Here is a 140,307-nt window from a genome sequence, read left to right as displayed (position 1 = left end):
CCAGTTCTTGTGCAGCACCAAGCTCTACCCAGCTGAAGAAATTTTTGTCATGAATATTTCGGGTGCATCCTCTCCTTCACTGTCACTTTGTGACCTCCAGCTCTTGTTTTTGATACTGGTTCAAAGCCACCACAAATGTCTTTCATTTTTATTCCCATGAAAAACATGTGTAGTTCAAAGACACGACCTTGGTGTCTGCTTCTGCAAACAGCACTGGCCTCAGTGCTACACCAAAATCTATGTCACTGAATCAGCTTGCTCCAGCCTCTTCTAAATCTAATTCTCATAGATAAAGAGCAGAATAGTTTTATTCAATAAGCATAATTAGTTCTTTTTTTCTCCTCTCCCCTGCTTCACTGCACTTACAGCATCCTCCCCATTTGGCCTACAGGTACACCTCACCCTGCTGCAGCTCCCAGATTGTCCTGATGATTTATTGACAGGAAAACTCAAGCCCCAGGTGCCTTTCCTGATTTACACTCAGATCTGCAATTATGGGGTAGGTGGTCACAGAAAACTTCAAAATAAACAGAGACAGATGTGATGAGTAATTGAGAGGGAAAGAAGGAAAAAGCAAAGAGGTGTCAGTGTCCTGGCACTGCCCTAACCAGAAGGTCTGGGAGGGAATATTGAAAGAATTAAAGATCCAGCAGAGCTTTGGAGATGGGGATCTGAACCTGACCCCTGTGTGGCCTCCACTAAGTGCATTCTGCTGCTCTCAGCTGAATGTCTGACAGTCTTAAAGACATTTGGGCAAAATGGTCTTTTCCATTTCAAGTCTAAAAAATATAAATATTTTTGAGTCGGCTATAAATACCTGACAAGCTAATTGCTTGGTATCATTAGGAGATTAAAGAATTAATTTTACTTGGGTCACGCATCTAATCCAGGTGAATTTCTTATGCTGGTTTGAAGAAAATGGTTAGGGAGCCTTGTTTTGACAAGCTCCCATCACCAGTCTTGATTTCTTAGCTAAAAAAAAATCTGCCAAGTTCTCCCTACAGTTGCAAATAAATTCTGTTTTCTAGCTCTCTATCCTTCCTTAAAGTACAACAGCCCTGCCAGCACCAGAACATTATCTGTGTCCAGAGCAGAAATGCTTTTTCAAGGTCTGATAGGCAAAGAGGGTCTTGATTCCATGACAGCTCATGATCCTAAACAACAGGAATAACCTAAATCACAATTAACAGTCTTGGTGCTCAAACAGTCCAGCTGAATCCAACTGATATATTTGTCCAGTAGAGTAAGAAAACATCCCCAAAGCACAGGGGACCAAAACATGGCCACTGAGGCCCAAATCAACTCATTAACAAAAATAAATGGGAGCAATTCCATTGGCCTCAGTGGGAATTCAACCCAGTGTACAGCTTATAAAGCACTTTCACCAAATGCCTTTCTTTCAAGGCTCTTTACAGCAGAGGTGCATCATTATTTGCTGTAACCCCAGAACCTTCCCCTGGTCTGGTTTGTTTTTCACTCTGTGATTCATTCCAGTCTCTCAGAGTATTCCCTAGCTGTGCATTTTTGTCCCCGACGTTGTTTTCTGTCCTCAGCATCCCAAGTTCTGTATTCCTCATCAATTATTTATAGAAGGGACTCATCCAGCCCCAGATCCATGCCCAAGCCTTATGGCAGTGCAGCTCCAGCTGTTTGTCTCCCAGGAACTCAATCACCTTTCTGCTTCTTGTTTTTTTATTACTTATATCATGGTAGCATTTGTGATGACAAAAAGCAGCTCAGCATGCTCAAATCACACATGCTTGGACATATGAGCCCAAAACCAGAACTCTATCCCATTTGCTACTAAGAATTCTGTCTAACTTGGTTTTCTCTGCCACCTTTTCCCTTTTCTCCCTAATATTCTTCTCCACCTTCCCCTCTTTCCTTTCCTCCCTAATATTCTTCTCCACCTTCCCCTCTTTCCTTTCCTCCCTAATATTCTTCTCCACCTTCCCCTCTTTCCTTTCCTCCCTAATATTCTTCTCCACCTTCCCCTCTTTCCTTTCCTCCCTAATATTCTTCTCCACCTTCCCCTCTTTCCTTTCCTCCCTAATATTCTTCTCCACCTTCCCCTCTTTCCTTTCCTCCCTAATATTCTTCTCCACCTTCCCCTCTTTCCTTTCCTCTCTATTCCGCTCCACCTTTTCCTCTTTCCTTTCCTCTCTATTCCGCTCCACCTTTTCCTCTTTCCTTTCCTCTCTATTCTTCTCCATTTGTAAAAGAAGAAACAATTTTTGCCTTTCCAAGCAGGAATTCTGCAGTGACAGGGTGGGGAAGGGACCCCTCAGCAGTGGGAAGGGGCAGACAGCCAAGTGCCTTGGAGATGCACCAGAAGTGCTGACTCTGCTCCTGATCAACAGGAGCAGCCTCCTGCTCATGCTCCATGGCTCAGCCCAGCAAGGATGCCCTTTCCAAAAGAGGGATATTGATTGCAAGGAGCCATCCCACCACCACCCCCTGGCAGGAGGTCACTACAAAACTTCCCTTCCTCTCACTCACATCCATCTTGTTGACTTTTGTGGGGATTCTGCAGATTACAGCAGAGCAACTGAATTATTCCAGCTAATGAGAACGTAATGTTTCACCAACTTCCACAGTCACTTAAATCTGTCCTTATCCAATTAATTTTGCAAAACAAAAAGTGACTAGGCAAATAAACTCCACAATGTGACAGCCGTAGTTTCATGAGTTACTGTTCAGTCAGCAAACAGACCGAGAGTGTAAGGGGGCCAAAGAGAAAAGCATGAAGAAATTACCCCATTAATTATTTACTTTAAACCAGTGCAAAATTTGAGGGTAAAAAAACCCACAAGTTAATCACTAGCTCTGTAAAAGTGTCACCACTGCCATCCTTTATTGAAAGGCACAGAGGTTTGTGAGTGGCAAATGAAACAAAGCTGAGCTACACAGAGCCCATCTCAGAAAAGCAAAATTAAACAACATTAGCAATGACCCATTTCCTCACTCAGCAGGGGCCAGCTGAGCTAATCTGGCACTGGAGGAAACCTGCTGAGGGCTTTCCCACACAGAGATTGCTCTCTGCCAACACTTCCACTAATCCACCTTGCCCCAAAATGGTTGACCATTTCTGTTTAAAGAAATAAGTGGGGATTAAGAGGAAGAAGCCTGAAATCCAACTGTATTGAAATTAAACTGGCAGGGAAGGAGAACTGCTGAGAAAGAGGGATTTGCTCTGGAAAGAGATACAGAGCTGCTGTGGGATGGGGTTTGTGCAGAGGGTGTAGCTGTCACACCTCACTGATGCCCTCACTAGCACAGGGGGGATGTTCATTTCTGGGGGTTTACACTTGGTTTTTTCCTTTTTTAAACACAAAAATGAGTTCTCTGCCTGTTGACCTCCAAGGGAACAAGCTCAAACAACTTCAGCCACGCAGACAGACCTTTCACTTGCGCTGCAGGTAAATGTTTCCACTTAAACTGCAGTGACAGCAATGTTGGGCTCAATGACCTTAAAGGTCTTTTCCAACCTAAACAATTTTATGGTTCTGTGACAGCTGCTTCAAGTGTTTGCTCCCATCTTCTCCCTTTCACTTCCCCCCACCCTTTTACTTACTTTGCCTGTATCTACAGACATTTGCATCCTTCTCTGATACCAGTTTCATTTGCCCACTTTTTCCCCTTAAAAAAGAAAGCAGCCCCATCCACTGATGCCTCCTGGCAGAGATCTCTGACTGCAATCAGAGCAATCCTCATTTATTCCAGCTGAGGATCTGACCCCAGGATTTCCAGTGCTTGAGCTGTAATAGAAGTAGAATCAGACCAGGCCATTACATGCTTGGGAGAAGTCCAAGACACTTTCAGGTGCTGCAGGCAGCAGTGCCAGCAATTTATAAGGATTTTTTTCCCCCCATCTGAATCAAACAGGGATGATCAGTGTGATGGGTAGGGCACACAGAGATCTCATCCAGGCACTCTTTTGATTATCAAGCATGCCAAGATCTGCCACAAGGTTTACTTGCAGGCTGAGAAATCCAGGAACATGCACCAGCCCATTTGACAATTGAAGGCTTACTTACATTACTGGGTATTTTTTTTTTCCAGTCCAAAAAGCAAGAGAGACCCCATAAGTCAGACAGCCTGGTATGATATTGCTGCAAGAGCCATGACCCTCAATATGTGCCACTTCTGGCAAACAGAGCCATCTTCACATCCAAATTGGGGCCATTTAGTTAAATTTGAAAGGAAGCTCAAGCTACACAAAAATCCAATCAAAGCAAACAACTGACACAAGAGATTGGTGACATTTTGCACCCAAGCATCCAAAGAGAAGTGCATTTTCATTCTCCCTTTCTTCCTTCAGACTGAACAATTTTATTGTGGTTTTTCTCTTTCTCCACAGGAAAGACAGCCCAAGATGAGACAAAGGACAGACACCAGACACTACCAGGTCATATCTTGAACCACATTTTCAACAAGAACATGTAGCAGTTACATACAAGACCCTAAAGAGCTGCCTTCCTCAGTACACATGGCCCATTCCACAGATTGTACAAATCTTTGGGGATAATAATTCCCCAAGTGTCCCCCAGTTATGCCTGGATAAGGGACAGGGCACATTCTGCTTAATCTGGAATACTAAAACAGAACTACCAGCTCCTCTCTACCTGACCACTCTCACTAGAAGATACTAGAACATAGAAAAATTACTATTTGCTTAATAAAGTGTTTTACAAGACAAACCAAGAGCACCACAGGGTGACAGCAACACAAAACCCATGCTCATCCCAAGAGCAGCATCAATGTGTGACTGCACACATGGAGCAGCAAAGAGCCTGACCCTGCACACACCAACAGCAGCTCCTCCTTGCAGGAGGAGAGCTCAGCCAAAGCCTGACAAATACAATTAACAGGTGAGGAGAGACACTTCCAAGAACAAACATGTTTATTTGTACAGCTATTTTTACACCAGGATGAGGCATTCTGGCACAACTTGCCATGCCCTCCATGTCTGTCCTCTAGCACTCTGCCAGTCTCCCAGCAAGGCCAAGAATAAGAACGTGGCTCTTTTTCTAAGCAATCTCATTTATTTCTTGGTTTGTCTTTCTCTACTAGTGTCTTGGGTTAACTAATTGAATTCAAGTGGCTTAATTGAAACATCTTGGGTTAACTAATTGAATTCAAGTTGAGACACATTAAGTGCAGTGCCTGTTTCTGATGCAGCAGGAAAAGGGGGAAAACCCCAAACAGTGAATGTCAGAGCTCTCTGCATTTGCTGGCAGCATTTTTTTTTCACTTTGACATGGATTAGCATCATCAGAACAGTATTATGGAGACTCTTCCAGTTTCTAGCCAAGAACAGGAGAGAAGATATTCCTTTTGTACAACAACATTTCTGTAAATTTTGTTTAGCTTGCGTGGGATACAGTTAATTACAGTAATCTATCAAACTGGCACAAGGTAGTATTCACATACAAAGTTTTTCCTGCAGTCAGAATCCTTAGTTTTATATGAGACTGGTTTGTGCTAATTGAATTTTCACTTGGGTAGATAAAATCTTTAACAACTCTGGAATAACTAAGTGCTCTTTGTTCAATGATGTGGATCAGAATGATTTACAGCACCTTTCACATAATCATGCTAATTTTGCTTTCATATGATTAATTAAAACAATATGTTCTTTCTTTGTAAAATAGAATTAGTGCACCCAAGGAGACAGGTTTTATTGCAAACTTCTTTTTCTGGTAATAAAAGCAATTTTCACACATCACCTTTTTGGCAAAGCTAAATAAACACGCTTAAGTGGGCAAGGAAACTGCAGCTGAGGCCAGATCCCTCTGTGGGGAGGGATTTGCAGATTGCACCAGGGATGGTCCAGCCTCAGAGCATGGACAGCAGGAAGATTTTGGGACCTCCAGGCCAAAGCCCCTTCCCAGTTCCCTGTAGCCCATCTCTGTCTCATCACATCCAGAGCCAAACTCCAGGACACTCCTGGAGCAGCACAGAAACTCAGGGGCTGAAATGGATGTTGTTTGTGGTGGAGCTCTGGATCCAGAGTATCCCTCTGGACCAGGATGATCCAGGCTGAATCTGCCCCATGGGAGGGAGGGAATTACACAGGGCATTTCTCTGTGTGCTGGATGCTTCATACTGACCCTTCCAGTTCTGTTCCTGTGCCTCGGCAGGATTGTTTAGCTCTCCTTGAGGTAATACTGATGAGATACCGCAGATAACGAGAATGGTGCAGTGGATCCCATGGGGGGCTCTGGAGGGGAGGCAAGTGCTCTGGCTGGTGGCAAAAAGTGAAGAGGGAACCTCAAGAGATGCTCTGATGGCACCAGAGGTAATTGTGCAAGCTGATCCATGAGAATGTAGATTCACAACCATCATTACAATTGATAGCAACCATGTGGATGGCTGAACTCCACACGCAGAGCACTCAGTATTTACCTCCAAGGGTTCCCTCCTGCTTATTTCACTTCAAGTCTGGATGAGAAAGATTACTCAACCCAAAGTTTCAAACACATCAAGGTATCACAACTACATGCCTGGGTCTGAGTGTTCTTTACTGCATGAAACACTGAAGGAAATCATATGGTGCTGGGTTTCATAAACCAATTTTTAAAATTCACAATAAGGTTATTTTCATTTGTCAATCCAAGATCTCAAGTCACTTTGCCTGAAGCATCCACATGTACCAGCAAAAAGAAACCACTCAACAGTCAAATGTCACCTTTCAAGTAGTTTACCCACCAACCAAACCATACAGAGAAATCTGCATAGAGGCATAAATACAAGGAGAGTGAAGATCAGTCAAGGTAATCATTTGTGTGACAAAAAAAGAAAAAACACTGGACAGATCAAAATAGAATGGAACCAGCACTTGAATCTAATCCCAATGCTAAAACATGCTGGGCAGAAAACAGAAAACCTTTAGGAAAGCAACTGTGAAAAACTTAGGCAGCAAATAGAGAAATAGAGACAGCTTGTCCTAAACTTGACTGATTTGCAGAGTTCCTTTACCTGCTGATGGGCTGAGTGTAGATGGAGCAAGCACATCCATCGGTGCAAGGTAAAATGAGCACTCCCAAAGAGCTCAGAAAAGGCACCTGTCAGGAAAGCAGAGCAGCTGATACGAACCCTGAAATGGAGATTCTTAACCCCAGTCCTGACTCCTGGAAAAGACTGATGCAGAACAAGCCAGGAAAAAGAAATAAAAGGAAAAGTCTTTGTATCCATGTTTTTCTGTCCCTACCAAAGATTTTCCAAGGGCTATCTGATTAAAGGGCCTTCAATATCTTCACATCTCAGCTTGCTTCCTGCAGCAGGCAGGAATGTGTATGGTTATTGGGAAAATTCCTGCTGCTGCAAACAACTCCTTGTGCACACAGACATCTGCAGGGCAGGGGATGAGCAAAGCAGCAAACTGCATGTGACAGGCCACTTACTGCCCTTCATGGCAATGCTCAGGATGCAGTTTGACTACAGCCCTACCAGGCTCTAATTTAGATGTCATGACTACTTCTCTTCAGTGCCTGGTGCACAAAGAGGAGCCCTGGCTTGTTCCTGGCCTTGACCTCTCCGTGCTCCCTGCAGCTCGTGGGGCACAGCAGCTGTGGCAGCCCAGGGAGCTGCCCTCCAGTGCCACTGTATGTCACAGACACCTTTTATGGAAAATCCTTTCCTTGGGATTTTTCCTCCTGAGAAGCTGAGAGGCCTCAAGAACAAAATGTAAACAATGGTTGTCTGCTGCTGTGGAATGCAACAAGTAGATCTTTGATTGGCCCATGTTGGTTGTTTCTAATTAATGGCCAATCACAGTCAGCTGGCTCAGACAGAAAGCTGAGTCACAAACCTTTATCATTCCTTGCTATTCTATTCTTAGCCAGCCTTCTGATAAAGTCCTTTCTTCTATTCTTTTAGTATAGTTTTAATATAATATATACCATAAGTTAATAAATCAAGCCTTCTGAAACATGGAGTCAGATCCTCATCTCTTCCCTCATCCTCAGACCCCTGTGAACACTGTCACAATTGTACAAAACAAAAATTCCATCTGGAAAAGCAAGGAGAGAACAAACTGATGGGCTGCTCCTGGCTCAGGAGGATGGTCAGTCTGTCCATCCTCTCTCTGCATCCATCAGTCCTGTTGGAGCCTGAGCAGCTGCACTCTGCTGCCATCCCCTCTGGTGATTGGCATTTCCTGCTTCTGGAAAATTAATTTGATGACTGAATTAAAGTAATAATTGTTTCAGTTACAAATATGGTCTCTGAGTGCATTTGACTTCAGGCACATTTCTCTTGGGAGGTGCCAGGGAGATCCAGTTGCATTACTCATGGAATCTGGGCTAATTTAATTACTTTTTGATGGAAAGTGCATGATTTTGCAGACGGTGGCTGTCTGCAGGGTCACACACAGTTGCTGATATCTTTTCACTTTCCTCTGTGATGCAAGAGATGATAAAAGGCCCAATTAATAAAGTCACCTTGAGAAGGAGACCTTCTGTTAATGGGAGAGCCAGAAGTGATTCACCACTTGGGAAAATTCTGGTTTCCTTATTTCCATCCTATCAAACACTCACCCACTCACAATATGCTCTTGAAAACAACTGAAAGCTAAGGGAGTCCATATGTCCACACTTTTCCAAAGGCTTCCAAACCAAGGTAACAATTAGAAGCATATTTATAAATGACATCCTGAATTTGTGCCCTTTCCCTCTGTCACCTCCAGTTCCATGTGCTCCCACTGGACCCTGCCTGTCGCAGACATCTTTTATGGAAAATCCTTTCCTTCAGATTTTTCCTCCTGAGAAGCTGAGAGGCCTCAGGAACAAAATGGAAACAATGGTTATCTGCTGCTGTGGAATGCAACAGGTGCATCTGTGATTGGCCCACATTGGATGTTTGTAATTAATGGCCAGTCAGAGCCCAGCTGGCTCAAACAGAGAGCCAAGCCACAAACCTTTGTTATCATTCTTGTCTATTCTATTCTTAGCTGGCCTTCTGATTAAACCTTTTCTTCTATTATTTTAGTATAATTGTAATGTAATACATATAATAAAATAATAAATCAAGCCTTCTGAAACATGGAGTCAGATCCTCATCTCTTCCCTCATCCTTGGACCCCTGTGAACACCGTCACACCTGCCAGCCCCACACAGGGGTGCTCATCCCACATGAAAAGTTTGGGGACCTGAGTGCTGACAATGCAGAAATGGCACCAGAGAAAATGACAATAAACTGTTATTTCAAAAGTCTCCCATGCTGTTCAGACAATTAAATCCCATTTTCCACTCATCCCCAAGCAAGGGAAGAGTCACAGACCTACACTTCTGTAGGTCTGTAGTGCTTCTTTTGCTGCCACCAACATCCAGAGCAGCCTCAAAGTCATTGCTGGGGTTTCTAGCAAGCTCCAAGGCAAGGCTGCTCCTCTCCACTCTCTGCCTGAAACTCCCCATGGAAAAGGGAAAATATTTTTATTTCTTGCCCTTCATCTTGGCTGCCCAGATCAATTCTCCCTACAACAGGTCCAACCAGTGCTCACTATAAGTACACACAGAACCCAGTCCAGCAAAAGGAGCAGGGCTCTGATTTCAGAGATTGGGATGCCAGCATCAAACAAGCAAAATGAAATTGAGCCAGTCAGCATTTCATGGTGAGTGTCCTGTCAGCAGGCAGGAAAGTGGAGAGTATCAACTCATCCCCACAGCTCACAGGAAATCCTGACAGGCACCTCAGCCTGCAGAGCACAAAACACAATCCTAGAGATGAATCTTGGAATTTGAGATTTACTCTCAAGGGCAAAGTGTTTGAGTTCTGCTGAACCATGCCCAGCTTTAAACAGCATGGAGAATAAGGAGCATCAGCTCAGCTGCTTTCTTCAGAAAAGATGCACAAGAGATCTAGGTCATCATCTGCCAGCAGTGAGCAGGAACCTTACCCAGAGAACATTAGCCAGAGGAGGAGGAAGCTCAGAAGTGAAGGTAGAATAGTTTTGCAAAACATGAGGAGGTAAGAAAAAGCTCTCCGGAGCTATGAATCATCCTACAGATGAAGAAAGTGGTGGATTTTAGTGGTCCTGTGAAATGCTGAGTGGTCTTAGCCCCACTCCTAAAGGTGGATCATTTTCTATCATAACTTTAAAACAATTATTTCCATTTAAATATCTATTCTACAAGGGCCAAACCACAATTTGTAAGGTTTTATCCCTCAAATTCACTCAAAGCAGTGAAGAAAGGAGTAGACAGAAAGTACATGGCACATGTAGAACCATGCCCATGCCTTGGAAACTCAGGTGTCCTCTCCTGAGGCCCTGTGACCTGCCAAGGACTGCACACACATCAGCACAGGGAGTTGAGGATGTTTTCTGTTCTGCAAATCAAAGCAAATTTCCCTGAGAAATTGATCTTTTTCAAACAAAATTTTTTTTGGTATGGGGCAGGTTGGAACTGCAGCTTGGCTTTACAACATGGCTGTGCACTAAGCAGACTTCACTGAAGAAAAAACATTATGGACATAGCCAGGAAAAAATTAAAATGTTATCAGAATTGTTAGGCATTAAAGAGAGAGATTGCCTGGCATGGAAAGTGCTGTGGAGCTGCAGATTTCAGTGTGTGGTGATGACCACAGCCATGAGCAGAGGCACAGACCCTGTTCAAAGGTGAGGGTCCCTTTTCCCAGTGACTCAGGCTCCAGTCTGTTCTCTGCCAGTGACAGCTGTGGTCTGCACCTCTGGAAGGTTGCACCAAGGGCACACCCAGTTTACTCCAGCCTCTGGCTCCTGCTCCTGGAATTTCATCACACAGACCAACACTTTCATATCCTGTAATAGGGACCTCCATCAGGTTCCATTGTTCCTGTGCAGCACCAATTCTCAGCCCCATAATATGCTCCAAAAATATGTACTTTGATCAAAGTCCTAAGGTTTTGATGACAAAAAAAAGGTTTGGCTTTTCTCCCAGCCTGATGCAGACAGGGCAGAGATGCATGCTACACCTATGCAGATGATGGCAAGAGTTTTGTACCTTTAAAAACAAATGAATCAGACATTTCCAGGACCTGCAGTTCTTCAGAAAAACATCAAGCAAGGACTTAAAATTAAAATGGCAGAACCAGCAATGGTTATGTGCACCCAAAACACATCCATAATGGTGAGGGGGGGATCTGCCTTCACCCTCAGGCCTTGGAAAAAACTCATCCAGTCCCTGCAGTTCCCCAAAGTGACAAGGTTTTATTTATCTAAAAGAGATGTATCTGGACTTTGATGAGCTCTTGCTGCTTTTTAATCTATCACTCAGGGAGCTGCTCTGGCAGGGAGCATTTGACACTGAGTGAGAGGCAGCAGTGCCTGGCACAGCCTGCCGTGCCTGTTTTCACAGGGGCTGTGTTTGAGCATCCATCAGGTGTGCTGTGCACACAGCCCAGCCAGACTCTGCTCTTTGGCAACTTTGGCAGACATCACAGCACTGTCTCTCACTCAGAATGAGTGTTTTTTCTTCTCTCACTACACAGATGAAGGAGGAACTCGAGGAGACAGTCATCCTTCCACCTCACACCACTTTTGCACTTCACAGTAACAGCATTGCTGAGCGCTACAAAGCCTCCATCTTTTTCTTGCTCTGAGCGTGGTGGGATGCAGCAGTTTCATTCCACCTTTAATAACACACAAACTGGCATTTAATTTTTAATGCTAGCTTAAAACCCAGGAGGTTGCTGGGCTTTACAGGTGAAATCAATCTCCTCTTGAGTCATTTAGAGAGTTCAGGAGTCCAACACCACTGCTGCCAACTAATCCCTTCCTCCCCCTCTCCAATACCCTTTGAATTTTGCTGGGCTGTAGGCAGGGGTAAGGCCAGGCTCCTGGGGTACTGCAGGGGCCAGAAACCAACAGGAATTAAAGCAGGATATCTGTTGCAGACATCTTTTATGAGAAATCTTTCCCTTGGGATTTTTCCTCCTGAGAAGCTGAGAGGCCTCAGGAACAAAATGTAAGCATTGATTATCTGCTGGAATGCAACAGCTGCATCTGTGATTGGCCCAAATTAATTGTTTCTAATTAATGGCAAATCACTGTCAGCTGGCTCAGACAGTCTGAGCCACAAGCCTTTGTTATCATTCCTTATTATTCTATTCTTAGCTAGCCTTCTGAAGAAATCCTTCCTTCTATTCTTTTAGTATAGTTTTAATACAATATATATATATAATAAAAAAAAATAAATCAAGCCTTCTGAAACATGGAGTCAGATCCTCCTCTCTTCTCTCATCCTCAGACCCCTGTGAATACTGTCACAGATATCCATTCCAGTTACTGAGCCCATTTCCTGGCCAGTGCACTTTAGTGACCCACAACACATCTTGAACAGAGCTTACTGCTGTTCCTTTTCTGGACTCTGCAGCTCTTAGGATGACCTGCAGTCTGGTTTGATCCTACCTGAAAAGGCTGTCTCGTCTAAGGAGAAAAAAATCTAATCTAAAGGAATAGATAAGAACATATTTCTGCAGAGATGAGTCCCTGAGGTTTTAAAGTTTCAAGTTCAGCAGACTTGTGACATGGGTCCATACCACCAGTGGTTTAAAACCTACTGTAGAGAACAGACTGCTTTTTCCACTCTCTGGATTTTCTAAAGGGAAAGATCAAGAGAGTAGAATGGAAGAGGGGAGGGGGGAAAGCCACAAATAGGATCAGTTCCAAGAATATCAACCCTACTTGTCAGCTCTGCAAAATAGCTGTTAATTTATAGAGGAGAAGTGTGCAGGTTCCCTCAGAGCCATATGTCAAAGCTTTCTCACCATGATACCTGGCTTTATTTGGCCTTCATGGTTTGGACCAAAATGGATTTCTCTGGTTCTGGATAAACTGCACAAGGGTGATGAACACTGTGATTTATGGCTGCAAGTGCTTAAAACGCCTCCCACTAAATTTGTGGTGACCTTATCACACTATTAAAGCCTGAAGTAAATAAGTGCACTGAGTAAAGGTTAACAACACCTCCAATAAAACAAACATCAAACAGAGGGGATAGGAGATTCTCAATACCATCACCAGCAAAATCCAGGGAAAGAAATTGCTGGATGTCCTGGCAGCACCAGGGAAGGAGCCAGAGGATGCAGAGATAAGGAATGTGGTTTAACACCTCAGCCCAGCAGCCCACTGAGCACTCAGCTTTGCTGTGACAGGTTCTCACCTCGGGGAGCCCCTGGATCAGGACCATAATGAGCCCAGGCTGGGCAAACAGCAGCACAGGGGCTCCCTCTGTGCACAGAGCCTGCACTGAGCATCAAAGCACACAAACCACCCGAGAGCACACAGCAGCGACTGCTCAAGCAACGGCTCTGCAGCCAGAAGAAAATCCTTTTGAGAAATAAAAACCAAAAAGCTTTTTACTGTGGTCTGAACAGAGTCATCACCAAATTACCTCAGAGTCTTAATCAAGAGCTGAGTATTTTCCCTATAGTAATTGGTTTAGGTTTATTTCCTAAAAGACCATGCCCAGGTCATGCCTTCTATTGTCTCTGACAAAGATTTATTAGTTAAATAAAATTACTATCAGGAAATAGAGGAGCACTTGAAGGTGAACAAATGCAGACACTGACCCATAGAAAAAAAAAACTTTTAAGCCACTGATTTGAACAGATTCTTTACAGGTGTGGAGAGGGAGATAGTCTCATCTCCAGGTGCTTCTTGTTACAAGGATAATGATGAAGTTTTCTGCAACTCAGAGCATCAGAACACACCTGCCCTCATCAGAACTCTAATAAAAACAAAATTTATGGAGGAGAAAACCATTTTTCATTACAGATCCTTAAAAAAGGTGCTTTAAGCCCTCAAGACAAAAGAAGCCATGGGGGAAGAACCAATTTCTTAATGAAAGCTGAAGCAGATTTTTTTCCATTTGGCTTCTGCAGTCAGAAATTGTTTTTTTATTCCAAAATAAATACTTATTTCCCATTTCATGTCAGTGTGAAGTTCTGAAAGTTCCTCTCTGTACATTAAACTGTTTGAATACAACATTTAGTACTCCCAGCCTCATTTTCTCTCTGATACATCAGCAAAGGTGAGTCAGGTCATTGTAATTTCCTTCCTTTTTACTTCAACAGCAGTTGGATCATAAATTCATTATTTTCATAATTGCTCCATTATAATTTAGTGATAGATTCACATTAATTTCAAAAAGTCCTACTATGAGGCATTAACCAAACAAAATAAGAAACAATTAAAAATAAATTTATCTAAACTCCTATTTAGAAGGCATTATCCAAACAAAACAAGTAACACATAGCATGACATTTATCTAATACCCTATTAAAAATTATAACATTGAGACCAAAGAAAGTATTCCACATAAAAGCACACAAGATAATCGACTTTTTCTGCTGTGCTCTTGAAGCAAGAGCTGATAGCCAGAGCTAGAACAGACATGCTGGGCATCCATAGATTCACACCCCCAGCAGCCCACCCAAGACCCCCCCTCTCATCCAGTAATTTCCCTTTAGGTGTTATCATCTCATTGCAGGGGTTCCATACTGTTGTCTCCTATCACAAAAATTTGTTTCATACCTTTTTTGCATTTCTCATGGACAGCTCCTCCAAGCACTGACTCTTTCTTCTTCACACAGCAGCCAACTGACTCCAGCTCCCCTCTCAAGGGGCCACCCCACTCTCTTATAGCATCTTCTTCTCATTGCTTACACCTGTGGCCTATTAAAGCCAGGCCTGTTCCCAATCTTTGATAATTAACCCAGCTGCAACCCCTTAGGGGGAAGATTACTTTCTACACCACGTTTATTTTCTCACATTCTATCCCCCTACATTTAGGAATTCAGGGATTTATTACACCAGTAAGAAACTCACTTTTGCCAGGACTCCTTGGGAAGATTCCTCCTGCTGCCTCCAAGTCTCCAGGTTAAGAAATTCCTGCTCTGGAGCTGCAGGGAAGCTCCTTGGGTGGTGTTTGATATCCACAGCCTCACCTGGGCAGCTCCACACCCCCAGAGCCCCCACCAACACCTGTGGGGAGGAGCTCTGAGCACTTAACCACAAATCCTTTTCACCTGGTTTCACCTGGGCCACTCACTCAGGAGAAGAGTATTGCAAGGAGAAAATACTCTTAAAGCCACCTGATGCTGCTCCTGCTTTGTCCAGTGTTCCTGCAGAAAGCAAAGATTATTGTTTGTCCCCTAAGGCTCCCAGATCTTTGTTTCACCACCTACTACCTTAAATCATAAACTGCTTTATTGTCACTTCAAGGAGCAGCACATAGCTGAGCCCTGCCTTGGGCTGCTCTTTCCAATGTCCCTCCATCCTCCATTGGGTTGTAGCCCCTTTTAATTTGAAACCTCCTTTTTTTTTTGGTGTTTTTTTGTTTGTTTGTTTTTTGGTTTGGTTTTGGTTTTAAGGATGTGTTGAGCTGCTCTTGCTGGAGACATGCATTTTCTCAGCAGTAATGGAACAACAAATACATGGTAACCTTAACATGTTTCTGTATGTCTCAATAACTAGGTTGTGTTCAGCATTAAGAACAAATGCTGCTGATCAGATTGCTGTGTGCCATGCCCCACAAGAGGAGCTCACAGCATCATTTCATATGATTAACTTGGTCTCAGTGTCCAGTTTTGCATTTGAGGATGTATGTCCGTGGTCAGAAATATATTAAAGCAAACACTTAACTCCACCCATCAGTTATCTCCTGTCTCAGCCTTCCTGAAATGAGTCATTAGCTGCATTTCATCTCTTCAGTTCCAAAATCCTCAAATTCAGCTGCAGAAATGGAACCCCTTTGATCTTAGATTGCCACTAATTCATAATTGATAACCCAGTCTGGAAGGAAAGGAAAAATTCGTCCCCATTAGTTGTTCCACTTAATATGTTCTGGTGCTTCAATTATGCAAAACCCAACTCTCAGGGCCTGACTGCTTTCCAAAATGTGAGTCAATGGAGGGAAGAGAAAAACCCAGATTGAATTATTCCAGCTGTAAATCTCTGTAATAGCATAGATGTCAAGAGAGCAATACTCAACACTGAACAATTCTGTTTGTTTTCCAAGCTGCTCCTTTGTAGAATTCCCAAGGCATCCATAAATGGCTCCAGAGAGCTCAGTGGAGGACTCAGGACTTGCTTCTCCCTCACTTACATTTTTTTGGCCAGGCCATTAGGCTGTGAGTTGTAATGACCCTTTTTGGCCCAAGGCACCAAAAGCCTTGCAGTAATACATGAGCTGGCGAGTGAGTAAGCGAGGAAGAATAATTAACGCAAGTCATTATGCTCTTCATTTTGTAGAAGAGAAGCTGTCACTTCTTTCTGAAGACCTTTGAATTATAAATGTTCAGAATATGAGCACTGTGAAGAGAACAGCAGCGCAGACATCACTGGGCCAAAGTGTGTTTTTGTACTGGGAGACTGACAGAAGCAGGACTACACAGCAGGGAACCCAGCTGAAAAGGCAGAGATTCCTGCAGCACCTCATGAATAACCAGAAATCAAAGGTAGGGATGTGTCTGTACCTGTGTTCTGTCACCCAGCAGGTTGCTGGGCTTAAAGAAGGATATTTGGGCTTGCATATCTCTCAGACAAAACTGTACAACCACGCAGCAAACTCCTAGGAATCAGGGGAAATTAAAGCCTGCAATTGCACAGGTGCTGCTCAAGATCAGGAGGATCACCTGTTCATTTTGGTTCCATAGTTCTCCAGAATTCATCCACATTAGCAAAAAAACCCCAAAAATATTAGTTTGGTTTTCTACTGGCTTGTGTCAAGTGACTGATAGACCTCATGCTTTAGGAAGATGAGAACTCCAGGCGGGAGCTTTCCTGGAGTAGGGCCAGGATAAAATCTCTTTTCTGGAAAGCATCACAGCTTTTCTTTTTCAGGCACTTACAGAATTTCCTCTCTTCCTGTCACTGATTTTCTATAAACTTCAATCTCTTCCACACTTGTCCCCAAACCTGGTCAGCAGCTCCTGACACTGCTGGGGAGCCTGGGAGATTCTGAGTATGAAGGCAAGAGCTTCTTTCCTGGAATAAACTATGCTAAAGAAAAACACAATTATTTTGCAGCAGAAATTCACATCTGCTCTTTTTTCTTGTGCACAGTGAGTTTCCCACAGTGGCAAAGTAAAGTCAAAGGCTTAAGGCAAATGGAGGGAACATCTTCACATTGCATTTATTGCCAGAATGTGTCAAAGCCATCACATAAACCTCCTTGCATTTTCTGGTATATTTTAAGGGCTAAGCTATTAACCTCTTACAAGAATAAATCTATCGAGTTCTCCAGGCTTCCCTTGCTCTGTTATTACTTCCAAGTCTAAATCCTTTTGGTACTTGGAAATTGAGGGGTACACTGTGCCTTTCACAAACAGACAGGTGCCACTTGTCCTCACAGAGCACCCCCTTCTCCCTCTTCCTTTGTCACGTGCTGCAGCACACCTGCTGTTACCCTTGCACTCCTGGTATTCTCATTGCCACCCAAATTTTCCCTTATTTTTCAAAATAAATAAATGCCTCAGCCTCACACAAGTCTGTGAGAGCAAGAAACTCTCAGCTGGCATCCTTGGGCAGTGCAGACCCTTCCCCAGCCCTGTCCTGCAGGGGACAGAGCTCTGGCTTTGCTGGGACACTTTGGGGACCTGGCCAGCAGGACTGGGACCATTGATCCACGACCACTTCTTGTCTCACATTTTGCTTCTTCTGCTGCATGTTTTCCTGTTGTTTTTATTTTTCACAGACACCTGGCAAAAGAAAACCCTGCACCTCACAGACATTTTAATAATTCATATTCAACTTCAGTTGCTGGAAGTTTAATAAACAGGCTCTTATTAGAATACAATCACTTCTTCTTAAAGCGGGCAGTTTTTAGGAATGAAATCACAATAATTACCTGGAAGAATATGTATGAATAACAAACATTCAGTCCTCCTGTTTTCATTGTCTTGTTCATTTCCATGAAACACTTTCCCACTGTTCCCCTTGCCTCTGTTTTAGCAAAGACTTTGCTTTTAATTGGACTGAATATTCAGCTGGGTTCAAACCCAAATTTTTATGTAAAAAAGCTACTCATAGCAACCAGCTCATCCTGGAATCCATTAAAAATAACAAGAGGGATTGCAATGAGATTATTTCAAGAGCTCTCTTGCATTCACAGGAAAACAGATTTATTGCTCTTGCAGAGAAGCTTTCCCAGGCAAGGGAGATGCAGGTGATAACACTGAGTCCTCCTGGTTTTTCCTCTTGTCCACAAAACAAAACCATGAGGATTTCTGAGCTAATTTCATCCCTGAAAACCAGCTTGCCATGCTCTGAGAGCTTGTTATCAGCACTGCCTGTTCCTGCAGCCTCCCTCCTTCAGCCCTCCCTTGGGATGCACTGCAGGTCCCTGTGAAATTCCACCTGGCACTGAATGGAATCAATGGGGAATTCTGCACAAAACAAAAATTAACCAGGTGCTGCAATAAGAACACCTGCAAGAGCCAGGAAAGCAGCTGAAAAGCTGACTGACACCCTCAGAGCAGGGAAGCCCAGCAGCCTCAGCCTTGTGCTGCAACAGGGGTGAGCACATCCTGACCACCCACCCTTGGCCCAGCCACCCTCTCACGGGGCTCCAGTGAAATTTGGGCTCACAAGTAAATTTGGGCTCACAGCATGTTGCCCTAAGAGCAGAGCACAGTGCCAAATTGCAGCCTGCCACCTCAGCTGCCACCCCTCTGGGAGGATGCAGGCTGTGTTTTCATTCCAGGGGAGGGGATTTTTTATTGCTCTCACTTAAAAAATAGCAATTTTCATAAAAAGCATCTTTCCTGCCCTCCCACTCACAGCAAGAAAATGGAAAGTGATCCAGAGACTTTAGGTTTCTCCTTCTAGCTCCTGACAGGGGAAATTCTCAGGAAGAAAAAGAAACCCTGCTTTAACAAGATAATTAATTGTTTTGGGGGACATGTGTTGTGGGACTCTTGAACGGAAGAGAACATGGGGGTAGGAAAATTTTGACTTTCTCAACAGGGAAAAAAATAATTCCTTTGTAGATCAGAGACACACACCCTGAGGCTGTGGCTGAATTTTTGAAGGGCAAGTCCTCAACTAAGACTTTTCTCACTGGCTGCCCTGCAGTGACCTCGTGCAGCAGCCCCTGCAGGAGCCTTGAATCTCCATCTGCAAAGGCAGGGGCTTGGATGCACATTGAACTCCAGGGCTACAAACACAGGCCATTAAAGGAGCAGCATGTTCTCCTGTGTCAGGTAACACATGGCCTTTCATGCTGCTCTTCAAAGCAGAACATCTTCCTTTGGAGCACAGGCAGCTCCAGCTTGGGGTTCTGGGGAAAGGTTTGTGATGGAGGAGCCCTGATTAGAAGCCAAATAAAACAGGGTAAATTTTAGAGGTTTTAAGGACAAGTTTTATTGACTGCCACACACCCCTAAGTGCTGAAAGTCTGCTGATCCCAAAGGTCTGGGCTGCCAAACAAAAGTCACAGGAGCCAAGGAGGTTTTCTTTGAAGTCTTGCTTCCAGTTGCTTACAACTTGCATTCCTCAGATGAAATGAGCTGCAGTTTGGCTCTCTGTAGATAAAGCTCTCACATTTGCACCATACCCAAAGAGCTCCCAGAGCTCAGACATTGCTCTGCACTGTGCAGGTTCCTGCAGGAGTTCATCCCTGTAAAGCACAGTGAAAGGTGAAGGTTAAGGACACTAAGCCCCACAGTTTCCTACAGATCCCACACCTCAACTTCGTTGGGATTTTTTCTCTAAGAGCAAACTAAAATGAATTGAACATTACATCAGTGTGGCTTAGTTTTGTAGCAGATCTTTTGCTGATATAAATTAACAGAGCTCTGACCTATATTCCTAATTCACACTTCTTAGAATGGGGAGTGAAACACAACCAGGAGGAATGCAGTTAACAACAAGGTCAAGGACTCATCTTTCACCTTTATTTTGATAACCCTCATGCCAAAACCAGAAGAGGAAAGAGGCACTTGTTTCATTGTCCTGGAGTTCATTCACTCTGTGTTTTATAAGAGCCTGTAGCTTTGTGTTTTCTGCCAGCCCATTTTCCCTGGTGCACTGGCAGAGAAGCACACTGGGCAAACACAAAAATCCCAAAAATACTGACCATGTTTGGATCTAACCTACTTTGGGAATCTGGGATACAGAGGAAGTTGAACTGGCTACCCAGTTCCAGCTGTGTAAGAGTGCCCTGGCTTCTTTTAAAGTTTATTTATGTACAGATCAAACAAACAGACTTCCAAGCGCTTTCATTTAACTTTGATGCCAAACTTTGATGTCTTCACCATTTACAGTAATCATTTTTATGTGCATTTAATATTTTTTTAGTCCAAAACACTATACATAAAAAGACCAACTTCATTTAAAATATGCAGCATTTTTGCTATTTGAAAACTCTGCATTTTTAATTTGTTTCTTATCAGCAGAGTACTTCTGGGGCAAGGAGAACATCAAGTTTTTAATGCCTTTCAGTTGATTTAAATTAATACTTTATGTTTTTATTCAAAAGAGCTGACTGATAGAAGGGTGCTGACATTTTTTTCACACTCTTTCTCTGGCATGTGTTATATGCAAAGTAATAGTTATTTCTTAAATGTTTGGTGCTTTATTCCATGATGAGTACCCAGAAGATAACATTTCCACACAGTTTAATGCACTTAGATCACTGCTCAAATGCCCAGGCTGGGTAGGAAAGGGTTTCAAGGTTAAGATTTTAAGATTTGTATCTTAATATATCAAACATTTGTTTTAGAGGCAAACACTACCTTTGTGCGCTTGGAAGCCCCATCCCCTCAAAATAACAAAGCAAGGAAGTGTTTCCCTCCTTGGCTCTGTGTCTCTGCTGAGCTCTTTTCCAAAAACATAGAAAGCCACAAAGATAAGAGTGAAACTTTTAATCAAAAGGGGCCTGAATGATTTCTATAGCATTTAATAACCACTTCATCACTGTCTCTGCACAAAAGGACTGTGTTGGATTCCATAGCTGACAGGAGTGGTGAGGCAGAGGACAGTTTTCAATTGGGAAGCTGCACCCCTCTCCTTTTAAAATCAGTGGAGGAGGATTATCTGGAGTTACATTTTCACTGCTGAGTGCTTCCCCTTCCTTTACCCCAGGTAGCTCAGAGGCTGGAGAAATCTGGTACCTGCAGGATGGAGCTCAGACAGGAGTCACTGGGGATGCAAACTCAGACTATCCCTGCTACAGCCACCATAGTCACAGACAGGATCTAGAAATGTCTGGAAAATGGGGAGAACTTAGAGGAGGAACTGTAATCACACAGCCAAGTCCCACACAGCACAGGCTACTGCAGAATCAGCACCATGTTTTTACAGAATGAAAATATTATTGCCATTATCCGTGAGGGCAAAGTACAGGGGAGAAAGTTTTTCTCTCTAGGGTAGATGGAGGAGGAGGAGAGCAGTCATTAGTAAAATAATTGGCTGCCTGCTTTGCACAGTTGCCACAAAATGTTTATGCTGTCAGTGCCATGAGGGTATTGACTTGCCAACGTCACAGTTGTGCCAAGGAACTGTCAACCACAGGGGCTGCTGTTGCTTTTCACCTTGTGGGTATGTGAAGCACCCTTGGGTCACCACCCCCATTGCCCGCTTTCCCAAGAACCGTATCAGAAAGATTTATTATCAGCCTCCTCCTGAAACCTAGGATTTTGGCCCCTGTGATTGCTATCAGGGACAAACATAAAATCTGAAAATATCTCTGAAAAATAAAGATAGGATGCTGTGTGATAAAGGATCTGAATTAAGTTTGTGGAAGTTTTTTTTTTAAGTGAGTAATAAGTTGGAAGCTTCTGTGTCAGAGAACAAAAGACCTGTTGTTTTTCCCTGCTGTAGATAGAAAGAAATGTTAATATCTTACATTCAGGCAAAATGATACTGAGTTAATTCCAGGAGTGTGCTGGAGTGGGGCAGAAATGTCACTTTATTAAAGCAGGTTTTTTTGCTTTTCCACCTCATTTTCCAACTAACGTTAACAAAATACAACTTGAAGAAGAAATGATGCTTTTGTTTTTTATCAAAGCAGACAGATATAAAAAAGAACTCCTAAGATACCCAGAAGTGGTTAACTGAGGACAGGGAATCATTGCAAAAATTCCATCAAGAATTATCAGCAAGAAATCACATTAAAGAAGGGCATGCTCTGGGAAGGAAAGCCATGCACCACATAGTAACTTACTCATACATTACATGTGTAAAGAAAGCTTCTAAGAGCAGCATCCTGAGAGCAGCTGCAGCTCCTGCAAGCCCCTGCTGCTCTGGGCTGGTGAGCACACTCAGCACACAGCAGGGTTCACCTCTCATGGCTCTCTCAGCCCAAAGCCAAACTGCTCCATGAATAAAATCCCTGCATGCTGCTAGAGCAGGACACGAGAACTGAGAGATTATCAAGTGAATAAATCTAGCATGTGATAGATAAAACAAATAGCCATTAAAAATACAAATCTCTCAACACTAGGAAGAGAAATGCATTCCCAGCACAGATTCTGAAAGCCTTCAAAAAGACAGGCATATCCAGCATCAGAACAGATGGAGGAGATGAACAATAATTGCTTTCCAAGCATCCATCCCCACAAAAGCAGTGAGTACAGGCCCCCTAAAGAGACAGATAATAAGAGCAAAAGAAAAATGAAGAGTAGCTCTGAAACACCTCGGACTTGATGAGAACAGCTGGGAATTTCTGCTATGAAGTATGACATACAGAGACAAATGCAGACACTTCTGGCTAGTCAGCCAATAGTTGAGCTGGTATTGCCTTGATCTCAGAAATTTCCACTGACTTTTGGAGGTGAGAGAGGTGTAACTGCACCAGACTTCTGATTCTTGCTCTTGACTCCAGTCAGCCCAAAGTAAATCCAAGTTCCAAACAATTTTGTCCCATCTCTTCACTGACTTTGGAATCCACCTTCCCCTTCTAAGGGAACCTTAGTTCTGGTTGTTTCACACTCAAATTTCTCTAGATACACCTTGGTCTAAAGAATGAAAATTGTCTTGCCACGTTCACCTGTCAAGAGAGAGGGCAGCAGCATGAGCATAATTAAATAATTATTTAGTAATTATTATTAATTATTTAATCAGTCACTTGTGGGGGTTTCTGGGCTGGTGCCAGCTCTCCCTTCAGAGTTTTTGGACAAACACAGTGTGAGGGGAAGAACTCCTGTGCACTCTCCCAAGCTGTTCCATTACACCTGATTTATAGCATGACACTACTTGTTCTAGCCCATAACCTTGAGCTTGTAAAATACACAGGGGAAAATTTACTAACTACTGAGTTCATCTTAATGCACTGTTGGGAATCTTAAGGGGGGAAAAAAGAAAGGAAGGAATTGGGCATCTAGAGGAGCTGGTTTTGAACAGCAATCCTGTACTGGCCCAGTGCAGTGCATCTCACTCTGCTTCCATTTAAATAAAGTTTCAATTTACACAGCCAGCATACAGTAAGGACCCATGTTTATCTGCTCTGAAGGTGATAATCAATAGGAGAGTTGTAGACACATTTCCCAGCTTATTAGCTGCACACATGGATGGAGTTTCCCACAACAGCATGTAAAAATGCCTCTACTCCACTCTTAGCTGGCATCAGTTTGATTAATAACAGAAGACAAAAAACTGGTTTGCAACTTTTCTATTAGGATAGAAAATTGTCACCCACATAGCAGACAAATTCCTAGCAGTAAATGAGTGTAAACAGCACAGCCCTGAGAGCTGGATCATGGGTGCCACAGGTCCTTTAGCACACAGCCCTTGGTGGCTGCACTGCTGTGCAATACACACAGGCACCACCCACACATCCAGAAGTTATTCTGATGCTCTGCCCCACATTTTGTCATTGTTTTCAAGTGTAGACTTTTAGGTTAATTTCCTCATCTAATACTCCTGAGGTGAATGTCTAATTTGCCCAAGAATGTCTAATTTCTCCTTGGCTTGTTCCCTTCAATGGCAGCCTGCCCTCTGTACTAATGTACAACTTCCTTGAGACAAGCAGAGAGTGTTGATGTTACAGAGTAAATACAAAATGAGCTCTGCATTCACTGACTATTCCCAAGAGATATCTTGCTCCTTACTTCAGTCTGAGTACTCAAAAGTCAGTCCTGAAACTTTCTCCTCAAGTCCTTTTTACCATGTAAGGCTCCAGCAAACAGCAACTTGTGTGTTTATTTCTGCCATTACAGTCTCTTACTTTGTTCAGCTTTTAATTATTTTAAATCACATGGCTGAAGTGCTGCTGGATAGATGTCATTCAGCAATAAAGGCTTGTTCTTTGAAGAGTCTGAAGTAGGGCCCTTTTCAGCAGGATTGTAGCTCATATGCTGGGGAATGTCACACTCAGGTTCTGTGGTTCACTGAGGACATTAGGAGTAACCTTATTCCTATTCAAAGCAGAATTGTGTTTGCAAATTACTCTCCAGCATCCCAGCAGTGGATTCTCAGAGGGACTGGCAGGAAGCAATGACTCCTATTGCTCCTCCACTCCAGTGACTGAAGGATTTCCCAAGTGACAGCACAGGAGTGTCACACAGCTCCAGCTTGTGCCAACAGGGAATCACAGGATTTGTACTGCACAACCTTGGTCAAAGCGAGTTCACTGCAGGCACAGCAACACAGCTGAAGCACTGGGCACACCTGTCACCTGTGTCACTGGGCACACCTGTGTCACTGGGCACAGCTGTCACCTGTGTCACTGGGCACACCTGTGTCACTGGGCACAGCTGTCACCTGTGTCACTGAACACAGCTGTGCCACTGAACACACCTGTGTCACCGGGCACAGCTGTCACCTGTGTCACTGGGCACAGCTGTCACCTGTGCCACTGGGCACACCTGTGTCACTGGGCACAGCTGTCACCTGTGCCACTGGGCACACCTGTGTCACTGGGCACACCTGTCACCTGTGTCACTGGGCACAGCTGTGTCACTGAACACACCTGTGTCACTGGGCACAGCTGTGTCACTGAACACACCTGTCAGTGCCCAGGTACCAGCTGACCCTAATGCAGCCCAGCTCAGCACAGCAGCTCCCAGCACACACCTGCCCACAACCAGCAGTACCAAACTGTCCTGTCACTGACTCTCACACTCTCATTTATCTTCCATGTTTAAAAAAGGACGAGGATCATTTTATAACTACAATCACGAGCCTTTCTTACTCTACCTCTGATGAACCACTTCATTAGTAACTGCCCAGAAGTCTTAAAAAGGAAAAAAACAACCAACGACACACATCCATAAAGATATCAGGCTGCCTGACTAAAGTACTTCTACCTTCTCACTGGATACTTCAAAATGTTTATGAACAAGCCCAACAGCAGGTTTACAAGTTTCTCCTCAGTTAAATCTCACATTGCTCTCTTCATATTTCCCTGAAGCCTCACACCTTCACATGTACTTGCTCCTTCTGCTGTTTCTGTACCAGCAGCACTAACACCCACCATGCTGAGTTTACAGTGCCCCCAGATGTTACTCATGAAATCAGCACCAAGCAGAGTCCTCACTGCCTCTCCATCCCTTCTGGTGACAGTTCACTTTAAAACATTCTTTTATAATAAATGATCTGCTAAAGGCTTATTGCAGTCAGCATGGAAATTTGTGTCTGAATCTGTACCAAACACCTAACTGAGGTGCAGATGTACTGTAATTACAATGAAAGCACAGTAGAATCAAACCTCTAAAGTTTATAAATATACAATTATATGTAGTACTTGCCAGTATAAAGCTGTGTCACCACAACTTACTGAGCTGGAAAAGGTTCAGTTCCCAGCATTCTGATGGACCTAGCACAGAAACCACTCCAGACATTCTCACCACCTTACCAGGGAAAGGCAGGGACCCAGCCAGCTCCTCACCTCACCCCATCACTCCTGGCACAGACACAGCTGTGGAGCTTCCTTAGCCTGCACCATAAAGATCAGCTCTGGATTATGCATGTATAAGACAGCAGAAAATGCTACCAAGGCACAGAAGAATACTAAAAACATGCCAAAAATGAGTTTTCCCACTTACTGTCTTGAGGAAGAAAACAAGAAGCAACAACCTTGCTTTTTAACTGAAAAATTTTTAAAGCCCAGGTCTGTTTGTTTAAAGGACTTTCAGGGCCACCCGCAAATCATAAAGGAGCTGGAAAATAAATCTTCTCACTTCTCTCTGTATCTGTGGATTCATAACCACAGTAATGATATCTCTAAGGATACAGCCTTCTCTGGAGGTCCAGAAAGGATCTGAAGCAAAATTTCCAGCATGCAGGAGAAATAGGTACTGGAATAAAATACCTAAAGCCAGGTTTTAGATATTTACATGTGTCTAAGTGTAATATATATGAGTGCTTATTAAACTTGGATTATTTTGCAATTCTTCAGTCTTCTCCCAGATCAGTCATCCCCAAAAAGATTATAAACAATTCAAATCTGCCACAACTTGTAAGAGATTCACTCTGACAGAGGAGTGCAAGGGCAGCTGGCAGAGCCAAGCACAGCTGTTTATCACAGTACAACAGAAACAGTTCTTCAAACACACATCAGGGACTGCAGAGATAGAGAGTTTTATCAGAACACACCTTTCAGGCAAGTTACTAAATCGTGGTTTTACAGCAAGAAATGTGTTTGAAAGAGAACCAGCACTGCAGAGAGCCAGATTGCAAATAGGGTACTGAGCTCTCAATGTGCTTCTAAACATCATGGAACTCTTTCTTTGGTAGCCAAAAGAAATCACTCTGTTCCAGCCTTTGTCAAGACAATAAAAATAATTTGTTTCCTTACAGGAACTTTCCGTTTCCCATCAGCCAATACTGACCAAAGTAAACACATGTAAGAAAAGCTACCATGAGTTGTTGCAGTAAAAAGACTCAAGTAAGGTAAGCAAGCTATTACCCACTCCAATGTTACCAGAATGGAAAAGAAAGGTCCAAATATCAGAAATTTGCATGTACAAGCAGCTGCTTATTCTGTTTTGATGTTCATCAATTCTGACTATCTTGATTTGAAAATTTGACTTGAGTGAAATGAGATTCCCCCTATCAATCTCAGTCTTCTCTTCAAAAAAGTAATAAAAATGGGATTGTTTTCAGAGAACTGAAAGGCTGATTTGTACATGCAACAAGCCATTCCATATGAAATCCATGGAGTCTTTCACTTTCCTCAATGTTACAAAAGCAATTTGTTTCCAGACAATGCAGAATTATGCATTGAATTAAGCTTTATGCAGAATTAAGCTTTTCTCCATATTTTGCCTGTTACCCACAATGAATTGCCAGAGAGAGCAGCATGAACTCCATGCCTGTATCAGATTATTAATGCCATGGGCAAAATCCAAAAGAGTTTGACTATTCTGGAAGTTTTCACTGCCACCTCCTCTGTGACAAACTAAATATTGCCACCTACTGACTGCCAGAGCCTGAACTTGCAAGGATTTTTTAATTTCCCTCTCCCAGACACAATTCCCAAGACACACAATGAAGGCTGTTACAGCCCAGATAAGCCAAAAATTGATGTCTGATATTCTGAGATAGTATTATTTGCTTTTGTCCACTGTTACTTGTTTTTTTCCAATGTTGTAACTACTTCAAGATGTCAAATTTTAGTTTGAGGTTTGATCTTGCAACATGACTGTCAAGCACAGAGTTTTACACTAAAAGTCTCACCATCCACAGCAGACACCAAGCTTTATAACAGCACCATATGTTTTAGATTTGACAGTTCAGAGTTGAGCTTGAATGCTGTGGTCCAAGAAACTCAGAAAAAGTAACATCTGCTGCTCCAAGATTTTTCCATACCCTTGACTTGACAAATAAGGAAAAACCCATGATTTTTCTCACATCACCCAGCTCCAGCAGCACCAAAGATATAATTAAACCATGCCTTTAATTATTCCTTCACACAATTACATTGCCCAACAAGAGACACCTCTACAGCCACTAAAGTGAGTCACAGTGTGTGAACCAGGGTTCTGTTCCTCAGCTGCTGCACGTATTCCTTTGCTTGGTCAAAGCCAGTCCTTGGTGGCTCTGGGGGAGGAGGAGGACCTTCCACCAGCTTCACAAAGTAGTGGCACCTGCTGATTTTCATCATGCCAAACATGCCCTTGCCGTGGCACCGCAGGCGCTTCACGTAGCGGCCCCTGCCCGTCTGCGACTCCGCTGAGGAAACAGGACAGGGAGAGAGGAGGATTCAGTCAAGCACAAACTGCTGCAGCTGCAATAAAACACCTGTCCTGCCAAGGGATTTTTCATGGCTGCTTCTAGGAAGTTAATTCTACTTGGGATTCTCCCCTCCATCTTTCTTCTGTTACATTTAGCAGATCAGTGCAACAGAGGAACCCGTGAGCTCCATTAACGCTCTTCAGGAGCACCAAAAAGGGGGATTTAGAAAGCAGGCACAACAAGATAAATATGTGCTGAAGGACAAGTCACACTGAGCACTTAGTAGATTATACAGCTCTTCTGGAGGTGGTATTCATTTCACTGCCTTTCAGTAGTTTGTCTCATGAATTGCTGTGAAGTCTTACAGACTTCATTTTCCCTCCTTTCTCCCTTTATTGCATTCATCACAGGTATTTTCATTATCTGCACATCCAGTCCTGCACTACAGCTCAGCCTTCTTGTGGCAGAGGCTTGGAAGGCTCCAAAGAATTCTAATCAAATCTCTCTACAGTCCAGGTGACTTTAAGCTTATGAGGTCAGTTGAGTAAAATTTATTCCCTATGAGACAAAATGGGAATTTTTTCTTTGGGCATCAAAACACCTAAGAGCAAACATTTCTCTAACATTTTCTAGGCTAAAAAGCACTTTAGTTATTACAAGCTTATCCTGCAAATATCTACAGACAATTCTTTTTATTAAGAATTTTACTGTCATTACCCATTTACTTTTATAGTGTGTTTAATGGAAGTTTAACTTTGATTCTGCAAATCAAATTGTACCAGCCACAGAAAAAGCTTTCAGCATCTCTGACTGGCAACATTAAAAACTAGAAACTGTTTGCAGAAATTCCATTCTCAGATAAATAAATCCATGTTAAAAATGCTGCAAACATGTGCTTTTCATGTTTAGGTAAAGTTAAGTTTAGCAGGAACTGTCCTCTATTCACTTCTGGTGATTTCAAGCATCAAAATCTTATTAAATATAACACAGTTTCACAGGGTAGGATAGAGCAGGAGGACATTTTTCTAATGCACTAAATTTAAAAAAATGTACCTATGTGTAAGTTTGATTTGAATTCCACATTGTGCTTTCTTACAGCCATTTCCTGTGCTTCTAACAGAACCTGTAACAAAAGGAAAAGAAATGGAAATACTGAGAATTTAAGCAATCCTATTTCTTATCTCTAGATAACATGAAAGAAATTGCAAGTCTAAGTCAGTTATAAAAAAAGTATTTTATAAAGATAAAAACTTTTAAAAGACAAGCATCTTTTACATAAGAATGTTCCTTGCATAGAATGAAAAAGCCTCAGGACAATTTTATTACATTTTTGGGGAGGAAAGGGAGTGGAAAAGATGTTTTCCACCAGCATTTGTCAGCCTTCCCTCCACAGACCTTTGTGTAATTAGACATCTGATTAGAAATAAATTCCAAGGTGGGCAAAATGAACTTGGTCTACTCAATATTTTCAGCTAATACAGGACATTTCTTTGCTATAATTATACCAGAAGTCAATGCTTCAGCCAAGAAAATGAGCAATTTCAGAATCCAAACTACCACGCTGTATTTAGAGCTTTTGTGCTTTTACAGAACTCAGTCCTCTCCTCAATAATATCCCTCATCTCTCACAGTTTAAGAACTAAAGCACAGCAGATGTAGCAGCCATTAGTGACCAGGATTCTGCACCTTTTACCATGAACTTAACACCAAGCACTGCTGGAGAGGAATGGAATTCCACCCACATAGAATTTATCACCATGCCAGGTTAAAACAGCCAGCAAAAGTGACCCCAACATATTCAAAATTCACAACATTACACAACTGTAACAAAAATAAGTTGTTAGAATGTGCTCCCAACAGGCCAACTTAAAACACAAAATCCCACAGAAGTAGAAACACCTCCAAACTTCTGGTGACAGGTGTTGATTTTAAAGTTTTCTGGAAACCAGAAGTGTTAAAGAATATTGCTATTTACCTCTTTGATCACCTTTGCTCCCTTTTTGTCACTGAATTCCAGCTGAGCAAGAGCCTGATCAATGGACATTCCTTTTATCTGCAATCAAAGTGTTAAAATTAACTTCTGCATTTACAAGTATTTCCTTTCTTTTATTCAGAAGACAATACTTAAATTATACTGCTATTATAAAAACAAAAATATTGTCATTTCCTTATTTACCATTTCTTCACTGTAATACCTTACAGCTAAACCAAACTAAAGCCATTCCCTGTCCAGACCTATGCTCCCCCTCCAGGACTCTGCTATAAAGGTGTTGATTAAACTGTGATTAAATGAGGCTCTTAAGACAAATACAGCAATTAAATTTTGCATTCTCTCAAGTACAGCACAAAGTACTCTTTGCTTACCAGTTTTGCCAGGTACCACATCTTATCTTTGCTGTATTTTATTTCTCTCCGACAGTGATATATTTCCTAGAGGCAAAAAAAAAGTTAAAGGATGAATAATTTTGCTGTGAAAACAGGAATGGAGCATCCATGTCTGCTCCACAATCTATGTTCTTACTAGGAATAAAATAAAAATGTCTCTGCCTACTATGAGAACAGCACATGGCTTTGACATTTGAAACTGAAAGCACTAAAAAAAGATGCTGGCACACAGGAAATTTTAATTTCATCTAATGACAGTTTATAAGCAGAAGTCCCTGAGAAGGATAATCAGAAGGTTTATCACCATCCTTTCCTCTCATTCTCCCCACTTTAGAAGCAAAGATTGACATGCCCATTCAACCTTAAAAATATTACCCTGCTGTCAACTCCACTTACTGGGAGAGCAAATAAACAATATCACCAGAATGAACTTAATTAGCCCTGGAGAAGTGAAGAGGGTTTCAAGTTTGATTGGCACAAAAAGCTCCACAGACCCATTTTACATTACTGCTAACAGGGACCAGCACCAGCTGGTAGAATCTAACATCAATACAAATTTGAAAGAGATGGAACTCTTGATAAACAGGGAAAACACTGATTTAATAAACAAGTCTGTCAATAGCTGCATTTTCACACACACTGCACCAGCCAGCACAGCCCACAGCAGGGATTTCTGTGTGCTGGGCCACAATGTTCACAAAAGCAATCAATAAATGCTCATAGCCCACAAAATACATGCCTTAAAAAACCCATTTCTTTTCAGATGTAAATACTTTTACTTTGCTGAGCAGTGTGTGTAACAGAAGCCACAACACATCAATTCCTAATGAAGGAAAATGATAATGGAATCCAGAATATCAGTTCTTGACAGTAGAATTTCTACCTCCTTGTAGTTCAGAAACTTCTACAAACAGATGATGGGCCCCTTGCAGCTTGAACCACACACTGAGTAAGTGAGCAGCTCCCAGTAACTCGAGGCTCCAATATAATTTAGAGATAGAAAGCATTCCAAGTGATATCAACCTCTACAATACAGCCGAAAACTGAATAAAATCCTAAATAATGAGCAAACAAGCTTTCAGACTAGTGCCTTGTGCAGTCACCCTGTGCAGACAGTGACAGTCTGTTCAGAAATTGCTGCACATTCTCAGGTGAGGACATGCTCAGGTGCATCCTTACAGCCGGTCTGCGAGGCTCTCCAGGCAGCTGGGGAGGGTAAACAATCCTGTTCTTCTTCTCCCACTTCCCAATTTTCTGCAGGAATGTGCTGGTGTGGATGCAGGACAGAGGCAAAAGGCTCCCACATGGCAGCCACCTGCAAGGCAAGAGCACAGCCTGAGCTGCTGAACACAAGAGTGCTTTGTCCCTGCCCAGTTTATCTGGAAAACTGTGAACTTGCTGTCTTGAAAAAGAGAATCAGCACATTTGTACACTCAAAAAACCAAACTATTGAATCCTTTGTAGTTTATGCTGAAAGGGGTTTTTAATTCAGCAAGACTCAAGCTTCTTAAAGCAAACCATGAATGTTGGTATGTGATTCCACATGAAGTGTCCCCAGACTGTCACACAGTCACAGCCACCTCTGTTCTGATGCTCTTGTGGGGTTCAGGACTCACACAAACCATTTGTACCTTTCCCAAGGTACTTTCCATACTTCTTGAACTTTTACCAACAACATATTTAGCAATGAAATTTTCTAATTTTTCAAGCAGCTGAGCATCTCAGAGCATCAGAGGTTTATAAACATGGTGAAATTTGAGAAGAGAGGTGTTCTAAACCAGTCCCAAAACACAATGAAGTCAATCCAAACACCAGACAGCTGATAGCAATAAAATTAATTTTCAGGCAGTTTGCTCAGCTCAGATTCTGAAAAACCAAGCTACATTTTGCCCCCTGCTGCCTGGATAAAGCAGCAGCCACTGGTGACTACAAGAAACAGATGAGTTCAAGACCAAATACTGAGAGTTTTCCTGAGCCTTGAATGTCTTTGTGTGTGTGGCCAACCTGTGCAAAGCATCTTAAAAACAACAGGCAAACAGCCAAAAGGGGATTGTACACCACTGTCCACAATAATATGTGAGCAGAGATTAGCATTACACACACATTTCAATGTCATGGAATATTTTTGCAGGTATTTTCAGGGACAGAGCTGGCAGTTCCAGTGCTCCTACAGCACAGCTATGGGATTCCTCCAGAATGAAGGGAAACTTCAGCAAGTAAGGAAAGCAGCGACTGGGGACAGCACAGATACCATGCTACTGTGACTATCAAAGAAAATATGGATGTCCAAGAGGAAGAAGTGAGGAGAGAGATATCTGCATCGTGGCACAAGCTCTGAATACAGGGGCAGAGAGAGACCTGTGTGTGTCCAGAGCTCCAGGGTGGGTGAGATGGCCAAGCCAGGGGACCCCAGAGTCCAGCCCCAGATGCCCAAGCAGGGCAGTGCCTGTCCCACTGCCTGGGGCACAGGTGACAGGGCCAGACTCACCTCTCTGGCCGTGCCCAGCTGAGGAGACCCCGTGCCCAGGCAGCACCTGAAGGGAAAAGAAAGTGAGGGAGGCATGAACAGAATGGTAAAATCATGGCATGGTTTGGGTTGGAAGGGACATTCAAGACCATGCAGCCCCACCCCTCACCATGGCCAGGACACTAAATTTTTGTACATACTGGAGAAAATGCCATTAACACTTATATGCATGAAATACAGGGTTTGGCTTATACTTCCTTCCTTCTTTCCTTCCACTGTCCCAGGCTGCTCCCAGCCCCGTCCAGCCCAGCCTTGGACACTTCCAGGGATCCAGGTGCAGCCACAGCTTCTCTGGGAAACCCGTGCCTGGGCCTCATCACCCTCACAGGGAAGAATTTTTTCACAATATCTAACCTAAACCCACTCGCTGCCAGTTTGAAGCCATCCCCTTCACCCTGTCACTCCAGGCGCTTATAAACACCCTCACTCCATCACTTCTGGACTCTCCCTTCAGAAACAGCAAGGATACAACTTGGTCACCCCGAGGCCTCTCTTCTCCAGGCGGAACAACCCCAATTCCCCCAGCCTTTCCCCACACGAGAGCTGCTCCATCCCTCCGACCAGCCCGGTGTCCTGTTCTCCAGCGAGCCCCCCCCAAACCCGCGCCGCGTCTCCTCAGCCTCACCCGCGCCCAACGCCCGGCGCGCCGCCATCTTCCCGGCCGCGCTTTGCGGCAGCGCGGCGGGCGGGCGCACGGGCAGGGGCGCGCTTTGCGACGCTTTGCGGCGGCGTGCGCGGCGCTCGGCGGCAACGCCCGGAGCACGTGGGGCGGCGCGGGGGGACCCGGGGCGATGGCGGCGACGGGAACGGGAACGGGGACAGGAACCGGGATGGGCGTGCGGGCGCTGCCCGCCTCCCCCAACTGGTACAGCAGCCGCTGCAGCGATGTCAGCAGCGACGGCCGCCTCTTCGGCTTCGCGGCGAGGCACCGCATCTGCCTGCTGGATGTCGCCGCCGCCGCGCCCACGTTTTACGGTACCGGCACTGCCTTCCCTGTGCGGGGGCTGCGGGGAGGCACCGGCACAGCCTTCTCTGTTCCCCGCACCGTGCAGGGGATGCGGGGGGCTCGGCGGGCTCCGGGCGGCCGTGGGAGGGCTCGGCAGGTTCTGGGTGGCCGTGACGGTCGCTCGCTGTCGCGACAGGGGAGCTGATCGGGCACACGGACCGGATCTCCGGGTTCGCCTTCTGCCACTGCCCCGGGCACGGCGGGCTCTGCGCCAGCAGCTCGGACGATGGAAGCGTCAAAATCTGGGACAGCGGGACCCTGTCGCCGGTGCTGGAGTACAGCCTGCACCAGGTGGGACACGGGACGGGGACTCGCGGGTGTGTCGGGGCTCACACACAAAGCAGGCGAGGCTGCTCGGCCCAAAAGCGAGTTTCAAACCCGCTGTGGTCAATAATCCTGTTTGGCGCTCCGGGGCGCTCTTTGTGCGCAGCCCGCGGCGCTGTTCATCCCTGTAATTAGCTGCTGCTTCACCCAGCTCGCCTAAAATGATCTCAGCAAATTACTATGCCCCCAGGACAGACTAAGTGTGTATTTAAAAAGTTACTGCGGCTCGGGAGTGCCCATCAGCAGCTCGATCCATCCTCTAAAGCCTGAAAGAATGGAGGCACCCAGGGATAAACCACAGCGCTACTCTCAGATGATTTCCTGCTGTTGCTCTGTGTTTAGGTGGCAGTAAAACAGCTCTAAACCTTTCCCATGCTCTTTCTTCAGAATGCCATCTCAGCACTGCACTGGTCCCCTCTTGTGAAAGATCTTATTGTGACTGGTGATGAGAAAGGTGTCATTGTTTGTTACTGGCACAACAGAAATGACAGCCAGCAGTTCTTCCCAGAGCCAAGGACGGTGTTCTGCCTCTCCTGTTCTCCTCATCATGAAAACCTGGTGGCCATTGGGTAAATGCTCATTATTTAATGGTTTGTTTTCCTTATGTTTTGTTTTCTTTTTCTGCAAGAATTTAATTATGAGGTTTTGCTACATGGTTGAAACATAAATTCTAAGAGATCTTGGTGGCTGTTCTTCTAGTTTTGGAGTAAAACAAATTAGAAATAACATTTAGATTTGATAAACAAAAGCAGAGAAATCTGTAAAAGCGTAATGGTCCAGCCTGGCTTCTCTGTAGTAAGGTGGTAGTGACCCTGGAAAGAGCTTGTAAATCACCTTGGATATTACTCCACAAGCATCCGAGAGTCCCTTCATTAATTTAAATCTCTGCTTTCAGCTACAAGGATGGCATGGTGGTGATAATTGATATCAGCAGGAAGAGAGAAGTCGTGCACCGGCTGAGAGGCCACGAGGATGAAATCCATGGCCTGGCCTGGTGCCCTGTGCCTGGGGAGGAAAGGTTACCTGCTTGGCAGGATGAGCTCCAGGGTAGGTGAACATGATTAACAACTTGTGGAGTAATTTTTAGTTCATGTAAATGTCCTTCTACACTAAATTTTTTACAGAAGGTTTGTAATTAGCTAACCAAGTGATAAATTCAACAAAATCTGATCTGATACAAATCAGTATAATTTTCCGCTCATTTTTTATGAAGCTTTGATTTTTAAAGCCTAATAACATGACTTCAATGGTGTTCAGCAGCTCCTTCAGAAGAAAGCAAGGTTCCAAATGGGGAGGTGACACAGGACACAGCCACAAAGAAAGGTTGTTACCTGGCCTCTGGAAGCAAGGATCAAACCATTCGAATATGGAGCTGCACCAGAGGCAGGAGTAAGTAAGAGATAAACAATAACAAGGTGTGGAATAACTCCTGAACTGCAAATTGCCTTTTGTGCTGAAAGCATGGGGAATGTAATTGAAGCTGCAGATTCACAGGACTTCTCTGTTTGTCTTGGTTTGAAAAGACAGGTGTCCTCTAAGGAAGGGAGGAGCCTCCCTTGAAACAGAAAGTGCAAAGCCCCTCCCTCTGAATTATTATAATTTTGAAATTAAGGGGCTCTCAGGCAAAAATATGGGAGTAGGAATAACAGTTCTTTACTAGGAAAAAAATTAAAATGCAGTAATACCCGACAACACTGCCAGGGTCAGAACATGACCTGACACCCTGTGGGTCAGGGTGGTGGCAGCAGTCCCATTAAATGGTGGCTGCAGCCCCCTTGCAGTGACAGGTGTGGTTCTTTTGGAGCAGTGATCGTGTACAAGGGGGGGCTTTTGTTCTGAAGGTCCAGTGGTGGTGGAGATGGGCCTGAACTTCCTCTGGGAATCCAGTGGGAAAGGCAGGCTGTAGTGTTCCAAACCTCAGATTGTGTCCAGGTAGGAATGCTTGACTCCTCTCTCTGGGCAGAGCATCTCCCAGTGGGATGATGGAATTTTATCAGCCGTGCAGGCACACTCAGTGGCCCATGAGCAGAAGATATTTTCCAGAGGGAGGATTGGTTGTGGAAGAGATAAGGAAAACTGCCCAGTTAACAGAGGATAACTGCCCCACCTCTAACAGATGGTGATAGAATGCACACTCTGCCACATGAGTGCATTTGATGCATGACTGCACAATTCTTGCATTTCCACCCTAAGACACTGAGAATTTGCATGTGTGAGATGCAGTGATGGCTCCTGGTCCTGCAGGTGTGATGACTCTGAAGCTGCCACCCACCAAGAGGAGAGGAGGGGCCGTGGACCCGGCGGTCAAGGAGCGCATCTGGCTGACGGTGCACTGGCCTGCTGGCCACCCCTCAGACATCCTGTCCAGTGCCTTTGGGTGAGTGGGACACCCAGCAGCAGCTGCAGAGCCACTTGTTCCTGCTGAAGAAATGCTGAGTAGAAAAGATCCCCCCTTCTTCCCTCCTGTCCAGTGTTACAGGAGAAAACGGGCTAAGAGTTAGAGTTCAGACTTTGAGAAAGTGACTGTTTGTCCCATAATTTGTCCAACAGTCTGAATATTGACTGATAATAGCACTAATTGTGGTTTTGCCCATCTACTGGGACAAAATGGCAGTTTTCAGATGGAGTTTGGGTGTGTGGATTTTCACAAATGTCTGCAGAATCTATTACTCCTGTATATTTGTCATATAGTCTTTATAGGGCCTGTGTTGTTCTTGTGAAGTGAAGAATTTAAATACATTTCAATTTTGCAGAGGAGAACTGCTCCTTTGGAATTTGACCCAGCCTGGCAAACGCAAGTGGACTCTTCTGGGATCTTCAGAAGGACAGAACCACTCCCGAATTGTGTTCAATCTCAGCTCTGTGAAGCACCAAGACAGAGAGCTCCTTTTTTCTATTTCAATGGACAGAGATGTAAGAACCATTTAAAAATTAGCACAGGAATGCTTCTACAATGCAATTTGACTGAGTGAGACTAACCCTTCTAGGGCCACGGTTTTTCTCTTGAAATTGGTTCATTTTATAAGATCATTTTCTACCATTTGTCGTGAGCATAGGTTGTGTTTGTTTCTGTTAGTTTATAAGCTCAGTCTCTTACCATGGTGGAGTGAATGCTTATTACATTCTAGACTTGAATAGTAAGCATTTAATGAAAGGTGTTTTCCTCTGTATTTCCTTTTAAAAAGCCTGGTTTTCCTTCTTAAAATAATTTAATTGTAGAAACTAATGCATCTATTTTTATAGGTCTTATTTTCAGTCTTTGGTCTTTTACAGGCAGCAGAGTGTCTCCTATATTGAAACTTGGAGAGAAACTTAGTAAAATATATTCATTATGTCCATTCCAGTCTTGCAGCTACTGCAGCCCTGTCTGTGACATGGGATCCATGGGTGCAGATCACATCCTGCCAAGCCTTGCATTTGACCCTTTGATTCTTTATTTCTCTTCTGCTTTGTTTTTCCTTGTCCTGTGAATCACTCTGTATTTAACCGTTCCTTGTCCCTCTAATATTCTTCAGGTGAAATGCTGGGATCTGTCCACTCTGGATTGCAGCTGGACCATGCCCTCCCTTGGGGGGTTTGTCTACAGCCTTGCCTTCTCCCCCGTGGACTCGGGCTGCCTCGCCATCGGGGTCGGGGACAGCATGATCCGAGTCTGGAATACTCTGTCCATCACCAACATCTATGATGTTAAAACCTTCTGGCAAAGCATAAAGTCCAAGGTTACAGCAGTAAGTGTTGGATTCCTTTTTTTCCCCCCTCTTATCCTTTTCACTCCATTTTTTCCAAGTATGTTTTTCACTCTGAAGGTTTGTCCCATCTATAAGGGACATATAAGGGACAAATAAGCTAAAGCCATGTTGTTCATTTTATACTCAATTCTTTCTGTGCACAATACATTTTAGAATCTGGCAGCAAGTTTTTAGACCTATTTACAATCCTATAAGCTTGCATTTACATCTAGTGGAAATAAGCTGAAGTCCAGCTGGCTGTTATGTTACTTTTTCACTTTTATTCTCCTTTCTTGCTTCACCCATGGTTGCCCTGCTCTGCTAGGAAGTTTGACAGACACAAAAAGCCAATACAACCAACATAGGTGTCTTCAGTTGGGGTTTAACCACTGTTGGTCAAAAGCTACTGCCTGGCAAAATAGCTGGCAGCTATTTCTGTTTTGTAATGTAGGCATCAAGTAGGATTTTAATTATTTTACTCCCTTGCATCTTATCCCATCATAACTGGAAGGGGGAAAACCTTTGATACTCAAAGCAGAGTGGTCAAATCAAATGGCTGTGGTTGGAAGGGTGTGTATAAGGTCCTTGTTCATCAGTTTCAGCATTTTCCTTTTGTTTATTATTTAGCAATAAAGTGTTTATAACTTACACATCTTGTGTCTCTTTATATTTTTCTTGCAGTTGTCCTGGCATCCAACTAAGGAAGGCTCCTTGGCTTTTGGAACAGATGATGGAAAAGTTGGCATATTTGACACCTTGTCCAGCAGGTGAAAAAGTAGCTTTCAGATTCATTAGTGTCAGATCTCCTGGTGTGTTACCACTCAGGACTGGTGTGATCTTTCCTGAGGGATGCCTTTGCTGTTAGATGAGTGAGATTAAATTCAAATTAATCAAACAGGTGGATTTTCAGTATATTTTTCATTTGCATCATGTCTGTGAGCTTCTAAGGTGAACTCGCTTTAAGGTAAACTTAAAATGGCATGACCAGAGATCACCTGTGGGAGGACATCAATTACAGGAAGACTTTACCCAGAAAGGCATTTGCAGGGAAGGAGGAGCAGCAGGGAGGGGAAGGTCACCAGGAGAATTATGTTACAATTTTAGTAGTGTCCTAGAGCAGATGTTAAAGAAACGTGGTTAAGCCATGGCTTTTAGAACACCTAGTGTCTCAAGTATGTTGCTTTGATTTTATCTTCTTTTAATTTCCATTTGCTGAAATCTGACTGCCCCTTCTTCCTTATCTCCCTGCCCAGTGCTAAGAACAAGCCACCTCAGATCTCCAGCACCTACCACAAGAAGACAGTGTACACATTAGCCTGGGGTCCTCCCACTCCTCCTCTGATTTCTGGTGAGTCTTCCAGCACCTTGTGACAAAGCAGAATGTCCATGCAGAGCACCCAGATGCCAGGAAGCTGCTATTCCCTCTCTTCCTAGGAGAGGAGCCCATTTGCTTGGAGTCAATCCTTTGGAGCAGCTAAGAATGTGTTCTGTTTGAGGACTTTTAACAGTTTTAACAGCAAGGCTAGAAATTCTGGCAGTTTGTGAATTCTGGTACCTTCAGCAAATAGTTTTGAGTAGTGCCCCACACCTCTGGGTTGGCTTCAGGCTGTTCCAGGCCAGGAGCTTCACAGGCTTCCTGCAGCAATTGCATCAAACCAAATACAGGTTCCAGAGTTTCTGCCATTTGAACTTTAGCCCTTCTTACATAACTTGGATTTTTTTTTATTTTAGGGATCAAAATTTAAAGGGAATTTTATTGGTTTTGGTGCTATGAAGGATCTGTTGGTAGAAATGAGAACTCCTTTTAGAGGGTTGTACTGTGAGAATTTCCTGCTGCTGGACCACAGGCAATTGAAGGATGTATATTGCTTTTTGAAATAATGCTTTGATTTATCGTGGGAGAGATTAGTTCTGTGAAGAAGAACAGAGTGTAATTAGCTCTTTCTCTGTTGGATAGGAGAAGAAAGTGAACAGCCTTCTGTAACTTTATATAGTTGTGCTGGAGAAGGAATTGTTTTTCAGCACAATCCCTGGAAACTTAATGGAGAAGCCATTGACATCAACAAAGTCATCAGAGACACCAATTCAATCAAAGTGAGTATGAATTTGAGGGGTTTTATGGATTCATAGTAATCACGCCAGAGTTTCCATGGCCTTGTAATTCTAAGTTTCTGATTTTGCCTTTTTGATGTATCTGTAACAAAAAACTTGAACCCTTCAGTCTCCAGGGATGAACTTCAGTGACACTGACTCAAACTATGTAGAGTTTATATATTTATGTCTGAAGAGAGTGGTTAGTACTTTTTTTCTCCTGGTGTCAACATGGCACATCTTTTTCTGGCATCAGTTGCTTCATTTTTTACACTGTGATTTACTTGGGAAAGGTAAATGGGGGATAAAATTTGGGTTTAAAACTGTGTGTGGCTAAACAAGTTTTTCATTAAAAACGTTCATGATTTAGGAGGAGGCTGTTTCCATTTATACTGCAGCCAGTGCAGAGTGGCTGGTGATCACTGAGTATCTGCTCAAGTGATCAGTCATTTCTTAGTTGAAAGTATAAAATAAGTGAAGTGGGCTGGATCTTCAGTTCTTTCAAGTCAGCTGGAGTCAGTCCAGGGGTATTGGTTTGTCTCAGCTGGGTTTTGGCTTCTTCCTTGAGTTAAGACACTCTGGGGGTTAAGAGACTAATATTAGAGGCATTGAAATGATCATATTTAGGTATCTGAGTTGTAAATTGTATGTAGCTTTTATCTGAATTCAAATGAATAGGGATAGTGAAATGTAAACTTTGGTTTCTTTTGAAGTGTGAAAGAATTTTCTTGCAGTGTCTAGTCCTTTCCAAGGAGTGTAAGGATATGAAACATCCATGTCCTACTGGAATCCAGACAAAACTTCAAAATATTTCTCAGAACTAAACAACAATAAAAACCAATCATTGGTTCTTGCATCAGTAATTTCAGTCTTAATTGCTCAGATTTATGCCACTGCTACAAAAGCAATGGATACTGTTATGACTTTTCATTTTGCAGACTAATTGCAGCTCTGTCCAGTTGCCAGCTTTGCTCTGTGGAATGTATGTGAGAGAGATTTAAGAGGTTTTGGCAATAATTGTGTCTTCTTTCTGCAGCACAAGCTGCCTGCACGGACAGAGGTCAGCTGGAAACCAGATGGCAAACTCCTGGCTCTTGGCAATGAGGATGGGTATGTCCCACTTGTGGGTTCAGGTGGTGTCTGCTGATCTTGACTTCAGTCGCTGTGATGAAGCAAAAGTATTTTTTGTTGCCCTGGTTTGTCTCTGTTCTTTCACTGCTGATGTGTTTGAATTATGATAATATAGAATTCCCTGCTGTTATTTGTTGTAGCTGCTCTTGGCATGGAGGATCCTCATTATCACATTAAATTCTATTTCAAGGATCCACTCATGGTTGAAATGCACTTTTGCTGATCAATGAAACCAGGGTTTGAGTTGGTTCCAGAAAGCACAAACTCAGTTACTTTATTTCACATGCTCCAATCCTGCTCATGCAAGATAACAAAAATGTTCCCATTTTCACCAACTACTGAAATTCTTACACTGTTGTTCTTACATTTCAGCTCAATTGAAATATTTCAGGCACCAAATTTGAAGTTGCTCTGCACAATCCAGCAGCACCACAAACTGATCAATGCCATTCGTTGGCACCACGAGCACGGGACCCAGCCAGAGCTGAGTTACTTGATAGCTTCAGGCTCCATCAATGCCACCATTTATGTGCATAATCTGAAGAGTGTTGTAGGTAACAGTTTGCAGATTATATTCCAAATCTTGGCATCATTTTTTTTTTGTTTATTTCTGTTTTGTCTTTCTGTCTGTCCTCAATAATTTTTCTTTTTTCTTTCAGAGAACTCTTCAGAAAATCCTTTGACAATAACGGAGCCTTTTCGAACTCTGGCTGGGCACACAGCTAAAATCACAAGTCTTTCTTGGAGTCCCCACCATGAGGGAAGATTGGTGTCTGCTTGCTATGATGGCACTGCACAGGTATTGTCCAAAGCACCTCAGAATTGTATTTCAAACCATCCATTCCACAGCTGATCAAAGAGCAGAACTTGTTCTTGTGAGATAAACTATTGAAGTACTGCAAGTTTACCTTTGCTAACCATCTGGTTCGGGATACCTGATATGCAGATTATGTTGTGATTTGTGAATTGATTTGTAAGTGCTATCATTAAGGTTTTCATATTAGCATTTTTGGATCCTTAGAAAAGAAAGATATTGGGCAGCTATATCAATGCAAACAAAGGAAGCCATGCATTTTCTCTATGTGCATGTTGATGTTTGAAATACCCCTGCAAAATCCCAAAAGACAAGCTCCTACCTGTGCAAATCATGAGAAAATCAGAGTATTAGGTGCAGAAGTGACTTTGAGCGATTGCATTTCTTTCTTGTTGCCCAGGTGTGGGATGTGATGAAGGAGGAGCCACTCTGCAACTACCGAGGGCACCAGGGCCGCCTGCTGAGTGTGCAGTGGTCCCCAGTGGAGCCAGACTGTGTTTATACAGGGGCAGATGATTTCTCTGTTCACAAATGGCACATCTCCAAGCAGGAGCACACAAGGCCTCCTCAGGGTGAGTGTATTCAAATAGAAGATCTTCCCTGAGGTGCTGGGGAAGATCTGAGCTGAGAATTGGGAGTTGTCATGTTGAATTCCAAATCTGCCTCTTCCTCTTCAGGAATAAACTGTATCTCGGTTTAAATTGAGTAATCTTATTTGGAAACTAAATGTTGATCCTGAGATATGGGCAGTTAATACACTATATTTTGCACTTTTTAATTTTGCACCTTTTGCACCTAGGCAAAAAGAGTATAGAATTAGAGAAGAAAAGAAGTATACAGCCAAAAGTCAAAGCCAAGAAGAAGAAAAAGCCTGTAGGCAAGAGTCCAGGCAAGCAGGATGCAAATGATGCCATGAATGGAGATGAGAGCATGAAGGAAATGCTGCTGGAGGAAAATGGAGTGTCAGACCATGAAGGAGAAAAAGAAGGCCAGGAGGCAGAGTTGGCTGATAAAGTCTCTGTGACTGGTAATGATCAAATCCTCTTAGTTCAATGTTTCCCAGACTGTTCAGCCCTCAGAGCATCACCAAGTTTAATTTTCATGCAGATTTTCTCATTGTTTGGTTTTATTGAAATTGTCCACTTGAAGCAAAAAGGCTCTAGAATGCCTTTGATAATTTTCTAGACTAGTCTGGGACTTAACTGTCATTAGATAACAAGATTCTACCTTCATGGACAGAGTTACTGTGTTTGGCTTGAAACAATGTCATTTTTGATCACCATCGATAAATGTTATAATACTGATGTCTCTTTGGTGTCTCTTGACATCTCATTTAGCCTTCTGACAATTGTCTGTTTTCTTGATATTTGCTTTCCCTAAAAAGCTGTTAAATTCTATGGCAAAGCAAAGCTTGGTTTCTGTCTATTTCAAAATTAACGTAACAGAATGTGAATATGTGAATTATTCTGTGTGCATTTCCATTCATTGCTTTTCCTTTTTTTTAAATCACAGTGTCCAGGGATACATCTTCATCTGCATGTGATTATTCTGCACTCAGCTTGCCAAAGCCTTCTGTGACCCAGAAAGCTGCTCCTGTGAAAAAGGATCTACCTAAAGAGAAACCAAGTTAGTATGTTTCAGGGATTTATAACAGTCCTGTACCAAGGCAGAGTTCCCCATTCTAGACTTGTTTGACTGCAGCTTCCCTTCCTAATGTGACACCAAATTATTGTCAGAGAAAGAAAAGGGTGCTTTTGGAATAATTTGAGGGGTTCTGCTGTAAATGCAGCAGCAGTGACTAAAATTGTCTGATTTTTCAGCTCCTGATGCCTCTCTGAAGAAGAGGAAGCCTCGTTCTATTCTGCCCTTCAGCACATTAATGGATCACAGATCAAAAGAAGAATTGCATCAAGACTGCTTGAGGCTGGCTGCATGCCTGAAAACTAAAGGTACCAGTATAAAATTCTAAATACTTAAAGGGTAGGTGCTCTCAAAATCAAGTGTTCAGGGATTTGATTTCAACCACAGCACTTTTTTTTTAAATCCTCACCTTTATCAAAGAGAGTGACTTGGTGTGATATCAAACTTAGATCTGAGTGTTGACCAGCAAATTTATTAAATCTGCTGCACAGGAAAGAAAGTAGAAGACAGAATTATTTGCCAGCACTTGAGTGCTACAGTGACTTGGCACATTCCTGTTCCCAGCTTTGTGTTAAATCCTAAATATTAATTCTTTTTATCTGGTTTAGATAATAATGAAGATGTGTCCCCTGACCTCAAGGATTGCATCCACTTGGGGCTGTTCACCGACAGGGATTCTCTGCACAAGATGATTGATATGGAAGGTAAGTGGCATAAAGAATATGTGCCCTGTAACTGTTATATTCAAGTAGGAAACAAATTGGGGGAAATGCTTTAGTTTTCTTTACTTTGGATTACAGTCTAGGATTAAGAATGAAGCTCTGTGTGAGAAGAATATACATCTTTTTCCCAGATAATGTTTACATCTTTCAGATGTAAACCTGCCTTATCTTGAGTCTGAATGATTTCCCTTTTGCCAAGCTATTTTACTGTGACAGATGATGCTGATGGGAAATGTGTTTGCTTCCAACAGGAAAGCACCACCTGGAGAATGGGCATGCAGAGCTCTTCCAGCAGCTCATGCTGTGGAAAGGAGACATGAAGGGTGTGCTGCAGGCAGCTGCTGAGAGGGGGCAGCTCACAGACCAGCTGGTAGCCATGGCACCCATGGGTAGGTTTGCTCTAGCACCACATGAACTGCTGGCATTGGCTGCCAAGGTCCCCTCATTCTGGTGGTTCTGGACAGAAACTCAGAATTAGTTCTTTGTGATATGATTAGCAGTCCTTACAGCTTGCTGCTGGTTTAAATGTGCTTTGAAGTTACTGTACTGGCAGTGAATGTTAAAGCCTTAGTTTTGCCCTGCTTCATTGACTTGTGTTAGGGTGGTTAAGAAATAAAAACTAACCTGGGGCAGAGAACTACAGATTGGAGAAACCAGTGTTGGTATCACCCAGGAATTCTTCCAGTCATGAAACTGCCTCCAATGGTGTTGCCTTCTCTTTTGCAGTTGGATACCAGGCCTGGGTGTGGACAGTGGAAGCCTTTGCCAAGCAGCTGTGTTTTCAGGAGCAGTATGTGAAGGCTGCCTCCCATCTCCTGTCCATCCACAAAGTCTATGAGGCTATTGAGCTCCTGAAAGTGAACAATTTTTACAGGTTGCTGTGTACTTATGTTTAGCACTTTATCTTGGTTTTTTTTGTGGGGTAGATTGAGCATTTTGGTTCACTCTTTGCACACAGATTGACTTTTCTGTCTGGTTTCCCTTGTGTGCATTAGGGAAGCAATTGTAATGGCCAAGGCCAGGCTGAGACCAGAAGATCCAGTTCTGAAGGAGCTTTATACCAGCTGGGCAGCTCTGCTGGAGAAAGATGGCCATTATTCCATGGCTGCCAAATGGTGAGTGCTGCTGGGGAGAAGAAAGACAGAATTGGTTCCATGCCTCAAACAAAGAAGGTTCTTGGTTTTGTATCAGTTGAAATCTGTTACCTGGTCTGGTTGTCTGAGGTGCTTTCTGAGTCTGATCTCACAAAATTTCCTCTAATGTAGGTGGGAAGAGAAGCTCCAGAGAGCAGTTCAGAGCTGAAAGCCCAAATGCCATGTTATAGTAGAGCCATCTCTTTCCACAGACATTACTGGAAGTTTTTGAAAAATAATCTAGCAAGGCTAATATTAGGTTGTCTACAAAAAGGCTGTGTGAGATTTCCAACTTTTCCACTGGAAACATGCAGTGCAGCAGTTCATCTTGAGTTTCTTGAAGCCTGGTCATTGGGGTATCCTGCTCCAGCTGGAGTGTTTTAACTCTGTGATTACCAAAATTACTAATACTCCTTGAAATATTCTGGCTGGAGCAGTGTCCTCTGCTTGATGCTGATTTCAGTTCTGGCATTTTTGTGGGTATCTCTCTTGTGAAAGGATTTGAATGAAACCCAGAGAAATGCAGTAGGGACAAACAGCTGCATATAACCTTTGTCTCCTGAATCTGTTTAGTTTTATTGCTCATCCAAGCCATGTGTGGCCTGCAGACCATCAGGGATTTCAGTCCTGAATTTAAGGCTGTGTGACTTCCCTTTTGTGGCTTTGCATCAGATAGTTCACCATATGTCTGTAATAAACTTTGATAAGAAAAAGTGATGAGAGCTCTGAGAACCTGTGGAAAATCCAGGGTCATCTTCATTTGTGTATTTATGCTACTGTATTACAATACAATTTTAAAGCTATTTTAGTACCAATCAGCTTGTTTTGCTTTTATCTTTTTCAGTTATTTGGGAGCTTCCTCACCCTATGATGCAGTTAAAGTGTTGTCAAAAAAGGGAGATGTGGCATCTCTTAAAACTGCTGCTGAGCTTGCTCTGATATCTGGGGAGGAGGAGTTGTCAGCAACTTTGTCTTTGAGATGTGCCCAAGACCTTCTGTTATCCAGGAACTGGGTGGGAGCTCAGGAAGTCCTTCAGCAGCACAAAACTTTATTTGTGAGTCTGGTCCTTTCCTTTCCACCTTCTTCGGTGTTGTCTCTCTACAGATTAACATAACTTGGCCCCAGTTCTCATTTCTTCATAGTCCTCAGTTGGTCCTTTGGGCTGGTTTTGCTTCAAAATATTTTTCTGGGAGTATATTGGAATGGCCCTATGGAGTGGTCATGGTGGGGGGGTGTGTAGACTCTGTGCTTGTTGTAATATGGGAGGTTGTAGAGAAAAGTGGGATTCTTTGAAGTGCAATACTGATCATGAAAAGAAAGAAATTAAGTATTTGCTATTTATATTAAAGGAACAAATGAGCCAACTCTTAAGTCCAGCTGCTGGATGCTTAGATTCGAAATGTTTTCGTGGACTGAGAAGCAGGTGGCTGCCTTGGCTTGCTCTGAGGTTTCCTTCTGACTTCCCTTGGGCTCTGTCACCAAGGAGCTGCTCCCAGGCTTGATGTTCTGAAGTCACTCTACCTGCTGTGGTCAGCAAGGGATTGTTTGTATGGTTGCAACAGCTCAGTGCTTTTTATTTTTCCCTCCTTGTTAAAGGGACAGAGACTGGTTTTCTGCCTGAACGAGCTGCTCTGCAGCTGCCTCAGTGAGAGGAATCCCTGTGAGAAAAAGAGCCCTGTGCCCCCCTGTTACCACAGCTGGGAGCTGAACAGAGAGGCCCCATTTTTGGACATGGTGACACAAGTGTGGCAGAATGTGCTGGGCATGGACACCACTGAAAAAGCCACCTGTGCACAGGAGCAGCTTGGCAGGATTGAGCATCCTCCTTCAACCAGCAACACACACCCAAAGCAGGTAAATGGAATTTGATCTGTGCAGGCACAAATCCTTACTTGGGATGGGCAGTAAACCCAGCCACTCTGTGGTGTTGCAGCAGCCATTCCCAGGGAGCTGATATCTGCATTCTGATGGGGGTTTAGTCTGGGAGAGGGATGATCAGCTGCTGGGACAGTTTGTGTAGCCACCAGTTTGTTTCTGTGCAGGGTAAGAACTGACACAGGGTGTTGGGATCAGCACTGAGGTCACTGAGATGTGGTGGATGGGAGTGATTGACAGAGCTGAGTAGTCTCAGCAGTGATTCTGTTAGGGGAGGAAGGGCTGCTTGTTGGCAAATTACTTTGCAAGGTCTGTCCATGGACTGGTGCTCCTGCAGCTCTTCTCTGTGACCACAGTGAGTCACTGCTCCCCCTTCTCATCTGTTTGCTGAGACACAAGTCTGATTTTACAGCTCCAGGTAATGTAGAAATGCTCTACCCCCTGCATGAAGGAGACTGCAAACTGCATTGTCACTAAAATTGCTTTTGGTCAAGTCATGTGCTTCTGGGCTCTCCCACAGTTGTCATAAGCTCACACTTTGCAATAAAACTATTAACTGTGTTCTCTGGTGCTTCCTTTAGGTGCTTTTCCATATCTCCCATGACCTGGCCCTTGCAGCCCTGAGCTGTCACTTGGGTATGTGGGATGAGGCAGTGAAAAGTATTCTTGGGGCTGTGAGCCGCAGCTTTGATGCTGGGAATTTCACTCTGATGCAGGAGATTTGCAGTATCATCCTTCCTGAGGGTGAGTCTCTTCTTGTGTCTCTTCTGGCACTGACAGGGTCTTTCCTGCCAGCACAGCTGTGTCCATTAATGTTCCAAAATAATGTTTGGAAGCAGCAAGACATAGACATGTCTGTGTAAACTTGTGGAATTTGGTTAGTGCAAAGGCCACTGGGCAGTGAAAATTCTTGACTGTGGGAGGAAGCTCCGCTGTGTCACCTGGTGGGAGTGATGTAGGAAACTGAGTTCTTTTCTGTGAGGGACACATTAGAATGCTGTGTGCATTTCACAGCAACACATACTCCAACTTGTTCTCTATTCTTTGTAGGTTATGCAGTGCATTTATGTTGTGGCTTGTGATTATGTGACTCTTGTGTTTTGCAGCTTGAGACCAAGGAAGTTTGCTGTAGCTGATGAGAACAGTTTAGCTAGAACAGAATATTGTGTCATATAACATGCCAAAGATGTTTTTACTTTCATAGTTTGTGCACTGCTCTGCCAGCATCTGAGTAAATCCCTGATTTAGGTTTCCAGGGTTTCCTGGTTCATGTACCAGATCTGCTCATTGTCTTTGGAAAGTTCCATGAACTATTTGTAGTCCTTTTCTCATTATTAGGCTGTGATGACCTGAGAGACAAACTGGACAGCACAAATTCTCAGAGCATGGATGCCTGCAGGAGTCTGGAGGGCTTTGTGGCTTACAGACAGCTCTATAACCTGTGGTGGAACTCACCCAAAGACTCCCTTGGCCTGCAGAAGGTTGTGTTGGGTCCCAGTGAGCAGACAGCTCTTGAGAAGAGCTGTGTTTCAGGTGACCCAACCCCTGAGGAAATGGTTCAGACTGCAGCTGAAATGGGTGAAAACCTCTGCAGTACAACTGAAGTTTCCAAGGGTGAGACACAGAGTGACTCAAGAACTGATTCAGTTGGTGTGGCAGACAGACAGTCAGCACTGAAGGGTTGCCAAGTGCTCCTTTCAGAAGAGATGGCTGCCTTGCAGAACACCCAGAGGGACATAGCTGAGGTGCAGGAGACTTTAGCAGAGATGATCCGCCAGCATCAGCAGCAGAGGAACAATCTCCAGGAAAACACAAATGGCAACAGCCAGGGAAGCAACCTGGAACAGAATTCAGAGACTGAATCAGACAAACCATGCTCTGACAGCAACCAGATGAATTGGTAAGACTCAGCACAGGAATGAGTGTGTTGAAGAGTGTTGCTTTTTTGTGTGTTTGTGCAGGAAATTCCTTGTTTTGCCTAGACTGCCTCTAATCTCCAGCCCATTAGCCAGGAACACTTGAATATAGAGCTCAGAAATCTTGCATTTCCCCTGGGCTGAACCACCACATGCATAAACTCAGTGCAGCTGAAGAGTTTTGTGATGCATGAGGTGTTGTCACAGTGAATAAACAGGACAGCTTGAAAAAGGGAGGATAATGAAAAGGCTGAGCATGATCTAATGTGTTGAACATTGGTTTGGGAGTTTGGCAAGAATGAGGTAGAGCATAAACCACTCAGCCAGTTCTCTCCTGTGCTCCTTGTCCAGGAGGGAGGCTGCACAGTCACCTAACAAAAGAGTTACTCATGACACCTGCTCTTCTCTTGACAGCAAAGATGAAGCAAAGCAACCAGTTACACTCCCTGAGCTCACAAAGCAGCTTCTGAATGCAAAGCAGAAATTAGCTGAATTCCCAGACAATTTAAAGGTAAGTTTTCAGAAGAGCCATTGCAGTTCTGAAAAAAGTCATTCTGTAAAGGCAGCCTTATCACAGAACCCCTTTCATAGAAAAAGGAACAGAGACATCCCTTGTGATCCTGTGGCAGTTCTGAGAGAGAAATGACACATGGCAGCAGGGTGGTGTTGGTGCTTTTCTTTCAAGTACAATTTTCCCCATGCAATTGGAAAGCAAAGCTAAAGCTACTGTGGGGGGGAACTCAGTGAGATATCCTGTATGGATCATGCCATGCATTTTAAGAGTAATCCCTTGCTACTTATGTATGAAAAAATTAATAAACAATGAAATAAAAAATTTAAACTATAAAATTACTTTTATAGATAAAGAACTGTAGAAAGTACACATAACACATTCAAAAACATGTAACCATGGTGATTGGGCAAGAGGGGGCAAACCTGGATAAATGTGAAGAGAAAATGCATCTGACTCTTCTGAGAATGCTACAAAGCCTTGTCTTTAGAGAGCTGCCTGATGCTGTTGAAGCACTGTAATATAGACTGTAGACATCACCTCATGGTCCTTTTTTGCAGGTCTTCCCCTTCCCTGATGTGCTGGAGTGCTGCCTGGTGCTCCTTCACCTGGGATCCCAGTGTCCTCCCCAGCTGCAGGAACAGGCTCTGGCTCTCCTGAGGAACCACGGTGGTGCTGCTGTTTACAAAAAGGCTGCCAGGAGCTTCTTGACATGACAATGGAGACCAAAGTGCCTCCCTTGAGCTGCCTCCTGCTACTGAACACTAAGGCTGCTCTTTCTTCAAGTGAAGGCTTCTTTTGATGGCTGTGGCTGTTACTGATACAAAATGTCAGGTTTATACACATCCACTTGTGCTCATCCACTGATACTTATTTAAGGAGACTGTTAGAAAACTGAAAAGCAGTAGTGAACTGTTATAACTGATTTTTGTATAGCTTTTTTTTTATTTGTTGGACACTATGCTATTGAAAGCTCTTGCTATTTACATGCAAGAGAAAGTTTTGAGCAGCTGTGTAGTCTTTCAGCAGAGGAGGAAGAGTAGCTGCCCTCAGGAAAATCAATGGTTTCTGTAAGCAAACTGACCCTTAGGCCAGTATTGTTCTTAAAAGCTTTCTGAGTTTATTTTCTCTCCTTTAAATAAAGTCTTCTACCACCATGAATTGGTATTTAATTTGATGTATAGAAATAAGTTCTCTAGAATGGTGCTGTTCTAGAAAGTGCCAAAACCAATCTGGGATTTTTCAGTTTTGAACATGGAGTATTTTGACCAGTCTTACAGCTTACTTAAAGGCTTTGTCTTGTTAGAAAAACTAACTTCTATGAAGAGCACAAGGGTGCAATAAGCCTTAGTGAACACAGCATCTGTCAGTCATTTTCAGAAGCAAGGTTTTAAATGCAGCACAAAAAGTTGATGGGGGGAAGTGTGCATCATGAATTTAGAAAGTTTCAGTACAGTAAAGATAATATTGTTTAAGAATTAAAAGGAGGAGTAATGGATTTTTAGATCAAAAGCTGTTCCAGATTCTTCCAGCCAAAATGCAAACTAGAATTCTGACAGATTTCCTGCCTCAACCTGAGTAAAGCCTCAGAACAACTTCAAGAGCAGCAGGTGAAAGCCAGGGGTTAGACTGAACAAGATCACTGATTAAACACATCTACAGAGGCAGTGTTGCCACCAATTTGAATTTGCTCAATTCCTTACAAAGCACCTGAAAACCAGGCGGGGGAGCCAGTGCTTCACCAAACTGCCTTCCTGCACTTAGAGCAGCAACCGCTGGAGTTTAGATGAGCAGAAAACTTCACACACAAGTTTGTCCTTTTAAGTGACCACTCTGCAGTGCAGGAATACTGCACCAGAGTGAGCAGCAGGGAGAGAACACAGCTCTGCCAGAGCTCTTCAGCTCAGCGCTCCTCAGCTACTGTACAAGAAGCTCCAAAGACATTTCACTAAATGGCAAAGGAAACAAACTTCAGCATCTTCAGGCATGTATCTCCCAAATTCAGATTCCAAAGCCTCAACTGTGGAAATTCTAGTGCTTGATGGAAAATCCAAAACAAAGCCTGGTTTAAAAAAATTTATTTTACAAAAAATAAAAACTAGTCTTTACAAACATTTCAAATACCAGCTCTAAACCTCAACTCTTTAATATTGGATTAAGCTTGTTCAAAATGCCAGACAAAGTCTTAAAAATTTTTAAGTTTGACATGTCCAAAAGGATTTGTTCTTTTAAGAAATGTCATTACAGAGCTGTTAAAAAAATACTATAGAATGTTTTTCAAAGTCAGAATCCCAAGTTCTTCATCCTCTTAACTACTTTTCAGGTGTTTATAATGAAAAAGACCCAGAAACTCAGGAAAAATAATCAGAAACTGTTTTACCTGTTAAGCATATTGTAAAATTAGGGGCTGGAGAAGCAGGGGTGAGAAGAGGAACAAATATTTGTCCATGCTTAGTTGCACAAGATGAATAAAATGTGTAGGTTTAAGTTGAAGAAAACTGAAGTCATAGTATTGGTCCAATCCCCTGTCAAAGGTGAACTTTTGGGCCTCTGAGTGTATTTCCAGAACAGTTCCTTAATACCCGTAAGAACAGAGCTGAGGCTTAGCATGGGTCAAAGCAGTAACAGAGAATTAGAAACTAAGGAGTGCTGATCAAATCAGCTCCATTAATCTCCATCCCCTCTGTTGTTAAAGCAAATCTCTGAATATTTTTAGCTGCAAGGATCATTTTTAATGTTATCTGTTCCCAAACCTCTGCAGTGATCAAAGGGAGCAATTTCCACAGACAGATAAAATAAGCAACACATGAGGTGAAGCTGTCACCCTCACAACATGCAGAAGTTTTAAAATAAGCTTTATAAAACACAAATTGCAATGTCTGTGTCCATTTTCACTGCATTTCCCAACCCTCAGCTCTACCCAATATTCTACAGGTGAATCTTCCTTGCAGATTCTGTACAGTAAAAAGAGGAAAAAACCAGAGGTATACACAGTAGATTCTGTCCTTTGCCCTTGGTATTAAAAATATAGCAAACCACAAATGCTGGCATTAGGAAATCAGTCAACTCTTCTGGGTTTCAAAGGAAAATGCAGCTCTTCAGCAAAACTGCAAGGCTTGGTGCAGCCTGTGTACTGGAGATGCTTTTTGTTTGAGACACTGTTTAGGGAAAATGGTTGAGGACAGCAGCTGCCAAAATAGTAAACATGTTCTGCTGAGGGGCACCGCTCATCACGGCTGCATGTTGTTGATAATGGCCAAAATGCTCATTTTCTCTTGGGCTGAGTCCACATCTTCATTTTGTTTCTGAGCCACTCCTGTGCCAAGGCCATACAGTCGTCCGCAATACTTTGCGTCATCAATTGTATCCTCAAAAAATAACTGCAGATTAAAAAAAAGATAAACAGGTATTGTTTAATTAGGCCTCTAAATCAGAAAACATCCAGTGTTAATTAACAGCTCATTTGCAATCAGCCACCTCCAAGATGGAGTGCACAAATTAAAATAAGCAACGAAAGGGGAGTAAACAGAACAAGTCTGTGCCAAAATCAGCACAGACTTTGACAAACTGTCAGCAATTCCTATTCCTGACAGTTTGAAGTGTGATGGCCACAAGGCTCAAAAATCCCAAACTAAAACAAACATTATACATGTTGACATTTATGGACAGAAAGTGGAGAAGGAAGAACACTGCATTACCTCTTTCATTCTGAAAAATGCCATTCCTGTGAGGAGAGAGTCTGATCCTGCCTGGTGTTGTCGTCCAATTCGCTGCAAATCCAGCTGGTCTGCCACTTCCTGAAGGCCACCCTGCAAAGAGAACAGAAGAGAATTTATTTTGGAACATTTATTTCTTGCCAAAATTGCCACATTTCTCCAAAACACGAGGGCAAACAGGGTATGATGGACCAATGCAGATCCCAGCAGTACCCACACTCCAGCTGGGAGTGAAACACAGAGGGAAATGTGTTCAAGAGTGCACAAATACCTCTCCTCAAATTTAGGTGCCTTTTTTGCCAGCTGCAAATATTTGAGATAACTGTGGGTACATTCATGGGTTACACAAGCTGGGCCTTTCCCTCCCTTTACTCGAGGCTGTGATTCAGTAGATAAATTACTTTCAACCCTCTTACCAGTTAAGCCATGGAATATTTCATGTAAAAGAAATACCACTGCATGGGAAACATAAATATGCTGAATTACAATTAGCCTCTGATAAACAAACCAGAAGGCTGTGGCAATGTCCTCTTTATAATAAACACATTGCTAAGTCTGAAACTGGGGAGGGCAGGATCCAAACTGTGTCTCAGGTGCTTCTCTGTCACTACTTTTATACACATTCCCATTTTAAGACAACATATGCAGCAGTTCTGCCACCTGTATTCCTGTGCATGCAGAGTGTTGGTACTCATCACATGCTTGCTGGGGAGATAAGAGTACCTTGAGGTTTTTGCAGCTCTTCATTAAGTACTTCACATCATAGATAGATGGGAAGAAAAGGTTTAAGATATGGAAAAATTCATGTTCCTCTTCTGGTAACCTGGAGTCTGTCAACAACTTCACCATGTAGCCAAAGTCATAACCACTGAAAACAAAACCACAGAGAAACCAGGTAAGCAGGCAGTACTAAAACCCAAAGTACTGCACCTTGTTTTTGAACAGAATTTTACTTGCTTTGCCTTTCAAGCCTTAACATTTTCTGACATTCATAAAACTCTACATCTCAGCCAGAACTCATCCTGATTTTCTATGTCAATGCAGGACTTTGGAATGCCCCCCAAGTGCCCTCACTAGCCTTTTGTGGAGCAGCTAAGCCATTGGGAAGAATACACACTTCTTCCCAACTCTCTATATTTCTGTAGCTAAGGGCAATACAGAAAAGAAGGAAAGCCTGCAAGTATCTGTTGACATAGAAGGAGGTAGTGCCAAGTCCTTTCATTTGTGATACCGTGCTGGACCAGAGGCTTCCTGATCAAGTTGGTTGAAATGCTACAAGAAAGATATCTTAACCACACAGGTGGAAATTCAGAGCACCACCAACATTGTAAAGAAGAAGAAACAAAATCCTTTACAATGCATTTACTAAGTGCAGAAATCACATTTCAACTTCTTCAAGAGAGGGAGATGGCAACAGCAAAAGGATTCAGAAGCAGTCAGGAAGTCAGACCATGAAGTGTCCTCACTTCTTAAACTTGGCCTTCATATCCTGAAACTTATTTTTAAGAACTGCAGGACTGATAATTTTTCTCCTTAAAATCTGTCAATCTCCATGGAAAATGCAGAGAATTAAGAAGAGATTTAACAGGGTCAGGGAGCATCCTGGACCTGGACCCACCTGTGGAAGGACAGCCATTTCACACTGTCACTGAGGACGACCCCCGACGTCATCAGCAACTCAGCAAAGTGCAGGGTGTCAATCCCTTCCTCTTCATGCTTCTGGAACTGCAGCCCAGAGCTGGCAAGGAGGTCTATGGAATCCTGAGAGTACATGTCTTCCCTGAAGGAAAAAGAAAAAAAACAAGTTTGCACTCAGGGTGCTGCCAAGACAAGCTCATTTTAGAAAAATTCTCCCCACACTATGTCAAGAATTGGATTAACCAGTAGGATACTTCTGGGTTTCAGTTTGTCCCTCTAGAAAATTCAAACTGGCTCAGTTTCAATACCACTGCAGCCTCCTACAGCTGTAACAAGCTGTTCTATGATCATTAACTAGTTAACACTTCCATTGCTTGTGCAAATTCCAAAGATTCCAGCTCCATAACTGACTGTTTTGAACAATGTCCCTTCTGCAAGGTGAAGGGAAACACCACAGATGAGGCCCAGAGGAAAGGGGAGTTCCCCCAAACAGGAAGATGTGCAGCTCTAAAGCACTGACCATCATTCCTGTCTACATCTTTCCTTTTCACTCCACAGCATGTACCACCTTATCAGCACCTCCACCTCCATCTTGGGGAGTAAACAGAATTGCATCACCCTTGACTCAGGAAGCAGGACAAGAATGATGTGCTTGGTGGAGAGATGAGCAAGAACCTGAGCTCTTTACTGGTTTGTGTCATTTGAGGGAGAGGAAACAGAGCCAAGTTCTATCAATCAAGTGATCACACAGCACTTCACTCTGATTTCAATACTTATAAGAGGCTCACAAATTTGTGGAGTAAATAGTGCAACTTTTGGGGTCAAGAACTGGATGATCTGCACATAGTCACTACAAATTCTTGTAATGCTTTCCAATGACAGTTTCATAAAAATTGATTGATTTCCTCTACATATGTGCTTTTGCCAGATAAACCCTTTCTTTATTTCCAGACAGCTCTAGTGGTAATTATGCTGAGTTTATCTTTATAATTACAGGGGAAGGGATAATGAAACTTGTTTCAGCTGCAAGCCAGGATATTACAGTATGGAGGAGACAAGAACTGCCACACTCCATTTAACAAGATTCATTCTGAACAGATGTGATGATTACACCAACATGCTTTTAGATCCCAGCTTACACTTAAGCATGGATTTGTAAAGAAGTCTTTTTCTTTTTGATGAGAGCAGCACATCCATTTATTTCTAGCAGAAAGAGATGGAGTTTTACATATATATATATATGAAATTTCAAACATTGGTCCAGAAAAAAATGGCACACAAAATTATGAAGAGAAAGGGTAATAAGGATAGAATTTTAGAATTCTAAATTTTAGAATTTAGACTTTGACCTCTAGATACACTGTTAACTCCTGGCACTTCAAAATAGGTTCCCACATAGTCAGTACGAGAATCTGGATCCTTATTGCTCAGAGGCAGCCAGCAGTGATGAGCACATGGACACTGACATTTGCCAAAGCAGAAGGAACAGGAAATTAATGCCAAGCCCAAAGACTCACGTGAGGTTGAATTTGAAGTTGAACTGCCAGGTGTTAATGCCAGAAGGATACTCCCCCTTCTCATTTGTGAAGGTGAGGCCCAGCTGGATGATCTTCAGCAGGTCGACGTTGCAGCGCAGGAGCTGGTACTGGTAATCGATGGAGCTGCGGAATTCACCGATCGGCCTCACCACCACGCCCGGGAACTCCGTGTCCTGGCACAGAGGGAAAACTCAGCTTCACCAGGGATGCTCTGGGAATCAGGACAGCCCAGACAGTGAAACCCTTCCCCGCTGCTGAGGAACACTCAGTGCCTACATTAACAAAAACTACTGTCACACAAACACACCTCAGCAACAGCAGCCGACTGTTAGATGAAAAATCATCTTTTGGATGAAGAACTTCTTACTCAGGCAGAGACTGTGGGCTGTCTTTGCTGAACACCAAACTGCACACTGCTTCTACCCTCAGACTGGGGCACTGAGCTTCTCCTGACTACACACAAAATCTTTCCCAACAAACCCAGTGCTGTGCACCTGACACAATCTCTCCCTTGCCCAAGAGGTTTATCTGTCTACTCTTACAGCACAGTCACCCAAACAAACCCTAAGAACACTTTCAGTGAGACTGAAAAGAAGCAAAAAGTTCATTTCTCATTGACAAATGTTAACAAAAAAATTCATATTCACCTTCACAGCTGAATTTGACACCAAAATCCCACACACTCTGCAAAGGCACCTGTCTTTTGCCACATTTTTAATAAGGACTCTTCATAACTTGAGGTTCAGTGCTCCTAAGCAAAGCTGGCAGAACTTACAGCATCAGAGCTAAAACCAGTTCTTTATCTAACACACTGGGGTGCTGCCAAGCAGATCCAGACTTGTAAGAGCAGGAGGAGATTCCTCCCACCTGGGGGAGAGTATGCTCTTCTTAAACAAAGCTTTCTGAGCATATTGTCTTATCTACAGCCAGAATATTTTTCTTCCCTAAGAATCAACATCTGCCCTTATTAGAAAGGAGGCAGCTCAGCTGGCTGGCAGTCACTTGCAGGCCTTTTAACCTCCAGTCCCATGGCATCTTTTATAATCAAAAGGAGAAAAACAATCACAGGATTTAAACCCAATTGTGATTTGTTTCATTTTCCTGTTGCATAAACTAATACACTATGAATAGCTAAATATTAAATAAATTCAGGTTTTTAAGTTGGTTTCCTCCTCCCCTCCTTTCACTCAATCCATACTCAGCAGTGCTTAGATTAAATTCTGGAAAGCTACCAAACAGCTTTTTATTTTTTCACTTCTTCTAGTTCAGTTTGACTGAGGGTGGGGAGAAATCATTTCTCACCCAAGAATCAACTTATCCACAACCCCAAAAAACCTCTTGACTAAGGGAATTAGGTCAAGTATAAAACATTTACCATGGCAATGTAGCTGTAACTCAGGACAATCTCCCGAATTTTCCTCATCTCCTCCTCCAGGTTGTTGGCCCATACTTCACAGATAACCTGGCTGTTCTCTGCAAGGGCTGCTGGCATCTTGCAGGGACCAGAGAAAAGGCAGCTGATGCTGAACTCCAATGACAGTGCAGGATCACAAGCTGTGCAATCTTATCAGTGTGCTGCATTAAAGAGATAAATAAATATGTTTTAAGTAAAGGAAGAGTTACATGTGAAAAATGCTCTGTAGGAGTCAGTCACTTCCATTTTCACCTTCAAATAACCCACTTAAAGTTCACACCTAATTTTCTTGCTTTATCACTTTCTGTAAATATGCTGAATGAAATCTAGAGCATCTTTTCACAATATAATAGCAGATGCACAACCAACAGTCCAGTTATTTATGTAAAGAATCATTATCCCTATATTCCTTTTCCTGGCACAAGCTTTGACACTTGGGGCACAAGATGTACAGGCAGTGAATCCTCATCTGTAAACCTCAACTATTTCACCATCCCTGGAAGTGTTCAGGGCCAGGCTGGATGGAGCTCTGAGCAACCTGGGCTAGTGGAAGGTGTCCCTGCCCACAGCAGGGGGGTGGAATGAGGTGATCTTGAAGGTCCTCTCCAATCCAAACCCCTCTGTGGTTCTGTGATGAAGATAATTGTTTAAACACAATAACAGAATGCTTTAGAGAGAACACTCATGGGCATGAGGTTTATGGGTATGAATATCTAAAGGAGGGTGCCAAGAAGATGGAGCCAGGCTCATCTTGGTGATGCCAGGACAAGAGACAATGGGCAGAAAGTGATGCAAAGGAAGTTTGTCCTGAACACGAAGAACATGAGCAGGGACTGGACACGGGAACAGGCTGCCCAGAGAGGTTTTGGAATCTGCCTCAATGGAGATATTCCAGAACTGTCTGGACTCAATCCTGTGCCACACGCTCTGGGACGGCCCTGCCTGAGCAGGGAGGTTGGACCAGTGACCCACTGTGGTCCCTTCCAACCCATCTGGGATTCTGATGTAACTGGGTCAGGCTGCAGGGGGTGCTCCCCTGGCACAGCGGCAGCAGCGGCACAGCCCGGCCGAGCCCCTTTCCCACAGCAACACCGGCGAACCGCTCCCAGGCGCCTGCAGGAGGGCTCCGCCTCAGCCGGGCCGGGCCTGCGCCGCAGTTACCGGGAGCGCACCGCCACAGCCCGGCCCGGCCCGGGGGCACCTCAGGGCCCCCTCACAGCCGGGGGCGGCCGGACGCGGCTCACCGCAGCCAGGGAGCGGGAGGGCCGCTGTCCGCGCCGCCGCCCCCCGAACCCCAGCGGCAGCCCTGCCCCCTCAGCGCCCATCCCGGTGCCGGTGGCGCTGCCTGCCCGCCCGCCCCGCTCCCCGGTACCTCCCGGCAGCCGCGGCCGGGACGCGCCGCTCTCGCCCCGCGCAGCCGCGATGGCTCCGAGTGGCCCCCGCCGCGAGGGGCGGCGCTTCCGGGTCTCGCGCCGCTTTGCCTCTCGCGAGAGAGAGCGAGACATGGCGGAGCGGGCGGCGCGCGCGGCGGGGCGGGGCCGGGCGGGGGAGGGGGGGCGGGTACGTTACTGCGCGCGGCCGCGCTGCCCGCACTGCGCATGCGCCCAGTCCTAGCCGGCTCGTGTTTCTCCTCCTCCTGGCGCCCCCCACAGTTTAATGGGCTCGCCCGGGCTCCCCCCCGCGCTCCAAATGGCGGGCGAGTCCAAACTCCGCGGAAGGGGGGGAGGAGGGATGAGGGAGCTGGGTGCCTGCGCTCCTTGAGGGAAGCGTCGCCATAACACCCAGCGGGGCTGGGGTGGGCTTCCAGCATGGGGAGCCCCCAGCACCCCCATCCCCTGGGACACGGGCTGCGCCGGGCCCTGGCTGAGCGTCCCCGAAAGAAGCAGCGGCCGCCCCTCCCTCACCAAGGGGAGGTGAGGGGGTCCCCGGGTCGGGGTTGGGCCCGAGCCCCCCCGGGCTCCCAGGCCAGGGTGGGAGCGGCTGAGGGTTCGGTTCCAGGGGGGATTTCCTAAAGCCCAGAGAGCAAACGCTGCTGTCAGCCCCGGCACGCCTTGCTCCTGCGCTATAGTGCGCATCAAGCTCATTAATGGAGCAACATCTGCTTCTCCCTGCAGGGGCTTAGAAGTCATTTAAGTTCCTACTGCACCTGCCGACTTTTAGCCTGGCTTCTCCTGTTCCAGGAATGGAATTTAAGTTACGTTAGCAACAGAAGGTTGTAGCAGGTAAAACAGCTACTGCTTGTGTAACGCGGCTGCCAACACTTGCTGTGCTGGCTGATGCTGATGGCAGATCGGCAATTCATTGGGACAGCTCGTCTGCTAATTAAACTTAGATAGTGTTTCCTTTATTTTACACTGCCATCTTTCTGGACGGGGTTCCATCTGTTGTAAAATACGTATGTGCCTCTATAAATATATATGTTCTGGTACTGGATTGTCTGCCCACCGTATGGGAGTCTTTCCGTGAATCTCAGCTTCTTGCCCAGCATTTTGATCAAAGTATTTGCAAAAGCAGATATTGGTATCTTTCACACCTCAGACACTGTTCAGTGTCTCAGGTTTAATGTTCATGCCTCAGCAGAAATGTTGCCTTTAGAAAAGAAGAGGGTTTTTCAAGTGTTGCTGTGTTGAATGACCTTGCTGCTGTCAGCATCTTGGTACATTCCCTTTATTGAGCATTATTTTGATTCAGAGTTTATCTTCAGGGATGATAGAGAGTTACTGTTTTGCCTTAGCTCTGCAGTCTGTGGTGTTGTGCAATTTATGCAACATGCAATATGCTACACTGCCAGAAAGCAATCACCTGTGGTCAGTTGAGTCTGGGGTTTTGTACAAGCAAATCTGTGTTGTTAGCAGGTAAATTCAGTAGGCTGGATTACAGCACCCTGTAAATATAAGGTGAAATTTTTATTTCCCAAAAGAGTTCAGAGTAATTTTTCTTGCTCATAAACCCAGCACTTGAAGGGATGTTGAATCCAGGGGAAAAAGGAGGATGGATCTCCTCAGGCCACTGTAAATATCTGTGCCTTGGCACTGTAATAAAAATGTGTTGCAGGAAATAATCACCTGTGATAAATTACATTTGTAGTGTGTAAAAATACCTCTGTAAAACAAAAGCTGTTCAAGGATGTTGGCAAGCACTGGTGGGAAGAGCTGGAGACACATTTTGCTTGATGAGATCAGAATTATTTTCAAACATGACATGGCTAATAAGGATTCAGAATAGCTGGAAGAGGCACCCTGCTCTTTAAAGAGTCCCATAATTTCTGTATTTGGAGGTTTCCAAGATTGCCTCCAGCTCCAGCACTCCAATGCAAGTCTTGAAGAGTCCTCACATCTACCCTGAGTGTAGAGCTGCATTATGAGGTGGAATAAAGGTATTTAACTCAACATTTTCACACTGGGCAGCTTGAGCTGCACGTCCAGTTGTGCCTTTTCTTTAGAGCTTACTCACAGCACCACAAGAAATCTTGCTTGTGGGAATCCTGAAAGGTGAATTCATCCTTGTGTTGTTGCACAGGTGCTCCCAAAGCAGCCACTGCAGTGCTAGGAGGTGGCACACGTGCCCAGGTGAGAAATCTGGTTCAGAATGCAGGGAATCAGGCAGGGGGTGATGTGTGCCAAGCTCAGATTCCTCTTCAGGAACTATCAGTATGGCCCTGTCCAGTCCCTGAAAGATAATTCATAGGTTTTCCCCTGGTGTTCCTCTCAAACAGTGAAACAACCAGTGCCTATTTCAAAAACTGTGAGGAGTGAACAAAGTTGTATTGTGAAGTGTCTGATCAAAAATGTTTTTTGCTCTGAAGAATTCAGACTGCTTGCATGGCTCAGCAAAGATTGCAGCAGCATTGGGGTGTCTGTGATGGAGACATCACACAGGGCAGAAGCAGCAGTTTGATCAGTGGCAAGCTGGGCTAGACACAAAATTGCAGCAGAAGATAAATGGCATTTACAACCCTATGAGTAATGTGCTGAGCTGTCCCTATGGGTATGAATATTTCAGAGATCACCCATGCTGGAATTGAGCAGTGGTTCAAAAGGAACACAGGTCTGAAATTCACTCTTATCACTGACTGTTGGCTGTTGGATGAACAGCCCTCCCCCTGCAAGCTCAAATGCAGAGATCAGCTGAGGACATTGTCCTGATGGCACCCCTCTCTTGGGATGCTCATTTCCACTTCCTCCTCTGCACGTGAGTGAATAGTCTGAAGGAATCACATTCCTCTCTGCTGAGCCTGCTCTCTGTGATAAATGCCAATTAGTAACAACAGTTAAGAATTACAACTTCTGTCCCTACCAGGGAATAATTGGAATTAGGCAAGAGAAAGTGAGGATGGAAACACCGACAGTGTTCAATGCTGTTCCTCCTGCAGAGCTCTCTGCAGTTCCAGCTCTGCTGGCATGAGGTGTTACTGAGAAAGAGCATTTGTTGCTTCACCTGTGAAGGGCAAACAAGGCTCACTGTGAGGCAAAGGTGATATTCCCTGTTTTTCCTCCTGTGGGAAAATAAATCTGGAAAGTTATGATAGTAACACCCTCAGTTGCCAGAGCTTAGCTGGTAGCACGGCACAATTTATGGGCTAAGTAACAGATTGGGGCCACATTTGCATAAGAAAGATGGATGCCACTGTAAATGACATCTCTGCAATGCCATAATTACACATTTTATGGTCTGTAAACACCATGGTTAAACACAACTGAGCCCAAGCACATGCTAACCTATGTGTGTCTTCACCTTACCCATGCAAGCCAAGCCTCTTACTGGTTGAGGGCACTGTGTAGCAAGAGTTGGAGTAATTTTTAGACTTGGTACAACAACATGAAAACTGGACTGCTGATTTTTTGCCAAATTCCACAGTAACCCTATTGCTTTTAACAAATACACCTTTGACCCATTCAGTTGCACTGGCAGTAGCTATTTTGTGCTCCAACCATGGGTTAGTGAATTATAAAAACTACTTCTCTTTAGGGTGTTGGTGGCTTTTTTGTTCTCAGGTACAACAATGAAAAAACTTAGAGAGATGCAGAGATGTGTTCCACGTGCTTAACTGAGTAACAGCATGCACATACACACAGGAACACTGCCAGCACTAACAGTGACATGGCACTGCCTTCACATGACTTGTCTGGGAGGGGACAGGAGCTCCTGCTTGGAAACACACCCCCAGTGCCCTTGCCTAAACCCTCATAAAGCTTTGACAGCAGTCATGAAAAGTGAGGAGTTGAACTCTGGGCTCTGAACAGACACAAAGGACCTCTCCTAGGCTACCATCAGCAGGTGGTGAGCAAAGAACAGGCAGCCAGAGTTCAAGGGTGCTTGAAAAGATATGATAGAGACTTTGAGGAAGTCATTAAAAGGCAATGTTGTGTCTGTGTGAAGTCCATTGTCAGCTTTTCTAGGAACAGGGTTTCCCTTAAAACCGTGCAGTGCTTGGTAGGACATCAAACACCACGGCTGGTCCTGTGTCTGTCCTCACAGAGGGGCTGATATGCAGCTGTTCAGGTGACCAGGTAAGTGCTCCTGTGTTCTTTGTTCTCTGTGTTCTGTACTGTCATGGATAGTCGCATTCTTTGTTCTCCCAGGAGCAGCTGTGCACTGTCTGTGCTGTATAAAGGTTGATTTCAGTGAGGTAAGAGCTACACCAGAGGCTTCAGGAGGAAGGCACAAGGAATCCCAGGGAGCTGGGGTGGGTGGGCAGCCCCCATCGCAGCAGATGGAGCTGGTCTGAGCTGTGCCTGCCATGCAGGTCTGGCTGCTGGGAGAAGGATTCAGTGCAGGGAAAGGGCACCTGGGCTGCCTCAGCTTGAGGCTATCTGGGCACCAGAAGTACAAGAGAACAGCAGGCATGGGGCATAAATAATAATTCACATGTTAAAAAATGTAAAAAATACAGCAGGGCTTTTTTCAGATTATACTCAGATTATATTGAGCATTTTAAAATATGACTTAGACCAACTAGCTTTTTTTCAGTACCAGAAGTGGAAAATTCAGTGAAAACAAGATCTGTGACTTAATGAACAGGTTTTGGGCAAATTAAGTTATACATGGAAACAACAATATAAAAAATGTATTAGAATTCTTGTTTGACTAGTGTATGTTTCCCCTTTAATATCAAGACACTGATTGGGAAAGCAATTACTTTTACTCTAGGGTTGAGAATTTATTTTGGATCAAATTTGGTGTTAACTAATTCGAAATAACTGGAAAGGAACTTTTTTTTTTAGGCAGGACTAGTTCTAGCTGATATTTGGAAATAGCTGCAGGCAGCTGAGAGCCTCAGTGGTTGATTTGGGGCTGTAAAATATGCCAACATGAGAGCAGTGCCAAGCAGCTGAATGGCTTTTTTGTTTGCTGAAACAGCCATGGTTACATGAATGGGTTTTTAATGTATTTGGTGTATTCTGAATCAGGAGAGACATTATACAATAAAAAAAAAAGAGTAGGTAATGAGATGTTGGGGAAAACCTACTCTATCCAAATTTTTCTGGGTTTAATGTAAATAATGTAGAATTTTATCCTGAAAAGTGGCTTAATAAAGGCAGTGTTTTAAACAGAGGGCAAGCAGATGTGGCAGCTCTGCTTTGAACTAGAAATCTTTGCCCAAGCCAGCCTTCTGTCATAAACTGATTATTTTAAAAAGAGTACTAGAAATGTGATTGCAAATTTAACTCTTTCCTAAATGCACAGAGTATGTGACTCAATCAAGTAATAGCTCCTTCTCCTAAAAACTCAAAACAGAGTCACATTTTCTACAGTGCTCTGCCCTGGAGCTCTTCACATGCAAAGGTGTCAGCAGGTTTGAGTCAGCACTGCTGGATGGAGGAACCTCTGGAGCATCAGCCTTCCAGCTCAGTGAGGTTCCCCTCTCACATCTGCCTCTCCTAATCTAATCTTGTCTGCTCCAAAGTCATCAGAGAGGAATAATCTCTTTAACCACAGAAAACTATGGCCAGCACTATTTACTTTACTGTGCCAGCAGAATAATTGGATATTGCTCTTTTCAGCTCCCTACTGGGTGGTTGTAAAGATAGAAATGTGCACAGCTAAGAGCAAATAATAGGAGTTATAACCAAAAAAAATCCAAGTGGAAAAATCTTACAGTGAAGGTTGTCAAATACTGGAACTGATTTGCCAGAGAAGCTGTGAAATCTCGCTCTGTGCAGACACTCAACTGTTCAAAGCTCTGAACAACCTGTTAAGAAATCTGGAATGGAGCAAAGCCTCAAAGGAATGGATTATTCAAGCCTGACATATTTCAAGCTTTAGTAGTGTTTCCTTGGAGGCAGTGGGCACACCTGCCCTGAGAGGACCTGTGTGACAAGATGGGCATGTAGTGGATGTTGGGTAACAGAAGTGATTAGAAGGTCTTTTAAAAATTAAGATAAGATCAATTTAAATTTGGCCTGTGGCATGTTATTTATGCTGCTTTCTTCAGGCTAGCAGGTTATTTTTGGTTGTTTCTTATGGGTATTCTTCATCAGATATATCAGAGTCCAACTGTATTTATCAATAAAGATGTGGTTGGCAGACAATATATGAGAGGAAAAGAAGATCCCTCAGACTGGCTGTGGTAGCTCACACAGTGCAGCAGTGAGGAGCTCTGTGTCTGGGGAAGGACAGGGAGCCCTGGGACACTGCAGGTTCCCCAACACGTTCTCATTTTCAGCAGTAGCACCTTAGGACACCTTTCATGATACCTTTTTGGGCCAAGGGAGATAAAGTGAACTTGGATTTGGTTTCTTTTTAAGACTGCTACCAAAATTCAGCATTTCCCATAGGAGTATATCCAGCCCTAGTGTTGAAATACAGGGTTGGGAGTTGGCCTCGGGGTTTCAAGTTTCAAATCCCTTTTTGCCTTGTTTTTCTTTTTTCCTTCTCAGAACTGTCTAACATCAGTTTCTTCCACTAAAATGTGTGGTATGGTGGGCTGGCTCTTTGTGTCTGTGAGTAAGCAGGAAGGAGGTGTCTAATTTTACTGTCTCATGCCCTTTGACCTGCATACTAATAGGGAATGCAACAGAGCTGGGAACACCTGTGAATAAACACAGTTGTATTTGTAAGAACATACCCAGAAGGCTATAATTTCAAATCTAAACCTCCTGACTAATACAGGATTTCTTTTTGACAGTTTATTCATCCTTTCTGAAACACTGCAAGAAGAGTACTCCCAAGAGGCTTCCCTCCATCATCAAGGTAATAGAATATCATCTTCCTAATGAGTAATTTTCCAACTGTTTGTACCCTAGACAAGAATGTTTGATCCTTCTCTGTGCTTGCCTTTGTACTTTAGGTAACAGTTTGCCTGTGCTTGAATATTCTACTGAGTAGGAAAAGCAAAATGGATTAAGTTCTGCAATCCTCAGTAATCTGGCTGTCATGTTGTTAGAAGTTGTTTGTTATTAAAGACCATGTGAAACCAAGAAAATATTAAGGAATGTTTTGTTAACTTTTGCTAATTATATTTGATGATAAGACTGGGAAATATAAAAACAACTATGCAATAATCCCTAGGACAGCCAGAACACAGCCTGAAATACAGAACCCCTCATGGCCATGGCCAGCAGTGAACTCCCAGCAGCTACTCAGACCTTGGGTTTGATTTATTTTTTAAATTTCTTTTAGCAAAACCATCAACAAATGGTCAAGCAGAGGCAGATGCAGGGAGATTCATTATGAGATGGCCACATGCCCATTTAGGACTTTAACTCTCTAAGTGACCATAGCAGGACTTGAAGCAAAGATGATTTTCTCACTTAAACTGTAACTCAGAGTTTGAGTGAAGGCTGTAGGGCTCTATTGTGTTAGCTCTCTGTGGCCCAAACTCATTTTGTTTTCATCCCTGTTTGTTTAATTGCATGTTGTCATTAAGGAAGAACATATGTCCCATTTCCTTACAGCCTGGGAGGGGCTGGAGTAGCTACTGGGTGCTGCAGTGGATTCCCAGGCCAGATCAAGGGAGGAAGTCCTACCACAACACACCAGTGACACAAGCAAAAGCTTTGGTTTTGGCTGTTCTCCCATTTTCCTTGATATCCTTGCATCCTTAATCTTCTGGGACATTACTAACTCTTCAAGAAATAAAGGCATTTTTCTTCTCAAGAACTCAGTTTTGCTCCATGGCCAACACATGAAGGATGGAGCAGGACAGGACATGGCACACAGAGTAAATATTTTACACTTTTAGCACTGAATTACAAGTAGAGATGATTTGCTGTTTCTGCATCATATTCTGCCACTCTCCAGCTGGCCACAGTTCACTTACTTGGATTACCTTTTATTTCAGATGGAAACCGACCCTGGACATTCCTCCACAGCTGAACTGCAGAAGCAGGTAAAGGCTCCAGCTCATGTTTTAAGGAAGCTCATGCAGGTGCTTTGAAGGCTGAATGTGTTGAATCACCTTCTAAGAGAAGTGACAGACACATCCTCATTCCTAACATTTTTGCATAATTAGGAGCTTATCTCTTATCACTAAAGCAACACTTCCCCAGCATTTTTTCCCTACAGTGGACTGCAGCTACAGCAGCAAGTGGGGAAGGAGCTGTTATCTATGCTCGAGGGGCAAGAGCCCACCACAGTTCCCCAAAACCAGAAGCTGTGCCACCTCACTGGGCCTGGTCCTGCTAAACTCTTATGGCCACTGATGTGCCCCAGTCTCTTTACCTTGCCAGCAGCAACCCTGTTCTGCACTTAAGGACTTTGCCAACTTCTACAAGCACTTTAAGAGCAAGAACTCAAGCAATCCATGAATTAGTTTGGAAACTACTGTGCTGTAGCTGCTGGCATGGGGAGAAACAGGGTATTAAGCACTTGGACTTGATGAACAAGATTTGTTTTCTATGTAATTATAGTGTGTGGGGTTCATGTAATCACTTCATCATATGCAATAAAAACACAGCCTCAAAACAAGACACTTTCTAGCCAAAGGGCTGTTAAAATAGCTGAAGGGCTGAACTTTAGCTCCTCTCTGTCCTGTCTCAAAGCAGGACATGCACAGTGTCTGAGTATTAGGAGTTAAAAGGGATTGAAACTCTTGAGCTAAGGGATGTTAAAGAAACTGAAACCTTATTTGGGCTAATTGGAAATTTTGACACTTGTAAGACAGAATTTTTGTTTGGTATGCTCTTCATTCCAGGAGAAAAAGGATTTACAGGATTTTCCAACAGATTAATGTTAAAAAGCTCAAAGCTTTCTGTAACTTCTACAACATTTTTTTTTCTAAAGAATATGTAAATGATAGTCCAGGGTCTAAAGATTAAGAAAGTCTTACATCAGCATACATGGGGCATAACATGGATGCAACTGGAATTGTGAAAGTGCTGAGAGAGCAGATCTCTGGTCCAGGATCCAGCAGGCACCATCTGATGATGCAGGAGAGGCTTTTGCCAGCCTGGCATTTGCACTTCAGTGCCCCCAGTGATAACAGTGGCAGCTGATTGCACTGCTCTCCTATCAACCCGTAGGGTTCACAGTATCAATCTGTAGGGCAAGAGTCCTGTCAGTTCCTTCCTCCCTAGCTGCTTTTTCAATTTAAAAGAAAAAAGGAGGTGATAGGAGGAAGGGGTTGCTTGCTTGTTTTAGTAGTGAATGTTTCAGTCAAGAAGTTCTGTCCTGGGACAAATAAATATTGCTTATAAGTCCTGGGCCACCTTTAATGTTCTGTAGCTGTTACAGAATCTAAAAGCCATGTAAAGAGGATTCTTTTATATTTCATTACCCTAAACCATCTACATTTGGCATTTCTGAGAGCTGCCTCTCTTGTTTGTCCTCTCTGACAGGAGGTGAGCAGGACTGCACCTATGAATCACACTGTGTTCACTCCAGTCTGATTGTACAACACAACACCACAGTTAAAAAACAGGAAGGACAAAGGAATGAAGAAGACAATAGCTGTTATTATACTATTGCATTGATTTAAAAAAAAAAATTACATTGCAGATAGATATAATTCATATTCACTCACAAAACCCAAATTAATTGCACTCCAGAACGAATTCCAACTTGGACTACTCCAAAAGATAGATCATTAATTATAAATTTGTTGTATATAGACAACTTTGTTTTGAATATTTAAATATTCAAATATATTGAATACTGCTTTTTGAATATACTTATTCCTGTTAACCAGGTCATCTGAGCACAGCAGTTTACTGCTGTGGGGAGAAAACCCTGCATCCTGAGAGGGAGAAAATACTGAGGGAGGGAGGTGAAGGGATGGAACACCATTCCTTATTGCTGGTGTTCCTTTCCCACTGCTCTGAGTTATCCAGAAGCCCCTGGAGCTATAGCCCTCCAGTAGCAGTATGCCAAATGAAGGGAAAAAAAATCAGTGGTCCTTTCTCTGCCTTTGGTTGTTCCAAGGAAATTCCCCATCAGTCATGCACCAGATATCTGTGAGCATGACAGATGGATGATTATACACAATATCCCACAACAGCTTTGTTATTGTGTTCTTCAGAGTGTGTGTGAAGCTAAACAGGCCATCACAGGACTGCCTTCATCATTTCAAATACCAAAAATGCCAGGGCAGGACACAGCAGCACGTGCTCACTCCCTTCTGTTGCTTCTCACAGGGAAAGAAGCTCTCAGATGCCTTGAGGATCAGTGCCTACGTCTTCAGTGCAGGCCTGCTCATGTTCACTGCCCTGATGAATGCTTCTTCTTGGTAAGAGTGTTCAAACAAAGCAGCCTGAGGAGAAACTTTTGTGTGGAAAGGGGGGAAAGTGGATGAATAGATGGGCAACCAAGCACTGTTATTCCCACAGGTTAATGCAGAATATAACATTAGACAATTTCTGGCAAACAGCATGGTTGGAGTTCTACGACTATATGGAAGGAGATGAGTGGACTATCTTCCTTGTTGGTGAGTTTTAACAGTGCTTCTCAGGAGAAATCATCCATGTATTATTGCATATTAAATGGAGACATGGACAAACTTCCCAAACTCATTAATCTTCCCACTGACAAGCACTGCCTTGGAAGGTACCCACAGGTGATTTGGTGCAGCTGTTCTGCTTTTGGATAGGGTCACAGTCAGGGTCCTGTACAGATTAAAAATCTGATCTTTTTGCTGCTACTGAAGTGGCTTCCCTGTGAAGACACTTTGCTCCTGTGAGAACTGAATGACTCAGTAGAACTAATTACTAAAAATATAAGTAAATTTAGTGAATTCTACTCTTGTTGTAGTACTTACAAAACTCTTTCTTTTCTTTTCTGATTAGCAGCTGATGAACAGAACTGGTAGAGACTTTGCAAGGTTCTAGATATCAAGTCAACCTTAGCCTACTTGGATTTAAAAGCAACAGAGGCCTCCCAGCCACCTAGAAAAGCCTTTTCTTAGCTTCAGTTATGTCAGGTTTCAACCTCTGAGACATTTATCTGCTCTAACCTCCTTTCCATTCTTTGATTTTGATTTATGTCAGAATTTACCAATATTCCATTTTAAAGCATCTTTGGGCAGGGGACGCACCCTTGGCACTACTGGGTCCCAGCAAGGTCCTCTGGGTACTGTGCCAGTGTATTTTGTTTCTGATTTAGCCATAGTTTCCAATTCATTCACACATCTCTGCCCTTTCCTCATGCCACAGGGGCTGCATTGGTGCCTGTACTTGCTTTCTGGGGCTTCAATGGAATCCTTCTGGTGGCTGATATAACAGGAAAGCCAACTTTCATTACTCGCTATCGCATTCAGCTGGGCAAGAATGATCCTGTAAGTACTTCTCACTCTGCCTTTCCTGCTGGCTGAACACTTCCTGCACTCTCTCAGGCCAGGAATGGGGAGAAGAACCTGTTATGCTTTTCTCTTACAGCCAGGTAGGATTCCAGGGGGATCAAGTCAAGTCTTGCATACCCACTGTAGGAAGGAAGGCAGATCCTGTTGTGAGGCTACTGATCAGATCTGCATTGACTGCTTGTTAAAGAGCTGATCCCAAAACTAACTGCCTACAAATCTTAAAGCTTTTCATCCTTCCAACTAAAACTGCATTGCTTCTTTCTTAGACTCAAGTCCTGACTTCTCTTTTGCAGGTGGACAGAAAGAAACTGTGGAAAGCCATCTACACAGCGCTGGGTAATCAGTTCTTTGTCTCCTTCCCCATGCTTGTGCCCATGTTCTACATCATGCAATGGTGGGAAAACACCTTCAGCAAGGAATTGCCAACCTTCCAATGGTTTCTTGTGGAGCTAAGCATTTTTACTGTAGTAGAGGAAATTCTCTTCTATTATACACACAGGTGAGCTGAGCACAGGAACAGGTGCTTGATTTTCCTCTATGCCTTTAAGTTTATACTCATACCCTACAACAGCAATAATCCTCATCCCTCTGTTCCACCAATCTTGTATTTATATGGGAAATCTACCCTCACAACATGAGGCCTTGCTGCTGCCAGCAAACAAAAATGGGTAGAATTTTAAAGGTGGAACAGCTTAAAAGCTAAGGAAGAAACAGAACAGGCAGTTTTTCACGAAGCATTCTTTGAAAAGAACAAGACTGACTGTCCTGAAAGATAAAAATCTCAAAGGTCAGTGACTGATCTCTGTTCCCTTGTACAGCACCCACAAATCAGGGCCTGACTTCCAACACTGCAGGATTCCCAAACACTGACACCAAAATTAGAGGACAGAACTAAAGGAAGGAAGACAAAAGAAGCAGAAGCAAGCAGAGTACTCTCAGAAATCTGTAGGTTTCCCTTTAGGACAAATGCACCCAAAAAAAGTAAATGCAGTTTTTTTACCAAAGACCCATGGAACTGAAAATTCTGATTCTTTGACAGTTGCCAGTAGAAAAAGTCAGAACAGTGAAAGCATAAAGTGAGTCTTCCCCTTACAGTACTCCCAGATTTGAATAAATAAGTAATTCAGGGACTTTGATTTATGGGATTTATCTGGCCTGAGTTTATCATAAGCCAGCAGACACATTAATTGAATAAGGACTCAATACAAAGAGAGCAAAAGAAGCAAGGAATCCTACACTCTTATTGCCAGCTGCTCTGAAATCCTTATGTTAGAGGAGACACAAGCAAGTCCCCTGCAGAAATTCTGTGTTCTGTTACTCCTTTTTTGCAGAGCTCAAACCTTGCCTTTCTGTTTCCTCTGCCCAGGCTTGTTCACCACCCAGTGCTGTACAAGCACATCCACAAGAAGCACCACGAGTGGACAGCCCCCATTGGCGTGGTCTCCATCTATGCTCACCCTATAGAGCACATAGTAAGTGGATTTTCACATGGTCACCCTCCAGGTGCTGTGTGCAGTGTGATTTCCAAGGCAAGAGAAGGAAATTTGCCCTTAGAGGCTTCTTCCTTAGGAAGAGGAGGCTGAGCTGCCCTGCCGAGAAGCTTGGCTCTAGGAGGGTTGCAGTAATTGTTTATTCTGGACTCCAGCAGCTTCCAGAGCACAGCTCCAAGGGCCTCCAGTAGATAAGGAATTGACTGGACAGGGCTTCCCATGAGCCCCAAGAGGACTGGGAGCACAGACAGTGCTTTCAGCAAGAGATATGACAGCCTGAGTGATTGTGTGGACTTGGAAATCTGTCAGGATTTTTGTGGTGGTTGCTGGCATCAGTGTTTGCAAGGAGTGTATCCCAACACCCCTGCAGCTGAGACTTCTGAGGAAAACACATCCCACCTTCAAATATTCCACTTAAAAATTCCATCTCCTGTTACCAATAGTCCTGGGCTGCTCTGGGTGTCTCCCCAGCTGACAGTCTTTGGACAGCACAATGATTGAGGAGCCCAGCTGAGCTGTGCTGGTGCCTGCAGCTGGGTCTGGGCAGCCAGAGCCATTTGTGCCAGGGCAGATCACAGTGAAGAGCTGCAGCAGGGTTTGTCACATTGCTGGGTGTGTCTGCAGGCCATGCCCTTTCACAGTGAGGTTTCCCAAGGGCAGATTCAGCATTATTCCAAGGTGAAGCTGAAATTCATACCTCAGACTCCAGGGTGATTTACTGGGATCATGCTGTACTCACCCAGGGTTTGGAGTCATGTCTAACTTCTACTGCAGCCTTATAGATTTGGGCTTTGTCAATGGTTTGCAGTAGTAGAACTCTCTTATCCCTATAATTACTTTTTGGATGATTATGTAACTTTAGTAAGGTGTTTGCACAGTTGTTTTTTTTTTTTTCTTTACACTGTTGGCACAAAACAGGCCAGTGTGATGGATCACCAGGTGACAATTCAGCTCCTAGAGGAGAATCTGCTTGTAGTGGACCCATTAATGAGATATTTTCTTCTCATTTCCAGGTCTCCAACACTCTGCCTGTCATGACTGGACCGATGATCATGGGATCTCACATTGTTTCAGTCTCAGCATGGTTCTCCATTGCTCTTATAACAACAAGCATTTCTCACTGTGGCTACCACCTGCCCCTCCTGCCATCTCCAGAGTTCCACGACTTCCACCACCTCAAGTATGTCTGGGCACTGCTCAGTTTTCCATTCTCCTTCCTCTCCACTGGCAGGAAAAGCTCCTTTCTGAGGGTCAAGTGGGTTTGCCTGACTCATGCACCAGCAGTGCAGTTCTCCAGTTTGCTTGAGAGCAGGCTGAGTGCTGCCAGTCTTAGAGCAGTTAAACTGGGATTTCAAGGCATTCCAGCCCTGTTTTCTCTGCAAGGTTCTTCCTAGAAGTTCAGAATACACTTCATGTGATCTAAGGACAGAGCCAGGGCAAGTCACACAGGTAAAATAAGCGAGCCTGCCTGTCTGTCCCTCTGCCATACACTGGGATCAGTAACACTGATCAGATTACACTGTGCCCAGACAATCACCATTAACCCTTCCTGACAGAGATTCTCAGCCTCCTGTGCTGGACAGAGAGTAGCTGCAGCAGACAGCTCAAGGATACACACCCGAGCAGTGGAGAAACATTCCCAGCTCCCTGAGTGCCCTACATTCAGACATGCTGCTCAGAAATGTCTGCCCTGCTGCAGAACCAGCCCGGGGGACAGTTCTGTCACCACATGCCAGGACAGGGATCCCTGCAGAGCCAAGACACTCTGGGTGGAACAGCTGTGCCAACTGGGGCACACCTGCTCCATGGCTCAGGACAGCCAGGTCTGGAGAGCACATGGGGCACAGTGACATGGGTGCCCAATGCTCCCACAGCTCTGAGCTGCCCAGGAGAAACAGATGATGGCACCAAAGAGGAGCTGCACAAGGTTCACCCAGGCTTTGACAGAGCTGCCAGGGAGACTGGTACAGAAATCCCATGGACAGATTATCGGCTCAGAAAGGAATGGAGAGAAAGGGCAAAGTAACCTCAGTAACTTCAGTGATGTTTATCTGTGTTTGGTTCTCAGGTTCAACCAGTGCTACGGAGTGCTGGGAGTGCTGGATTTCCTGCATGGCACAGACAAAATGTTCAGACAGACCAAAGCCTTCGAGAGACACAAAATCCTGCTCAGCCTCACACCACTCTCTGAAAGCATCCCAGACCCACCCAAGAAAGAGGAGTGAACCAGCCCAGCAGCTCTTGGCCAGCCTGGTGATGAGCAGAGTGAGAGACAATGATTTATGCCAAATAGTATTTTAATCAGGAAACAAATTCTTGTCCACACATAACAGATGATGAAGCTGAAGTTAAATATGCTGCTTGGAAACGACTGCACTTTTGCTGACATTGTTTTCTATACAAGACACTTATAAAAAAACCTGCTCTAGAAATCTATTTGTAAAATTTAATTGTTTATCTGTTACTTGCACTGTCCCCTAGTTCCATCTGCCTGTGTATGAGGCAGGTGTGTTCTGGGCCACATGGCTCAGGGTTCCCACTGGTCAGCCCATTGTCCCACAGCCCTACCTGTGGAACCAAAGCCACTTCCTCTGCTCCTCTCCAGTCCCCAACTACACCAGGATGAACCCAGCCCAGTTACCTGAGAGGGCAAGTCAGCAGAACAGAAAACCCAGGCACCACTGTCTTTTGAACTTTTTATTTTTATACATTTTTTTGTATTAAAAAGGAAAAAGCATAATTACCACAAATTACAAAGGACTAAAGCATTACTAGAATAATGAATCACATCAGCCTAGAAAGCAGATACTCTGAATAATATTAATGTTATAATACAAGCTCTCATTCAAGTATTTTACATTTTTCTCTGTTCCTTTTATACGTGATGATGATCCTAGCACATGGGTCAAAGATTATGTACTATCGACAGAGATGGATCATGTACAGCAGGCCGTAGTAACAAGATTTTCCTCCCAGGTGATACATGGTCTGTGATGAGTCATTTTAAGTTTGTCTCTACTATAAATGCAGCTGAAGAAGGTTGCACGCACTCTCTAGTTTTGGGAAACAGAAGGCTGAGGTTGGACACACAGGGTTTGAGAAGGGCCAGCACATGGAACCATCACCCCTTTAGCTCCAGGTGAGTGCAGAAGGCTGCACTCGCTGGGATGCAGCTCAGTGGGTGCCTCTGAGCCACAGATCCAAAGGTTTCCAAGCCCAGTGGGGCCAGGACAGGCTGGGGGGGAAGACAGGGAGCAGGGCTGCACCAGGGAGGCTTGAGGGACCAAGTGGTGCCCAGCATCCCTCCCAGGAGGGGCACCACTGGCACAAGCCACCCTGGCCCAGGGCTGACACCTGGGGAGAGAGCAGGAGGGCAGCGTGGGGAGCTGGAGGGAGCCCAGCTGACACCCAGGGCACCCCCTGCTCCTCTGGAGCTTCCCACCAAGGGGATGTGCTTGTCACAGATACATCGGTCCTATGTTCAAGTGTCTGCAGAAAGTGAAACTGTAAACTACTCCTGGAAACGCTGCCCTCCAGCCACCCGCTCCACACCACCGAGATGAACGTTTGCTTAGAAAAAGAAAAATGAAAGAAACTTTTTTATCTGTTACCTGTATTGGAATCTTTAAAAAAAGTCAGTGAGGCATTTAACATCAAGTGTAACAACTCTCTCAGGAAGAGCCCAGCATCCATTTCAAAACAGTGACAAGTGACATAACCAGCCTCAGAGACAGGAGACAATAAGCATTGCAAACACAGCTTGCTACATTTACAGTTTTCCTTTTTTTTTTTGTCTTTTTTTTTTTTTTTTCCTTTTGATAAAATAACTGGGAAGGCATTAACAGCTAGAAGGCCCCCTCTGCACTGCCACGTGGAACATGGCAGGACACTGAGGTTAAACTCATCAGTTTGTTACAGTACAACAATCAGTCCCCAGCAGGTGCCAAAACTCAGGGACCCCACAGGCTACAGTGACAAGGTGCCATCAGAGGTGCCAGGGGGCAGCAGAAGAGATGGACAGGCAAAACCAGAGCAGCAGCATCATTATTTTTTAATTTTTTTTTTCCCAAATGAGCACGGCAAAGCAACAAAGCCTCCTCAGAAACACACCTTCCACCTCCACTCTGACTCTACACAGCTCTGTACCTGTTACAGCCACCTGCATTCAGACAAGTTGACCTCAGCAAGGAGGAACTCCTGAGGAGGGGCAGGATGAGGAAGGCTCCCCTGACTCAGCCTCCCTCAGCCTTTCCAGAAGCAGCTGGGGCTTCCCCCAGGCTCTGCCAGTGGCTGGACACCAGCACCATGGAGCTCTCATGAGCTGTGGGACAATCAGCACTCACAGGAGCACGTGTGCAACCTCTCAATCCTCTAAAATTCAAGAAAGCAAAATACATGGTGGAGGTGAGGCATTCAAACTAAAAGCAAGGCCTAACTCCCTCCTCTGCAGAAGGGCAAGAGCTCCCTCAAATGCAAACCCCCTCTGGACAGCTGTCCCTTCACCCAGTGGGGACATGAGCCTGGCTGTGGCCACTGTGACCCATCTGGGCACAGACCAGGCACCCGGGGAGCTCCCTGCCCTCTGCCAGCCCCCACGCTGGCATGGAGCAGGAGGGAAGAGTTCTGTGCTCCCTTCCCTGCAGGAGCACAGGGCTGAGCCAGCAGCAGCTGCCTCGGGCTGTCACATCCATCTCTGCTCTGTCCTGCCCTGTCCCATGACAGCAAAACAAGGCACACGGGCACTGGGACCACTGGGATTGCTCTTCTGACCCACCTTCCCCTGGGTGCACACACCAGTGTGACAAGCCACTGACCTGGCAGAGGGGGAAGGGAAAACACTTCCATGCCAAGACTAGATCCTCAGAATCAGAAATTTAAAATCACTTAAAAATCAGTATTTTGGGAAATCCTCTGGGAAATGTCCTACCTCTTCTACAACCCAAGCAATTCCACAGTCTGCTCTACAAGCAACAACTCCATAGCAGCAGCTCATCCCTCCCCATTTCCTATGAATTTGTTGCTGAAATGCAGACAATTGGCTTCAAGAGAGCCACATGCCAATGAAAGGAGCACAGACACAGCAGCAAGGATCACCTGTGGCACATCCAGACCTGCCTCCACTTGCAAACAACCAGCAACACATCTACAATGTCCTCGATCGACTCTCCAGCCTCTTCCTCAAAAATCTGGGACAAACCACCTAGAAATGTAACCTCAGAGATCTGACTCCAGCTCACAAGAGGGGAAATGCAGAGATAACAGTCACGGCCACAGCACTGTACAAGTGTTACTTTTGCCCATCCTGCCCAGTTCTCACCCCACAACCCCAGAGCACTGCTGCCATAACAGAGACCCATGGCCTTGGATGGGCTGCCCTGCTGCACTCAGGCCTGGGAGTGACACCAGCCGCAGGTGACGTGGCAGGGCTGGACAGAGCAGGGCAGGGTCACAGCACCAGGGAACAGCCAAGCAGCAGCTCCCCAGCCTCTCAAACCCAGCTGTGCTTTCAATCCTAGCAGCAGTTCACTCCAGTCAGACCAGCCCAGCTGTCCCCAGGCAGGATCCTGGAGGCAGGGTCAGTTTGGGAAGGGATGGCCTCAGCCAGGGCGCCACAAGCACCCACAGCCACTGCTGATGGACAGCCTGGCCGTGCTTCCCCCTTGCTCCTGCTCTCAGCTCCTGGCTGCTCCCACCCACCCTGCAGCCACACAGGGACAGCCCTGGAGAGAGGATGACTGCTCCCAGCTAAAAGACAGCTCTGGATCAACTGGATCCCTTGGGAAAACTGCTCAGTACCAGCTTGTGACTTTGCAGAAAGGACAACACACCGAGCTGCACCCTTGGAGTGCGGCATCCACACTGCACACAGGAGCACAGCTCTGGAGCTCACAGGGATGGAGCCTGAGCCACAGCCAAGACTGGTATGCCAGGGACCCAGCAGAAGGAGCAGGGTGGCAGCAAGGCAAGCAGGTCTGGCTGGACAGGAACACAACTTTCCAGTGCTAGCCCTGGAGCATCTCCAGAGATAGCACTGGACATCTCCGAGATCTCACACCTGACACACGTCCCTCACAAAGGATCCAGCTCACAGCCAGAGTCCCCCTGGTGCTGGGAAAGGATGAATCAAGTAAATGCCACAGCAGCAGCTCTGCAGTCACCCCCTGCCTCAGCTGGGTAAGGAGCTACACGGTGTCATCTCAGCCCTTGGAAATGCACAGGGGCTGTGCCCTGAGTGGGAGACTCCACGCAGGCAGCTGCCACAACACAACACACAAGGAAACCCAGCTGAGAGCTCTCCTGTGCCAGGGAGGCCCCTGCTCACCCCTGCACAGGTCCCAGCAGCAGCCCTGAGCCAGTGGCTGCTGTGGGACAGCATTCCCAGGGCTGCCTCATTCCCTGGCAGGTACAGAAGCAGCCCTAGCTCACAGCTAAGAGCAGTGCCCCCAGCTGCTGGGACATCTCCCTGCTCACTCCCCAGCCACGCTGGAAGCACAGACAGGAGCAGAGGCACCTCCTGCCCAGGGAGGGCTGGGGCTGTGAGCAAGGCCATGACAGAAGAGTCGCTGTGGTGGGGACAAGGCTGCCACGGTACCAACACAGCGGAGCAGAGTCCTGGATGCGACTGCCCTCAGCCCTGCCCCAGGAGCCTCAGGCCTGGCAGGGAGGCTCCATGGCAGGGAGGCATCCGAGCGAGCTGCGGGGTCAGAGGAAAGGCCGCAGGGAAGATCAGCTCGGCAGCAACGCCGGGAGGAGTCTCTGGGCCTGGGGAGCCAAGAGCCCAGCGCACCCCAGGCTGCAGGAAGCCAACAAGCCTCCCCGCTCCAGCTCCACCATAAGGCAACTTTTTTTTTGTGTGTTTTTGGGGTTTTTTTGTTTGTTTTTTTTTCTTTTTTTTTCTTCAGTAATATTCCAAGGAAGAAAGCAAAGGGAGATGTGTCTTTTTTTTTTTTAAGAGTTTTTCTGTTGTTGTTTCAGAGGGGTTTGTGGGTTGTTTTTTTTTTTTCTTTTATGTCATTTTTTCCAAGGGAAAAGGAAGAGAAAAGCTCCTTCAGCAAAGTCCTGTCTTTGCAAGCGATGGGCATTCCTGGGGCAGCGGGTGCACCGTCCACACAGGCTCGAGTCCAGGTGCCTGCCAGCCTCCCAACCAGCCATCCTCGCAGGAAGGAGTCACAACAAGCCTATCCTCGGCAAAGGTCCTTTGGTTGACTTCCAAATTGTCCGTGACAGAAGGGAGAGGTGGACAGAGGGAGAGCCAGACCCTCGGGAAGGCGAAGACGTTGGGGAGAAGGGAGCAGGAGGACGAGGAGGGCGATGCTCCTGGGGGAGGCGGCGTTGGAGAGGCCCCGGGGGCACCAGCCGGGTCATGGAGGTCAGAGGCTCCGCAGCAGCATCGGCACACGCTGTGGCTTCGGTCCCCCACTGGGGGGAAACCTCGCTCCTCCGAGCTTCCTGAGCGGCTGCTCCGCCGTCCATCCCAGGGGGACACACAGGGGACTCGTTGGGGCCACACAGAGCAGACTTGTTTTGGTAAATCCAGACGAACTTCTAGCAATAATTTAAAACTTGATATATATATATAATAATAAAAAAATCTCCCCTTTCCAACCCAGCCAGAACACATTTTTTTTTGTTTTGAAGAGACACTAAGACATGAGTGTGTGCACAAGAGGAGAGAGAAGGGAAAAAGGTTGGGTCTGCTGGGAGCGGGTCTGGCTCTGGTCAGGGTAGTAATAGCAAAATGGTGTTTTGGATGCAGATCGTCTTTGCTTTCCAGCCACAAGAGAAGAAAATCATGTGCGTTGAAGTTTCTCCCAAGCAGCCTATTCCTGGGAACCCACCTTGCAGCTCCCTTCCTGTCCCACCCCTCATGTCTGCCCCTCTCTGAGCCATTCCCCACCACCCCACCCCACCCCGGCAGGAAGCTGCAGCCTCTACTTCCCCACTGTCTGCGACTCTGCAGCTGATGGGGCAGGGGATTGCTGGCTCAGGTTTTTGGCATCCTCTTGTGCAGGCTGGCTGGGTGAGGCGTGGCCTTGGCTGGATGGGCACTGGCTGACCGTTTTGCTGGAAGACTGGGATGGGTAGCGCTTCCTGCCGTCTCCCCCTGACGTCGTAGGGTATCGCTTGTGTCCACCTTCCTCCCCCATGGGTGGCTGCAAGAGAAGCACCCCAGGATCAGCACAGCCTCCTCCAAATGCAGGTCCTGATCCCTCCTCTGGGATCAGCAAACAGCCTTCCTGCAAGCTTCCAATTGCAGCTTCCCTCTCTTCCTGGCCCACACACACTCACCCTAAGCACTCAGCTTCCCTGTCCCAATTTCCTGCTGCCACATTTGACAGAAAAACTGCCTGACTTCCACAAACTGACCACAGTGGTGACAACTTGCTCTTAGTCACCTGCTTCCCACACAGAGGCACAGTCCCTAAATTTGGGAGCCAAAGCTCCACACCATGCTGGCTCTACTCAAACCATCCAAGCTCCCTTTCCTCTGGGACAGGCTCACCCAGCTCTGTCATCCCACACTCACTGGGTTTGCCATATTCCAATCCCGCAGTTTGTTCCCAGTCTGGCTGCAATGACTGGGAGTGACAGTAGGTGTCACTGCCCCCCCTCCTGCCACCACGTGGGGATCCCCAAAATCCCCCACCCTCAGAGGACAGGGCCCCCAGTGAGGTGCAGCAATTGTGTCTACTCACATCTACTCGGAAGTCCTCGAGGCGCTTGAACTTGCTGAGGTATTCTTGCAGTTTGCTGTTAATGTCCAGATTTTTGGCTTTGGAGTATTTTAAGAAGGCCCAGAACTTTTCCAGCCCATAGAGCTGCCCTGGAGGGAAGAAAAAAACCCAATCCAGATGTCAGCAGGACAAAAACCCAAACAAGACACCTTTCCTCCAGGCTTCCCCACAAACTCTACTGTCCTGCTGGTGGGCACAGCCTAGGCAAGATGGAACACCTGGAGGGAAGCAACCTACATCAGTCCTGGGAGCCCCACCTTGGGATGTCCCCAGGCTCAGCCACTGCAGGGCCTTGAGAAATCCCACAGGAAATGGTGCCTGTACAGGAATGCTCTGGCAGAGCTGCAGCCTCCCACTGCCCTCCTCCAAGCCCCAGCAATCTTCACTATGGTGAACTCAACCCTCTCCTGTGAAATGAGCAACAGGACCAGTCCACAGCGCTATGTGGCTTCCCCAAAGTGATGAGAAGAGGCTCAGGAGGACCACACACCTGAGCTACATCACTGCCAATCCCAGGGGAGCCAAAGGAGGCACCTACCAGCTTCATAATCCTTGATGGTCTCTTCTTGGAAGTCCTTAAATATGTCTGGCCGGAACTTCTTCTCTAGCCCGTAGCTGTAGTATCTGAAAAGGCACTCCAGACCGTACCTGGGAAGGAGCAGCACGTGCAGCTCAGACACTGCTGCACACAACACAGGGCAGCAGCAGCACGAGACTGAGAACAACCCCAGACCCACCTTCAAGCAAGTCAGAGGCACTGCCTTATTTGCCCTGTAGAAGGCCAAACCCTTAGAAAAGGCCACTCTATCCCTCCTCTCTTACCTGTATCCCTCCTTCCCATCCTCCACAGCCAGTTGCTTGAACTCCTCATACATTTTCTTGTTGAAGTGATCTCGGAGGAAGAAGGACCAGAACCGGAAAAGCGTGTTCATCTCCTGGGACTGACCAATGCCCAGTCGTTTCCGCTCTGTTTGGGGAGGAGGGGATGATTACAAAGCCAATCCTCCCCCAGGCAATCAGGGGCTCATGTGCAGGAGGGCCCTGTGGCACTGTGATGACAGCAACCCAGTCCCAATACTGGACACCATGAGCACAGCCCATGCTCGCCAGAAACCTTGGGGACACAGCAGCTGCCAGCAGGGCTGTCCTGTAGGACCCTGTGTCCCTCCCTGCCATGTTCCTGTCCCCAGCAGGGCAGAGCACCTCCTGTCCCTCCCCTCAGTGCAGGGTCCCTACCGTTAAGGCAGCGCCGCCGGTACTTGTGGTAGACGTGTTGTGTGAAGCCGTTCTCCTTGAGCAGCTCGTGGGAGGGATGCTGGAACTTGGGCAGGGACTGCGGGGTGCAGCCATAGCTCCCCACAGCCGGGGTCCCCTCCGAGGGGCTGGAGCTGAGGTGAGAGACTGCTGTCAGCATCCTTCCTTGGCATCACCCAGGAGAGGGGGGTCACACTCCACCCCACCTGTCTGTTGGTCCCACCCACACCTTGTAACTATCCTGGGCTTGGGGCATGAGCCATGGAGCAGTGTACCAGGAAGTGGACAAAGTCTCTAATCAAGTCTGTCTTGCAATTCTCCAAGGCCACAGATTTCCCCCAAGTCTTTCCATGAAGGGCAGGTTTGGATCCCTGGATGCTGCTTTCCCCTTCCTTCCCACACTCCCTCCCTCCCCCATTTCTGCCTCCTCCACGATCCTGCAGCCTGTCCCTGGTACCTGATGGAGGCAGTCCTGGGCCTGTGCTCCCTGGAGTCCATAACCCAGCCCACGTGGCACTCCATGGGAGGGTTCGAACTGTGCCTCGTCTTCCTCTTCCGCGGAGTCTGCAAGACATGGAGCATCACACACGTGCTCCCCTCCTGCTCAGGCCCCAGCTGGGAGCCCCAGCTCCTGCCCCCCAGCCCAGCCTGGTCCCACCTTGGCATCTATCGTCCTGCCCTCCTTCACCACGGGGTAGAAGCGGGGCGTCTGCGTGGGGTCCTTGAGCTGCGGCGTGCGCGGGGTGCGCGGCGTGCGGGCGTTGCGGTAGTTGGGCGATTCTGGGACGGTCGTGGGCAGAGAGCGGGCGATGGTGGAAGGCTCAGGGACTCCGAAGAGCTTGTTGGCCAAAGCGTCTGTAGGTACTGCAGGGAGAGACCCCCACCCTGTGTCAGCCTGGGCTCCAGGCACTGAGGCACTGCCAGCCAGCAGATGGAAGCAGCAGGGGCAGGAACGCAGGGACACGTCCCAGCTCCCCCACACAGGCAGCCTGAAATCCAGATTGGCCACCAAGCCAAAATCCAAGCTGCAGATGCAGAGAGCTCCCCACAAGGTATCTGCTTCCTAGTGGTTAACAGCAGCAACAAATCCCTGTCCCCAAGGACACAGCCCTGGTGTCACACAGGCAAACAAGGTCCAGCAGGCAGCTGCCTTCCAAGGACTCAGAGGGTCCAACAGGAAAGCCAAATCTCAGGAACTACATCTGAGCCTGCCAGATTTTCCTTACTCCACTGGGACACCCTTGCTTTTGGGCTCCTCTTCCAGAGCCCCACAGCATTCAGCTGGGAGCATTAATCTAGGAATGATGCAACTCAATATTCTGTGAACTAGATAATCCACTACACCTGCGACCTCAGTTCCTTCTCCCCAGCTGCTACCCAGCCTCCAAGAACCTCTCAGCATGAGCAGCCTGCACAAATGTGGTCCCATCCATTCATGCCCCATCTCTTACCTTGCTGGAACCTGGGGGGACCAGGAGGGACTTCCTGGTTTGGGTCCACGGGGGGCTCTGGGGTCAGGGTGTCAAACTGCTCCCTGCTGATCATATTCACCTTCTTGAAGTTCTCCACCTCTTGCTGCATTGGAGGAAGAAGATGGTGAAGAAACTACTCACAACCATGGCTCTGCTTGAGCAACAGTCACAACACTGGGCCCCAAGGACAGTCACAGGGCCTCGGTGCCCAGAGGGCACTGGCTGCACAGGGGAGATGCAGCAGACAGAAAACTGGCACTGCACAGGCCACATCTGAGCCACTGATGCTGCCAAGGTTTCAGGGATCCCAGTTAGGTTCACTAACCAGCACCTGCTTCTCTCAGGCTTTTACCAGCCAGGTCAGAGCCAGTGAAGTGAAGCTCAACATGAGCTCAGTGACCATTTTCGGCCAGGACCCCCTGCCACTCTCCTGTGTCCCTAGAGCACCCCTCCCCACATCCTCACAGCCAAACTGGCAGCAAACACCCCAACACACACTGTCCCTGTCATCCCAGAGAGCAGTACTGCTTCACACTTAGAAGCACTGAGCCCAGCTGGCAGCTCTAATAAGTCATCCCACCTCACAGCCATGATTTCTGTCACTGAATGAGTCTGGGCAAGTCCCTGGAAGTGAGAGTCACCAAGCTGGGACCCCAACATTTCAAAACAGCAGATGGGCTTTCTATAAAAAGCCCATGTCTATGCAAACTGACACCAAAACTGAGAAGAGCACAGGCCAAGAGCAGTCCAGCCACCCATGACTCCGTCCCCAACACACATAGTCTCCAACAGGCTGTACCCAAAGCACAGGGCACTAAGGGCAGTGCAGAGACAGCCAGCTCCCCTCACAGACCTGGCACTGCCAGCTGAGATCCTGGCAGACAGCAGAACAATGGGCCCCATGTTCCAGGTCACCTCACCACTGGCACTTTGTTTACCTGGCTGTAGCCTCACGTCTGCTTACAGCTTTGTGTTTATCCCTGGCATGGGCAAACATGATGCTGGGAGCCAAGAATCCCAAACACTGCAGGAGGACTAATCCCAGTTTAGCTGTACCCCACTGCACTGCCCTTTTCACACTGCTGCACACGAGGCTCCCCACAGGCCACACAGATCCCTTCCACCCTCAGACCAGCACTCTCACCTTGATCTGTGAATACTCTGGCTCAAACTGCTCTGTCCACAGGTCCTGCTCGTAGTAGTAGAGCCCATCATTGATGACCTTGGCCAGCTCTGAGCTCATTTTAGCCCTGGAGGTGTGGTTGCCAGTCCTGTCCCCGCCGGGGTGGCGGCGCAGGTACGGGGGGGTCTGGGTCACGATGAGGATCTTGTTCACGTCGCGGTCGTCGATCTCGTAGTCCGAGTCCTCGTCTGACCAGTCGGTGAAGGTGTTCTTGCGCCCGTCCATCTGCTCCATCTCCTCATCAAAGAGGAAGTCGAGTTCCTCAGGCTCATCTTGGTCCTTTTGCTTCTGCTGCTGCGGTGTCTTTGACTCCTCTGGTTTCTGCAGGTCGGGGGTGAGGGTGACACAGGGTAAAGACCCCACGGCGACACAAGACCCAGCTCTCACCCCTTGTTTCTTTATCCCAGCCCATCTGGGGAGAACATTCATTTGCACCACTGAGGAACAGCTCCAAAGGGGCTCAGATGGACACAGGAGAGACTGGGACATCACTCCCAACAGACCCTACTTCACTGAAGCCTGCCCATGTATGATCCAAGCCACCCCAATCACTGGGAGACTCCCAGTCCAACAGCTCACACATCTCTTACCTTGGGCCTGGCTGGGGAAGGTCGGGGTCTCTTCTTCACTTCAATCCATGTCTCTGAATCCAAGTCTGGCAGGCTTGTGGACAGGCCCTTGGGCATTGTCTTCAGGTTGCTGACCTCCTCTGTTTTGGTGGGGACTGGGCTGGCAGGACGTGGGGAGCCTGGAGCAGACTCTGGAGCCAACAAGAGCCACAAACCACTTTAGAGGGAGGGAGGGAACCCAGGGGGTGTAGTTACAAATTACCCAACCATTCTGGCAGCATGGCACAGCCTGCAGGACTAACTGGCACCCAGTGGCCACAGTTAAACAGCACAGTGCCCACAAGTGCTAGAGTGGGAATCTCCAGTTAAAGCTATGATGCCAGGAGTGGCCACAAAGCTTTGCAGGTGACAGCTCCCAGACATACAAAGCCCTAAAGCAGGTGTTCTGCTGCTCTCTGGGAAACCTTCCAGAGAGAGTCTGGAGCCAGATCTTCTGTCAAAACTCTTATGGCAGCACCAAGATCCTTCACATGGGCCCTCAGGCCCAGCCCTGGGCTCCTGCCAGCCCCCATGGGATGAGGTGACAAGAGCATGGGAAGCCCATGAAGGACAGAAGACCCTTCTGCAGCACTTGGGTGACAGCTCCACACCTGCTGCCCAATTTGTGCCCAGTATCTCCTCAACCAACAAAGGCTGGATTCACAAGTGTCCTCTGCTCTGCCCAGCAGCTGTAGACTATTTCCAGGCAAGCAAAGAGACTTTCAGCAGGACTGACTCTCTCTGAATCCCTTCAGCCCTAACAGAGGACAGCCACACTCAGTCTCTCACATTACCCTATACCTGGAGGCAGCAGCATTCTGGGAGTCCAAGGACACCAGCTCCCACCACCAAGCAGAAAGGCAATGGCAGAGCCCTGCCCTGGGAACACTCCTGACTCTCAGGGTCTCAGCCCTGCTGCAGTTCCAGCACTGCATCCCACACCTCCCTCCCCATTCCCCCAGTGCTCACCAGTCTCCTTCTGGAAGCTCTGCCGGGGCACAAACTCAGGGCAATTGATGAACTGTGAGAAGTCTGTCTGTGTGTAGTCTGCCATAGGAGGGCCAGGCAGAGCCCATTTTTCTGGCTGCTCTTTTCTCCTGATCTTCTCATCCACGATTTCAACCACCTTGCTGTCCTTCAGAGCCTGGAACCAAGCAATATTTGCTTAACTTGGGGCCTTGCTTTGGCATATTGAGCCCAAGCCATCCCTCCCTGGAGGACTCACAGGAGGCAGGAGCAAGTCAAGAACAAGAGAAGGCTCCACTTGCACTCATCCACAGTGAACAGGCATTACACAGGGGTGATGAGAAGCAGAACAAGGAGGAAAGGTGACATTTCCTTGCCCTCACCTTGATGATGAGGCTGATGTCAGTGGTGAGTGCCTGCACACGGTGGAAGCTGGCGATCAACGTGATGGGCAGGAACCCCTCCGAGTCCATCTTGCGCCGCAGGAAGAAATCCCGCTCCAGGTTGTCCACACTGAAGTAATATTCTCTGCATGGACAATGTGTCAGTGAGAGGAAGCCCCAAACCACCATTCTCTGGGCACGCCCAAAGAAATAACCCCCACACACCCTGAAGGGAGAAAGCCTGGGGAGCCTAGATGCCAACACCTCAGCAGGGTCAACACATCAGCTCTAATCCTTCCCATGGGATTGGCTGCACAGTCCCCACCACCCAACAAGGACAGGAGGTGGTGCTCACATCTGCCTCTTGATGTAGTCCTTGAGCAGCTCCTGGTCCACGCTGTAGAGCTCAGCACTGCTGATGTTGTCGAAGTAGTAGGTGATGTTGCTGGCGTACTTCTGCGTGCGGGAGCCGTCCGAGCCCTCGAATTTCCGGTACCCATACTGGTAGTCAAAGTGCCCTGGGGGACACCAGGGTCAGCACAGAGCCCCTGGGGTCTGCCCTGCCAGATGGGGGTGGACTCCTGCACAAACACTTCCCTCTTCCTGAGGACCCCCTGGAAGCCCACAGTGGAGCACCCACATCCCTCATCCTCCTCCTGCTCTCTGTCTCTGCCACAGAAGGGGGCAGGAACCCTCTTACCCAAGGATAACTGGGCAGCCCAGCTGACACACAAAGGCCCTACACTGAAGCTGCATCAGTGTTAGCACGGACACTGCCCAGTCATATGTCAGGACAGATGCTCTTTCTCACCCAAGCCATGACTCCTGCTTGGCTGTCAAATGGCATAAAGCCTTCACAGACTATCAGCATGCTTCAATTCCTGCTTACAGAGCTATTGCAAGGGGCGGAAAACATGAAAAAGAGCTTAGCTTGAGTAGCAGGAAGACATCTGCTTTTATAAAATTGACTTATTTGCTTTGTTAACAGCAGCTCAACTTACCGGCTGCAATGACCTGCCACAATATTCCCCTGCATCCCTGGAGTGCTCTGCCCTCCCCAGCCCACTTTAGAGCCCCAGATCTCTGAGGCACACAGGCACAGAGCTCTGTGTCACTCTCCCTGCAGTCACAGAGCACACACACACAGTGCTCACCTCCTCTGCCACGGCCCCTGCCCCTGCCCCGGCCGCGGCCCCGGCCCCGGAAGGTTCCTCGCACGGCGCCTCCCTCGCTCTTCACGCTGGACGTCTCATCGTGGTCCTGCCAGCTGCGCTCGTGCTTGTTGTCAGGGTGCCAGCCTGCAGCAGGGGGAGAGGCAGGAGGGGAGTGAGGGCATGACAGCACCTCCCCTCTGAATGCAGGGCAGTTGTGCCCCGTGGCCAGGCCAGGAGGGTCCCCAGTCCCAGCCCCACCTTTGAGCTCGCTGCGGTTGTTGGAGGGGTGCCTGTGCTGCTCGTTCTGCCGGTTGTTCCGAGAGGCTGTTTTGTCCCTGGGCACCTCTGACTTCATGTCTATCTGCAGAGGGACCCACTTGTGTTTGTTGCCTGCAAAAGGACAGGGTTTTGGTGTGACACAGATTCAGAGTGCGGCTGCTTCCTCCCCTGCAGCCCCCACACATGGAGGGGAGAGAGCAGCGGGGCCTTTTGGACAGACCCTGTCCTCTGACACCCCTCCAGGCCTCACTGGATGCAGAACAGCTCTGATGGGGACTCTGAGACACAGAGGGACATGAGTCAGAACTTGCCTGTGGCAATTGTCACAGCACTTGTCCTTCCTCTGCCCCTTTCTGCCTGCCCAGGCTCAGGCCAGACTGAGCCCACGTGTCAACCACAGCTGATGGAACCCACAGTGAGGGGCTGTTCTGCGCCACCATGGAGCACCTGGGAAGGCAGGCTCCTGCCCTGCCTCTGCTTGGGCCCTGCTCCCACCAAAATGACACCTGAAGCCTGCAAACACCTTTTCCCACAGCTGTCCCTGCACTGGGATCATGTCCTGCAGCAAGGACTCCACATAAGGCAGAGGAGGCTTCCACCTGCCTGAGGGCTGGGAAGGGGAAGAGAAACTGAGCCTGGAGGACTCTCCCCACCAGCTCCTGCCTTACCTTTCTTCTTCTGGGCTGACTTCTGGTTGTCGTCATCACCATTCTTCTCCTCCCCAGACTCATCAGATTTGGTTTTCAGGCTCTCTTTGCCATCGCTCCCATCTCCCTTTTCCTGCTCTTTCATGTCTTTCTTGACAGGCAGTTTCCGAAGGGATGGTGCTTTGTGTGGCTGCTGGGGACACAGCAGGGCAGGAAAATGTGAGAGGTGGGAGCAGTGAGGAGCTGGAGGCAGCCCCAGCAGGAACAAGAAGACTTGGCCCTAGGCTGGGTGCATCCCTGTACCTCCCAGAGCTATCCTGCTCCTGGGGAAGGGCTCATGGCTGAGCAGGGCAAGGGCTCATTGAGACACCAAGATGGGCTGACAGGGAGACCCTGTGCTCATGGATGGGTTTGTCCTGTAAAGGACCAAACTGCCCCAGTGACAAAAGGGTGAGTGACCACCTTGCCCTGACACACAGGCAGCAGCTAGCAGAGCAGCACCCAAAACCAGAAAGGTTTCAATGACACCCATGTCCTCAGCAGGGAGGAAAGGCTGAGCCCCTTCAGCACACCAAACCCTTTCATGCATTTTCAGTTCCTCCTGACCTTGGCCCAGTCCCCTCCTGCACAGAGCAGGTCTGGGGGCTGGCCTACCTGCTCCAGCCAGCCCAGGGTTCAGAATGGGCTCCAGGTTCCCAGAATAGCACTGAGGGAGGGAGGCAGCCCTAAAAGGAAATTCCCTGCACACTATTCCTGGCTGCCTCTGCACTGACACTCAGCACCCCAAATGGCCTGGCTCAGCCAGTGCTGCCAGAGGGACAGGGAGGTCTGCAAGGGCCTCATCCTGCCCATCACAATGGTTCTGTGTTCTCACCTGCACACTCTTGTGGGCTATTTCTCCAGGTGTTGGCCAATTTGTGGCATCACCAAAGTCACCAACCTGGCAGCAAAGAGAAAGGTCCTGTTAGTGCACAAAGCTGCAGGTGTTCCCTGCAGCAGGGAAGAATGCTTTCCACCCACCCTGTCCCACAAACAGCTGTCCCCAGGAGGCTGGAGGGGGACACCCACACTGCACATACACAGCCCCTCTCCCCCTCAAAGCAGGAACCCTGAACTAATTCCAAATAGCTGCAGACAAGTTTATGTCCATCAGACATTGAAATGAGGCTGCCACCACTCCTGCAAGCTCCCAGCCTCTCACCAAATGTTCTGCCCCAGCAGCAGCATTTTGCAGCAAGTTGCCCAGGGTTAATTCACTCAATTACAGGCACCATCCCTTGCACAGGGAAAGCACTCAGCTACCAGCATTCTAAATACACCTGATGCAAGTACAGTCCACTGAAGAAGCTCTTCCAGCTGCTGGCAGCCACAGCCAGGCACAGCCCCACAAGTGTTCAACTACAACCACCCTGTGCTGCCAACAAAGCAAGGGCATGGTCCCAGAGTGGCTGAGAAAATTCAAGCAAGTGAAGGAACTTCCTCATTCCAGTCACCCCATGGCCACACAGGGGAACATCAACTACTTCTCTCCTGAATAAATGACCTGCTCACTACCACCATTTCTATCTCTTTCAGCTTTCAGAGGACCTGCAGGACAGAGGAAAGAAGTCAAACAGCTGCCCAGGTACCAAAGGAATCATATTTGGGCACAGAAACTCCTCCTTGCCCTTGTGGGATCGTTATTTCTGAAATAATTTGGAGTCAAAGGAATTTTTTATCCCTCAGGAGATCACATCTTTACATGCAGGTGCCATGTTCCTCTGCCCAGGAGGCAAGTTTCCTGGGAAAACCAATTCCAGTGCCTGTTTCACAGAGAGGAGCACCTTCCATCCCAGGGCCTTCCTCTCTCCAAAATGGAGCAGAGAAGTAAAGTCCTATCAAGCTGCAGATACATCTCTACTGGCTGCTGGGAGCCAACACCAACAGCCCTGTCCCCAGCTGTGCCCCAGAAGAAACTGTCCCTCCATGACCACTGATTCCCTGGAACAAATTGCCCTGGTTCCTCCAGAGGAGTGGCTCTGTCTGACATCAATTTTACTGGCTCTGTGTGTGCCAGGGAGGAACAGACTGCACAAGGAAGGACAGAGCTGCAGACACACCACTGGCACACCCTGCCTACACTGCAGGGCTGGGCACAGGCTGAGCCCACAAGGAATCTGGGGTGTCCTCACAGCAGGGTGAGAGGTTTGCCACATCCAGAACTCCTCCAGGTGCCTCCCTCTTAGAGGTGAGGTGAGAAGGTCTCCCCTGACCTAGCTGGGCAGAAAACCAGTCACAGCAGCATGCAAGATCCCTAAAATGCTGAAGAGGAGATGGAGAACAAGGCCAGCACATCAGGCTCTCCACAAGCAAGCTTGTGAAGGGAGAGCTCTGTCTCCAGACCCTCAAGAGGCTCATGCAGCACAGACAACTGCACCAGAAACTGGGGGCCAGTGAGAGGAGAGCAGGCACAGCCTTACCTTGCTTCCTTTCCTCTGTCTCGGGTTGGCAGCCCTCACCACTTTTGCTGGAGTTGTAAGTTCTGCAAGAGAAGGATAACAGAAGTGTTAAAACACAGCTGAGAGCTGTGAGTGGGAGTGTTGGCTCTGGACAGAAGTGGGTAGGAAGGAAAGCAGCTCCCCCTTGAGCAAAGGAGGGCTAACAGGAAAGGTAAACAGAAAACACAGCCAGCTCCTGACTCGAATCTCAGAACTGCCCCGTTAAGATCAGAGAACTCCTGACCAATCCAGGCGGCCCAGAGATGGACTTTTAACCCCAAGCTGCTGCAGGATGGCAGCCCCTGCCTTAGCTCTGCCCTCCCCAGCCAGGGAGGATGGGGGCAAGGAGCATCCACAGAACAGCAAAACAAACCTGCCCTTGAAAAGCCAATTCCCATCACAGTGCCCTGATGCTCCCCAGAGCGCAGAGCAGGGCTCTGACAGAACTGTGCAGAAGTCTGTGGCTGCTGCATCCTGGTCTGAAGTCAGGCATCCCAGCAGGGACAGCAAGTTCAAGGGAGGAAATGTACAGAGAGAACGAGCCAGTGCCTAAATCCTGCTACAGCTGCAAGCATTTAGGCACTGAAGCACCTCTGGGGTGTTTTAACACATCAGAGTGAGACTGCTGGGTTCACACCACCACAGACCTCACAGCAAGTCAAGATCTCAACCTCACCATGGCCCATCTTGGCTCCAGCTCACACACCACCTCCTTACAAGCACAAACAGGAATTCAGCTTGCTTTGTCCCCGAGCTCTGGCTGCAAGGTCTCTGATCAGGCTCACACAGGGCACACAGAGACCAAGCAGGAGAGCAGCACAGCTCTGCCCAGCACACACCAGAGGGTTTTGTGGGACCTCCTCCAGGACACTGGTGCTCCACAGGGACAGGAGAGCCCACTGGGCCCTGCCCCAAAGGGCAGCCTGTGCCAGGTGCCAGCTCCTGCAGAGAGGATTTCTGCTGACTCACTGGCTTTGTTTAGAAGAAAAGCAGCCCTGGCTGGGGTAGGGTGAGGGTGGGAGGATCAGCACGGCTATCAAGGGATGCCCCGGGAAACACCCTTAGTAGCCTATTCAGCTCTGCTCAAAGCTGCCTTTGATCTCCTTGCAAGGCTGGACAACTTTGCCTGGATGATCAAAACCGGTCCCCTTCTGAGCCTCCACACCAGTGATTCATCCTGGCCTTGCTCAGGGCTGGAGGCTTTGAAGTGTCAATAAGGCAGAGTCAGACATGGCAGGACAGAGCCATGTGCACTCCCCTTCCCCAATTCCTTTCTCTATGGCTCCTGCATGGAGATTTCATGTCCAGAAGAGTCCAAGCTCTCAGCTGGGTCCCTGAACCCTCCCCTTTTCCCCCAGACCTCCCCAACCCACCTGCAGTGCCTCCCTTCACGAGCAGCAGCAGTCCCACGTGTCCCTCATTTATTCCATGTGCACTTCATTGAGAATCCTGGCTCCATGGCACAAAGCTTGCCACAGGGCTTTTAAACTTCCCTGCTGGTGTAGGAAGAGGCACCACTTTCAAAACCGCCCCCAAAATCCTCCATTCAACGCCCACAGATGTCACCAACTAAATATAGCTTCAAAAGGCACCAGGAGCTAGAGCACAAACCCACAGACACAGAGGAGCCCTGCCTGCTCCAACAGCACTGATGGGACTGGCACAGCCTGACCAGGGCTGATCTCTGGGGCTGGGGACAGCAGGGACAGCTCTCAGCCTGCAAGGATCCCAGCCAGGCGCCTGCTCCCACCACAGCACAGCCCCAGGGCTCACAGCAGCAGCATCCAGCCCCTTCCTGCAGCTGCCTCGAGGCCAATAGATGTTCTTGTGCTTTTTTTTGGGAACCAGTCAAAGAGAGGGGCCTCACAAGCAGCACTGAAAGAGGACCAAGGGGCACAGCCTGTGGCAGGGGCAGGTGCCACAGACTCCATCATCTCTGCGGGGGAGGGAGGAGATTGTTTGAAACAAGTTCTGCTGCTTTCCTTATCTGCAAGATATGAACAGGGATCCCTTATCTTGCTGAGGTGCTGAGAAGGCTAATTAGCATTAGCAGAGCACTGGAGAAGACAAAACACAAAGCAAAGGGGTGCAGTCCAGCAGGAGGGGAGGCTGTGGAGCACGGATGGAGCCCCAGCAATTCATGGTGGAGACCAAAGTAGGAGACGAGAGGCTGGGACCGTGCTGGTGGACACGTGGCCAGACACAGCATTTGCTGAGCCAAGACCACAGCAAGCAGAGGCCATGCAAGCCTGGCACCCTCCAGGGCACAGCAACATAACCAAGGGCACCAGCAACACATCTTGTGGTCTTCAGCTGCAAAGACCCCCTGCAGGAAAGCCTCACTGCATCAGCCTGGGGAGTGGAGAGCAAATGAGTGCTGCTCATCCCAGGCAGGAGCTCAGCACAAGCACTGAGGGACACTGGACGCCTCCCTGGTTCACAGGCGAGCCTTTAAAAGCTGCTAACAGATGTCTCAGACCTCTGGGTGTCTCACAACCCTCCCTTTGCATGTGTTTGGTGGCAGTAAGTAATTTCAGTTGCACTAGCAGTGCCTGACCACCTCGTGAAAAACAGGGCCTCTCTGTGTGAGGGCACAGACAAACAGCTGCAGCAGGAGCCAGGGCTCAGTGGAGTGAGGCTGGCAAAGGGACAGCGGGCAGGGAAGCAAGGAGCAGCTCTGCCTCAGCCACAGAGCAGATGCTGGCACAGCCAAGAACAGAACAGCAGCAGGTCTTGAGTTTTGATCTGCTGCCTGCAGCCAGAACCTGATGGTTTGTCCAGCCATGGGGGTGCCCAGCCACGAGGTGATTATCCCTTAGCAACCAAGGGGATGAGGCACAGGTGGGAGCACCCACAGCAGCCCCAGAGTTGCTATCACAGCCAAACCCTTCCTGTGGCTGTGCCACAGCCAGAGCCCTCCCTGGCTTTGCACACTCACTCCCAGATGCACCTGAGTGCTTTCCTGCAGCCCACACCTGCCTGGGGCACAGAGCCCTGGGGTGGGAGGCTCACAGGGGCATCCAGGTGAGCAAATGCCTCTTATCCTTGCACAAGGAGCAGACAGCCAGAGTAACAGCAGATCCACAGCTAAATGTCCCTCCACCCCAACAGGACATTTGACATAGGACCATGGGACCCAACCAAGGAGATACATCTACTAACTGATCTGGGAAAATGAAATCAAACACCCAGCAACTGGTTTTCTGCCTTTCCTTGAATCCAGTGGAATTTATAATGAAATTTTAGAGAAGGTACATGAAGAGAGAATAAATCTGCAGTGCTGGGCAAAGACCTGGCATTACTGGAGAAATACCTGTACCTATAGCAAGAATGCTGTAATGCCTGCTCCAGGTGTGCAATGCAGACAGGGGCTCCAGCAGCTGGGACAGCCTCAGAGGGCAGCCCAGGCTCCCAGCAGGAATGCAGAGCCCTCAGCTCTGGCACACTGTCCCTGACACAGCACGCCCTCCTTCCCCAGCAGCCAGGTCGACAGAAAGGAGCCATCCTGCTCCCTGCTCCACAGCCTGGCACCTTCCAGAAAGTGCTGATAAAGGAGGTTCCAAGCCAAGAGCCCGGACTTTGTGCTGAAGAGGCTGAGGCAGGGGCGCATGCTCTGTGATGCAGCTCCTGATGGAGCTGCAGGAGCCAAACCAGTATCCCCAGTTTCCCCAGAGCCCTGGCAGGAGCTTGAGGGTGCTGTATGACACAGCCACGTGCCCAGCAGTCAACCAGGATCCACTTCACTCTTGTGCCTCCACAGTGCACAGAACACTCTTGGCACATGTGAAGACTGTAAGGCATAACCAACACAACAGGACACCAGCTCTGGCATCGAGGTTTTTAGGTGAGAAAAGCAAGTGCAGCTTGGGCAAGGGTGAGCTGACAAAAATGTTAAAAAATGTTTCTGCGTGGGATTATTTGTTTTCCCAGGAGATAGATAGCTCCTTCAGAGTAATTTTGTGAGGGCAGGAGAGTCCCTCCTGGGGTACTGACACAGAGGAAAGAGGGGGTTAAACAGCACCAACCCTCAAAAAAATTCCTGTAAGACAGACCCAGCAGGCCTGCCAGGACCCCACTGTGGCAGCAAGAATTCCCTTCCTGGCCTAAAAGAATACCTAGGGAGCAGCTCCAAAGGTGCATCCCTACCTTCCCAACATGGGTAACTCAGGCCACCAACCCTGTCCCTGTCCTTGCTCCAGGCCTCAAGGAATCTCTCTCTCAGGGTGACCTGATGTGCTCAGCAGCAGGAGCATGATATGGATTTGGAGACTCTCCTGTGGCACTCATGTACTCAGTGCAGGACTTGCATTCTGAGCCTGCCCCAGCCATCAGAGGACACAGCTGGTGACCTTCATGTCCACCAAGAGCACACAGGGACATGTGCAGGACCAGATGTGTCCTGCAAGCCAACAGCAGTCCCTGCTCCCAGCAGCAGCCTCTCTCTTGCAGGCAGTGATAGAACTCTTTCCTTTTTGAGTCCATCCCAAACAGGACCCCCTGAAGTTACAGGCAGAGAAGCCTTGGGGAACAGGCAAACACTTTATTTATATATTTATAACAGCTCCTTTTGTGGGTGCTGCACCCATTTCTGGATCAGCAAGAGGCTGGGGTGGGCAACACACCCTTGCTGTAAAGTGGCTGGGAAGCACCAGCAGATGGGACGGAACCTCAGCCACCCCAGGGAGACACTGGCAACACCCCAGTGAGCAGAGAGGGGCAGGTACCCCCAGAGACCAATGAGCAGATCCAGCCCTGCCCTGCCTCCCCAGGAGCTGCTCCCTGCACAGCCCCAGCCCTGTGCCAGAGCTGAGATGGGAAACACTTGTCCCTGCAGCTCCACACACGAGCGGAAAAGCCTGGGATTTATAGCACTGGCTGCTTGGCAGGCTCACATTCTGCTGAAGGCATCACAAAGCACACAAAGCCAGAAAGGTCCAGGACAGGCTCAGCCCACAGACTGCACCTCCTCTTGGTTTGCAGTGTTTTACAGCTCTACCTCCCACCAAATCACAGCTGCAGCCAGAGGCACATGAGTGCATGGAGGGGGAAACAAGGGAGCAGTGCATGGAGTTCTACAGCTTTAAAGGAGATGTTAGCACAAGGATATCTTCCAGCACAAATGGGTTGGTGCCTCCATGACAGGGGCTCCCACCTGCTCCTGGGGACTGCAGAGAACCACACAGCTCCCAGAGGCAGTGTCTGGCCTTGCTTACAAAGGTAAGAGGAATATCTGCAACACCTCAGCAACAGCAGGAGTTTCCTGTACATGCAAAAAAAGCTGCAGAAGAATGGCCAAGGTCAGGACCAAGCAGAAGATTGGATCCTTAAGGTGGATGCCTGAGCAGGATTCAGGCTTGTAAAGCTCGTGGGAAGCCTGCTGAGCTGGAGCAGGAGATAAGCTGCAAGTAGCATGGCTCAAAGCCTTCCAAGAAATTTTCCCCAGCTCCACTGTACAGCCCTACTGTAACAGCAAAGGAAGCAAGGAGCTGCCTACACCTCTCTGCAATGTAAGCTCTGCAACTGCTGCAAAGATCACTCTCTAAAAATAACTTCAAAAAGGGCATCTGACAGCTCCATGGAGAGCATGAGAACACTCCCACCTGGGTGTCCTAGGCAGCTCCAGGAGCTCAGGAGTTTGCCCTGGAAAAGTGCAGGGAGGGAGGCTGGGGCACAGGCAGGTGGAGCCAGGACAGCACTGCCACAGGCTGAGTGTGGGCATCTGAGTTATAATCCAGCTCTCTGAGCCCTCACATCCCCCAGCTGATAGTCTGAAAGCCCCGGAAGAGGAGGAGCAGCTCAGGACATGTGCAGAGCCCTTCTCTGCTGAGCACAGATCCTCACAGCGAGCAGGGGCTTCAGCCAGAACACAGCAGAGCTGAGAACAGCGCTGCTCCTTCAAACACACAAAGCTGCTACAAGCTCTACACACATGCATTATCTGCAGGGTCTGACATTTATTTCCAGAGCAAATGAGGGGCAGGAAGGGTCTGGACTTACCAAAAATGCAAGATCATCTTCACTGCAGCCTCTCAGTCCCAGACAGAAATGCTGTAACTTGTGACCAGCTACACTCCAGGAGGAGCGGGTCAGGAAACACCGACAAGCATTTCTAACATTAACATTGTCACTGAGGGCAGCCTGGATGCTTCCTGGCACAGACAGCTACTATTAAAGGTAGAGAATGAACTCCCTCTTAAGGGCGAGTGACATCTTTCCACCGCCTTTTCAAGCAAATCTCTTCCCTGAAGAGGATTTCTAGGAAACTCCTGACACACAATCCATGCTCACAGCCCTGCACATGATCCCCGAGATGCCAGGCACACACAGAATGAGACTGCACATGAACCACCTCCCATCCAGTTACCTACAAAGAAAAGAATTCTCAACTAAGGATTCTCTCCAGGGGGAACCAATGGTTCCTAAAAACCAAGGAGCATGGCACAGGGCACACAGGCAAGGTCACCCAGCTGACCAGACCTCAGAAACTGTCAAAATGAGGAAGCTGGGCTGGCTCAGGCCCCCACAGCTGCTGAGCCACCCTGGTCTCTCTGAGCAGGGCTAAGGCACCCTGCAGAGCTGAGCACCCGTGCCTCACCCAGTACATCTGGTGCAGATATCTCCAGCTGGAACAGCATGTCACCAGCAATTCCCCTGCCAGCATGGAAGGCAGAAAAGCCTTCAAGGACACCTGTGAACACTCTGTGAGGTTAAATGGTTCAGGGACAGAGGCTGGAAAAGCTGCAGGGAAAAGGCTGTGTCAGCGTGAGCCCCTGAGAAAAGGCACAAGTTGATCCAGCTGCTGCTCTGGGCACGAGGCACAGCAAGGACAGCCCAGGGCTAGGACAGGAGGCCACCTGAGGCAAGGCTGCAGCAGCCCAGGGTGTGCAAGTGAGCCAAATCGTGGAGGAGATGGAGAGTCAAGCCCTCCTCCCAGCCAGCTCAGAGACCAGCTGATAGTTCATGACCTAAAAACTAAAATCATGGTGGGGAGAGGGTTAACGTGAACAGGAACTACAGGACAGCAAGGGCAGACACCAGGCAGGACTCACAACTCCTTACAAAACAACAAAAAGAAACCAACCCAACCCACTCACCTTTGGGAACAACTGATTTGCAAATTAAAGAGAGATCCGGAGCAGTTTCCTCTGCTCCCGTTTACCTCTGCTGCACCGCTCTGCCTGTTCTGCCGGGCTCTAATGAAAAGCTAGTTAACAGTTAATTATTACCCATTCAGACACACGATCCCCTACTCCGACTGCCGGCTGGGAGGGATAAGACAGTCACGTGATGCAAAAATCCCGACCTTATGAAAGCACAGGCAACTATATTTAGTTGGAAAAACGATGACCTAGCGAGCCTGCTCCTCCCCGGCCCCCCTTCAGAGGGGCCGACCTGCCACCTCCCAGGATCCTCCCTCCAGGCACCCGGCAAGATCCTCACCCAGCAGGAGCTGGGATACTTAAAACAGGGACACCTGGCACGGGAACAAGCCCTGTGTGCACATCCAGGGTGGAGGGGCCAGGCCAGCACACAGCCCAGCTTGAGGGACCTTCCCTCCTCATCCTCAGTGCTCTGCAGAGGGTCACCCTGTCAGCAGCAAAAGCTGATAAGCACTAAGAGCAACAAACAGGGGCCTAGCCCAAGGTCCTGGACCTTATCTCGAAAGCAGGAGGCACACTGGGAACCTGACCTTTGTGACCAACACAGGAGATGCATTCAGCAGACACGCTCCAGCTGCTGGCTTCTCCATGCCCAGGGCTGGTGATAGGAGTTTACCCCCCCTGGACCAGTCTACCCCTCTCTCCTCAGGGCTGGGTGACCAAAACAGGCACTGGTGTGCTAAGAACACAGTGGGAGCCAAGGCATGCGGAGACATGGCCCTAGAAAATAAGGTGCAACAACAAAATCCAAGAGCATCATCTGCTCCCTCTGAAAGTGGAGGGCTTCACTCTGCAGTGAAAGAGCTTCAAAGCAGAAGAAAACAAAAAAGCCTGAGGAGCAGACATCATTAATCTCTTGACATCAGCAGAAGGGTGCTCTCTGCCTGGATCCTGCTGTGGGCCATGAGACAGCACAGCCAGCAGCGCCTGTGGCACAAGTGAGAGGAGGTCACTGCATCGCTGCTGAATTCCTGCTGACACCACCCCTTTAATGGCTGTCAGCCTCTTCTGCAGCTGCATCTGGGGACTTGGAAGCTGACAAAACCCTTCCTAGGGAGCATCTGGTATGTCTCACTGTAAATATTTAACAACAAAAAGACAGGAATGAGAGCCAAGCGCCTGCAGAGAGACCCTCCAGCTCCAGTTCACACCGTCTACGAGGAGACTGTGCAGCTCCCACTGTGCCAGCAGAGGGGGAGAGAGGTTGTACAAGGCAAAAGTGTGAACTCTGCACAAAATATGCCTCTGGAAAAGCTGTCATCTCAAAGAACAGAATGGGTTTCCAGAAAGGAGACTGTGATGTAATTCAAATAGCATCAATCCGAGTTCCTCCCGCTGTGATTCCTGGACCTTACTGGCTACTCTGGCAGAGGCATCCCTGCAGGACCTGAGTGTCCCCTGAGCAGTGGCCATTTGCTAAGTGACCACTTAACCTTGCCCTCAGCCTGCACAGCTGCAAACCTGCCTCCCTGACTGCACAGAACAAGAGGAGACTGTGCAGCAGCTCAGCTTGTGAGGTCAAGGAACACAAAGGCATCACGGTGCAGAAATCCAGCTCCATCTCTGGGGGCAGGGGACAGTAACAGGGCTTTGGTGGTAGGAGCAGGTGCAGCAAACTTCCCCAGGAATTTAGGGAGGTCACACTTAGGTCTCCCACTAAACAAGGTGTCTCCATAAATGTGCTGAAGAAATCTTAGTCTCATAACCACCTAGATTAAACTCAGCACAGGTATGGGGACTTCCTCCTGCTAGTGAATCCATAGCATTAAACTCATGACAAGGCACTCAAATATCCCTGTGATATTTGAGAGCAAGCAGAAGGGCTTCTTTTTGTGCTACTTCAGGATTACTGCACCTCAGCTGAGCTGATTTCAGGCATGCTTTTCCAAGCAGAAGATACATCATCCTCACTTATGCCCCCCACCTTAAGATGCAGAGACATTCCAATTTTTTCTAAATAACCCTGATATAGCCACTTTCTCCCTGGGTTCACAATCACATGAATCCTGCTCCATAAACCACTCTCTCTAATAAAGTTAATTCCAGTGCTACAGGTGGCTGCCTCCCATGTCAATAAAGAGCATAAAAGAGTACAACACCCTAATCAGACTAAGTCTTCCCAAAGGAATCAGGAATACCCAATTACAAAAGAGTGCAACATAGCAGTTTCCTAATTTAAAAATCCATCTCCCCTCCTTTTATTTCTAAAGGATTAAAAATCACTTCCTTGCAGTGGTAGTATCACCCTCATCTCTTTATGGAAAACTTCACAGCATTTCATTCAAAGAGGCATTTATAAACTCAAGAAAGATATCTCAGACACTGCTGACAGTTGTACAAAATGATCAGGTCAGGGTGCAGCAGATGAAAAAAAGTCATCAGGAGTGGTGAAACCAAGACAGAGCATCACTTGCTGCTCTGCTGAACACCAGCACATCCACAGCTGCACCCTGCAGTCAGCTCTGGTCTCTGGAATTCAACAAGGGCACAGGGCTGTTACAGCTGCTCAAAGAAAAGCAATTAAACCACCCAGAGGCAGCTCCTGGAGAGGTGAGACTAAAAAGGCTGGGATCCTCCACCCTGGAGAGGAGGAGGGCTGGCTGCAGCATGCAGGAGGCCAGGAGGGCACAGGCACAGCACACTGAGCTAGCAGGAGATGCACTTGAAGTGCCAGAAGTATTTCCTTTCAGAGCAGGCAGATCTCACACAGTAGCGAGTTCTGGGAGCTGAACAGCATCAGCTGCCTGGCAGAAGGTTGGTGTTCAGAGTGAAGACATCCACAGACATCCAGCTGCAAATGTGCCCTCCCAGTCCTCCTCAGCAGCAAAGTGGGAATGTGAGAGTGTGTCCCTTGTTCCACCAAGCCCAACCCTGCATCTCTCAGGGGCGTTGAAGTCTCTCAGCTTTCCATCTGAACTCCAGATCACATGGTTTGAAATGGATCCTTCTGAAAAGCACCTACAGCTGCCAAATCCTGGCTGTGGGATGTGGGAGAGGAAAGCACTGAGGCGCTGCTGTGCCAGACAGAAGGAAAGCGAGGCCTCTCTTCAACAAGTGCTTTATTTGCAAACACTGTTAGGTAACTGGGACACCAACACTGCTGTGCTTCCACCTCCATAGTGCTCCACGTGACACAGGGATGATCCAGGCTGAGGATCCAGGCTGAGGGCAGGCTGCCACCAGCACCCCATGCTAACAAGCAGGAACATGCTCTGGGGCACACCACAGCTACTGTGCCTACAAAATGGATGAGTTTTGGCTCAGGCACCCCACCTATGCAATTCCCAACCCTGATACTGCAACTCAGCATCTTCCATCACTCTGCTAAACCATCTCCTTGGGAGGGGACCAACAGACTTCTCACCCAGAGGGGAAACAAGCCATTCAAACACACCTGACTAAAGCTTAAAAAACAGATCCCTGATACAAGTGTGGGAGTTCTGGTGACCAGAGTAAATTAACTCATTCAATAACCTCAGCAATGAAAAGGAGGTGAGGGAGTCAAACCCTCATGAATGCATAACAGCTCTGGTGGCAGGAGCAGTGCCACTCTACCTTTGCCTCTGCCTTCACCCTTCACTGTATTCTGAGATACCACAATCTCCAGATAAGCTTAGTGCAAGGGAAGAAGCAGCATGGCACCAACTTTAAGGCTCTTCTGGAGAAAGCCTGCACAATGTCTGTGCAACTACCATTTAGAGGAATCCTGTTAAAGCTTTAACTTATCTACTAAAAACCAGGCAGAATTGTAAAAAAGGCCCCAAGCTCTGTAGGTAATGTTTTCTGCAACACTGCTGACATGTAACAAACACTTTCTGAAGCACTATCATCTGCTGCAGACACACACTCATGCCCCACCCTGGAGGCAGCTGTGCAAGGTCCCCAACCAGCTGGAGAACAGAGAATGGAGCAGTGCCAAGCAAAGGACATCTCTGAGTTCACAGCACAGGCAGGCAAAACCCCATACCAAAAGAAGACAGATCTTCAGCAAGATGGAGAAAAGCCTCCTACAAACTCAACAGATGGGAATATATCCTTGCTCTTCAAAACCCTGATGTTTCACTCTTACAAGTTAAGAAAATCATGAGGGACTTAGAAATGTGGAATCAAAGCCTTAATCCAGGGCATGTAGTTCTACACCAAGGCCTTGGTAGCTGGCTAGAGCTCTGGAAAAACATCCACAACTTCATCCCTCTGTTCAGTTCAGCAAGTTCAATTACAGTGCCTCCAATGTTACACCAGACCACTCCAAACCAGTGAGTGATTTTCCCTGAAATCAGCTTTAAGACACCAGAGCTATTTCCATACTTTCAATGCCTCCACGATCAACAGTGATTTATCCTCACACCATCCATGAACTGGAGAAAAGGGATTCCATGCAAAGCCAAAGATGGACACAGGGACATGCCTGGGGTGACACAAGGCCAAGTCAGGCACTGACTTCCATTCCCAGGGCCTTTGCTATGGCACATCCCCACATGGCACTACAGCTCTGAAACAACAGGCTCGCACTGGCTGATCCTGGTATCACTGGTTAAAACACAAACCTTTCCTTCAGTCCTGGCACTTCCACAACATCAGCCTGGATGAGGAGCTTCTGGCAATTTGGGAAAGGCAGGAATTGAGGTAATCAATGTTTGCTTCTGAAAACGACATTATTTTCCTGATTTGAAACCTCCATCCAGAGCAGCCTCACTCTCCCACCACAAGGCTACCCACACCACTGGGGCCAGGAAGTTTTTTCTTTGCGCTGATGGCAACGCAGTGAGCAACTTGGCTGTCCTTAACAGCAATACTCAACAGCAACACACAGACTACAAGCCACAGGGGAGGTCTGTGTCTTCCCAAAGTACTGCAAATTCAAATATATATCCTCAGGTTCATAGACACATCCACCTGTATACAGGTAACATATAAACAACAACAATCTGAGATACATTTGCATCTTGACACATCAGTGTTTTCAATTATGTGTGATGAGCAAGACCTACAAGTTCCCAAACTCCTTTCACCCTGGACATCCAAATTTGCTATGCTACAATGTATGGGAGGAAAGAACCTTCCAGCTGTTTAGTCATCACTACATGAAAGCATAAAAGATGCCACTGCTATACAGGAATGACCAAATATTAGAGGTTTGTTTAGGAAGTTCTTTTGCTTCGGTTTTTGGGTGGGGCTTTTTTGGGGTTTTGTGGTTTGGTTTTTTTTTTTTTTTTTTTTTACATGAATGTCCATTGCATATTCCAGACTGTACATGGCATGTACCAGTCTTCTAAGTTTGGTCAGAGCTGACTCTGAAGAAGAGAAGTGCAGGGAAGGCAAGGGAGAAGGAAGTTTGAAGAGCTCCATTTTTATTTAATACATACCAGACTGGCCATCAGCTGGAAATATATCTGTAAAAGAAAAAAGAAAAAAAAAAGAGGATCAGTATTGGTTGCAGCTGGAGTGCAAATCATATTTAAAAGGTCTCCTCTCTCCATTTGTTTGCTTTAGCTAAACAGAGGAAGTATTTTCTTAGTATCTCAAGTTAAACATCAATCCAGCTTGGAACCCACCTCAATTCAACCACTTGTTGAGAGAAAGATTTTGAAGGAGTCTGTGTTTACCTGAATGCACTGCTCTCATAAATAACCTTCTGCATTGGCTTCTAGCAGACAGCAGTGAGCAATAAAAAAGGTTCTTGAGATGTACAAAGATCCACACAACGAGCTACTTGGTGGCAGCCCACACTCCCCCTGAGCAGTAACATCAGATGGAAATCTACAGAGAACATCTAACAGGGAGCACAGGTGGAAGCCAAGGCAAAAGCCAAGTGAGCATTCTTCTGGTTGTCCTTGGTTCTGCAGCCACAGCAGCTGTGCCTGGCTCTAACACAGCACCTACACCAGACACACACCCCCATCACCAAATGGACACCCAGGGCCTTGGCACAGCACCCATCACTCCAGGAGAACCCTTCCCTTTCCCAGCTCAGGAGTCTCTGTCAGCAGGCACAGGCCAGATGGAGTCTGGGGGCTCAGACCCAAAACCAGATTATTCAACTCCCCAGCCCCCCAGGCTCTTTCCAGTTAGAGCCACAAGCCCTTCTCTTGGAGGGCCTTAGGTACTGCTGGGAAGATGTTTATTTAAGTAGCTGGAACTTAATTTAAGGAGCACACAGGACAGTGTGTTGGAAAACACCTGTTGATAAGGCTTCCCCAGAAGATATGAAAACAGTACTTTTGAGAGAGCGATTCACCATGTTTTCTTCAAGGATCCTGGAAGAGGAGGGGGAAGGAAGGCTGCCAGCAAGGCAAGGTCCTCCTGGGACAGGGGCAGGCCCCTGGCTTCTGCTTATCAGCTACCCAAAACACACATTCAGCTGGAAAGTCACAAGAGTTGCAGCAAGGACTACCCCTCAGGCAGGGCAATGCTCTCTGGCCTGGGCTCAGCTCGTGCAGAAACAGCAAAAACACTGCTCTGCCAAAACAACTTCTATTTCTCTTCCTTTGACTTGCACCATGTTCAAGTTTGCACCATTTTCAGGCAGGGATGCTTTCATCCCATATAGGAACGGGAAGAGCCAAGCAGAGCAAAAATACCCAGAAGTTAAATCAAGACTCTCTCTACCACTATTACACAATTATGGTCTGTGGCCATCTGAAGACATGGTATATCAAGGACTGTTCAGCACATCCAGAACAATCTCCAAGCACCAGTTTCAGTCCTTTGCAAGCTGCATGTTCTACTGCAATCCTCCACCAGCCCAAATGTCCCAAATGCATTTAAACATCTTTTCATTTTTGTATGGTCACTGAGGAGTTCAGGCTTCTACATCAGCAAGCTGAAACACCCGTCATAGAATCATGACATCGTTAAGGTTTGAAAAGAGCTTTAAGATCTCAAACAAGATATAATTTATTTCCCTACTTGGGCTTCTCTGCAAAGGAACAAGGTGGTAACACTGGTATCCCACCTGTTTGGATCAGCTGTACTAGACGTTACCAAAAACCAAAATAAATAACAGCACCACAAGGGCTGATAAAATAAATTCCTTTGTGCCAGCAGGAATTTAGCAAAGCCAGGCTTTGGCAAATGCTCCCCTTGCTGTACCCTGAGGGGTGCAGCTCTCCAGTGCATTCCTGCTGGGCTGTCCCACCAACTCCTCATCAGACACACCACAGCAGAAGCAGCCACTCACAACAGGTCCAGGCTCCAGACACCACAAATGCCACCAAATCAGGCACAGCTGCAGGTGACCCCTCAGCACCATCTCCTATCAGACATGTCACCACCACAACTCCAAACTCACATTCCCCCAAGGTCCCCTCTCAGCTCACTATTCCCCACTGCCCTGTCCTGCTCTAGATGTGCAGCAAGGCTCTCCTGGCTCCTCCTGAGCTCAGCCACAACTCTAGGGCAGCTTTGTCACTACATTTACCAGAAAAGCAGTGACTTGACTCAGTGGCTGAGGTCAGTAGAAAGCAAGGACCACATATGATGGCCAAGGACAGATACAGCTCACAGGCACCTCAAGAGGCTTGCCACGGCAACTCCTCTCAAGGAAAGACACTGGCATCCAGTGCTCAGCCCCCTTGCTGGGGACAGGCTGACCTTGTCCAACTCATCACACCTGTGATTAACACAGATTTGACTCCAAGCTCTCCAGAGCACACTGAGAACACTGCAAGCTGGCTTGCAGGCAGCTTTCCCCTACAGAGCAGTCTGTAGGACTTGCTTTGAAAAATGGGGCTGCTGGGAGGACAGATCTGAGGTGGGGCTGGTCAGGACCAGCAGGCACAATGACCCTTTGGGACACCTTTTTCCCCTGCAAGCACAAGTGACTTAAATTAAAAATTAGCCTGCCAATTAAGGGCAGCACCTCAGGTGCCCAAGAGAAGCCTAAATCAGGCAGTGCTTTTCCCAAGAAAGCCATGGTAGGGCAGCAGGCAGAAACCTATGTGGCCAGCAGGTAAAGCCCTGGGCTGCTCTCCAAGGAGCCCACATGCTACACTGCAGGGCTGAGGCTGCCTGGCCAGGTCAGCTCCCTCCCCAGCCCTCCCAAGGCTAAAACTCAAACACAAAGAAAGGCACAGGGACAGGCTTTGTGCTCGAAGTCCCAACATAGAAAGGTGAAGCCAGCAAACCAGTCACACCAATTCCTCCCACCACACACACCTGCTGCCTCCCAAGGCACCCTGATGGCCAGGTATCCCAACTCTGGCCAGATGCCGCAGGACAATGCTTCACAGCAGCTGTCCACCATCCTGTCAGCCACCTGCTCAGCAGCAGGCAATCCCTACATGGGACCTCTGCCCACATAACACCCTCCCAGCCATGCCCAGCCTGCCCTCCAGGCAGCCCAGTGGAAAGGAGCAAGAAACAACAGTATGCCAATGGAAATGAGCAGACCCACGAGATTTGAACCCCACAGTCTCGCACTTCCTCCTCCTTCTTGCACACAGACACTTGTTTCTCAGCATGCATCCAAAATCAGAAAGATGTGGTGTCTGAACTAAGGGACCCAGTGACCTGTAGTCACCACAGGAACCACTGATCTCTCCACTGCAGCACCACATACTCCCCAAGCCCCTGACCATTCTCCTCAGCCCTGTACAGAATCCATGCAGCCTACAGTATCTCAATAGAAAAACACATTCTGTGATCTTCCTGTTACCAGCAAAGCAAGGTGGAGGATGGAGTGAGGAGGAGGAGGTCAGGGGTGTGCATGGCAGCTGGCAGGATGCTGGGACAGGCACAGAGCATCCCTTTCAGGACCATCAAGTGAAGATGCAGATGTGATACAGGGCTGCTTGCTCTGAGCACCAATACCCAGAGTTGCTGCACACAGCCCAGGAGATAATATAAATTGAGGGCAATCGTCCTTATTTTAGGTGGTGCTGGGGGTGGATCTCAATTTCAATTTTTGCCTGATGGTATTTTTACACAAAGGAGAAGACCGTATGCTAAAATGGGGCATTTAGAGAGAAAAGCTGATGCATCCACACACAGACCCCCTTCCCCAGGGGCTAGCTGGCTACTGCTGCTATTCAGGTATCTGGGACAGGTCCAAGAAAGTCACCCCATTTATGAGCCCCCATCTCCCCTCTGTTGCTCCCTGAGGAAACACACACTAACCACGCTCACAGTGCTGAACCCAGACACCCACACAGCAAGCCTGTCTTCTCCCAGCTCAGGAGCTACAGCTGGGAAAGGACCTCCACCACCCAGTGCTGTCCCCAGCCCCCCTTTTCCAGCAGGGACACTGCTTCCTCCCTGCTGGGCCATGAGGCAGCGGCTGAAGAGCAGCTCATTATCCCTGACGCAAGAGAAACGCTGACTCGTTATTACAGCAACCTGCAGCCATAACTGCCGAGGGGCTGTGGCCACAGGCTGAGCGCCAGCAGGAACCAGCTCCCTGCTCACCCCCCACCTCCCATCATTACCCCTCTGCTCTCCCAACAACGGGGAAAAACCACCTCAGAGGGCTTTACGCCACCTCCCAGACACCAAAGTGCACTCACTGACTGTGGAGCACACTGGGTGAGGGCTGTGCACACACAGGTACCAGCACAGGGACCCAGTGGGACACTGTCACATCCACACTGCCACAGGAAGACACCAGCTGATTTGTTCTGGCTTTCGACACGTGAAGTTGTAACCAAATCATCCTCCACGTTTTGCAGACAAAAGACTCAGATGTCAGAAAAAAAAAAAATTACCTCTCCAAGGTCACCGGGGGACTGGCAGCAGGGACGTGACCAGAACTCGATCACAAAGGCTCCCAAGCTGCAGGGCTGCACTGCCTGCCCAGGAGAGGGACTGGGCAGGAAATGCTGGGGGATGACAGGATCAATTGGTATCTCTCCTCCTAACCTGACCTGCTGCCCAGCAGGGACGATCCAGGCAGGAAAAAGGTCCTAATTACACAGTCCGGCACATAGTGCAAAGAGACCAGAGCTGCTGGACTCTCTTCTCTGGCCCTATGCAACATTTCACTTCAAATCTGTCACCTGGCTCCCCCTCAGAGGCCGGGGCAGTGCCTGCACAGGTTCCCAAGACAGTTACAGTACTCTTCAAAGCAACACTCAGCAGAGATGAGGGTGAGGTCTGCTAGGGAAAAGCAGCAAAGCAAGAAACCCTAAACCCAAAGATTAGCATGGCCAATTTGATCCCTCCCAAAATCTTGTTTGCTTCCTGTTCCCCTCCTTTGTTACCTGCTGAGCAGGATTGGGGAGGGTCCACCTCTCAGTCACCCAGATCATTCCAGCCCTCTCCAGCTGCCAGGTCCACACTAACACCTCCCATGCCTCTAAACTTACTGTAAGACATTTACCCCCTCAAAGAGAAGCTGAAGCATGAGACAGATGGATCAATCCTAACATGATGCTGGCTAGGTCCCAAGACCTGCAAAAACCTGTGCAAGAGAAACAAAAACAAAAAAAGCTACCAAAGAGTTTAACCCAAATCACTTCCTCTGCAAAGGGATCCAGACCAGCAGTCTCTGCTAAGGGGTTTTCTGTTCCCTGCCCAGAGAAAAGGTTAGATTTGTCCTCAGGCACCCCCATCACCTACACTGGCTCAAGAGCTGCAGCCAGTGGGAGCTCTGACATGTATTTCCCACAAACCACGTGGAATCAAATGCTTGAAATAGGTTTCCAGTGTATAAACAGCTGTGAGTTTGGAGAAGTTCAGCTGTGGTGCCCCTGCAATCTTCATGTACTTGAAAAGTAATCACAGAGTTTCAGAGGAAAAACTCTGGGGAAAAAAAAAATCACCTATTCCAAAATCAGAGCATTACCTGGGATGAGTCCCTAACTCACTCCACAGCACACACCAAATGAGTACCTCAGTGCTGATGTTCAGTGTCCTCCAGATGGATGGGAGCAGGGCTGGGACCCCAGCTGGACACACAGCCACCAGCAGGAACCAGCACTGTGCCTGGCAAAAACACCTTTCAGAGATCCACACGGATGGAAACAGGGTCCAGGTCTCTTCTCCAAGCACCAGAGATGCCAAGGGGGTTCTGGGGAGCCTGACCAGAAGAATGAGAGCTCTCCAAACAGCCAGTCCTGCAAATCCACCACTCACATATGCACAGGCACACAAGGAATAACTGGAAGGTCACAGGCTGTTGTTTCTCCCATCCGCTTATCAGTGCTTGCACTGGAGAGAGCAAACACTGGGTGTTCTCTCCCATTAACCCCATCCCCTCATCTCCAAAGTGCAGAAGCAAAGTCCCAACATTCCCGATCATGAACTCAACAAGGGGCTTTAGATTACTCTTCCATGGAGCAGCTGGTGTCCCATCTCTCTGCCCCACATCCTTTAATCACCAGTAAGCCTGGAGTGATACCACTGGAGGCTTAGGCCCTCCAGGAGAGCAACCCTACATGATTCTGGACCAAATTATCACAGTCACCCTCCCCAAAGTGCTCTTTAAGCCACTGAATAGGCACTAAAATTTCTGGCACAATCAAGCAAAATACATGTCTCAAAGACTCTTGTTTAAATACAGGAGCCATTCTGGGGTGGCCTGGAAGCCAGCTGGATCCCACACTGTGGAAACTGATTGAGGATGGTGTTTCCCTCTGACAGGGTTGCCACTCTCAGAGCTGCAACACACTTTTCTGCTTGCACATCAAGGACAGACCCAAACTCCAGAGAAGCTTTGCCCAAGGACAGCTCCATCTCCATACAAAGGAGAATCCATTCATGTACCCAGCAATCCAGCATCTCCATGAAAGAGGATCCCACCCCACCTCCTCAAACACATCAGGATCATGGTAAAGCCCCACAACATCACACAGGGATGCCATAAATCCTCATGAAAACCCCAGAAACTGAAAATTGCAAGGCTCTCTCCACCTTTGGGCTGCAGGCAGAGGGCTGAGCAGGGGGCTGTAGGATACACAAGGCAGCACAGCGAAGACAACATAATTAAATCTCTTGACTGAATTACAAATCATTAGACACACAGTCTGAGGTGTTGCCTCCCTCTGGCCCAGGCTATCCTGCTTGGTTTTAATCAAGCACAGCCATTCCAATCACCCTCCAAACTCCATGCTTGCTTGGTTACACTCACTGCTGATAATTGCATCAACTCAGATTTCACCTCCAATTGAAGCTAAGAGGGTTATCTTACTGCAATCTGCCACATCTCCTCCAAATCATCTTCACAATTGTCCTTACAGGTTTAATTTTGAAATTTAAAACCACGGTTCATTTACACCAAATTCCACTCTGCAGAGTATGCAAATGTCACACTCATCATTCCACAGTTAAAAAAAAAAAAAAAACAAAAAAAAAAAAAAAAAAAAAAAAACCCAAAAATCTCCAAAAAATCAGCAACAGTGAGCTTGTAGAGCTCACCTGAGATTGGGAAACCAAAAGAAAAGTCCCCTTTTTGTTCAGCTCAGTGCAAGATGCTCTGCAGTGGCAGAGGATTTCTGAGCACTCAGAAGATGCAGGAGCTCATAGCTGGTATTCCCCCGAGCTCTCAAGGTTGAGCTGGGAGTTGGGAAGTGAAATTCAATATGATTACAGTGAACTCTCATGCTTTGTCACCTGAGCACATGGTGGAGACACCTCTGTGATTCACTCTTCTCTACTGCTGGGTGGAACCTCGTGCACAAAACAAATCCCATCACTCTTCTGTTTCAGTCACAGTAAAAACCTCCTGATTGCATTTTTTGGGATGTGCTTCTTCATATTTCAGTATCTGCTGCTACAGACACATCATTTCTCAGCATCACACATACTGGTGTCACTCCTTACACTTAATTCTTCATTCTGTTTTTCACTCTACTTTTCCCCTTCACACAGCCTTGCAGCTGCCCTGCCAACATGAGCCCACCTGGAGGTAACACAGCTACAGTAAAGTGCTCCAGTCACTCCTTTAGGTGACTCTTTTTGTGCTGAATGAAGCCAAGAGAATTGCTTATTGTTATTGTGGTTGGCTTTATTTTCAGTAGGCTCGTTCTGTGAGGTCAGGAGAGCTGACACAAACTCTTTACTACTTGGAAGTGTAACCTTTCCAGTTACAGCAAAGGCATAAAAATTGCAGAGGATCCTAAGGGTCCTGCAGGAATAAACTCACTGCTTCTTTAGCAACATATAATAAAAAATAAAGGAAGACATGACCTTGGAGAATCCAAAGAAATTAATTTCCTGTAGTTTAAGTGAAAGCTGGCTTATCAGACATTTGAGTGTTGCTTATTAGCTGTGAGTTCTCACTATTTTATTCTGCCACTAGCTTCATCATCTGCCAATGTGCAAACCAGATAGCTTGGTAGCTAAGACTTGGTAAAACAATCACTCATTCACATCACTGAAGCTACAAGCTTTCAAAAGCAGTCATAAAGAAAAACAAAATAAAAAAGGCTGTGTGATTTAGTGTAGAGGCTGAATACATATCACAAATAATCTGCTTTAAAGAAAGTGCTCAGTATTCAGCAGTATACTCACCTCTGAGTTACCAGGCAGGTAAAACACCAATCTCCCCACACACCTTTTCTCTTACTTTCCCATCCACAAAACTCTACCCTTTCCTCATTTTTGTGGTTTTTCCAATTTCATACTTGTTTCCCCACATATTTAGCCCTGAAAAAACTCACCTCTTCTCTCAGTTTTTTCCAGACTCCTTAAAAGCTACCTTATCCAGCCCTGAAAACTCTGTGTTCTGTCCATGCATTCACACGGAGGGCGAGTCAAAGAAGTCAAATGAGCACCAGGAAAGGAGAAGCACCCAGAGCCCCCTGTGCCGGCTCCCTCCGGCACAGCCGTGCCCTGCAGACTGCAGAGTCACTCTGCAGGAGCTGCACTGGCCGTGCTCAGCTGGAAAAACGTGCTCAGCACTGTGCCCAGGACAGGCTCTGCTGCCTCCCCCGAGCTGTGCCCCTGTATCTGAGCCAGGCAGAGTGAGCACCCCCCGTCCCACCCGCTGGACCCCACCTCGGGCTCACACAGGCCCTTCTGGCCAGCAGGAAGGACACACAGCACGTTTCTGTCCCCTGTCCCAATCGTGCTTTAACTCTGTGCCAAGGACATGTGAGGTTCAGCAGCCCCAGCCAAGCCCCCATTTCTCCTGGTTCCCCCCGGCTGCCACGGTCACCAAGGGATCACTGACAGAGATGAAACGAGTGACACTGAGCAGCACCAGAGATGCTTCTCCTCCATCATCTTCCTCGTGGGGCAGGGATGCCTCTCCTGGGCCCCATCAGCAGCCAGGGCTGCTTTGGGGAGCAATTGGGAGTGGAGAGCAGCACCTGCTAGAGCAGCAGGTTACAGACCTGCTCCCAGCCACTTCAAGGGGTGTCCAGCAGGAAGCAAATGTGCTTCCCCAGGAGCACAGGGCAGGGCACGCTGTGCCCACCAGCACACTGCAATGCTTCTCTAGTTCCTCCACTGTACTCTGGAGGAACCAGAGAAACATCTTCTAGATCAAGAGAGCAAAGGGCATTTGTGTCACCTCGGAGTGCCACCACAATCAGACTGAGCGGCATCACACCAACAACCATCCCTGTTGACCACTTCTAAAGGAAATTAAGGTTTCCACCTGGCCTGCTGTGACAGAGTACCCAAGCCAGCCAGGGCCACCATGGTCACCTCCAACACACCATCAGTCTGCAGCAGAGAACTCTACCAAACCTTACATAGGAACAAAGGACTCTAAACCCACAAAGTAAAAATAAAATCACAACCACTGTAGAGCACTGAACCCAGCTGTGTGTTCCCATACAACCCTGAAACACAGGGAAGTGTCAAGGGAAGCTTCTGCTCCTAAGTCAGCTTTGCTCCAGAAGGACAGTGAAGGTAACTCACTGATAAAGCAGGTATTAGATGAGCCAGTTCCCAGCCCTTCCTCCCTTCTCCTTGCATGGCTCAGCAGAACATCCCCCAGCAGCACACGGAGCTTTAATGCTGCAGGAAGAGCTCTTGATCCTGGCAATACACACAGCGAGTGTCAGACCAAAGCTGGGCCAAATGACCTGCTAAGGATGGCTCCAGCAGCTCATCAGCACCATCAGCCTGGTGCAACCCTGAAACCAGCAGAGCCACAACACATCACACACCAGTTTAATCAGGAAAGGCAATCCACCCACAAAGCCCCCCAGACTTCAGCAGAAATGTGTGCTCTGATAGAGGAAAGTTCAATTAAGAGGATCTTCTGGGAACCTCCAATTACAGGATGAGCCTCCCTTTAGAAACATGTTGACACTTGACCACAGTTTCCACAGCCTTTCCCAAAAACAAAAGTTTATCTTGCACAGCATTAGAATTGCTGTCAGCAAACCTATTTCCACCAAATGCCTTGTGCCAGTTTTTGCTCCACAGCTGTGTGACATTCACGTGCACACCCACTTCTCTGTTTGCCAAGCAATCCAGGCCGACCCTGACCCAAAATTTTCCCCACAAAGAAATCTGGTAATTGATTTATCCAAGGCCAAACTCAGTTGCCATTTGTTCTGGTCATCCATTAGCATTACCTAAATACACAAGTAGCTTTAAGTTCTCCCAGCACTGCATTAACTTCTTTGAAGTCCTTCTTTTCCCTTTCCTCTGACCTCAAGTCATGCAGCTGCATCATTTGATACAAGATATTCAGATGAACCAGTTATTTCAATGCAAGGAGGTAAATCTCCCAATTCAGACCTCACTAACAAGGATCTGGACCTGCAGAATGAGTGGAACCAAAGCCCTGTTTCAAGTGAGAAAAAGAACAAACGCAGAGCTGGCCATGCTAGGGACCACCCAGAGCTTTAGCCAACCCCAGGAGACAACTTCTTGGCCATGAAAGCTCCACCTAGACAGCACTATCACCAAGGGAGAGCTCTGCAGGTATCACCAAGGTTGCATCACCTCCTTCCCCAAGCTCCCTGTGTACACAGCAAGCCAGGGATTTGTCAGAGCCAGCAGTGTGGAGACTCAGGCCCTTGGTAGGAAGTCAGCAAAGGCTTCAATGCTAAGATGACCAAAGGATAAGTAACACATTAAAGACCATAATGCAAATGTGTATCGCGGTTGGGAATGAACAAAGCTCCTCTGACCCAAGGGTAAGAGCACCTGTAATAACTGTAGGGGTTAAAACACTCAGCCTGGTCTAAACAGCAAGCACAGCTTTCTACTAAAATGCCCATACCTTATTTTGCCAAATAAGAACAAACACAGAAATGGTGCTGGAGATTCATTAGTCTCAAGTATGTAAAGAGCAACCTAACTCTATCCAAGTCTGCATTTGGCATTGCCCTGAAGATAATTTCACACTGTTCGAGCACAGTAAAAAGATCTGGTGTCATAATTTGGAAGGGAGAGCAGAGCATTGCAGCCCCAGTGCCCCCATTTCCAGTCCTGCTTTCTGGACTCGATTTGTCTCCCCGTCTAAACAAAGTCCTTCTGCTGCCCCAATATGTGGTGGAAATCTCCATGGCACAACAAGCAATATAAAGTTTAAAAGAAGACCTGTGAGGGTAAGGAGATGGCTGGAGAGAATCCTTCAGCAATGCCTTGGACCTGGAAATCTGGAGCTGGAGGTTGCAGCAGAAGCAGGCACTGAAGCCCAGCAACCAGGGCCCGTGAGTCAGCTCCCAGGAGCTGCGCTGCATTCCCCAGCCCTCTCTGCCCGAAACAAACAGTGCAGAAGAGGGCAAAGGTCCAGCACAAAGCTGAAGGGCAAAGGTATGTGGGGGAGGGAAAACACTAAGCCTCACTTTTTTTTTGAGCAACAAGTTCCAGTTACCCTCATCCTCCCCAACAAGATGGGATGAGTTACTCGAACGTGAGTTGTGGGACTGGAACAAAACAGGAGTTTGGAGAGGAAACTTGGGGAGGTGGTGGAGGCCTCCTGCTGCGATAGCAGCTCTGTTGCAACAGCCAGAAGAGCTCCACAACTACGTGCCACGACAGAGTGAGAATTGCCCAACACTCTGGAAATAGGTGTGTGCAGGACTACCAAGCTGGATACCTGAGCAAGCAATGTGTCTACTCTGAACACGAAGAAATGCCAATGGTAAAACAAGCTTCCCATCCATCTTATCTCCTGTACTGGAGGCTGATTTCAAGGAAAGCCCTATGGGGAGTTAGTCAGCAAGGGGTGAGATGCTAATGAACCTCCCCTGCCTTCTCCTCAGCACTGGTAGCCAAGTCAGACTCCGCTCGGTCATAAAGCAACACGCGCTCTCAACAACAGTCAGCTCACCCCTGGCGCTTGCTGCTAGCAACTAAGGTGTGCCTTCTGGAAAGTACTGCCTATCCACCCAGCACGTTTGCCAAACAGCATGCAGGAAACTACTCAAGAAATCAAAGCACCTCCTGCATCTCCTCTAGGAAATACACCGCTTTCCCTGGCCAAGCACTTAGAAGGAGAATTTTAAAAGTTAGCCCAGGCAAAGCTGAGCGATTGCAGTGCCAGTCATTAAAACCTGCATGTTCTTACTTCCAAGATGTAAATGGCCTTAAAAATAAAGAAGTGCCAAGTGCCTTGATGCAACATTTCTTGAAATACATCCAGCAGGTTTTCAAAACGGGGTGCTGTTAACACCTGTCCTCACCAAGGCTTGCATCAGCATCAGCCCTGGTGCAGGACACAGCGGAGGAGTACAACATGTTCCAGAAGGTCGAGCTGTTTTGACTGCAAGCCACACTGCTCATCTACAGAAGAACTGAAGAAAACACTTTGAATTTGGTTTATAGCGAGTAGTGCAAAGCTGGTTTTGCCAGAAAACGTTTCCTTCACTACCGCAGACACACATACACTACCATCATGTGTCAGTCAGGCTGCTCGCTGCATTTATTTACTTGATAAGAAGAGAACATGTAATAACGAGGGCATGGTCACACAGACCTTGCTACTAGATCATTAGAGAGTAAAAAGGAGGCATCATTACAGCTCTGCAGCGTCCCTCACAAGCAGTCAGCAGTGTCAAGTACAAGCCCTGCCACATGGGACAGGACCATGTGTACCTCAGGACTCCAAGGATCCCCCATCTCCTCTGACAGAAACTCACACAAATAAAAAGATAACGTGCATCTTGTCAAGAGACCATGAAAATTTTCTGGTGTGCTACTCCAGAAGAGCCTCAGCCTCCTCCACTCAGCATCAGGTGTCTAACTCGACCTAATGGTTGCCCCACTTACTGCCAAGCCATTGTGCCTTCGGGAGGTTAAGAAGCAAGGAGAGGCTTCACTTCAAGAGCCCTCCTTCCTGAAAAAGCAGAAAGCTTTGCTCGAACATCCTATTATATTACAGGCTTCACTGCCAATTTTGAGCATAAAAATGCTGCAGCAGGTAGGCAAGACACAAGCTTCTAAAGGTAAATTGTAATCCATGAAAAAACGACCCTATTCTTCAGTCCCTGTGTCAGGCCCCAAATGGACTCAATTTGCCCAGCTGTGGCATGTCAAACAGTTCAAAACAAGCTGCTGTTTTGACCACCTGGAGGTGGATTTGTTATGCTCTTCCCTATTCGTATTCCAACATGGACAGCAGAAACTTAAGATCTTGCAGGTGGCTGTTTTCCCTGAGCTCAACACTTTTATAAGCACCAATTCCAACGCAGGCCATTACAGAATGCGTGGACACCTAAGGAGAAGGTCTTGTCCATTAAATCTACTCTATGGGTCTATAATTAATATAATCATTATAACAAAATAAGGGCTTTCAAAGCCTGTAAAACAAGTCATAGAGGAATCCCTTTATCTTTACAGAGCTGTATGCACTACACTCTCTGGTCTCCTCACTACCTCTGGTGGATCAGGGCTGGAAACATTTAGCATCTCCAGCACACAAGCACTGCACTGGGAACACAGCTGGATTATGAGCAAAGGCCTTGTAAGCTCTGCTGAGAAACCAAAGACTTCCAGTAGTGACTTTTCAGAGTCCAGAAGCTCTCAATCCACTTCAAGTGTAGAAAAAGAGTCGCTTTTCTTGGGTGATCCTCCTGGAGGTCACCACACCATGACAACTCACCTCACCAGCTGATTCTTTCACACAAATTCACGCTCCAGATCTTTTTTGGTAAGTGCCTGCCAAAACAAATCCTCCACCCAATGAAATGAAGACACAAGATAAGGCTGCAAACTCTACAAGAAGGTACCTGGGTGCAGGGCTGCCAGGCAAGGTCAGCTGCCAGCCTGCCTCTCGTGGGAGCTCAGCAGCCGTGTTTATTTTACACGTTTTCTCTTCTGCTAATGAACACGCAGCAAAGGAAACAATGGCCCAAGAGAGGCGAGCCAGGCAGCAGCACTCGGGGCACTGCTGGAACCAGTCGCTGCTGCCAAGCGTCCCAGAACACACCACCAACAAATTCCATTTTCTAAACACCTTTGGGAATACAGAGACAACTGTGCTGGGCCCAAGGACAATTCTGAGTGTTGCAGCATTACTGCCTTACCCTACAACAGCGTGGACACGCTAATTACACACCCTCACTCTGTCCCTCAAATAATCACCCCAGGAGTTCCAAGGCCCCCCTGCTTGTGCTGGGCAGCTGCCTTGTGGCTGCTGACTCTGACAAAGCACACACCTTTGCAACCGATGAGGCTGGTAATGAATCCGGACACTCCTTACACAGGAGACTCAAACAGGAATACTCAACCTTGCAGTTTTGCATTTTTTGGTATTTTTTTGGTTTGTTTTTTTTTTTTTTTTTCCTCGGGATCGTTATCTCAGAAGACATCACAATAGAGTGCAACCTTCACACAAAGGAGCGATGTGACCAGTTTCGTGTCATAACGCACGAGGCAAATGCAGATAGCAACGCTGTCCTGGATTTCCTTAAGCTTTGCTTATGTCCATGACTACAATGACAAACCACCAAACAATCCGAACACGGACTTCTAGCTGGCAGGATTAACTTGTCCTCTATACTTCCCATTAAGATGACAGCTTTCCAGGTGGAAATTGCATAGCTGTCCATCTCCCAGAGATCAATAACTCTGATGAATCACCATGCTAGGTGGTAACAGTTCTTACAAAACACGGGCACGTACAGTAATTGGGGATCTGATGGCACATCTGGCAGCGCGATTTCAGAACTAACAGAGACAGGTAGAAAAAGATTAAGTCCTTCCCAAACAAGACGCTTAGTGAAAACTTCTGTGCTTTTCCCCTACTCCCGATTCACTCGAAGCAGGTACGAGAGGAGCGCAACACCTATCCCGACAGGCGAGGAAATGGTGCTCTGCAGCTTCAGCCTTTGCTGACGACAGCAGCGGGTTACAAGCGCGATTTGGACAGCGCAGCCCCTCCGCTTCCCTTTTCGGGGACCCCCGTTCCCCAGGCGTGCCCCCAGCCCGGGCCAGCGACCGCGCCGGGCAGAGCCGCGCTGGCCTCGGCCCCCGGCCCCGCGGCCGCCATGAGTCGGCAGAGAAAGGCGGCGCGGCCTGCGCGGGGGAGCCGCGGCCGCGCACACGTGGGCAGCGCAGGCCGCGGCCCGGGGAAGGGCCCCCGCGGGGGCGGCGGGGCCGCGCTCCCGGGGGAGCCGCACGCCGGGAACCGACCACGTTGCCGGCGCTGCTGCGGCGGAATGCCGGGAGCGGGAAGGGAGGGGGGGCCGCGTGTCCGCCGCCGGGCCCGCCCGCCGCCGCCGGGCCCCCGGCGCCCTCCGCTCGCCGCCGCATGGCCGGGCCGGGCCGCGCTGCCCTCCCCGCCTCGTGGCCGCGGCCGGCGCCGCCGCTGCCCCCGCTCCCGCCGCGCCCCCCGCCCCGCCGCGGCCCCGCAGGCCGCGGGCGCGGCCCCACGCCGCGTGTGCCGCATGGCGCGGCCGCCCGGGGCGCGGTCGGCGGCGCAGCCGGCCCCCCCCGCCCCGCTCCCAGCGACCCCCGAGCACCCACCGGGAGGCGACTGCCCGTTCACGGCCGGCGCGTTCTTCGTCCAGGGGTTCACCTTGGGCGGCGGGGCCTCGATAAACTCCCGGCGCCCCGCGCCGCCCGCCTCGCCGCCGTCCTCCGCCTCGCCGCCCGCCCTCAGCAGGCTCTCCTTCTCCTGGTTGTTGCTCTCCTCCTTCTGCTGCTTGGCGCTGGGCGGCCTGGGCGCCGCCGGCCCGCCGTCGGGGCCCATGGGCGGCTCGCCCTTCTCCCGGCCACCGTCCTGCGGCGGCTTCAGCACCAGGGCGCGCTCCTCGGCGGGCAGCAGCGGGGCCGTGCCGGGCAGCAGCGCCTCCACCTGCGTCGCCATCTGCGCGCGCCCGAGCCCCGCCGGGAACCCCCCGACCCCGGTGCCGCCGCAATATGGAGCCGCGCGGGGACCACGCGACTGCCGCGGGGGCGCGCACCGCCCGCCCGTGCGCGCCGCCGGCGAGGGGAGGGGCGGTGCGGGGCGCGCCCCCGCGGGGCGGCCGGCGGCGCGCACGGGCCTGATGCAACGCCCGGCTGAGCCGGGGGGGCGGGAACGGGGGGGTTTAAAGGGCACCGGCCCCTTCCCGGCATCCCGGCCTCGGGAGGGGACAGGCCGGCTCGGGCCGGGGATGCCGCTCCCGGCTCGGGGAGCCCGGGAACGAACGCGCCGGTGTAGCCCCGGAGTGCCCGAGCCGGCTGTGACTGAGTCTCCCCGGCCGGCAGGGATTGGGATGTGCTCGGTCACCCACGCCTGGGGATAATGGGATAACGCGGTTGGAAAGTGCAGAAAGGGACTCGGTGTGCGGGTCCTGGGAATCACGGAGCCACAGAAACGCTCAGGTTGGGCCATCTGGTCCCAGCTCTCTGTGTAAACAAGGTTGTCCCAGAGCACATGGCACAGCATTGCATCCAGACGGTTCTTGAATATCTCCGGTGAGGGAGACCCCGCAGCCTCCCTACTCTCTGTTCCAGTGTGTTGTTCTTCCTTATATTCAGGTGGAACTTCCTGTGCATCACTTTTTGCCCGTTGCCTGTGTCCTATTGCTCAACACCACCAAAAGCCCTGCTCCATGTGCTTGGCTCCCCCCTTTAGGTATGTATCCACATTGGTGAGAGACCACCTCTCATCTCCTGTGCCCAGCAAAACCTTTGTTGAGTAGGCTAAAATATTTAATTGATCTCTAGCTGATAGAATGTCACTTGCTCATCATTAATATTCCTGGTATTTGTCCTCACTTCTTGCAGCCAGCAAGACAGCGACTGCAGACCGTGTGTGTATGTGCACATGAATTATACACATTTAAAAGGCAACTAGCATTGCTGATACCATTTAGCACAACCTGCCTAATTCACAACAACCTTTACTTGATGCCTTTTTTTATTCAGTGCAAGCCTGTCCCAGCCTCTTCCCTCATCACAGCGAGCACACCCACCCTGCTTCTGCCGGGAAAGGTTCATCTGGAAGTCCCGGCATGTCCTGCAGCCCCAGGGACACATCTATGCAATCCCTGCAGGAGACCCGTCAGCATGACAAGGCACTGAAGATGTAGCTGCCAGCTGCTGATGCGTGGAGAAGGATGAAAAGCTGATTTCACTGTTGGAAGGAAAGAAGAAAGCGAGAAACAAACATGAGCTCAGCACAACATTTGGAAGGGCAACAGCATCAGGAAAGATCCATAGAGGGAGTCCCAGGCTGTCAGGAATGCTCCACTGAGACCATCTCAGCTCTCTGTGTGCCTCTTGGCTGAGAGAGTACCCTCCTGTGCCACAGCCTCAGGGATCACCAGCACTTATCCCAAATCATTCAAGAATTTGGCCAGTAAAATTCCATAAGGAAGTTTAAATATAACTCCAAAAGGAGGTCTGCTGGCCTGGCTGGCTCTATACTGAGCTGCAATAACCCAAGCCACATCCTGTGCCCAGTCCTGTGCCATGTCAGTCCCTGACATGCTCATGAGTGTGACCTGTGAGCTGCACAGCTCCCAGCCAGTCTCCCACCTTCACCCTCTCCAGGAGCTCCTGGCATGGGGAGCCCAGCTGGGTGAGGAAGGTGGCTGCGGCCAGGGGACCTGCAGGTGTCCCTCACCTGTCCCCCAGGCAGGTGCAGGGTTCCAGCTCGGTCCCTTTGGGGCTCTGCTCTGCTGCCACGTGAGCAGGAACGAGCCCGTGGTGGCCAAGAGCCAAACTGGCTCCAGAGCTGCCAGGCAGGAGGGAGCTGGGCAAGTCTCACCTTCATGCAGTGCCCAGCCAGGCCAAACCCCAGCAGGTTTTCAGAGCTAGAAAATAAATGCACAAGCAAGGGGGGAGAGAGGGAAGTGTCCGTGCAAGCTTCTTGCATCAGCTGTAGGGAACATCACCTTGGCAGGTCAGCTCTCAAACACCCATCCCTCATGGGAATGGAAGCTGGGGTGCAGCACCTCCATGCTGGCCATGTCCAGCAAGCTCCATGTGCTCCACTCCTCCCTTGGTGTCCTCACTTCTGTTGGACCTGTCTTCCCCTGCTCTGTCCAGCATCCAGGACACTTGGATATCCTGCTCCTCCCTCCAGGGGCTTGCTGAGAAGCAGCCAAGGAGTCTCCACATTTCTGCAGCACAATTCACTGGGAAGTAATCCATCTCTTCTTTCCCCAAATTCAACAAAAGCACACGACTGGCATCCCCAATCCTGCTCCTCTGCCTCATCCTCCACCCCAGCTGTGTCCCTGTGCCTGCCCAGACCCCAGCAAGCAGCTCCCTGTGCTGGCCCTGCAGGCTCTGAGGCAGCAGTCTCCAGGGAAACTCCTCTGCTGAGCAGTGATTTGGGCAGGAGCTCCCCACCTCCCCTGCTCCCTGTACAACAGCTTATTTATTTCTCCCCGGCTGAAGCGTGGCTTGCATATTTATCACAGACAGCCGGCTGCTTTGCTGCTGGCCCGGAGCTTTAAAGATGCTTTGATGGTGGCCATTAATGTCTCTGAGCATCTCTGGGTCTTGCTTGGCTGGAATATCCCCAGCTTCATTTCTGCTGGTCTGGCAAGCTCACCTAGGGGCCCAGCCTTCCCTTTGGGAGCAGCTTTAGTTCAGTGGCCTGGAGCAAGGCCTGTGCATGGCGAGGAGCACAAAGCAGCCAATGTGACTGATCTGCTCCTTAACTTCACCATCCTGTTTGGCTGGGAGCTCAGCCCCTTTCTCAGGTTCCACTTGCCTAATTTTGTCCAGCGCTGTGGCCACGAGGTCACGGTTAAAAGTGTTTCCTCCAGTTTCACCTTTGCTCTAGTGTGGTCCTGGATGCTGATCAGTGTCTGCAGCACCCTCCTGATCACACCTCCCTTCCCTGCATCCAGGGGCTGTGCACACCTCCAGGCAGCTCTGATTTGAATGTGCTTCCCAAGGGAATTTCCCCAGCACCTCCAGACCAGTTTGCTTGCTGCCAGTGCTGGTCACGCTGTTCCCTGGTGAGATGCCCAAGCTTTACACGTGGATGACAGAATATTAAGGCTCAGGCATCTTTAACGCTGTGCAAAAGAGGATTTTTCCAGGAAAGTCCAAGCTTCCTATCCTGAGTCATATGCTTTGACTTATTTATGTGGTTGTTATTGCTCTGTGAACCCTGCCAGGCAGAAACATTGTCAGGGACAATGCACACACAAGGTTGGGCTGCCTTTCCTGCAGCAGCCCTGCAATGTTGCCCTCCAGCAAACCCAACTGCCCCGAGGGGTTTCCTGCTCCCGATGGACTTGCAAATGAAGCCTGACCATCCAACTGCTGGTGCCCGCAGGGAAAAGCTTTTCAAAGGACACCCAGAGCTCATTCCTGGAAGAGAAAGATTTGGGTGATATGCTGGGGCAGAACCATTCTCAGGACTCTGTTACAACCCTCAAATTGAAATAGGAATTTTTAATTTCAGAAAACCTGACAGTTTCCCATTGAAAAATACTCAGCTTGCCCTAAAGTTCTTCATCAGGATAATCTGACCCAACCTTTTCAGTCTGGGTGAGATTCTTTCCCACAAAACAGAGGAAGCTCAAATTCCAGTCCCAATTTGCTGTGCCACTGGTGAGTGGGGCTGAGGGCAGGCTGCCAGCAAATCCCTGTGGCCCTGCCATGGCAAGGGCCTCCAGCCAGCAGACACCTGGCACATGGTGGTCATCACAAAGGACACAAGTGCTTTTAAAATTAGACACCCAAACCTTTTATTCTACTACTCAAAATACCCACATTTCAACGTGCTTTAGCTCAGAACCAGAAGAAAGTACCCATTCCTGCAGGTTTCTGCCAGAGAGAACTCCAACATCCCCTTATTTAACCCAGATTTTAGCCTCTCCTTGCCCATGGTTTTAACCCTACAGGGATCATGCACTAGAGCACAATGCACAGCCAGAGCAGCAAGCTCAGCTTCTCCACTTCTGCTGCCAGGCCACAGGGGTGAGAACACACTGAGAGCTCCCAGATAGTCCCATAGGCTTCTCCTATCTGCAGCCATGTGATCCAGAGAGATGGAAGACACTCCCTGCCCTGAGATTAATTCACTTGGACCCTTCCAGCAAAGCATATGAAGGATCAGTGTGAGGAGCGAGCGCGTTCCCACCACTAAATAATTTCCAACCTGAGCAATAAAACAGCAGACACTAACGAGTTCCATTACATCCCCATTAAAAGGTGCTTTCCCTTAGCAGGGCTCCACAGCCCAGGGCTGGGGCTGGCTGGTTTGGCACTGTGCTCTCAGGGCACTCGTGCCATGCATGGGGTAGGAACCAGCTCCCAAATCTGCCAGCCCCTCGCTGCTCCCAGCCATGCTCTGCACACTGGGAATTGGTGCTGCAGATGTATCTTTTTCTGAGAGTGCACCCCTGGTGCTAGGAAGTTAGATTGAAATGTGAGCAAATATCCTGTAATTAAAATCTGAAGCCTGTTATGCAGCTTTGGCGTGTTTTTAATAAGTGGGTTGGAGGGGGGGATATCTAATGATGCATAACTGCTTTTATCATCACAACTTTTCCCTCCAAAAGCCACAGTTCTTGTAGGATTCCCCCAAAGCCAGTAAATAATCTTGACTGCTTGAGAAAAATTCCCCATTTCCTAGTTATTGATGGCATGGGCTTTGGAAAGCAATACCTCCTCTAGAACACAATTTCTCACCTTGTATATTTTGCTGGAGATATATTAACCTGAGGTTTCTTATGTCCTCTAAACCAGGGGGAAATGTTCCATTTCCAGGAGCTTGTGAAAACATGACATGAGGTGACCACTGAATCTGATATTTTCTCTGAAGGATATTTACCCTCCATGCCACCCCTCTGCCATCAGGAATTTCAGCAGAAATATTTCAGACATTTCACTACAAAGAGAAACGAGATATAAGAGCTCTACTATCCTTGTTCAAGATGCCTTAAGCTCCACATGCTTCAGATGAGATGTCCTGCATCCTTCCCAGGTCCCAGCCACCCACAGCAGTGCCAGACTGACTCAGCCCACCCAAGGATTCTTCTGGAGGAACAAAGCATGCTGGCAATGTGCTGTGATTCCCAGGAATTTGTGTTTCCCTGCCATCAGCTCCTTGCACCAGCACTGGCCAGGGTCATACATCTTTCTGCCTTGTGCCTGATGTGCAGGGAGGCACCAGCCAGAGGCTGCTCCACAGAGCTCAATTAATTCAAGCACTGGCAGCTTGTGCAGGTGCCCTAAAAGCTCCCAAAGACTCAAGGTGAGAATCAATAAGATTGATGGGTGGAATTGCTGGGATATTTTCCTCTAAGCACCTAAGGATAATTAACAGCCAAAATGCTTGGAGTCAACCACCAAAGTTATGAAATACTAAATCAGAGGCAGCTCCCAGCAGCTTGGCTGGCTCCCTTTGCAGGTTGTACATTCACAATGAAGCCGTCAGCCAGGCACGGCCACAAATTCTCTCTTTCCTCCTGGGATTCTGCTCATTCCAGTGGCTGGCAGTTATTTAAATATTGTTTTACCCCTTCTGCAGTCAAAGCAAAGCCCTGGGCTTTGCCATTCAAATCCTAGCCTGACCCACAGCACAAGGACATCTCTGCTGGGTGTTTCCCTGGCTGCTGGGATCTGTGTGTTGCACCAGGAGGTACAGACCCAACAGGTGCTGTTCACCTCCTTGGATAGCCAGGAAACTGAGAAATAGAGAGAAGTTGAAATAATTTGGCTCTTTTGTGTGCAAGAGTTCATAATTCTGTGCCCCAAACTTTTGAAGGCACTGGGCATCCTACACCAAAGCTTTCCTTCCCACTTTTGCAGCCACATTGACTCTGGTGCCACGCACAGCAGCCTGGACTCCAACAGGCCTCATGGGGGTACCAGAGGTGGTGGAACCAGGCAGGAACCCTTTCAAGAGCCAATCTGGAATGGTGGGCCTGAGCTGCCTGGCCAGCTGTCCCACACAGAGCTCAGGTTTGCTCCTGTGACCCACAGCAGAGGGTCAGAGCACACAGCCACTGCCTGTCCAGCCAGTCCTGGACCCCAGCCATCATCACACCATGAGTGACCAAGCACCCAGGAGGGTACAGCACATCTCTGTGTCCCAGAGCTGCACTGTGCACATAAGCAAAGGGGCTGGAGCAGGGACAGCTCCATGCCTGACTCTACTTGACCCCTAGGCATGACTGAATGATCCTCCTTTAACCCTGGGATGTGCTGTGTGGGCCTGTTGTGCTCCTGATTCTTCCTCCACTGCACACGTGTCTGCTCCCATCCCTGCTTCCATTGCAGGGAAGTTTCAGTGCTGAACAGGTTTTCCTGCCTTTTCTCCACAAGCTATGACCTGGGGAGGCTCCATCATGCCCAGATGCTCCCCCAGCAGCAGCACTCAGGGTGCATGGAGGGGACCTGGGGAGCATCTCCTCCCCTCCCTTGTGCCCTGCCTCGAGCCAAGCCCTCTGCCTGTGACTCCCACTCAGCCTCACCAGCTTTGTGTTTGCTTTCCCAAATATTTTGCTGGTGCAAAGGAAACAGCCTGCTGAGCTGTGAGCTGAGCCACCTCCACCTCCGAGCTGAAGCCCATGAAGTGAGAGTGATGAGAACTTGGAAGCAGAGCGATGCCAAAGCCTAGAGCAACATGCACCAGTGCTCCTCACCCCCTTGGTGCCACCAAGTCAAGGTGGGGACAGTCCCCAGCCAAGTCAAGGTGGGGACAGTCCCCAGCATGCTGGCATTGCCACTGCACCCACCACAGGCTCCTGATAGCACCCTGTCAGCAGCTGACCAGCGAGTCAGAGGTAAAAGGGCTTCAGCAAAGTGCAGTGCCAGCACCCAGCCGTGGCCAGGCCTGTACAAGCACGGCCCGTGGGACACAGGCAGGGGGATTAAGAGATCTGTGTCAGCAGTGGGCTGTGTACACAAACACAGCAGCTAAAAGGGCTCATGTTCATGCTTTGTCCCCAGGGAGGTCGCTGGGGATGGGAAAGGGTCGTGGAGGGCTGGACATGCAGTGTCTGTGTCAGTCCTGTCAGCCAGGGGAGGAACAGGCTGGGGATGGCAGGGTGAGATTGGCCTCAGGCAAGGGGACTGTCCCCCAGCTCCCCTCCCTGCAGAGAGCCGGGCTGGGCATGGCAGATAATGCTGCAGGGAACTCCCTGGCTCTGTGGTGGCCCTCAGGAGGGCTGGGGAACCTCACCTGGTTCTGGAGATGGGAGCAAAGGAAAGGAATTGGGTTTTAAAGGGTTTTAAAAAGTCAGCTCAGAGCTGTTGATGTAGGAAAGAGCCATCAAAGTCAGCAGCTGCAGTGGCATTCACCAGAGGGTCTCTAAGTAACCCCAGGATATTGCTTGTCTGTTTTCCCAGCTCCAGGGGACAAGCAAGACTATGGGATGCTCATGGACACATTCCTGTAAGACTTCCAGGAGGATCTTGAGTCCATAGACCATAGAAAAGCCCAGGCTTCAAGATACTGTACTTTATGACTTTATATATTTGCCCTTGCCTCTTCTGCCCCTGCACTTCCCAATGAGCAGCTGAATAAGCAACAAGGAGAAAAGAGACCCACCCCAGGGACCTGAAACATCCTCTGTCTCCAATGCTGTCAGGGGAAACCAACATGGGATGAGAAGCTCAATTGCAAATCTGTGGCCATGTTCTGCATCAATTCATTTTTACAATTATATCAAGCAATATTAATCATATCCAGTGTTTGAAGACATCCTGGGGATGTCAGGTGATGGAGATTGATGGAGAAGTGACAATGACTGACCATGTTGGGTGAAAGAATCTCAGGCCAGAAGTGCAGAAGTAGCAGGTGGATTTTGTTATATTTTGGCTGCCCAATTTGGCAGTGATACAAGAGCTTTGCCTTGTCTGGTGAGAGGAACAGTGCTGACCTGTAAGGGAGTCTGTCCTCCTGCCAGGCTCGTTGTTAGACTTTGAAGTTCAATCATGAGCAAAATAAATGCAAAGTGAAGCCATGTGCAGTCAGAGCCAGCATTTCTCGCCTGTGTTTCAGTCTGTTCAATTTTCATGCTTTTCAGCTAACACTGTTTGTTCTTAAACATGTTTTCATCTCACAGCAAGCAAGGCCAGGACTTCAGAGTGGAAACAACAGGAGCCAGAGAGGAGTTTATCCTCTTCAGAGAGAGACACCTTTCAGGTCCTCTCCATCCTCAGAAAAAGAACAAGGAGAAAAGCACATGTTGCCCCTCTCCACTCCAGCAAGTTACTTAAGTTCCTGTTCTCACAGTGAAGTCTTGCCTTTGTTTCAGTAGAACCAGCACAAGGTCAGCACAAAACCACCCCAAGATGGTCTTTCCTGCTCTCCAGAAATCTTTACAGCAATTTATATCCTAAAGCAAGATCACCCTGTAAGTCTGCCCAGCAGTACTCTTGAAAAGGGATTTTTTTTTTGAGCTTGCTTCCAGTCTACAGTCTTATCTTATTATTTTGCAATTCCTCTCCTAAAGATGCAAAACCAAGGCTCGTGCCAAACCAAAACATCCCTGCAGTTTATCTGGGCAGGGAGGAGCCTGTGATGGTGGCCCAGAGCCTGGAGCAGGACAGCAGCTGGAGCCTGGAGAGCAGCCAGGGATGGTTGATGCTGGTGGGCCAGGAGACTCCCCACGACAGCAGGACACAAAAACCACACTGGTGGCTGCTTTGGACTTTTTCTCCTGCCTAGTGAGACAGGGATACCAGAGACTTTTTCTCCTGCCTAGTGAGACAGGGACACCAGAGAGTGGAAACCCAGGGCACTGTCTGTACACACACATCTCTGCCTCCCTGCCCCTCCAAACCCATCCCTGTTCCTCCTCCCAGCAGCTCCTGGGGTGGTTTTTCCCAAACGCTCCCTCCAGCAGGCAGGAGCCATCCTGCTCCGTGTGGCACTGCAGTTCCTGTGCCAGCCCTGGCTGTCTCTGCAGCTGTACCGTCTTAGCTGTTAATTTAATAACGAACTTTAGCAAGCCTCATTAAGGCACCTCCTGCCTTTCTGCACATGTCCAGGCCGTGTTACAGCCACGATAATCCCAGCCAGGGCTGGGGCACGGAGCTGCTGCTGCTGCTGGGCATGATGTCTGTCTGTCCTCAAACACTGCCCTGTCCTCCCGGGGCTCTCCAGCCTCCCTCCCCACGCTCTCTGAAGACCAAACACTTCCATCTTGTCCCCTTTCCAACAGGGGCCAGTGAGAGATGCAGTGCAATTGCTCTTTGGGAAGGCACCATCTTTGCACAGGGGAGTGGAAGAGGATTCCATGGGGCTTCCCCAAATTTGGGATGTTTTGCCTACTGAAGCTGCTCTCCCTGCCACCCTTGAAGTGTCCTGCTCAGTTGTGTTGTAGCCTGTCACAGACATCTTTTATGAAAATCTTTTCTTTAAAATTTTTCCTCCTGAGAATCTGGGAAGCCTCAGGAACAAAATGTGAACAATGGTTATCTGCTGCTGTGGAATGCAACAGGTGCATCTGTGATTGGTCTCATGTGGTTGTTTCTAATTAATGGCCAATCACAGTCAGCTAGCTCAGACTCTGGCCGAGACACAAGCTTTTGTTTTTTGTTTTTTTTCTTAGCTAGCTTTCTGATGAAATATTTTTTCTATTCTTTTAGTACAGTTTTAATATAATATATATAATAAAATAATAAATCAAGCCTTCTGAAACATGGAGTCAGATCCTCGTCTCTTCCCTCATCCTCAGAGCCCTGTGAACACTGCCACAGTAGCTCAAACACCAGGAAAACCCCCTGGAAATTGCAGTGTGCATTTTTCTAATGCACACACTTACATTTAAACCTTTTGTAACACATTGCATAACCATTTTTGTCCCATCCTGAAGGTCTGCTGGCTGCTGGAGGGCAATCCTGTCCATTCATCCCACTTCCATGGGACAGGACAGGGTTTGGAGGCAGCTCCTGGGCTGCACCTGTCCCAGCAGCAGCTGCTGCTGTTTGGGGGTGGCAGTGCCAGCTCCAGAGCAATCAGGATCCGTCCTTCCCTGGAAGAACCAGTTCCCCAGGCAGCAGCAAGGGGCACTTTCCCTTGGGCAGGGGCCAGGGAGCCTGTCCTGCTCAGCAGGGCTCTGCAGATAGGCAGGCTGCAAGGCGTGCAGCTCACATGAGGAGGGGAGATAGCACAGCCAGGCTCTGGGCCCTCAGAGAGGCCACGGGGATGGAGTGAGCCAGCAGGGCTTTGCCCATGATAAAAGCTTCAGCAGCCCTGTGTGTAATCAGGAGAGGGCAGCCCCAGCCCTTAACTGCATCTCTGCAGGGCCAGGCTGGGTGGGGTGACACAGGATGGCAGTGCTGGAGATAACTCAGTGCCCCAGGAGACAGAGCTGCAGGGCAGAGAGGGGCTGCCCTGGCAGGGGGCATTTCCCACCATGGCAGGTGAAATAAACAGGGTTTTGTTCATAACAGCAGGGGCTGGGGCAGCTGTGCTGGGCTGCCCTGCAGGGTCAGGCCTCTGGGAACTGGCAGTGCCATTCTCGTGCCCTCTCCTCAGCCTGGGCCTCTGCAGTGCTGCTCCCCCGTCCCTGCTTCCAGGGAGAGGAGATCCAGGGAGATATTTGGGGTTGGATCAGCACCAAAGGTTGCAGATCCTCCACCATCAGCATCCCCAGCTGGTCCCAGACACCTCCTGTCCTGCTCAGAAGCACTCACAGGCTCAGAGACTCTCTTCTTGCTTGCAGCAGGTTTCATGTTCCCCTGTGGCCAGACTTGGGCTTCCTAAAATCATATGGCTCTAAATCAGGACCTGGTTCCAGCTTTGCAGCTCACGCCCTGTCTCTGAGGGCAGCTTGACCCCATTCCTGTGCCCACCCTCCTGGCAGGAGCTGCTCCACCACTCAGGGCTCTGTGCTCTCAAAGCAGACTATTTATTTTTTCTCTCCATGTTTTTAATTTATTTTCTTTTTTTTTGACCAAGCAGGGTGTTAGACGAGCATGGTAGTCTGGGGAGGATGCTCCCAGCTCCCTGCCAGGGGTTACATTTTTTTTCCCCACTATTTCTCTGAGGATGGCACAGCCCCAAGCCTCCATCCAGCTGATGGTGCAGCTCTGGGCACTTGCCAACCCTGCCCTGTGACTCAACAAAACCACCTGGGCCTGTAAACAGGCACCCCAGAGCACCCCAAGAAGGAAGGGGGATGTCCTTGGCCCCCTCCCAGCCCTGCCCTGGGGTCAGGTGCCAGGGGAGAGCTGTGGTTGGTGCCTTGGCCAGCCCTGCTGTGCCGTGAGCTCTGGCAGAGCTCCCAGCAGATGGTAGGTGCCATGGAAAACCCACTGAAAACCTGTTTGTGGCTCCCACAGCCTTGTGCTGTGCTTTTTTCCCTGTTGTTTTCCTAGAGAGTGTTTGGAGGTGAGAGGAGCTTCCTCCTCTCCCTCCTCCCTGGGGCTCTCTCTTGGGAGGCATTAGAAAATCCGTGCAGTGGGAATTGTTTATCCTTTCTGGAGGGATGAGACCCCGGCATGGTGCAGGCAGAGAGGTGTTTGAAATGTCGCTGTGCCCAGCAGGGCCCTGCAGAGGTCGAGGTGGGAGCTTTGGGGTGGTTGAGGATGGGGAGCATCACAGATCCAGCTTGGATTTGCCTGCTGGGAGAGGAGCCAGGGCACCACAAGGTTGGGAGAGAAGTTCAGAAAAGAAGGAATTTGGAGGGAAATGGTGATGCTGGCTCGTTCCAGGATGAACCTGGGATCGGGGATGCCCAGGGATGAGGGGAGCACCGAGAGCAGGGATGTCCAGGGATGAGGGTTTTAATGAGGGTTTTTACAGATTTTAATCTTTCTTAATGGACGCTCCTCTGTCGGGTTAACAAAATATTTAATATTCTGCTTATTTGATTTGTTGTATATTGGTGATTTGTTAATAATGTACGGATGTAAGCTTGTGTCGTAGACGGACGACCCTGGTTACTCATTCTAGCATTAATTCTCCTATTTAAATATAGGTTAGCCTGTTAATGGGGAGGGAGCCATAAAGTTCTTATATTTTTGTAGTGTAGAGCTTTAACGCACTCTTAGTTGATGGCTGCTTGAGGGCCCACAATGTAATTGGGAAATCAGTATTTATCCGCTCGTAGAGATTGTATTCATCGGGGATGTCGGGGGATGAGGGGAGCCCCGGGATCGGGGATGCCCAGGGATGAGGGAGCCCCGGGATCGGGGATGCCCAGGGATGAGGGAGCCCCGGGATGGGGGATGTCTCCCCCGGGGATGAGGGAGCCCCGGGATCGGAGATGTCCAGGGATGAGGGAGCCCCGGGATCGGGGATATCTCCCCGGGGAGCCCCGGCATCGGGGATGCCCAGGGATGAGGGAGCCCCGGGATGGGGGATGTCTCCCCGGGGAGCCCCGGCATCGGGGATGCCCAGGGATGAGGGATATCGGGGTGTGAAGGATCCCCGGGATGGGAGCGCAGCCCCGCTCGGCTCTGCTGCCATCTGCCGCCCGCAGCCCGGCCCGGGGGAGCCCCGAGCTCCGCTCTGCTCGTCCCTTCCTCCGAAACCCCTGGCAAACAGCCCTTCCCTCCTTCCAAAGGGAAACATTTGTCCTGCGGGAACAAAGGGTTTGCTTGGAAAGTAGCTGCCCGGGGCAGGAAGGCAGAAAGGCTCCTCCTGCCTGGCCTCGTCCCAGAAATACATCCCAGGAACACGCTGGGTGTTTGTTTCCAGGTGTCCTCAGCAGAGCAGCGGTTGATCCGCCCTGGCTCCGCTGGGGCATCCCCCAGATAAGATCGGAGCTCGCAGAGCCGGTGCCAGGGCGAGCAGGAGCCCGTGTGTGCAGAGACACTCAAATATCCGCCTGTGCAATGAATTTATATAAAATCCCATTCCCCAAGGGTTCCCGAGAGAGGTGATTTTTTGCTTCCGTGTCCTCTGCTCTCGGAGCCAGTGAGAGCCAATTCCTTCCCATAATTTCTCCAAATTTCATCTCCACACATAGCACAGCTGCGCCCTGGAGGGCTGGGTTGCTAGAAAGAGGAGGTGCAAAAGCCCAGGGGTTCCGAGATAGTCCAAGGCAACAGTTCCTAACCCCGCTGCTCCCTTGCAATCCTCGGGGATGGGAGAGCCAATTCCCCCCCAATCCTCTGGGAGGATGCGCTGTCAGGGCTGTGTTACCCCACTGCACCCTTCATCCGGAGCCCTGTCCCTGAGCCCCTTTGGGTCCCGCCGAGTCCCGGGAGCACCGAACCCCTCCTGTCCCCGGGCCAGCAGCCGGACCCGCGGCGGGGTCGGAGCTCTGCAGTCGGTGCGCCGAGTGTCCAGGCGGTGGCACATGAGGACTGCGGCTCCTCCGCTCGGGGATGGCCCATCCCGCCCTCCTGGGTCCCGCCCTGGGGATGCTGCTGCCCCGGCGACGGCCGCGGTGAGCACGGGCATCCTGCATTGATCCTTTCAGTTTTTCCCTCTGTGGGAAGCTGCAGACAGGCTGGGATAACCCTCCTGGCCATCAGTTCCCATCACCAGACCCTGGCACCGCCCAGCGCTGCTGTGCAGAGCTCTCCCCGCGGATCCTGCCTCCCCACCACCCCCCGAGAAGGGATGCAGTTGCTGCCAGCCTACCTGTGCCCGCTGTGCCAGGGAGCTGTCCCCATCCTGCCCAGCACAGCACTCTGCTCCCTGCCATGGCCAGCGAGGACGAGCTGGCAGGATCGCGTTCCAGGTGAGGCAGGGCATTCACCAGGTCGCCAGGAGTACGGCCAGCTCTGAGCAGCTGCCTGAAAACATGCCCAGGTGGCAGTGCCAGGGTGGCAGCACACATCCTCCTGTATGTGCTGGGCTGGGTACTCCCCTCCTGCCTGACCTGAGGGTTCGTGGGGGCTTCCTGACAAACTGAAGGTTTAGGACAGGAACGTGGATCACAACTGTTCAACCTGGAGGATCCATATCTGGCTGCCTCCCACAGGTCATTTCCTTTTCTAATGAAACTGTTACAGCTGCAGAAAGAGGATCTTTCCCCTTAAAAATCTCTTGATCTTTCCTCCTAATATCAAACCACTCTGCTTGCTCAGGGACCACTCACCAGGCAGAAGGATGTTACAGCTGCTCTTGGATATGTTCAGCAAGGCATCACAGCATTAGCTGTGCTCTCTAGCTGAAACATTCCTCCAGCTCCCAGGGCGACAATCTCTCTTCTCTGAAGTCCTGATGGTGATCCATCATCTGGGGAAAGTGTGTGGCACAGAGCCATGTGTGGATGTTGGCACTGCCCAGGTGGAACAATCTCACTGCTGTCAGCCTGCACTGGGTGTGATCCAGCACCTGGCACTGGAGGGGAAGGGCAGGACATGCAGAAAGGAATGGGAACAGCGCAGGTAGGGAGTTTATGATCACCCTGGATTGTGGAGTTTGAGCCACAAGGGACAGCACGGGTAGGAAGTTTATGACATTAGGTTGGATTGTGGAGTTTGAGCCAGCTGCTGCCTCTGGTGGTAAGTGCAAAAAGCTTCCAAAGCATCATCATCGATAAGCATTAGCCCGTGGGATGGGAACTGTATGGGGGGAAGCCCTGTGATGCCAGGGACATGCTCCAGTGCCAGGGAAGCCTGTCCCCTCGCATCCCTGCACAGCAATCCTGTCCCCTCGCATCCCTGCACAGCAAGGAGTGCGTCCTGTCCCTGCCCAGGCAGGATGGGCGCTGGGCAGCCAGATTGGCACAGCTGGTACCCGATTCCCGGCCTGTGCCATGACCATGAGTGAACCATCCCATCTCTCTCTGCACACACAGCGCTGCCAACCAGCCCCACGGGCTCCGGGTGCGGGGGAGCCCAGAGAGCATCCCGGGGGAAGGTGATGGGCACGAGTGGAGCCCCAACAGGCTGAGGGGTGCATGGAGTGTCCGGGAGGATCCGGATCTCAGGTCTCGTCCCACTCCAGGGGTCTCAAGGGCTGCCCCGATTAACGGCGGGGCTGCGCTCGCTTGAGCCGCGCGGCCGCTGCGTTTGATGTATGGAGCAGGAGGCGGCGAGGGATTTTCCTCCCCTTCTGGGGTTAATCCTTCCCTGCCTATCGCAGCCCTTTGATTGCAAAGCCCTGCAGATAAACCCCCTTAGTCACCAGCAGACTGCAGGCACCGGCCGAAGGGATGCGGGAGCTGGGGAGGTGCCGTGTTTGGAAGCTCCTGTGGAGTGCGTGTGCTCCTTTCAGCCTGCGAGAGGGGAGGAAAGCGCTTTCCTTTGGATTAATCTTGATTAATTCTGCTGATTTAACCAGAGATCTAAAGTAACATGAAAAGAGCCACGAAACCCCGAACGAGCAGCGCTCCCCACCCTCTCTGTTTGAAGGAAACATTTCCGAAGTGGGAGCGCTCCAACAAATCGGGAACACACCCGCGAACATGCGGTTTGGGATAGGCAGTGGCCGCAGCACTCTGCCCTAGCCCCAGCCAGCTTTCATCATGCACAGGCAGCCATAAAAGCCAGCCTAGAACAAGCAGGGTTGTTTTTGCAGGAGTGGTCGAGTTTTGGATTTTAATAAGCCTCAGCTTCCACATAATTTTCCTCTTTAAAATGCTAAAAGGCATCAGCCCAAAACAAGGCTTTGAGAAAAGCTTGAAAATTCCTGTAAAATAGCTTGTGAGTGTCTGAATGCCGCCGAGCTTTGCTCTCCTGGGCTTAGAAATGCCACCTCCAGAGAGGGAGGGAGGGCTTGGGGAGATCCCACTGGGCTCTGTCCCACTGCAGAGCAGGAGAAGCTGAGGGGACATTGGTGGCCCAGGCTGTGCTGTGACAGAGGGATGGATGGTCTGGGTCAAAGGAGACACAGCTGCTGGAATGGGGACAGCCAGGCATGCAGGACAAGGATGTCCCTGGTGCATGATACCGTGGTGTCTGTGGTGTGTCCCCTGCCTGAGCTCCAAGCTCAGGGAATTGAAGCCCTTCTGAGCCCCACACCTGCACCTGACTGCCCTGCACAGCCCTGTCCAGCTCGGTTTTAAAACACCCAAACCTGGCCCAGGCTTGGCTGTCCTACGGTGACTGAATCATTTGTCTTAATATCTGACCTCTGAGCTCTCTCATTGCCAATTAATTTGATTGCATTTTGTCCCAACTTCAGCAGACCCTGAGATCAATTGATCACTGTTGTCTCAGGGGTCCTGGGAGATTTTATCACGTCCCTCTCCATTTCCAGCTTTCTAGAGAAAACAAAGCCCGTCTCTTTGGACATGTTGGGCTATCCACTTTGTCATTCCTGCTGCTGCACTGACTCCCCTGAGCATCTGCATCCCTCCCTGAGCTGGAACCCAGAGCTCTTGGGGCTTCACTTTGATCTGTGTTCACAGCAGGGACCCCAATGCCCTGAGCACCACCCCAGGCCACTTGCTTTGCCCACAAACACGAGTGCACACATGAGCTGAAGCCAAATGAGGCTCCTCAGCCCTTCAAACTGAGGGGCTGAGGTTGAAGTTGAGCCAGGATGTTCCCTTGCATTACATCTGGAACTGGAGGGACCAAGATGCCCACATGCTCTAGGCTGAGGGGGCCTCAGACCCTCACCACATCTGCATGAACATCTGCTCACCCAGAACCACGTGCTGCCTGTCCAGCTTTTCAGCCAAGGATTCTCCAGCCCAGAACTGGAGTGAGCCATCCCAGCCTGAAGGATGCTGTGCTTCTTGACTTTACTGTTCCCAGTGAACAACACCCCAGATTCCTCTCATTTGAGGTCAGCAGCTTTCCAGCTGCCTAGATTTTAATGCTGAAAACATAACATTTTTCACCCACCCCCCTGCCAATCATCCTCCCCTTCCCCCTGCTGTAGGATTTTAAGAAAGATCCACCGGACAAACAGCTCTGAGCAATTAGAAAAGTGCTTTCTGCCAGCTGCTAGACTGCTTGTCACCAATCTGATGGGTAGACTAAACAGCAAGGACCTGGGCTGATCCCCCTGTGCTGCTCCAGCCTGGAAATGGGGGCAGCTGGGAGAGAGCAATGGTTTGCATCAAAACTGGCAGCGGCGTCCTAGAGGAGAAGGCCAAGGGAATCCTGGGGCTGCCTAATGGAGCTGGGTGGGAGGAGGTGGAGAGAGGGCTGAAGGGACTCTGGAGGATGGAGCCCAGGCTGTGGAAAGTGGGGAGCCCCTGGATTGGGATAATTTTCCTCCCTTGTGGCAGTCCAGCTTTGCATCACCCCTGTTCTGTGTCCAAGCCCAGCATGCCAAGCCTGGAGCTTCAAAGGTGATTCGTTTTTTCCCCTTTTCAGTTGCCCAAACTCTCCTCTTCCTCTTGCTCCACAGACAGACAACACAGACAATTCCCCTCAGGGGCTGAGGAGCTCGTGTGGAGGAGCTGGCACCATTATCTGGGAGTCATTCCCTTATCAGGCAGCTGATTTTGGCTCCGGGGAGTCAGCACCTCTCAGGTGAGGAAGGCTGAGCCAGCAGCTGCCCGTGCTGGGCAGCCAGGAGGGGTTATCAGCCTGGCCACCCCCTTACCTGGCCAAGCCCCATCAGATAGCAGCTCTCAGACACCCCTGGGGTGATGGGGTGGAAATGGGACATTGCATCTGGGAAATGCCTGCTGCTTCCTTAAAATAGGGAAAGGAAAAAGCATCACTTGGGCTCGGGTCCCTCTTGCCAGCAGTTTGCAGCAATGTGTGATTGTGCCACAGCAAATGCAGTGGTGCTGGAGAGAGCTGTGGCTTTTATTGCTCTTATCTCCCAGCTTCTGGAAGATCCCCGTGCTGTGTGTGGGTCTGGGCAGGGACATGGTGCACACGCCACAGGGAGAGCGGCTCCCCCCTAAATCACAGCTTGCCATGATTTACACACAGGCTCACAGCTTAGGTAACTGCAGTAAACAGAATAAACAGACCTCCCTCTGGATTTATGGACTGGCAAAAGGACCTTTAACCACAAAAGAAATGTGCTTTGCAGCCCTCTTCTATCACCAGATCCCAACCAAAGGCTTAAATGCTTATGTCAAGCCCACAGAACTCAGGATTTGGGCTGGGTTCAAACTATTCCTGCATCTTCCCTGCTGCCCGGATAAGTCATCTCACAGTTCACCTCCCGTTCAGCTCCCAGCTGACACACACACACAAGTGATGCCAGAGGGAGCAGGGACAGGATTGTTCTGTTTGGGGCTTAAAATAAGTCACTCTTAAATGCATAAGCAGCAAAAGGTGTGCAAGTACTCTGCAAAGGGGTTTCTTTCTTCTGGAGCTTCCCATTCCTCCCCAATAGCTACTGGTCAAGTGAGGAGCTTTGGCTGCTATCACTGAGCTAAACCTTCCCAGCACAAGAGCTGCTGTCTAAAGAGAAATTAAGGATGTTTTTTATATTTTCTTGGAGTAAAAGAGGTGTTAGATTTTGATGTGTTCTCAAATATCCCACGAGTTTCCCCTGTAGATGTGGAAACTTGCATAACGATGCTATTACTAACATTTCAGGCCAAAACAAAGAGTGAAAAGTGCCTCAGGAGTCCTTTGCTAGCAACCTTGGGACCATTATTTTTAAAGTGGCTTCCCCATACAAAAAGAGCAGCTGGAGAAGAGGAGCCTGTCCATCCCCAGACAGTGCTGCTCCTGCCTGGGGTGCTGGTCCCACCAGTGGCAGGAGCAGGTTAGGCAGTGCCAGTGGTCAGAGTAAAACCAGAAACTAGGCTGAAAAACTTTGGAAAATTTGGCATTATTTTTGCTTTCCTGTGCTCCTCAGCTGAGTCAGCCAATGCATCAGCCACACAGAGCAGCCCACATGGCTATCAAGGAGGTTCTCAGAGCCCAGAGTTACCCCTTCCCTTCATGGCCAGAGAGGGAAAAGCATCCAGGAAAGTACTGCTTTCCCCCCATCCTGCACATCTTTATTTAATTCCACTGAAAGCAAGCACACATTTTTGAAATGGAACAATTTAAATCCATGAATTGTTCTGAATCCAGGAGAACTGCCAAACTTTCTGTTTTAATACATTTTCAAATTGCCTTTTCCTCCTGACTTGGGGAGCCAAGATATGGCTATTTAATTACAAGCACAACCTCCATTTAAGAAACCCTCGTAATGAGGCTGGTGTGGAAAGGCATCCAATTTTTCCATTGTCTGACTGAGGGGCTGCAAGGAGTGGGTTTTATCCCAGGTTTGCATTTGGCAGGGCTCAGGGAGGGATGCTGTGGGGAATGGACTAGAGGCAATCTCTGTGCTCTGGGCTCTTCATTATCCTGCCTGTTAGAGGGAACCAAATCCAGGCTCTTTCCAGGGGAAGAGGATTTGGGCTGGCTGCTCTCGGCAGAGAGCAGGGGCATTGAATCCTCCATGGCACAGGCTGGGAGAAAGGGAACATAAAAGAAATACAAAAGGTAGGGAGGTTTGGGTCAAAGGTAGGCCAAGAAAACTTGTGGTAAGGGAGAGAGGCAAGAACACCATTGCAAACAACCTACAACATGGGCCTTGTGGTATCTGCACAAAAATGTTTCCCTTGGCTTGCTTTGGGTGAGGAACAAGAGCTGGCCCTCGGAAAGAGTAGTTCCAGGTGTGTCTGCAGCAGCTCAGCTCTGAAAACCACTGCAAAAGCTCCCTGGAGGCTGGGAAAACCCAGGTGTGAAGGTATGGTGTTGAATATGAAGCATCATTTCAATGCTGGGATGCCCTAAACCCAGGGTTAAGACCCTCAGTGCTGGAGCCCACCCTCCCAAAGGGATCAGAACTCACCCAGACCTGCTGCCAACCCAGGAAGCCAAATATCAACAAAAGCATCTCCCTGGCACAGCAGTGAGGACCATCTGCTTGCAGGTCTCCCCATGCCAACAGATGTGGCGTCACCCTGGCACCATGGTGGCAGTGCCCCCTTCACCTGCCACAGCCACCCACTGCCCTCATCCCATGGAGGGGACCTGGGAGGGGATGGAGCAGGGTGGGAACATCTCCCCACTGCCCCTGGAGCAGGCTGTGGATCTGGATGGGCCCTGCAGGACCCTGCCCGATGCGGGGGTGCACACACGAGGTACCAGCACCCACTCCCAGGGCTGTGGAGAGCTCAGCATCCCCCGGACCCGCATTCCTGCAGGCTCAGGGAGCGCTGGGCCGGCTCTGGCTCCCAGCCGGCCGTGGTGGAGCCATCCTCATCCCCATCCATCATCCTTATCAGGCGGCGCTGGCAGCCCGGCGGGCCCTGGCAGCGGGGCCGCACGGCCGGAGCCACGGCGCACAGACAGGCGGGAGCATCGCGGCGATAAGCGCTCGCAAACAACAACAACAACTGCCCTGCCCGGCACTTCAAAGCGCACAGATGACATTTCTGCGGTCCCCGACCCTGCGTGGGCGCTGCGAGCTGGGACACGGGCGGGGGGAGCGCGCTTTGCCTGCGCGGAGCTCGGAGATGATCTAAAATGGGATGG

The 140,307-nt window shown here is 48.2% G+C and overlaps 5 protein-coding genes and 1 long non-coding RNA gene across 8 annotated transcripts; 2 read left to right on the top strand and 4 right to left on the bottom strand.

Moving 5' to 3' along the window:
• Positions 1–4,639: 4,639 nt before the first annotated feature.
• On the bottom strand, positions 4,640–14,587 carry LOC131564879 (uncharacterized). The gene is made up of 3 exons (XR_009275418.1): positions 14,516–14,587; positions 6,982–7,067; positions 4,640–6,247 (listed from the first exon to the last, which is right to left on the bottom strand). It is a non-coding gene; the product is annotated as an uncharacterized LOC131564879 (long non-coding RNA).
• An 11,459-nt stretch (positions 14,588–26,046) lies between these two features.
• Positions 26,047–33,666, bottom strand: MRPL22 (mitochondrial ribosomal protein L22). The gene is made up of 7 exons (XM_058815378.1): positions 33,637–33,666; positions 32,973–33,018; positions 31,664–31,799; positions 30,464–30,529; positions 30,075–30,152; positions 29,153–29,222; positions 26,047–28,096 (listed from the first exon to the last, which is right to left on the bottom strand). Exons 1-7 carry the CDS (start codon positions 33,662–33,664, stop codon positions 27,885–27,887), a joined length of 636 nt encoding a protein of 211 aa, XP_058671361.1. The 5' UTR covers positions 33,665–33,666; the 3' UTR covers positions 26,047–27,884.
• A 136-nt stretch (positions 33,667–33,802) lies between these two features.
• Positions 33,803–51,051, top strand: GEMIN5 (gem nuclear organelle associated protein 5). Of its 2 annotated transcripts, none has more exons than XM_058815203.1 (28): positions 33,803–33,986; positions 34,154–34,308; positions 34,729–34,910; positions 35,237–35,388; positions 35,602–35,730; positions 36,586–36,718; positions 37,095–37,254; positions 37,857–38,069; positions 38,751–38,836; positions 39,323–39,417; positions 40,027–40,163; positions 41,197–41,270; positions 41,664–41,845; positions 41,951–42,090; positions 42,506–42,677; positions 42,905–43,132; positions 43,618–43,731; positions 43,926–44,054; positions 44,355–44,450; positions 44,720–44,857; positions 45,195–45,342; positions 45,464–45,583; positions 46,446–46,656; positions 47,199–47,456; positions 48,059–48,221; positions 48,816–49,377; positions 49,808–49,904; positions 50,465–51,051. In XM_058815203.1, exons 1-28 carry the CDS (start codon positions 33,803–33,805, stop codon positions 50,618–50,620), a joined length of 4,614 nt encoding a protein of 1,537 aa, XP_058671186.1. In that variant the 3' UTR covers positions 50,621–51,051. The 2 variants fall into 2 exon arrangements, with proteins under 2 accessions (XP_058671186.1, XP_058671185.1); XM_058815202.1 differs by having other exon boundaries at positions 35,599–35,730.
• Positions 51,052–51,966: 915 nt separating this feature from the next.
• Positions 51,967–59,664, bottom strand: CNOT8 (CCR4-NOT transcription complex subunit 8). Its single transcript, XM_058815314.1, has 7 exons — positions 59,583–59,664; positions 58,172–58,371; positions 56,776–56,969; positions 55,239–55,400; positions 54,344–54,488; positions 53,603–53,713; positions 51,967–53,284 (listed from the first exon to the last, which is right to left on the bottom strand). Exons 2-7 carry the CDS (start codon positions 58,286–58,288, stop codon positions 53,135–53,137), a joined length of 879 nt encoding a protein of 292 aa, XP_058671297.1. The 5' UTR covers positions 58,289–58,371; positions 59,583–59,664; the 3' UTR covers positions 51,967–53,134.
• Positions 59,665–59,998: 334 nt separating this feature from the next.
• Positions 59,999–75,397, top strand: FAXDC2 (fatty acid hydroxylase domain containing 2). The gene is made up of 11 exons (XM_058815605.1): positions 59,999–60,123; positions 63,610–63,720; positions 66,339–66,403; positions 67,494–67,541; positions 69,784–69,875; positions 69,976–70,073; positions 70,798–70,919; positions 71,237–71,442; positions 72,310–72,415; positions 73,447–73,613; positions 74,502–75,397. Exons 4-11 carry the CDS (start codon positions 67,494–67,496, stop codon positions 74,656–74,658), a joined length of 996 nt encoding a protein of 331 aa, XP_058671588.1. The 5' UTR covers positions 59,999–60,123; positions 63,610–63,720; positions 66,339–66,403; the 3' UTR covers positions 74,659–75,397.
• An 811-nt stretch (positions 75,398–76,208) lies between these two features.
• On the bottom strand, positions 76,209–119,942 carry LARP1 (La ribonucleoprotein 1, translational regulator). 2 transcript variants are annotated; one of them, XM_058815602.1, is made up of 20 exons: positions 119,563–119,942; positions 104,118–104,144; positions 91,574–91,635; positions 89,989–90,054; positions 89,136–89,307; positions 88,447–88,578; positions 88,189–88,332; positions 87,390–87,552; positions 87,035–87,179; positions 86,655–86,829; positions 85,668–85,837; positions 85,039–85,398; positions 83,874–83,997; positions 83,081–83,286; positions 82,880–82,986; positions 82,405–82,556; positions 81,991–82,135; positions 81,707–81,816; positions 81,130–81,257; positions 76,209–80,586 (listed from the first exon to the last, which is right to left on the bottom strand). In XM_058815602.1, exons 1-20 carry the CDS (start codon positions 119,903–119,905, stop codon positions 80,365–80,367), a joined length of 3,153 nt encoding a protein of 1,050 aa, XP_058671585.1. In that variant the 5' UTR covers positions 119,906–119,942; the 3' UTR covers positions 76,209–80,364. The 2 variants fall into 2 exon arrangements, with proteins under 2 accessions (XP_058671585.1, XP_058671586.1); XM_058815603.1 differs by having other exon boundaries at positions 89,136–89,304.
• Between the last annotated feature and the right edge of the window lie 20,365 nt (positions 119,943–140,307).

This window comes from Ammospiza caudacuta, chromosome 16 (assembly GCF_027887145.1).
Source record: "Ammospiza caudacuta isolate bAmmCau1 chromosome 16, bAmmCau1.pri, whole genome shotgun sequence".
Classification (NCBI taxonomy): domain Eukaryota; kingdom Metazoa; phylum Chordata; class Aves; order Passeriformes; family Passerellidae; genus Ammospiza; species Ammospiza caudacuta.
The sequence above is the reverse complement of the archived record's forward strand: the minus strand, read 5'-3'. Positions and strand labels throughout refer to the sequence as shown.

Coding starts and splice junctions, on each gene's coding strand:
- MRPL22 (XM_058815378.1), bottom strand. CDS start 33,664: ATGGCGGCGCGCCGGGCGTTGGGCGCGG. Junction 31,800..32,972: donor AGCTGGGCACGGCCAGAGAG/GTGAGTCTGGCC, acceptor CTTGCCTTGCAG/GTGGCTGCCATGTGGGAGCC. Junction 30,530..31,663: donor GAGAGCCTCGCAGACCGGCT/GTAAGGATGCAC, acceptor TTTTGCCTCTAG/GAAATATATCACTGTCGGAG.
- GEMIN5 (XM_058815202.1), top strand. CDS start 33,803: ATGGCGGCGACGGGAACGGGAACGGGGACAGGAACCGGGATGGGCGTG. Junction 36,719..37,094: donor ATCCTGTCCAGTGCCTTTGG/GTGAGTGGGACA, acceptor TCAATTTTGCAG/AGGAGAACTGCTCCTTTGGA. Junction 43,732..43,925: donor TCTACCTAAAGAGAAACCAA/GTTAGTATGTTT, acceptor CTGATTTTTCAG/CTCCTGATGCCTCTCTGAAG.
- CNOT8 (XM_058815314.1), bottom strand. CDS start 58,288: ATGCCAGCAGCCCTTGCAGAGAACAGCCAGGTTATCTGTGAAGTATGG. Junction 55,401..56,775: donor AACTTCAAATTCAACCTCAC/GTGAGTCTTTGG, acceptor TTTTTCCTTCAG/GGAAGACATGTACTCTCAGG. Junction 53,714..54,343: donor AGAGCTGCAAAAACCTCAAG/GTACTCTTATCT, acceptor TTCTCTTTGCAG/GGTGGCCTTCAGGAAGTGGC.
- FAXDC2 (XM_058815605.1), top strand. CDS start 67,494: ATGGAAACCGACCCTGGACATTCCTCCACAGCTGAACTGCAGAAGCAG. Junction 70,074..70,797: donor GTGGACTATCTTCCTTGTTG/GTGAGTTTTAAC, acceptor CTCATGCCACAG/GGGCTGCATTGGTGCCTGTA. Junction 71,443..72,309: donor CTCTTCTATTATACACACAG/GTGAGCTGAGCA, acceptor TCCTCTGCCCAG/GCTTGTTCACCACCCAGTGC.
- LARP1 (XM_058815602.1), bottom strand. CDS start 119,905: ATGGCGACGCAGGTGGAGGCGCTGCTGCCCGGCACGGCCCCGCTGCTG. Junction 87,553..88,188: donor CAGGGGCCGTGGCAGAGGAG/GTGAGCACTGTG, acceptor GGTGTCCCCCAG/GGCACTTTGACTACCAGTAT. Junction 82,136..82,404: donor CCGGCGGCGCTGCCTTAACG/GTAGGGACCCTG, acceptor CTCCCCAAACAG/AGCGGAAACGACTGGGCATT.